At 47.0% G+C, this 141,979-nt stretch overlaps 5 protein-coding genes across 8 annotated transcripts in view; all 5 read left to right on the forward strand.

Moving 5' to 3' along the window:
* The first annotated feature begins 11,817 nt into the window (after positions 1–11,817).
* On the forward strand, positions 11,818–19,098 carry TUBA1A (tubulin alpha 1a). The gene is made up of 4 exons (XM_084837323.1): positions 11,818–11,936; positions 14,962–15,184; positions 15,699–15,847; positions 16,325–19,098. Exons 1-4 carry the CDS (start codon positions 11,934–11,936, stop codon positions 17,303–17,305), a joined length of 1,356 nt encoding a protein of 451 aa, XP_084693449.1. The 5' UTR covers positions 11,818–11,933; the 3' UTR covers positions 17,306–19,098.
* Positions 19,099–27,750: 8,652 nt separating this feature from the next.
* Positions 27,751–40,374, forward strand: LOC146353800 (tubulin alpha-1B chain). Of its 2 annotated transcripts, none has more exons than XM_084837326.1 (4): positions 27,751–28,082; positions 34,400–34,622; positions 34,722–34,870; positions 39,189–40,374. In XM_084837326.1, exons 2-4 carry the CDS (start codon positions 34,502–34,504, stop codon positions 40,167–40,169), a joined length of 1,251 nt encoding a protein of 416 aa, XP_084693452.1. In that variant the 5' UTR covers positions 27,751–28,082; positions 34,400–34,501; the 3' UTR covers positions 40,170–40,374. The 2 variants fall into 2 exon arrangements, with proteins under 2 accessions (XP_084693452.1, XP_084693451.1); XM_084837325.1 differs by lacking the exon at positions 27,751–28,082 and adding an exon at positions 30,101–30,216.
* A 7,000-nt stretch (positions 40,375–47,374) lies between these two features.
* On the forward strand, positions 47,375–93,874 carry LMBR1L (limb development membrane protein 1 like). Of its 3 annotated transcripts, none has more exons than XR_014788176.1 (18): positions 47,414–47,756; positions 71,018–71,102; positions 74,951–74,981; positions 76,053–76,192; positions 77,337–77,440; positions 77,543–77,669; positions 79,452–79,520; positions 80,599–80,663; positions 81,711–81,786; positions 81,981–82,064; positions 83,774–83,850; positions 86,182–86,259; positions 87,899–87,972; positions 88,423–88,513; positions 89,675–89,741; positions 90,692–90,853; positions 91,377–92,096; positions 93,543–93,874. XR_014788176.1 is itself a non-coding variant. In XM_084837327.1 (17 exons), exons 1-17 carry the CDS (start codon positions 47,685–47,687, stop codon positions 91,433–91,435), a joined length of 1,461 nt encoding a protein of 486 aa, XP_084693453.1. In that variant the 5' UTR covers positions 47,375–47,684; the 3' UTR covers positions 91,436–93,874. The 3 variants fall into 3 exon arrangements, 1 of the variants encoding a protein (XP_084693453.1); XR_014788177.1 differs by having other exon boundaries at positions 91,377–91,977; positions 93,534–93,874; XM_084837327.1 differs by having other exon boundaries at positions 47,375–47,756; positions 91,377–93,874.
* Positions 93,875–102,351: 8,477 nt separating this feature from the next.
* Positions 102,352–120,256, forward strand: DHH (desert hedgehog signaling molecule). Its single transcript, XM_084837328.1, has 3 exons — positions 102,352–103,329; positions 116,592–116,853; positions 117,879–120,256. The coding sequence occupies exons 1-3, from the start codon at positions 103,015–103,017 to the stop codon at positions 118,544–118,546; spliced, it is 1,245 nt and encodes a 414-aa protein (XP_084693454.1). The 5' UTR covers positions 102,352–103,014; the 3' UTR covers positions 118,547–120,256.
* Positions 120,257–127,578: 7,322 nt separating this feature from the next.
* Positions 127,579–141,979, forward strand: part of RHEBL1 (RHEB like 1) — a 14,972-nt gene continuing 571 nt past the window's right edge. Inside the window, exons 1-8 of the mRNA XM_084832333.1 lie at positions 127,579–127,773; positions 132,365–132,436; positions 137,035–137,102; positions 137,523–137,605; positions 138,134–138,190; positions 139,292–139,339; positions 140,350–140,434; positions 141,668–141,979. The exon at positions 141,668–141,979 is cut by the window's right edge and continues 571 nt beyond it. Coding sequence (XP_084688459.1) covers positions 127,722–127,773; positions 132,365–132,436; positions 137,035–137,102; positions 137,523–137,605; positions 138,134–138,190; positions 139,292–139,339; positions 140,350–140,434; positions 141,668–141,757 — 555 coding nt within the window. The 5' untranslated portion in view covers positions 127,579–127,721 and the 3' untranslated portion in view covers positions 141,758–141,979. The remainder of the gene's footprint in view (positions 127,774–132,364; positions 132,437–137,034; positions 137,103–137,522; positions 137,606–138,133; positions 138,191–139,291; positions 139,340–140,349; positions 140,435–141,667) is intronic.

The following is a 141,979-nucleotide window of genomic DNA, read 5'->3' on the forward strand; positions in this document are numbered from 1 at the left end:
GGCCGCCTCCGAACTCGGAGGCAACCACCTATCCTAAGCAAGGCAGGAGAGGCACAGGGGGGGCATTGTTCCCTCTGCCTTGCTATTTTCTGCTAGACAGCTGTTTTTGGCTGTCTAGCCTCAGGGGGCCAACCGGGAGAGGAGGCTGTGTGTATGACACATAGGATGTATTTTCTTACTGGCATCTTGGATTGCTTCTATGGGAAGTGAAAGCTTCTAGCTGCTGCCACGCTAATTTCCCATGAATGCCTGTGGGCAGGTTGCATGTCCTTTGTGATTAGCCATGCCCAAGCTTGGCAGACACTTTATGGTTGTACCTAGGACAGTTTCTCAAATTTCTAAATGGGCCCAGAGGCCCAAAAGGTTGGCTATGTCTGTTGTTACAGGAGCTGTAGCACAGGTAGCGATGGCGGAGAATTCCACCTCGGATCTCACTGAGGCCGAATGCCAGTGCATTTGGCCCCCCGAAATCCATGGCGGAACGAAGCCCCCCCGCCCCACCACCCTGTGAAAGGCACGCAAAACGGAGCACCTACCATTTGCTTCACGATTTTTCCTGGGAAAGGCTACATAAATACTTACGTAGCCTATCATGGCTAACGGACGGACGCCATTTGCGTCTCTGCGGGGGCCGTGATAGACTATGTAAATATTTATACAGTAGCTGCCACCATTTGTGTTCCCTTTTTTTTTCCATGATAGGCTACGTAAATATTTACATAGCCTATCATGGCGAAAAAAGGGACGCAAATGGCAGCTACGGCGGCTGCCATTTGCGTTCCTGCACAGCCCAGCAGCAGCCGGATGTCGCTGCGGGCGGCCCCAGCCGGTGGCTCTGCGGAGTCGCTGCAGAGTGGAGCCGGCCGGTGAGGATTTCGGGGGGAGGGACGGAGCGCCTCCCCCCCACCGTGGATGTCACGAAACGAAACAGGTAAGTCGTTTCGTACATCCTACAGGCACATTTCATTCCCAAGATCACTGTCCTTGTTGGATAATAGGAACAACTCCGCACACTTTCAGACACTAGGGGGAGATAGAGAATGTCCTGTAGCTTGATCAATTCCTATTTCCTGCTCCCTCCCTTTCCCCTTCCTTCTTCCTCTGCCTCTGCAACAAGGAGTGCCATGCGGTCTCTCCAGGAAGGAAGCAAGTAACCATATCTCATGACTTCACTTATATTCACACACTCAGCTTTTGGGGGTGCTTGTAGTTATATATTGTTAGGTAGCCTTCTCTGATGATGTCTATGAAAGCACTAATAAAGTAAGTTGATTTGAACTTCTTTTAAACTGGTTCTAGCCTGTGTTTGTTGCCTCCAATGCTAAATGCTGTGCTGCCACACTTTCTTTATAAAAAGCAACTGTGCTGTAAGTCACACCAGACTTTCCAACAGTCCTCAGGAAAGGGCGATTTCTTTCCAACCTCCCCTTTGGCCTCTTTTATATCACAGGTAGATAAAACAGCAGGAAGCCCTCACACATATACCCCACACATAATGGCAGGGAGAGGATGCACAAAAAAATGTCAAGAATTGTCAAGGTCAGAAAGACACCAGATTTGAGACACAGTACTCTCAAAGCTAAAAGACTAAAAATCAAAATATGGATCTTTTGAATCACACGCTGAGGAATCACACGCTGAGGAAAGCATTCAAATGCAGGAAGGAGGCAAAGATAAGAAATAATGACATATGAAATCAAAACACTTGAGCTCAAAAACCAGTTAACTACTTCATTGAAAGACTCTTTTTCCACTATGTGGTTTATTTAGTCCAGAGGTGTTGAACCTCTTTCAGCCCAAGCCAAATTACATTTCAGAGACGTTCTGGGGGGAGGGCACATTCCAATGGTGGGAGGGGCTTTATGCAAGGGGCAGGGCCAAAAATGCCAGCATATTTTAGCTTAAGGGTGCAAACCTCTGCATCTTTAGACAGAAAAAATGGCCTACAACTCCCAGCATTCCCCAGCCAGCCACACTGGCGGGGGAATGCTGGGAGTTGTAGGATTTTTTTCTGTCTAAACATGCATAGGATTGCACCCTGAGCTCTTACTGCCAATAGCTAAGCCTTAGGCGTGGCATTTGCCCCTTTTTAGAATGGAGAAAAAACTGCACAAAAGCCAGGAAACCATCAAACAATTGGTGGTTGGAGGACAGGAGGTGGGGCCGAAGGAAAGAAGTGTTGCCATCTGGAGAACCCTGGGGGGCTGGATTAGGACCCCAAAAAGGCTGAATGTGGCCCCCCAGGACCGAGGTTCTGCACCCCTGATTTAGTCAAATTACTACCATGACTCCATGGTGTCTTTCCTGAATGCAACCACTTCTTCAGAGTGCACTGTTACGTACTGATGACTTCAAGGTATTCATATGTATTAAATTCCAGTTTTGAGGCTGGGGTTTCAGCTGCATTTTACTCCCTAGGCCAGTAGTTTGTGAAATCGTTTGCTCTGCAATGCCAGGTCTGTTACCCAGAAAACCTCCCTCATCCATGACATGATCCTGGATGAGGGTGCAGACCTGGCATGTATTACGGAGACCTGGCTGGCCGAGGCTGCTGCTCCAACTCTTGCGGCCATGTGTCCAGCTGGATTTTCGTATGCACAGCAGCCAAGGGCTGGGGATCGGGGAGGGGGAGGGGCTGTTATCTACCGAGAGTCCTTGGTCTTCACCAGACCCCCTCTCCGGGAGACCAAGGTTGCTGTGTGCATGTACTGGAGGTTGGGCCCGAAGGGCAGTCTGGGGATTCTGCTCGTGTACCGTCCACCCTGCTGCACGACTGACTCCCTGGCCGAGGTGCCTGAGGTGGTCTCTGATGTGCGTGTACAGTCCCCTAACTTATTGGTGTTGGGGGACTTCAACATACATTCGGAGGCCATCCTCACAGGAGCACCTCGGGACTTCATGGAGACCATGGCCTCCTGGGAGCTGTACCATATTCTAACTGGGCCCACCCATGTAGCCGGTCATGCACTAGACCTTGTGTTTGTTTCTGGAGAAGTGGGGAGTGACCTGGAAGTCGGGGGTATATCCACCACCCCCTTGTCATGGTCAGATCACTATCTGGTGACGTTGGACTTCTCGGTTCCACAACCCCTCCGCAGGGGTGGAGGACCCATTAAAATGGTCCGCCCCAGGCGTCTTATGGAACCAAATGGATTCCTGAACGCGCTTGGGGATTCTCTGGGGCACGCCAACGGCCACTAGGTCGAAACCCTGGTGGGTGGCTGGAATGCCGCAATCACTGGGGCATTAGATCAGGTGGCTCCAAAACGCCCTCTCCCCCTGAACAGGGCTCGGACTGCACCATGGTTCAATCTGCAGTTACGAGCTCTGAAACAGGAGGTGAGACGGCTAGAGCGCCGGTGGCGGAAGTCTCGCTCCAAAGACGATCAGACACGGGCTAGAGCTGTATCTTCAGCCTATCACGTGGCGGTGAAGGCAGCAAAAAAGGAATATTATGCTGCCTCCATCGCGTCTGCAGAGTGCTGTCCCAGGAGGCTGTTCCAAGTGGTCTGGAGCCTGGTTGGTCCTGTGGCTCCGGAACCACTGGAGCATTCTAAGGCCTCCTGTGAGGCCTTGGCAAGGGACTTTGCAGATAAAATTGATCAGATTAGGTGTGTTACTCTGCACGCTGTGGATACAGTTAGTGAGCAAGAGGTGGCCTGTGGCAAACCGGTTTTGTGGGATCAGTTCCAGCTTCTTCCTCCTGATGAAGTGAACAAGGTGCTTTCATCTGTGCGGCCGACCACCTGCTTACTTGATCCTTGCCCATCTTGGCTCATTATGGGCTGCAGAGAGAGACTGGGTGAGGGGATCAGGGCGGTGGTGAACGCCTCCCTTGAGGAGGGAGTGATGCCATCAGCCCTCAAGGAGGCAGTGATAAGACCGCTCTTAAAGAAGCCCTCCTTGGATCCTCAAGTTTTGAACAACTTTCGCACAGTCTCAAATCTGCCATTTTTGGGCAAGGTGATTGAGCGGGTGGTGGCGGTGCAATTGAAGGCACACTTGGAAGAAACTGATTATCTAGACCCATTTCAGTCGGGCTTCAGGCTTGGGCATGGGACAGAAACGGCCTTGGTCGCCTTGGTAGATGATATGAGGAGGGCTCTGGATAGGGGTGAATGCTCCTTCCTTGTTCTCCTCGACCTCTCAGCGGCTTTTGATACTGTTGACCACGGTATCCTCCTGGACCGCCTGGAGGGGTTGGGCATTGGAGACACCATATTGCGGTGGTTCCAGTCCTTCCTCTCCGGCAGGTACCAGAGGGTAGCACTGGGAGAGGAGGTTTCGAACCCGTGGCCACTTACTTGTGGGGTGCCACAGGGTTCCATCCTCTCCCCGATGCTATTTAACATCTATGTGAAGCCGCTGGGGGCTATCATCAGGAGGTTTGGGGTGCAGTGTCATCAATAAGCAGATGACACGCAGCTCTACCTCTCATTCAAATCTTCACCAAGGTTGGCCGTAGAATCCCTGTCCAAATGTCTGGAGACAGTGAGTGGCTGGATGGGGAGGAATAAGCTGAAGCTGAACCCTGACAAGACCGAGGTACTTTTGGTGGGAGACAAGAGGAGGCTGGGGGATGTTGACCTGGTGTTGAATGGGGTACGGCTACCCTTGAAAGACCAGGTCCGCAGCCTGGGGTCATTTTGGACTCCCAGCTGTCCATGGAGGCTCAGGTGTCAGCTGTGAGCCAGACAGCGCTGTATCAACTCCATCTGATATGGCGGCTGCGCCCCTTCCTTCCCGACCATCTGCTCCCATCGGTAGTACATGCCCTGGTCTCCTCTCGTTTAGACTACTGTAATGCGCTCTACGTGGGGTTACCCTTGAAGACGGTTTGGAAACTGCAGCTGGTACAGAACGCGGCGGCTCGCCTGATTAAAGGCAGCCGCCGGCGAGATCACATCACTCCAGTGCTGAAGGAGTTGCACTGGTTACCAGTTGTTTTCCGGGCCAAATGCAAGGTGTTGGGTTTGACCTTTAAAACCCTATATGGTTCTGGCCCAGAGTATCTTAAGGAGCGCCTCCAGCAGCACCAGACAGGCCGCTTAACAAGATCAGTCTCGGATGGCCTTCTCTCTGTCCCATCAGCCAGGACAGCTAGACTGGTGGGGACGAGGGAGAGGGCCTTTTCTGTGGTGGCCCCCACTCTGTGGAACTCCCTCCCTAGGGAACTCTGTCATGCCCCCTCTTTAATGAGCTTCCGCCGTGCGTTAAAAACGTGGTTGTTCAGGCAGGCATTTGGGGTGGGTTAGGGTATTTTAGAAAATGTTTTTATTGTATAATTTTATTGTTTTAAACTGTTTTATTGTATGTTGTACATCGCCCAGAGTGGCTGGGTGACCAGCCAGATGGGCGATTAATAAATTTAATAATAAAAATAAAAATAAAAAAATCCTTATGTCAATACCTTTGCACTTCAGTCATTTCCAAACCCTTCTATATTTCTGTAAAATCTGTGCATTTCAAAATTCAGAAGGAAATACATAGCACAATTATACCAGTAAATCCACAAAACACATGGCAAATTATATGATAGCAGTTGGTCAATTGGATTTGAAATTGACCTGAAGTCAGTTGAGGCCCCTGCACAGTTGGGGGTTGCTGTGGCTTGGAAAATGGAATAAAAGCCTAGCAAGACCTAGGATTGACCCGCTTTTGGCTTCTATTTCCGATAGTATTGCTCTGACCTGTGTTGATCCTAAGAAGGGATGAGCTGCCCAAGCTCATATTCCACCATATGGTTGAGATATTTGGACTTCAGGGTGGGGGCAGCAGCTGCAACAGAAGAACTGAGAGGGCCTGGACACCTGGCTTTGGGTCCTGGCAGGAACAGACCCTGAAATCAACCCACAAAAGGTATGGGCAGGTTATGTCAGCTGACTTCAGTGGAGGAATTTGTTGTCTGAGCCAAAAGAACAAAGAGGCACAGTCTGAATGAACAAGACAGAAAAGCTCCCAGAAAAAGAGAGGTGAGTTTCCAGGCTTTATTCTGCCTGTTTCACCTGCATTGGGGCCTCAGCTGTACTGGAAATATGGGCTGACATAGGTTTCCCATCTATAAGTCTATGAAGTGCCACAATACTTTTTTGTTGCTTCTCCTTGGCTATGATGATTCTCATGCACAAGCAAAGTTTGACGGGCTGGCTCAAGAAACCAGCCAACAGGCTGAGTTGTTGGGGGCTCTACAAAAGAAGTCCTACAATTCCCAGGATTCCCCAGCCAACCACACTGCATAGGATTGCACCCTAAGCTTTTACTGCCAATAACTAAGCCTTAGGGGAAGTATGTATATAATGTAGCGATTGACATTGCCACTTGACTGGAGGCCCCATTGATCCAGACTAGGCTTTTCCTACCATGTGATGACTGACTACAAAGAATGTGAAGGACCATTACGCACAATGCATTCTTGGCAGTCACTTCCTAATCCCATTGTCAGTCTTCCTTTGTTTAGGAAAATCTGGAGGAGGAGGAGGGAGGAGAGAGAGAAATCCAGTATGGTGAGATCATGGTATAAACTACCTTATACCGAGTCAAACCCTTGGTTCATCTCAGCCAATACTATTTAGACTGACTCAGCAGTTCTCCAAAGTCTCAGACAGGAGCCTTTCCAAGACTTACCTGAAGATACCTGGGATCTTACAGTAATCTAACTTGGAGGTTACCATAGACAACTGAAGCCAGGTTATCCCTGCCCAGATAGGGGTGTAGCTGGGGCACCAACTGAAGTTGGTAGAAGGCATTCCGTGCCACTGTGGCTGTTAGCTGCCTTGGAAGGGCTGTTGAGTCAGAAAAGTGGGATGATTTAAAAAATAAATAAAAAATATGAAATGAAAGGCTAAAAATGTTTGCCTGTCAGGCAGATTTTTTAAATCCAGAAGCCTTGTTTAAAAAACAACAACAAAATGTTTGCAGCATTGTTAGGGACGAATGTCATATTTGTCATGTATTTTGAACCATCTCTGCAAATGCTTAGACTAGGCCTTCTAGATTTGATTCATGATGAGCCAGGACAATTAGTGTGGGGAGGTATTAACTCAAAACTTGTGAGCACTTCCGACAGTGTTGTTAGTATAGCCATACTAATTACTATAATCAGGGATAAAATTTAAGGTGTATCCGAAAGTTTATAGAGTAAAAGTATCATCCCATAAGCAGATCAGAAAGAAAAACAACAACAATAAAGCATCTCCCGTACTCAACATTTCAGCATTTTTACTCATTTTTTACTAACGTTCAACCAGATGTAATTTCAAATCAGGTTTTTAATGGCACAAATGCACTGAAAAGCCAGTGTAGAAACCAGAGTGAAATGACCTTGAGAACTAGACCAGTCTATTGAGAACTGAATATCTTGGCATCCCCTCCCCCACATGCTGGGAAATAAGCATGTAATAGTCCTGCTCAGGAAGTACAGATCATAATGCAGGAAAATATATCCAGTATTGCAAATGAGCAATATGTATCAGTGAACCACCAGGGAAAGCAAACTTAGCAATTTGCAGTGTCCTGGAAGCAAGCTAGGAATCTCTCTCACTGTAGCGGACAGTGTATTTGTTTCCTCATTCAGTTTATCCCCTCTGCCACACACACACACCAACCATTGAAATGTGCCCCTCCAGATCAGCTAATGTACAGAAACTGTACAGAAACCACATGACCTTTTAGCCCATTTCACCTATTTGTTGCAAGGTCTTAGCTGGGGAAGGTTGGCTGTGGTAAAATATTGATGCTCACTTGACACCAACTGACAGCCCACCAATGTAAATGGAGCCCCACCCACCATCATCAGGCACTCCCTGACAGATTGCCCCCAACGGAATACAGCTCTCAGCAGGAAAAAGCTGCCCATCCCTGGCAACCTTTCTCCTACAGACTTCTCTGTGTTGCAATGACTTCCTAAAAATTTGCACAATCCAAAGTATCTCAATTATACATTTTTATTTTAAGGGAGCATTTGTTGCTCTCCTGATGGCAAAGAAAGATCTAAATCGGGGTGGGGAACCTTGGTCCTGGGAGCTAAATCTGGCCCTGCTGGGGCCCCGGTCTGGTCCTCTGGTGTTCCCCAGCGGGCCATGCCCCCTTCCCCAGGCCCCGCTCCTTTTCCCCAACCACTGATCGTTGGGGGGTTTCTTGGCTTTTGTGCAGTTTTTCCCCCCTATTCTAAGATGATGAAATGTTTCTCCCAAGACTTCTTTACTGGCAGTAACAGCTTTAAGATACAATAAAATACAAAACATACCAGCATATTGTATCTTTCCCCCCACCCATTTTGCCTTTGGCCCCATTGCCTTTGCCTTCAGCCCTGCTCACCACTCAAATCCAGCCTCTGAGAGCTCCTCTAAAATTGAATTCAACCCTTGGGCTGAAAGAGGTTCCCTACCTCTGTTCTGGAGTCTGTGGAGGTACAGCCACAGTCACTCTTGTGCTATACAGGCTTTAGGCTTCCACCATACTGCCAGTGATGAATGCGTAATTCTACCTACATATTTTCCTACCTCTATACTTTACTATTGTCATTTCAATGTTCCATAAGTCCAAGATTTGTGCCTGTAGTACAGATACTTTTTTAATCAAGCAAAGTACAGGAGGGAGTGTTTCAATATCCAGTATTCCAGCATCCAGTGTTGCAGTATTTGACATTTTTACCATAGGATTGTAGGGTCCTCCAACCGGGCTTGTTGTTGTTGTTGTTCAGTCGTTCAGTCGTGTCCGACTCTTCGTGACCCCATGGACCATAGCACGCCAGGCCTTCCTGTCCTGCGCTCTCTCCCGGAGTGTGCTCAAGTTCATATTCATTGCATCCGTGATGCTATCTAGCCATCTCATCCTCTGCCGTCCCCTTCTCCTTTTGCCTTCAGTCTTTCCCAGCATCAGGGTCTTTTCCAGGGAGTTTTCTCTTCGTATTAGGTGGCCAAAATATTGGAGCTTCAGCTTCAGGATCTGTCCTTCCAATGAGCACTCAGGGTTGATTTCCTTTAGGATGGACTGATTTGACCTCCTTGCAGTCCAGGGGACTCGTAAGAGTCTTCTCCAGCACCACAGTTCGAAAGCATCAATTCTTCGGCGCTCAGCCTTCCTTATAGTCCAGCTCTCACAGCCATACATTACTACTGGGAAAACCATAGCTTTGATTAGACAGAGTTATTTAGAGAGCAAACTACTTTACACTGAGGCAGACCCTTGGTCCATCTAGCACAGCGTTGCCTACATTGAATAGCAGCAGTTCTCCAACAGAATTCTTTCCCAGCCCTATCTAGAGATGCTGGGGATTGAACCTGGGGCCTTTTCTACGCAAAGCAGATGCTCTGCTGCTGAGCTATGCGCTCCCCCTATTTAAAGTGAAGTTGGGGCTGCAGCTTTTTCTTGGGAGGGGGTGGGTTCCCCAGTGCTTTTAACAGTTGGTTTCTGTTGCACTGAGCAGGGAGGTGGACTAAATGATCTCCAGACTTTGTCAATTCTGTGCAGCAGCCAGAAACTCCATCTGCAAATCTTTCTCCATCACAGCATTTCACAACAAGCCCCTCTGCTAAATTCCCATATTCTGTATAGATGGTAAGAGCACAGGGGCCCTGCCAGAAGAAAACATGGCAACCTAAGTGAAGTAAATTGGCCGTTGTCAAGAGCCAATCACAAACATAAACACTCATGATCATGCACAGAGCATGAATGCCATTGGAATACAAGTTATACAGGAAAACAATACCAGAGACTAGTATAAATGCAGAGTAAAGTGCATTTTCAATGCTCAGTCTGTCAATCCATGGCCAGGTAGGAAATTAACTACATTAGAATATCGCTAAGGAGGAGATGCAGGTATTCCAGCAGAATATCTATTGCCAGAAGCTGTACTTTGAAAAGGGTGGGTGGGGGAGCAGTGGGCTGGTAAAAGGCCATTGTCAGGAAACCAAGTCTTCTAGATCAACATTTTAAATTGTGTTCTGAAATAAAGGCCTTAATTTTACATAGAGAAGAACCTGGTAACCCAGAAGAAAAGGTGGTGGAATCGTACAAGCTCTAGAGGAAAATTTATTATTATTATTAGCATAACATGGAAATGCCTCAAATATGTGAAATCTTGATGTGGTGAGCGAGAGAGCGAGGAAGCATTTTGGGCTCTGGAGAGAAAAAAGCAGCCAATCTCATGACTCCACCTACGAGCGAGCGAGCAGCTGTCCCTCCCCCCGCTCCCCGTCTATCTTGCGAGACCAGAAAGCAAAGCAAAGCAAAAAAGGGGTGCGTGAAGAACCGGGAAAGGCTGTGAGCCTGTGCAGGGGGAAATCAATCAGAGCTCTGCATCCACTCTGGAGGGGATGGCTTGTGTTAAGCCGCATAACTTCTCCCCGTACAACACGCCACCCATGCTTTACCGCACCCAGTGGGCTTTTTGAAGAAATCCGGAGACGTCCTTCCCTTAAGAACACCCCCCCCCGCGCCCCCTTAAGGAGAGCTGCGCCTGCGTTTCCCTTTCCTCGCCGTTCTCAGAGCCAAGCGCGCGGCGTCCAGCCCTGGGAAGGAAGCCGCGACCTCGTTACAGGAAGCAATAGCTGAGATCGGGGCGGGGGCATTCTTCCTGCATTTGGCCGGAGGTGTGGCGTGGCCCTTGTTGCCCGCCGAGCCTCGACTCCCACCTCATCCTTGGCTTTGTCTCTCGCTCCTTCCTGCTTCCCCCAGAGGCAAAGCTTGCCCGCTGAGTGCCTTTCTCTCGCCTCGCCCACCCTCAGTCTTCAACATGCCCTTCTTTCAAAAGCTTTGTGGTGTGAAACCTTCCCCCGCATATTCCACACATAGCAGGAAGGAGGAAAACCCGCAGGAAGTCGCGGCGACACTTCCCCCTCATTAGGGATGTCTCCCTTTCTCGGGGTGGGGGTGGGGCGGAGACCCACTTCCAGGCTTATGTTCGCCTTGCGTCTTAAAGACTCCCGGTCTCAGGAGCCCAGCGGACTTGGGCGCTGCCCCCCTCTCCAGTTCGCTGCGTGCATAATTGTCCAAGACGTACAGGCTGCGGAAGGTGTTTGCAAGGAACTCACTGAGCAGAGCCAGATCCCCAGCTGGGCGTAGATAGCCCTGCTCTGCGGCTTTTTGCATGAACACACGGTTCCACTGATGTGGGAGATTTACCTGTTAATCATCGATACATTCTGGATATTTCTTTTATGCGGCTAACAAAAGTTGGGGGTTGCTTTTGCTTTAACTCCTATGTTAAATCTTTTGTGCTCAACACATGAAATCCATGACCAGTTGTTCAGACCTCATTTCCTTCATATACTTTTGTTAAAATTATGGAAATCTCAAATTACAGGGATGTGAGCCGTCCCTTTATTGCTCGCCTTGATTCTGCTAAATTGCGAATCTCAATCCGCTCCATGATGGGGGCATTATAATTTCGCTCAGTTCCTTGCGAGGGGAGGGTGTGTGTGTACGAGATTGACATATTCTTTGGCATTTGCCCTGAGGGAAGTAGGCCGAGCGTAATGTTTAAGGTTGTTTAAAACCCCGCAAAATCCGTTTCTCCTCTCCTTACCGCCACCACGCCCGCCGCACTCGCGCGCGCAATATGATGGATGGGTAACTGTTCGGTTTGGTCTTCTTTGTCTGGAGGATGCAAACAGCCTTTGGATGCTGAGGAGAGGAGGGGGGGGGTGTCGGGGCGGGGGAGAGATTACCTCATCCTATGCGCCCTGGGCCAATCGCTTTTCTCCTCCCGTGGCTTCTCCAGGCAGATTGGGGGTGTTTCGACCAACCACAAAAAGCCTTCGCCCGTCTCCATGGTGATGGGATTGTATATAGGGGAGCCGCGTTGGACGATGTGCTACAGGTTCTCTTACATCGACCTCCTAAGAGTCGCGCTGTAAGGAAGCACCCTTCGCCTCCTCCTCTCCTCTCCTCTCCGGCGCGATTTCTCCAAGCTCGGCGGCCAAGCAGCAACTATGGTGAGTCTCCACCGCAGTGGGCTTCGGAGAGGAGGGGCGGGGGCGGCAGCGAGGCAGCGCTGTGTGCAGAGGCGGGGGACCTGGCGGCGAGCGGCAGGGCAGGCGCTCTTCCGTCTCCCGCTCCCTGCGGACGTGCCCCCTGCCTGCCTTTCTTCTTCGCCATCTCTCTGCCTCTCCCTCCGCGGGGCCGCCGGCAGGCTTTGTGCGCCTCTGCGGCGGGTCTTTCCTCCCGGCGCTCGTAGAAATACCGCGAAGAGCTCTCCCCAGGCTGTTATGTCCGCCTTCCTTCCGCGCCCGCGAAGGGTGGACGATTCATTCTCACAGGCGGCGGCAGCAGCCCCTCTGCGCCGCCTGACGCAGTGGCTTCTGGCTGGGAAAAGGCGAGGGTGGCTCCCTGCCCCCATGGCGCGGCTTGCCTGCCTGCCTGCCTGCCTGCGTCTCCAGCTCCAAGCCCTCCCAGCTGCGCGTGGACAGAGGAGGGAGGCGATGTCAGCGGGAAGCGAGAGTCCCAGCCACAGGCTCTGCTTCAATCCGGACACAAGGAAGGGCCGGTGGCGGGGGAAGCCATCTGCAATTCAGGCTATCTCCCTAAGCACATTTTTTCGAAGAAAAGCCTCACTGAAATCAATGGGTTTTACTTCCGAGTAAACGTGACTAGGATCGGACTGCCGGTGGCGTTAAAATAAACAACAAACACAAAAAGTCTTGTGGCAGCCTAAAAACGAAAGGTTGGATCCATATTTAGCCATACTTTGAGTAGACCCATGGAAATCAATGCGACTTCAGTTAGTCATTATGCTTAAGGGGGCAGCCGTAGTCATTACTAACTTAAGTCCCATTGATTTGAGTAGGTTTACTCTAAGTATGACTAAATATGCATCCAACCCTAACAAATTTATTCTGGCATAAGCTGTTGCAGACACCATCTACTTCATCAGATGCATCTCATGAAGGGGACAACATCCATGGAAGCTCATGCCAAAATAAATTTGTTAGTCTTTAGAATGCCACAAGTCTTTGTTGTTTGTACTGCAGCAGACTAACAGGCTTGCACCTCTTAGCCTTCTGGTGAAAAACAGATGGATTGTATGGTTCACTTGAAGCTTCAGTATCTTTTTTTCCTTCTTGCCCCCTTTAAATAAACGTATTTGAAAAGATGGGAGCCCTTGAACAGGAATGCTATTAAAATATTAAGTGTGATTTATTATTGTGTCAGCCATTTGGAAGAAAAAGAAGGGAGCATGACAACAGTTAGCATGGACCAGCTGTGGTGATGGGTACTGGGTGGTGGATGTGGAGTTCTTACTGTAAAAGCCTTACATCTTATCGGAAAAGGTGTCTTGGCTGCAAACTTATACACACTTGGGAGTAAGCTAAGCTTCATTGAGCTCAATGGGACTTACTTCTGAATAGACATGCATAGGATTATACTGTGGGGAAACTGCAGCCAGCGCAGGAGTTTTGAGCTCCTTGTATGTAGTAGAGGGGATCATCTTTGCAGAGGAAGCCACGCCCTTGCATTGCTTCAAGAGATTCTGCATAAAGAACAGCATTGTTAAAGGAATCTGTGCCAAGATGGGGGGAGAAGGGGGGGACCCGTTGAGTATCACATAGGTTTGAAATGGCAGTTCCCTCCCTGTTCCAGCCCACATGCCCTGAAGCAGATTGGTCTGTCAATGAATAGAAGGCAGAGGGTGATGGCTGACGGAGCAGACAAAGAGGGTGGCTCCTCGGGCAGATGTGACCAGAATAATTATCGAGAGACAGTGCTGCATTGTAACTGTATTGGTTTCTGTTTTCAGCAAGTGCCTTCCACATCGGTTACACTTAACTTTCATTTATGCATTCTCGATATTGCAAACGCTTCTAAGACTAGGTTCCCATCCCCTTTTAATGTATTTAACTGCATGAGCAGTTAAAAGTGGATGGGGACCTAGTCGTTTTTTAAAAACACTATTGTATGTAAAAAATGCATTATCAAATTCATGGAAAGAACAGACCTTGTTCACTGTCTCTGCTAAGATCACGCACCACCTACAATCATGCTTCCTTGGCATGTGATAGAGAAGATTTGTTTTCTGATCCAGCCACCTCATTGATTTATTTCATTCCCAAGCATGTTCTCAGCTGAACTGAAGTCAGAGGAGGGAAAATTGGCAAAACAGCATAATGAGATCATGCTGGGAATAGACCCGGCTGTGTTAATCCATTGCAGATCACAGACACTAGCCGTCAGCATAGGCGTAGACAGCAAAATAATGGCTAGGGGTATGTTCCTACTGCAGAGTATACCCATTGTTCCTGGACAGGGTGTGGCATCCCTTGGCATCTTTATGGCTTAGACTTGTCAGGTGACAAAATGTTCCTCAGAACAATGGACACACATAATGTGAGAGTACCTGGGGCTGAGCACACTCCACTTGCAAAGTGGGGAAAAAAGGATTAAGCCTGAGGCTAAGGGGTCACAGGGCTTGATTCTTCAGAAAATCTGGTCTCTGCTGTATCTTGTAAGGTTGGGCATTCATGGATACAATTTTGTCTCTAGTTCTCCATAAGCACCAACACAAAAGGACAGTTGGGCAGGGAGTTGTCTGAACACATCATTCATAGTATTCAAGTAACAATGGGGTGGGTGTGGCAGCCAAGCATTCAAAGATATGATGCTACTAAATCCTTCCATTACCTTGGCTTACTTACTCTCCAGCTGAGGGGTATGATGGCTTTTCCACACATTTATTTTTGTTTCCAAATCCCCATTTGAACAGCATGTTTTTTGAACCATTAACCAGTTACACTTTTTCTTTCTTTGTCATATTGCCCTGTGCTTTTCCCCACATGAGAATCAACTAGAAAGCTTAGGATCACTGACTTCTTATTTCCATATCAAAATAAAAATCAAATTGATATTACAAATGTAGCTTTTTGGTGTTTTATTCAATCACAAATAGCAGGGTTATTAAAATAGCCCCTCCCCCAATTAAAACCTAATTAATAGACTGTACCTATGCCATTTCTTCACCTTCAGCGTGAGTGCATCTCCATCCACGTTGGCCAAGCCGGTGTCCAGATTGGCAACGCCTGCTGGGAGCTCTACTGCCTTGAGCACGGCATCCAGCCTGATGGGCAGATGCCCAGTGACAAGACCATTGGCGGAGGAGACGACTCCTTCAACACATTCTTCAGTGAAACGGGAGCTGGCAAGCATGTCCCCAGGGCCGTCTTTGTAGATCTGGAACCAACTGTGATTGGTGAGTGTAAACCCCATATTGCTGAGTCTGAACTTCCTCCAAAGTACTAAAATAGCCCTCCTGGCGCCCTCTAGATGTGTTAGATGACAACTCCTATCATCTCCTACCAGAATGGCTAGTGTCCATAATGGATGATGGAAATTGTAGTCCAACACAACTCAAGGGGACTTGTTTGGGGAAGGCTGGACTAAAGATTGCCAGACCTTGGGTACTGTGATTTTCTAAACATGGATTTCTCCTGTTACAATAAAACCTCTAATAAACCATGAAATATCGCAAAACTGTCCTCTATTTCACTTTGAAAAAATTGGTTTACATAAGCTCCAGTTAACAAATTGAACATGAGTACCTAACAGAATTACTTTGTGGTTATACACTTAGCAGCCGATGATGCCAAGACAGATAACAGTGCATCTTGGCAAATAAAGCCTAAAAGAACTGGCTGCCTCACAGGCAAGCATCTATCATATTGTAGGAAGATAATTAAAGTTCGTACATCTTCATCTCTCCACAGATGAAGTGCGCACAGGAACCTACCGCCAACTCTTCCACCCCGAGCAGCTTATTACTGGGAAAGAAGATGCTGCCAACAACTATGCCAGGGGCCACTACACCATCGGCAAAGAGATCATTGACTTGGTCCTCGACAGGATCAGGAAGCTGGTAAACATATTTTGTCTTAAGGATGATCTGTGGAGGACAGAAAAACAAGCAATAAACAACATAGATTACTGTTGCTTGTTTTTCTGTCTTCCACAGATCACAGGGGATTACCACATTGCAAAGCTTTACAGTCAAAGAAAATATCCATTGATCGTAGGTAATCTACTATCACTTTACCTAGGTGATAGAAGGTAAATACTAATTATGACAGTGCTGTAGGCCTTCTTCTGATATTGGTGATAGAAAAATTACAGAATAATTAATTACATTTCTATACCACCCAATAGCCAAAGTTTTCTGGGTGCTTCACAACGTTGAGAGAACACCACATAATGCAATGGACTATAGATTGGTACATGTACTTCTAAAAAAGGAAGATGGCCAGCATGAGATGGAATAAGGAGGCATTTATTTTCCCATGCTGTCTAGATGGTTATTAATGAAATAATTTACAGTAATATTAATTTATTCCAACAGGCTGACCAGTGCACAGGTCTCCAGGGTTTTCTGGTCTTCCACAGCTTTGGTGGTGGTACCGGCTCTGGTTTTACTTCCTTGCTGATGGAGCGTCTGTCTGTTGACTATGGCAAGAAGTCCAAGCTGGAATTCTCCATCTACCCAGCTCCTCAAGTCTCCACTGCTGTAGTCGAGCCCTACAACTCCATCCTGACCACTCACACCACCTTGGAGCACTCCGACTGCGCCTTCATGGTAGACAATGAAGCCATCTATGACATTTGCCGCAGGAACCTAGACATTGAGCGCCCCACTTACACCAACCTGAACAGGTTGATAGGTCAGATTGTGTCCTCCATCACAGCCTCCCTGCGATTTGATGGCGCCCTGAATGTAGATCTGACAGAATTCCAGACCAACTTGGTGCCCTATCCCCGTATCCATTTCCCTCTGGCCACCTATGCTCCGGTCATCTCTGCTGAGAAAGCTTACCATGAACAGCTTTCTGTAGCAGAGATCACCAATGCCTGCTTTGAGCCAGCCAACCAGATGGTGAAATGCGACCCTCGTCACGGTAAATACATGGCCTGCTGCCTGTTGTACCGTGGTGACGTGGTTCCCAAAGATGTCAATGCTGCTATTGCTACCATCAAGACCAAACGTACCATCCAGTTTGTGGACTGGTGCCCCACTGGTTTCAAGGTTGGTATCAACTACCAGCCCCCCACCGTGGTGCCTGGGGGTGACCTGGCCAAAGTGCAACGTGCCGTCTGCATGCTGAGCAACACCACAGCCATTGCTGAGGCCTGGGCTCGCCTGGACCACAAGTTCGACCTGATGTATGCCAAGCGTGCCTTTGTCCACTGGTACGTTGGGGAGGGGATGGAGGAAGGCGAGTTCTCTGAGGCTCGGGAGGACATGGCTGCCCTAGAGAAGGATTATGAAGAAGTGGGTGTGGATTCTGTTGAGGGAGAAGGGGAGGAGGAAGGAGAGGAATACTAAAGTAAAATGTCACAATGGTGCTGCTCTTACAGGGAATTTTAAGCTACAGTGGTGAGAAAAAGTTTGTGAACCCCTTAGGAATGTCACATATTTCTACCTAAAATGTTATTAGATCTTAATTTAACCCCATAATCCTTGATAAAGAACAATAGGTAAACTGATTAAACAAATGACACACAAACATGGTGCTTTTTCAACATTCATTTATCCACAACTGATTCAACATTCAATATCCATGTGAGAAAAAGTATGTAAATCTCTTGATTCAGTACCTGGTGGCACCCCCTTGAGCAGCAATGACTTCAAGTAAGCATTTCCTGTAACTATTGGTCAATCTCTCGCATTGGTTTGGAGGAATTTTGGCCCATTCCTCCGTATAGAACTACTTCAGCTCAGTGACATTTGAGGGCTTCCTTGCATGAACAGCTTGCATCAGGTCCTGTCATAACATTTCAATGGGATTTAGATCCGGACTTTGACTAGGCCATTCCAAAACATGGATTTCTTCTTCTGCAGCCATTCTTTTGTAGATCTGCTTGTATGTTTAGGATCATTGTCATGTTGCGTGACCCACTTTTGGTTCAGCTTCAGCTCATGGACGAATGGCCTGACATTCTCCTCTAGAATCTTCTGATCCATTGCAGAATTCATGGTTGTGTCAATGATGGCAAGCTGTCCAGATCCTGAAGCATCAAAGCAGGCCCAAAGCATCACATTCCCACCACCATGCTTGACAGGTGGGATGAGGTTCTTCTATTTGAACTCAAGTGTTTGTTTTTTGCCAAACATAATGTTTCTCATTGAGGCCAAAAAGTTCTGTCTTTGACTCATCTGTCCAGAGAACATTGTTTCAGAAGTCTTGGGGATCATCTATGTGATCTTTAGCAAAGTTCAGATGGGCATCAATGTTCTTTTTAAAAAGCAGTGGTTTCTCCCATAAACACCATTCTTGTTCAGTCTTTTTCTGATTGTTGAGTCATGAACAGTCACATTAGTCAAGGAGAGAGTGGCCAGCAGATCCTTGGATGTTACTCTGGGATTCTTTTTGACTTCCTGGATGATGCGCCGGTTTGTTCTTGGAGAGATTTTGATAGGACGACCACTTTTGGGTAGAGTGACTGTGGTCTTGAGCCTTCTCCATATGTAGACTGTCTGACAGTAGATTGGTGGAGCTCTAAATCTTTACAAATGGGTTTATAACCCTTTCTAGACTGATGAACAATAACTGCTTTTTGGAGGTCCTCAGAGATGTCTTTTGATTGTGGCATGATGTATGGTGAAGACCAAACTCACGAAGTTTCTGAACCTTTTATAGGGTGGGGCCTCCCAAACTCATCCCCAAAGATCTAACTATTTACTTAAACACCTTATTCAAATTATTTCCTTTAAGTGAGCTGATACAACCAGGGGTTCACTTACTTTTGCCCATACCCCGACTCTTAAGTACTCATTGTTTGCCTACTTTATGCAGTGGTTTATTTCACAAGACATGGAATTGATTAATGTAAACCCTATTGGATATTTAGAAAAGGACTGGTTATGATTTATGAAGGCTATCATGGTAAAACTATGGAATTTCCATAATTATTATTAGGGTTCACAAAGTTTTTCTCATCACTGTATTTAACAACATTCAAGTTTTGGTCTGATCGGTTAATTTATGTAGCAGTGTAAATTCAGATACCATTGTTTGCCCTACAATAACTGATCTGTTCTTTAAACATGAACGTTTTACAGACCCAACCTGACCAATATTGTTATGGGTTTGTGAATAAAAGGCATTCCCTGTCCTAGAGGATTAGTGTCTTGTGTCTTTGTTCTAAATACTTATAGTGATATTCTAAGTATTTCAGGGTTTCGATAGGGAACTACTAGAGCAATTCTATTCTCACATTATCCTGGGAACAATGACATGACACTATTACAATGGTGGAACAGCTGCCATATGCAACATATACTCAGCCCAGGAGTGGGAGGGGAAAACATACAAACAGAAAATGCAAAAATGGTGGGAAAATGGCAGGCTTGCCCATGGCATCTCTGGGAAGTCAGCTATGGGAATCAGAGACTATTGATGACAAGACCCATATCTCCCAGAGCTGCAGAAGGAGCCAACTGATGGCCCCCAGGGCCATCTCAGTTATGATACCATGCCTCCAACATCCAAGATATGCAGAAAACTAGGCAGCACACACAGGCAAGGAAGCCTTGTGATGTTCTCTGCTAAAGGAGGTACAGACATGCACAGGAGTGGGTGGGTTCAAATTCCCCCCATGGGTAAAACATTGTACCCCACCCCCATTTCCAATAGAAGACATAAAACCAGACAGTGGGAAAAAGCAAGCGAAATATGAAGTGCAGTCTGCAAAGCAAGCACAAACATACTCAGGAGGTTACTTGCTCAAATCCACATGGGATTTTTGTTTGCTTGTTTCCTTGCCTGGGAGCCATCATCCACTGAAAAGGGGGTGGTCAGTACTGTTGAGGAGACACATGAACAAATGCAGACATACTTCCCAGTGCATTGGTTCATATACCCCCAGGAAAAATGCATCCCACACCCAAATATTGGCTAAGGAAGTCTGGGACAGGATGCTCCCGTTGTCTCACTATGGAGGAGTTAGCACTGCACCAGGGCCAGGATCCATGTGACATTGTGGTCTAGGAATACATCAGTAGGGATTTCTGTCATGCAAGCATTTATTTCTATACCTCCCAATAGCTGAAGCATGCAGCAGGCAGGGGGCAGTGGGAAGGGCCAGGGGCTTTGGTCACTGAGCAAAGGCAAGGGAGCAGGTTGGGGAGCTTGTGCCATGCCAACCAGCAGGAGGAACCATAGTGCAGCAGCAGAGCAGAAGGTCCCGGGTTCCATCCCTGGCATCTCCTGGTAGGGCTAGGAAGGAATCCTGCCTGAAACCCTGGAGAGCTGCTGCCAGTCAGTGTTGACAATACTGGGCTAGATGAACCAGTGGTCTGTCTCAGTATAAGGCAGCTTCCTATGTTCCTAAGATGGGGGACTGGCTTTTCCTGCTGGCATTCTCCTTCCCGACCAGGGGTCCCATCAGGATTGTCACCATTCACACAGCTGATTCCAGTTCCTGTTTCCTGTCTTGTTCTATCCCCACACTTTCCTCCCTTTTTAAGGCTGCAATACTGTGCATATTTACATGGCAGTAAGTCCCACTGAAATCAGTGGAACCTACTTCAGAGTAGATCCACATAAGATTGTTCTGCATAACCATGCCCCTCTCTGTCACACATTAACCTGGTTAAGGTGGTGGGGGAAGAACCCTTAAGTATTGGTTGTGAAGAAAATGCTAAGAAGAAGAAAGACCAGAAACAAGAAGGGGAAAGGGTGAAGGAGGAAGTGAACATGGAACATCAAATTAAATACAAGCTATACCAAAAAAGCAGGATGTCTAATTCTTTAGGAGGGAACTGGAACCCTAGTTCTAACCCAGAAGGTTCCTATGTTACTAAACTCTGGCATGATATATCTGATCTTCATTAGTAAATCTGAAGTCAAGAATTCTGGATATCCTTTCTTTCCAAATTGTGAGTGAACTGCAGTAGGTGCAATTTAATGGGAAACTGTTGATGGTGTTTGTTAACCTACAGGGATGATTGGAACTTTTTCTTCTGTTGAGGACCGCATACCCTTGGGGTCCAAAGCTAGTGGGGGGCAGACCCAGAACCCAAAGTGGGTGGAGCCATTTCCTTTCTGTCTCTTTCTGACACTCCCTTTTCTCTCTCTGTCTTTGTCACCACCACCCTTCTCCCTCTTTCTCTCTGTCCAACTAGCTGCTTGGGGAGGGTCAGATCACTCTTGCCAAATGTCTGATCACTTGCAGAGGGCTCTTGAAATTAGGCTGAGAGCCACATGCAGCCATAGGACTGCAGTGTGCCCACCCCATCTGACCTGTAGAAATGCTAGAATGGCAGTGTTGAGTGCCAACTTTGCCACTTGTCTATTGGGTATCCAGTAAAATCCAAATGATATATTTATGCACCAGAGGGATGATTGTGGCATGGGTTTGGAGAGCAGTAGAAAGAGCAGGAACCAGACACAGGAACAATTATTTTATTTTTTTGTACCTCAAGATGCCACATTAGCTAGCAGAACATTGAAGGAAACTGCTTGGGCTTGCAGGTGCATTTGTCTTCTTTAGGCTGTGGATGGGTGCTTGTGCTTCCTGCTCACTTTGGCTGCAAGGCTGGAGGCTGCTGCATGCAGAGGAGGGCAGGAGTAAAGCAGAGTGTTAGGGCATTCTGATTATTTTTTTCCCCTCTCAGCAAGGTCCTGTTTTACTGCAAGCTTTATGTGAGCAGATTGTCTGAATTCTTCTGCAATCTGAATCTGAAAAACAACAACAACCTGAAGGCTTCTGCTCTACCACTGGCTCAAAGCTGCTTTAAAAAATAATTCCAGAATCCATATTTGTGCCAACCAAAAGATCACAAAAAAATATGCAAGCTTTCAAGATCTCCAGATCTCTCATCAGGAAACAATCCTCTTCTCTTTTCTACCTTTAGAATGTCATGGGACTCAACAGAACATTAAGCATTTGGGTTTGTTCTTATACAGGGGAGTTCTCAACACAAAAAAACACCATTCATCAGGAAATGAGTAAGCTAAAAAGTTGTGGTAGTAATGCTAGTTTCATATATAAAAATGAGCAGGCATGTAGGATGCTAAGAGAAAAGAATGACCTCTGCCTGAGATTCGGACTATCTAACAATCTGGCATGAAAAAAGTGTGAACATCTGGCATGAAAAAGGGCACACACAAAGGAATCTGTGTGAAATGTTTGATCAAAGAAGAAGCTTTTTAGAGGACACAGTAAGTACAAAGTTTAGTAGGATTTACAGGGGGGTAAGGAGGGGCAGCATCCCTCTCACAAGCACTGCTGGCTGCTGTATTTACATCCCAGCACCACCCAGCACCACGCCACCAGTCAATCAGCTACATGGGAGTCAGGGCAGTGCCATGAACAGGAACTCAGTGGCAAGAGCAGAGAGGAAAAGCAAGCTCCCAGGTACAGCAAAAAAGGAACTACATTTCCCAGCAGCCCTTGGACAAAGACCAAGGTTGAAGCACTGCTTTCATAGCCTGGGCAAGACAGAGGAGATTGATTCAGGGCACTGTCATGGATCAGCACCCTGAACCATCATCCTCAGAGGATTCTGATCCCTCATCCCGAGAAGAGGCTCTGCAGTCAATAGACTCAGCCACAGAAAGGCATCATGAGGCATCTATTTCCCCAGGACCAAGTTCTCCAGAAGAACCACAGGGAGCAGTGCCCCCCCCCCATATTCAGAGGAGGCTCCACTACTGTCCTCAGGCTCTGAGGACTCGGGCCATGAAGACACTAGCGTGCCACACCCATTCCCATCTTGTTGCAGCCTGAAGCTGCTAAAACAGAGCAGGTCCCTTTAAGCGTCAAAGCTTCCATAGAGGCAGAGCTAGAGCTAACCACCCTAAAGCCCAGTAACCTCTTATTTAAGCTTCACTCTGGCTCTGACTTTCCTTGAGTCAACCCTGTCTGGCTTCCAGCCCCAGCCCCACTTGGAGCTTTCCACAGTGCTGATTGCTTTCCGTCTTGCTTCCTGAGGAACCCGACCCCTGCTCCAGACCTGATCCACGGCAGAATCCTGCAACCCAACAGAGCATAATCAGAACCCATGGCCTCAAATGGTACAAGCACCCAGAAAGAAATTTGGGGGTCCCCCCAGCAACACCCCTGAAGGGCACAGCCCCAATATGATGACAGCTGCCACATGGTTCTAGGTTGCCTGAGGGGGATATGATCAGGTGTGCCATTATGGGCATATCCTGGCAACATCATTGCCCAAGATGGTCCCAGAATGTGCCTGGCAATGGCTCAAGTAGGAAACCATTGCCTGCTCGGGAGCTAGGAAGCCGCTAAGGCCCTCATCATGGCCATGGGCCACAGTCCACACTGACCAATCCTGGAGGGGAGTTCCGTAGCCCCCAAAACTGACATCTGGGTGGGAAGGAATACAGAATGGGATGGCCCAGAAGATCCACAGCCACACTGTGGTTTAGCTTCTTCCAGTGGAAATTCAGGAGCATGTGTACCAGGAGCATCATCAGAGGGTACCCAACCACTACCTGCCAGCCTTCTATATTCCCATGGTCCAGGTGTGGGAGAATGTGGGGATGCCCATCTTCCGAGAGAGGAGTTGCGAAGGCAACGGCCCAAGTGCAGGAAGGCAGGGAGGGCACAGGCAGGGTGAGCTCCGCAGCTGTGCTGTGACCTGCTCATAGCTTTCTCTCCCAACCCCCCACAACTGCCATGGCTGCTGCAGCCAAACAGATCCCCAGAGACACACTAGTGGTGGGGGATGCAGGGACGAGGGTTGCTTTCCCTCATGCCTTGCTATAGCAGAGCCATATACAACACTTTGCTGCTGCCACCTCCTGGTGCAGATTAGCTTGCAGGGAGGATGATATCTTTCCTTCCCTCTGTTGGGAAGCAGAGGCTGCGGGGAGAGGCCACTTTTTGCAAGCAGGCTTGGGAGGGAAGTGTATGGTGCTCGCTGGATGAGGTAGGTGCCCTGATGTGATCTCCTCACTAGGAGGATGGTGTAACTGGCCCTGGCCAGCTGGGTTGTCTGCCTGTGGCTGGCCCTTCTGGCCTGTTGACCATGCCCTGATCTCACAGTATGGCTAAGGCTGGGCCACAAAGGAGGGAGGTTGCCTGCTGGCCCGGATGCTACTCCTCTGTTCCACAGTTTGCTGCCTTGGACCCTGGCACCTGACCAGGCAGGGGTGCATCTTGTCCAGCCCGCTGACGACCTGGGTGGTACTGCATCAATTTGGGGGACCCCCTCCAGTGTAGCCTAGGCTGGCACCCAGGGGCCCAGTGGCACCTTGCAACCATTGAGGGCCACCAGGCAGGCTGCAGCATGAGGTGCATCACCTCCACAGGACCTTGGATCAGAGTGGGCATTCTGTGATGTCTGAGGAAAGAGCAGCTCTGAACTACTGGCTGGGCCTGATCCTGCAGCAACAGCAGGCAGTGCTAAAGGCATAGCTGGCTGCCCTGACCACATTTGGTGTGGAGAGATCATTTATTTAATGTTTTATTCATTTAAAAAAAAATCTTGGCCACCTTTCAGGGCAGAAGCCCTCCCAAGGCAGCAGTAAAGAAACATATAAAATTGGCATGATATTAAAATGAAATAAAACAGTAAGAATGTACTAAAGAACAGCAATAAAAACAATAAAACACATCACCCTGACCCTGACAGATGCAAACACCAAAAAAATCCTAAGACTGCTATCCTAAACACATGTACTTGGGAGTAGGTCCTATCAAACTGAGTAGGGTTTACTTCTGAGTAGACATGTGCAGCATAGACCCCCCACCTGCATAGCACTACCTTGTGCTGTATACTGCATAAAACCCCCATCTGTTTCTCCACAATTTCAGACAAGGGAGGGAGTAAATATTTTAAATAAATAATGAAAAGGAAGTAAGGAGCTGGGTGAAATTTGAGATGAGAAAGGTGAGAAGAATGAATATGCTCTGAGAGGACAAGCTCACATTTGCAACAGAAAATGCCCAAAGAAGGTGTATTCACAATAAACCAACATGCCTCATCTGAAAACACTTCATAAAGCACTTCAGAAAGAGGAAATTTAATTTTAACACAAATGCTTTAAGTTAAAATATTGTCCAGTTATGTCACACTTCTGTAGCAAGCATAGTCAGATAACAATATGACTGGGAAAGAGGAAAGCCTTTGGAAGAAAAGAAAAAAATCCCAGCTTGCCACAGCAGAAGACTGTAGTTAACTTGCTTAAATTTCATGGGTAATTGAAGCTCTTCTGCGGATGTATATTCGGGGTTAACGGGACAGTCACAGAGAGGTGACTGTATTTCATATTATCATTATCACATGTTCCACTACCCATCAGCAAAGTGAATGCTGCATGTATGTGATTCAAAAACACCAAATACAACCAATGATAGAAAGACAAATTAATCCATGGTGTATTTATTATTAATCTGCTTCTATTCTTTTCCATATTTGAAAGAACTGGACTTCAGAGAACTATAGATAGGTCAACTACCGAACATAAGAAAAATGCAAGATATTATGGTAACCCAAGCCAGGCTGGTGATGGAAGCTCTATTCAAAAACTTCTATCTATCTATCTATCTATCTATCTATCTATCTATCTATCTATCTTTACTGGACTGTACCGCTCAATAAGATCCTCTCAATAAGATAAGTTAGACACATTAGCAGTGGCTTGCTGACACTCCTCTGCAAACAATCCACAGCATGCTATGTTCTCAGAGTCTGAAAACTGTGTATCATTAATAAAAGTAAACAAAAAACAAAGGCAACCTTATTAGGCATAAGAAAATATCCAGAACCCATATCATGTAATTATTATTAATTCTTCTGATCCTAATTGGCCTAATAAAGGCATGACTCAACACAAAAAATGTGCAAGCTTTCAAGATCTCCAGAAAGCATTAAAACATTAAAATAAACCAGGAAATTGGGTTATTAAGCACTTACAATGTGAGGAAACATCAGATCAGAGATGGTAGTGATGAAGAGAATGAGGGAAATATGAGTCACATTATTTGATCTTTGTGAAAAAAACCCAACTCATTAAAGCCTTTAACAGCCTTAAAATTATATTCAGATGGGAAAATCAAATCCAGACAGCTATTTATTTGGAGCCTGGTGTTGGGAAGGGGAGAAGGTTGGCATAATTTTAGTTCCTAGCTAAACAGTTCCACATAATTCTGTGCCTATATGTATACACACACACACACACACACAAAGATCTATGCATGCTATGTTTTATGTTTTACAACTTCTAATTATGTTGTATTGATAATAGCAGTAGTATAGACACATATGATATTTCATTTCAAAAAGCAAATCAAGCCTATTTAATTATGATTAATTAATTATGGTAAGGGGACAAGTCCTTTCTAGATTTACATACAGAGGAAGAGAAAGAAATGCTATTCATTTAAAATTTTGGCAAGCTTACAACATAAGCAGTTGTAAATATTATTCTAGCATATCTAAGACTGTAATCCCATGCACACTTATATGGGAGTATGTCCTGTTGAATTCAGTGGAATTTGCTTACCAGTAAACATGCATATGATCATGCTTCTAATAGATATCTCTAAAAGGTTGGAGAATAAAATGTCATTTGGAAAATAAAATGTCATTTGCAATTTGACCTAGGTTCTATGTTTGTTTCCACACATAGAAACTGTAAGTGTGTTTGCTAAAGATACCATCTTTGTGATTCCAAGTTGTACGTTGGAATACATACAACTCAACATCTCTATCCATTATTTTAAGAGAAGAAAAGACAAAATTATGAAAAAAAGTATGCCCATCAAGGCTTCAAAGAAGCAAAATGCAATGGGAAATACATTGGGAGTATTTAGAACTCATTCTTACAAAAAGAACTAAAAGTTAATAGGTTGAGATTATTTGTATAACCTGTTGACAGACTGAGATTATTTGCTTGGCAAATTAATATCTAAATTAATCTTCCTTGTCACAGTGAATCTACAGATCACACATGAGGCTGTTCATGGTTTGTCATTCTATCCACTGGAATATGTTGTGGCCACTGAAGCAATAGTCATCCATGCACTTCAACTCCAAAGTGTTCCTATTCCCTCACTTTGAGCAACAGATTTTGGTGTTACTATCTTTCACTCATATAAAACCACACTGAGACCCAACCTGCCCATTATGCAGGGGAAGATGGTAAAATTCTGGACTGTACAAGTCTGCAGGTGAGGATGGATCATTAAAAAAAAAAAGCAAACCCTGTATATTTATGTACAGCAAGCACATCAGAGAATTAGAATCACCCTTTCTAGGTGTTAATTTACTACATTAGGCACCTTTCTACAGGCAGCGCCAGGGATAGGAAGGAGGAAGAATGACAAAATGGGACATCCCACCTAACTTGCCCAAGTGGTAGAGGCCAGCATTCTACCTCAGTCATCTCATTCTGTGCAATGTGTAGAATTGGCTCTCACCATAAGTTATCCTGCGTTAACTGAGCTTCTTCCCTAGTTACCCTGACAAGGACCAGAAAAAAATTACATTTGTGTCGATCATATCAAGAACATGCGATTATGCCAACTGACATCTGATTAAGCTAAGGCTGGGGAGGAGAAAGGCACCCCCTCCAACTCCAGAACACACCTGTCCTCTTCCTGCCTTAGGTTTGGTTTTGGTGTTACATGCCAAGGGGATCAAACCCAGTACTTTCTTCCCTCTTAGGACTTTTCCTGTCTAAAGGGGAAGGAATAGCTCCAACATGCAGTTTGCATGCAGCAGCCACAGGCAAAATTCGAGAGAAGTGCGCAAAATGCGGGAAGGAAGGAAAAGAACGAGTCATCGCTGCCCCTCCCTTTGTGCCTGCCGTTTGCATAATAAGGCCGGGGAAATCGGGTCAGTGCTTCCTCCCGGTACTGCCATGTTCAGTGGAGATTTAACACAGGCAAACTAGAATATATAATCCCGCCGGCTTTGACGACATTCCCCCCGACCCACAATGACGGGAGAGAGACCTGGCAAAATCTGCATTGTTTAGGAGTTGAGAATCCTGTTAAAGACAAGTATGCACAGAAGAAGGCAGAAATCGGGAGAGAGAATGAGATTACAGGAGATCTCGGTTAAATGCTGTGCTCAGTCGTAGCGTTAGGGGAAATGTTTCAGGGAAGCGGAACAGAGAGGCGTCCGGCTGGTAAGTGATAGAGAGCACAGCGAGGAGGGGCGGAGACGCCACGTGGGTGCGGGCGAGGCCGAGTCTGTTCCGCTCCGCACGCGGTCGGACAGACAAAAAGTGGTGGCTGTCTTCAAAATGGGCACGCGCGGGGGGAAAGATGGCGTTCCAGGGAGGCGCTGTTGCCTTCTTCCCAGCCACCCCCCGCCCCTCTTTACACGAATGTAAATTCGCCGTAGTGCTATTAGAAGTCAACGAAACAGCGGCGGCGGGAGCCAAGTCTCGGACCCTTCTCTTTATTCATTTCCGCACATCCCCTCCCCCCTTATATGGATGGGGCAGTTGAGGAGACTCTGCTCTGCAGGCGTGCGGATTTCTTCCCGTCCTTACACCTTTTCGTTCTGCCCACGGACGAGAACGTGACGTTAAACATAGCAGGGCAGTATCCAGTGGTAGTCCTGCTTAGATTAGGCCCATTCGCTTCAATGGGTCTACTCTGTGTAGCAGTACCATCGGATACTGCCCTGAGTGCGAGCCTCCGCGGTTGCAGACTGCTTGCAGACTGATGCTATTCGCGTCACTGCTGCTGCCGCAGTTTCCCTCTGCAGGATGGAGCTGCAGTCAGCAGCGCTTGGCCTCGCTTCGCCCCCGCTCTGCAGCTCTTTCTATTATTTATGGCATCCGGGACATTCCTCGCGCCTGCTCTCTTTTTGTCTCCGTGTCCTCCTGCTTTGGAGCCTTTTTAATCCTTTCGTATATGACCATGCAATTTGGGGGGCTTTGTTTTTATATCATATATATCCAATATCCAGGAGAAAGGCTGAGGCTGAGTCCTTCTGAGCCTCTTTGGCTAGATGAGGCTAATTGGCCTATGACTCTGCTACAGGCTCCACAAATGACAAAATAACTTCTTCCAAATGCAATTGCGTAGCCTTACTCTCTCTTCCCTCGATTGCACGCTTGTCTTACCAATCTCTCAGCAGATTCAGAGACTTGGAGGAACAAACTTAAAGCTGAGTCTCAGCCAGAAAGCATGCGAGTTATTTGAACATCAAATACGCAGAAGCCCTTGCAGCTGTTGGCCATTTGTCTTCCTCACCACCGACCCACCCACCCAATTCCAACAGGACTCAGAGCATTCGTTTCCCCCCCCCTTCCTTTTAATACCACGAACCATCTATGTTGTATCGTGTAATTAAATACTATTTTAAGCACTACAATGACAGGACAAAATGCATTTGCTTCGATGTTCAGCGTGGCTTGACTGAAAGAAAAAAACATGGTTTGTATGGACGTGTTAGGAATGTATGCATTTCTACACTCTTTATGCCAACAAAATTGTACTGGAGATCTGCTTTCGTCTTCGAGGCAAGGGGTCTAGACAGAGAACCCAAATGCGCCACTATCTCCCTACGGGGGACGATATGATCTGAAGAACTGCGACAGGGGCGCCCTTCTTGTGATCATGTCCCTGCATTTCCTCCTGCAGAAGCGATCCCTTCAGTTTCCCTCAGTCCCTCAAAAATAATCTTTCTTGATTTCGACACTAGAATCGCCATTTCGAAGGAACAGCGTTCTGTCCCCGTAGAGAAAAGATAACTGTTTCATTATTATAAATTAAACTGTTTAATATTGCACGCATGTCAATATGCTTTTCCCTGTGTTATCCTGTAGCCAGGAAGTCTAACCCCTTCCTATCAGGCTTTTCGATGCAAGGAAATCAGACGGCTGATACATAAAAGTCCTTCCCCCTAAGAAGGATTTGTCCTGCTGATTCCTCGTTAGAGAGGAGTAATTGATCCCCCGCCCGCGCGTCTCACATTTCCTCCCGCCCACCAAAAAATCCTTGTCTGTCATAGCAAAAAGGGGGTTATTGGTCTCAGCCAATCGCTGATTGTGAGCTCACAGATAGACGTACCAGCCTGCCCAATAACAACCGCGCAAGACGTTCATTATCCTAAATGTATGTCAGGCCAGCTTCCCCACCCAGGCTTGAGAGGGAGATGTCATATAAAAGCAGCCGGGCAGCCCCTTCCTTTCCCATTCTGTTACTTACATCGACTCTTAGCTTGTCGGGAGAAGTAACATCAGAGGTTTCCTAATTCCCCCCCCTTCCTTCTCCTGTTTCCTGCAATCCTTTCTCGTCAGCGTCATGGTGAGTGAGACAAGGTGAAGGAGGAGAAAGTGGAGGGGGAGGAAAGTAGTGCAAGAGGAGCTCAAAGGCGGCGATGCTCTTGCTGGTAGCACTGCGTGTGGCGGATGGCGCGTGTGGCGCGCATGTTGTGCCTGTGGTGGGGGGGGGGCGGAGAAGGTGGAGGTCGAATGGAATTATACGGCTGCTAGAAAAGCAAGCGTGCAGATGGCAGGCTCCGAGACCGAGAGTGGAAGGATTATTAGGAAGGGGGGAGGGGGGAAAGCTTTCGGCTAGAGCCGAATAATTAAAATTAATTTTAATTTTAATAATTAAAATTGGCAGCTTTAAGAAGAAGGAGCGGTGGGAGGGGGCAACCTTAGAATTGTAGCTCTCAAGGATGACGAGAAAGAAGATACGAAAGGTAGCCTTGCTAGTCCATGAGAAAATCAATCCAAGGTACCACCTAGACTGCCGAAGCGTTCTGGAGAACACGAAAGCTTGCAGACTTTCGTGGAATGTTGGTTGGCCCTAATCAAGGTATTGCCCAACTGTGGATCTTCGAAAGAAGACATAATCCGTTGCAGAGGGGGAGGTGATGTGGAGTCCTATTCGGAAGACTGGAAGGGACCTTTTTAAAGGGGCACAAAGGAAGACGTGCCGACAGGAGGGAAAAGGAGGGTTGCATTTAAAGTTCACTCGAGGTGGTTTGAAATTGGACGGCGGGAACTGGGTCAGCCCAGTTTTCGGGGGAGGGGACGTGGGGAGGACGTCAGTGGCACTGGAGAGCAGTGGGTGGGGCGGGAATTTAGGGAGAAGGTTCTGGAAGGTGGGGTTTCGATGGCAGGCTTGGGAGAGGGCGACTGGTTATAGAAGCACCGAAGTGCAAATAGGCGCGTTTTATTTGCTTCTTAGATGCTCTACCCTGTCTTTTAAAGAAACTGTTCTTTTCTCTCCCCCTCCTCTACCCTGTTCTTACAACAACCCTATGAGGTAGGTTAGGCTGAACGATGGTGGCTGCGCCAAGGTCACCCAGTGAGTTGCATGGGCGAGGGAGGATTCGAACCCTGGTCTCCCCAGCCCATGAGCAGCACCCAAACCACCCCTCCTCCCTGAATTCTGGTAGGGCTGTAACAGTATTGGGGAGCGGGGCTGAGATGGTTGGGTTGCAGAGCCGGGGTGGGAACAGAGCGAGGACCCCCGCCCCTTCTTGAAGGAGAAAGAAGGCGCGGGGAGCTCTGCGTGGCCCCTCCCCGCGCTGGCCGTTACGCTTCCCCGCGCCGGGGTGGGGCGGCGGGTTGCGTCAGCCTCGTGGGAGGGGGCTGCGAGCGCGCCCAGGGGAGTCTGCTTCCGCTGCAGCAGGAGAGCCGGCGTGGGTGGCTGGGTGGGCTGCGGGTGTTCAGTTCTTTCTGCTGAAGGGGAGGATACAGAATCTGCATTTTCCCGCTCGTCACACGCGCTGCGCTGTGCTCCATTGCTACTCTGTTCTGGCCCCAAGGACGCTACTGGGTTAAACGTTTTTCTTCTTACTTCTCTGCCTCTTCTCTTTCTCCCCCCGTCCCGCTTCCATCTCGAGAACCTCTGGAAAACGTCGCAAGACCGCAGTCTTGTCACCTACCCATTAGGACTCATGGTAGTCCTTACACGTACAAAACCCGGCCTGGCTGTATTTTACACGTCTCCTTTTAGGACGATTTTGGAATTGAACATACAAGACAAAACAAAGCTTGGTTATCAGCTGCTTTGGGCAGGGCATGCAAGCTGGAAAGGAGGCATATAAAAGTCCATACATAACCAAGGGCATGAAATGCAGCTTCTTCTCGGGATTGTCCAGTGGAGCTGTACCGAAGGGCACTCATGCAGGTCTGCAAAATGCTACAAATGAACCCTGCTACATAATAAGAACTTGGTCAAAGCCGATGGCTAAAACAAGGGATTAGTACAAGCCTTGCGGCTGCCATGGAAGAAGTTTAATGGTTAAATTTGGGGTCCTTGCAGTATTCTCTGAAACTGCTTAATTGACTCGACAGATCTAATATCTAAAGGGCTCAGTAGCATGTGACATCCTAGTACTGGCTGTTGAGGGGAAGATTCTTACAGAAGACTAAAAGGAATGTGTTGAAGCAGTCTGCAGGATGGGTGGGGTCTGCATGATGAACACAAGGGGATTGTGGTGAGGCGGGGAGGGGAGAAGGGAAGGCATTTGAAAGGAATCTAGATGCAGGCCTCAGATAATCCTAGCAACAGGCTGCAAGCAGATGTCCTGCAGAGTAAATTGATGCTGGCAAGGAAGCACCATTTGCTTGGTCTCTTTTCTCTGCTCTGTGGGCGTGGGTGAGAGGCTGGCTGCATCCGCTTTGCCATCTGAGTCAGCTGATGGTTTGCAAATGGTGTGACTGCTGTAGGCCATTCAGGATGTTGGCTGCTTTGTACTGAATAGCTTATTCATGCTGTTTTTATAGACCACAGAATTCCCCTCTGACAAAGTGTTCTTTAGTGTTGGAACTTCATTAGGCTTGCAAGTGAAAGCTAATGTTAAAAGTGTTCTCTTACATCCAGCCAAGGGCCACAAACTGATCTATAACTGTGCCTCACTAGCAATCTACTGGAGCACAATGTCTTGTCTTATTACATGTAATTTGTATTCTGTGTTCATGCTCAGTTTTTTGGCTCAGTACATTGAGCGTAACGCTTGCTTGAGGGAGCACATAACATTTAACACAAAGAGTGGATCTGTAAGAGCTGTAGCAAGATCCAAGGACACACAAGAAAAGACAGCTTCATGACACTTATGGTTCCCAGTACACTTCAAGGAGATACTTCTATCAAGGGAAATATTTGATGCATCTCTATTTTAAAAACTGGGAGATCCTTTCTGCTACAGCTCGCTCAAGCTTCATCACATTTCCCTTGACAAAGAGTTTCTTCAAAATATTTTGGAAACTATAGATATTATGCAGCTGTCCTCCAACCCCTTTTGGGGGAGGTCACTACAACGTTAACTATTCCTATGAAGCACCGACTGGTAGATGAGAACTACAGAGACACTGCCTGTCAACTTGCTCCCTCGGGTGTTAATCACACAGCACCACGAGCCTGAGTGGGGGTTGGATACGCAAAGTGGTGCCTGCGGCTCATTGCGAGTGTCATTGCAAGTGTGTGCGCTCTTGTATATTAAGCTCACTTAAATCAGAGCACCTTCATGACTACAGCACTTAAGATAGAGATTGCTTCTGCTGCTTTGATGCTGAACATATTTACTTGGGGATAAGCACCATTTTGTTTTAGGAAAAGGTAATATATTTTAAAAGTAAGAATAATAATAATAAAATGAGCATTTAAGCATTTACATGCCTGCCCACCAGCTAACTATGTTTAGAAAAAAAGAAAACACACATGCTGGACAAGTGCTGATGCTGGTCCTGTTTGCTGCTGCTTCCATCTGCTACTCTTTGGGCGATCATTTGGGGGTCCCCTGAGGTTTGGAGCCCTGGACTTTGGCCCCAACATCCATCCCTAACTGCACCACATCTACAGAATGTCTGTGACTTTCCTTTACTTTCAATAGGTCTAGTAGGGCAGAATCCTAGTCTTGCCAATAGGAGGGAAGTGGCATAACAATTCCTATATGGATACATGGGGTGGGAGGGAAAGGGTAACTGCCCACAACTTTGTCTCCTAATCAATGGATTTAAATACACTGTAGCACATACCATTGATTCCCAAAGAGGACATAAGAAAACAAGAAGATCCCTGCTGGATCAAACCAAAGGTCTGTTTAGTCCAGCATTCTGTTTCCCTCAATGGCCAGCCAGATTATTCTGGGAAGCCCACAAACAGGGCATGTTGGAAATAGCCTCTGCCATTGTCTGCAGCAGCTGGTATGCGGTGACATGCTGTCTGGAGTTTCCATATAGGTATCAGAATTAGCAGGCATTGATAGATTCCTCCATGAATTTAATCTTTTAAAGACATCTAACCAAGACTTAGGGGCTTCTATGAATGAGAAAGCTAGTGAGAGGCAAGTAAATAAATGGTTGGCAAGGGCCTTCCTCTGCTAATTCTCCACTCAGCCTGAAACAATCTGCAGATATTCTTTTCTCCCTGAGGCATTTTGTTGATACAGCCACAGAATATTTGTAGCTTGGCCTTAGCAAGACAAAGCCATTACATTGGTTTCTTAACTGTTTCTCTCTTTTTGGCGCAGCGTGAGTGCATCTCCATCCACGTTGGCCAGGCCGGTGTCCAGATTGGCAATGCCTGCTGGGAGCTCTACTGCCTTGAGCACGGCATCCAGCCTGATGGGCAGATGCCCAGTGACAAGACCATTGGCGGAGGAGACGACTCCTTCAACACATTCTTCAGTGAAACAGGAGCTGGCAAGCATGTCCCCAGGGCCGTCTTTGTAGATCTGGAACCAACTGTGATTGGTGAGCAAAGAAGCCACTTCAAATAGCTTTTTTGGCTTATCTGTGTGTATGTATACAGGAAGGACACAGATGTCTTAATGGAATCTCTTTTCTCCACAGACGAAGTGCGCACGGGAACCTACCGCCAGCTATTCCACCCCGAGCAACTCATCACTGGCAAGGAAGATGCTGCCAACAACTATGCTAGGGGCCACTACACCATCGGCAAAGAGATCATTGACTTGGTCCTCGACAGGATCAGGAAGCTGGTAAATAATTTGCAGCTTGGTTTGAATTAAGATTTGGGGTGATCTTGGTAGGAGAAAGTATTTGAGGGCACTAGCACAGTGAGTTTTCTGAAAACTAACTAAAACCATTTTGTGCAAGGTTTCAGAAATTGAAAATATGCAAGAGGAATGGAAGTGTGTGTGCGTGCATGTGGCCTGAAACCATAGATGAATGGGCAATTAAATACTGAACATGAATTAACTATTCACTGGTAAAATGCTATAAATATTTCCCACAGAGCCTGCCTGATATTGGCTTCAGTGCTTTCCTTTTAATTGAGGCTTTGTCTTAAACACTGGCTACCATGCAGCATCTGATTAAAATAGCCTCCCCATGAAGAGTTAGCCTAGATATAACGTACACGTAGCAATGGCCAGTTAGTAGTTCTGCATAATGTGGAGATGCTCCTCAACAGTTGTCGGCAGAAATATCGGGGCTGGCATAGAGCATTTTTTCAAAGTATGGCCAGGGTCACAGTGAGCCGGTTCGCACAATCAAACTAAGCCCCTGTGGCTTATTGAACTTGCAGTGTGTACAGGGCATGACTTCCATAATGTCTGCTGGGGTGTGGTTTGTTGTGTCATCTGAACCCAGCTGGCAAGGCTTGTTGGAGGGGGAAACAACCCTCTGACAACCCATAGGCTGTGCTACACCAGGGTGGCTTTGATCATACAAGCCGGGTCAGTGTGATTACCAGCGTTGTAATGTTTCAGCAAAAGTAGAGGCAAGTAAGTCGCTACACGGAGGCTATTTCAGTTGGTCTGTGTGATGCATAGATTAAAACTGGGTCTGTAAAAGGCAAGACAGAGTGAACCCTAATGCTTAAAATGGCTGAAATGGAGGGGAATACATAGGAGAGCTGGGCGTGCACAAAATTCAACGGTGCAAATAAAAATGTACAACTGGGACTTGCAACAAATGCTGCACTGTCTCCAGTGTGCCCCATAGATCCCTCACTTCTCTTTTGCTTTCTTGGTTCCCTTTTCCCACCTGTCACTCCATTTCTGGCTCCTGCTTCTTCACACCCTGCTGTGCCTCCCATTTTTGTTACTCTCTCCTTTCCTTCTGTCTGCTGCTAGTTCTGCCATTTTCCTTCTCTCTGCCTCTGCTCTCATTCTTTCATGTCCTGCCTGCTCACTCCCCTTCTTCCCCTTCCCATGTCTTGCTCACTTTCCTGCTTCCTCTGCCTGCTTCCTAATCCTCCCTGCATATCCACAGCCAAGACCCAGAACATTGGCTTTGAAAACCTGTTGTTTGCTCTGTTCAGAAGACAAGAAACCGTGTTAGTGGGGCAAGTCACATACATGCTATTGTTTTCTAACCTTTGGGGAATATTTGTGCACCTGTGTGTGCATGCGTAGTCCCGTTTGCTTAAAAAGCAAGTGGCACAGGACCATGAGTTCAGCATTGGAGGAAATGATGTTCTGGTATCCTACTGCATACATAAGAATCGGGCATCAATCATCTCTTTATCCTTTGGTATTTGCCAGGACCCCTTTGGCCCCAAGCTTAGCAAAGGTTAATTGCATGAGGAGAAACCTCAGAATCCCTGTTCTGATAATTAACTAGATTTGTTCTGATTTTTGTAGCCTGCTGTAGGTGAAGCACTGGGCATTATTTCCAGCTGCTAGTCATAACACAGCCCTTTTTCTGTATGGCTAACACTCTTACATTTACTTGGCAGGCAACAATTGGCATGTGGAGGTGAGTTAAAGGTTGAGGGGAGGGAAGCATTTGCAGCACACTTTAATATGCTTCATGTCATTACTGCCATTTCCCTCCATGTTGCCTTGGATATTCAGACACAGACCCAACTGTATTGACCTCAGGGTTCGACAGTCTTGCCCAGCCCCTTCACTGTGGTTAGGGGTCAGCCAGGCGCTGGAGAGTGAGATGAGCCTGAGGCTCAATTTGAACTCTAGAGCTACAGAGGAGAGGGGATGAGCAATGCCCCCTCTCCAATGTTTGACTGAAGACTGATTTCTTTTGGATCTAGGTGCAGGTGCAGAGCCATAACAAGCCCCCACTTCCCGTCTCCAAGTTCATGCAGGGGGCATGCAGGTTTGCCTGTGACCTGTCTGCATGACAATCCCCACTTGGGGTTGCATGGGTTATGCGAGGGTTAAACAGCCTGTGGTCTGTTCTAGGGTTTTGCGAGGGTTGCTTAACCCTCACATAACCCACACTTGCCGGGTTTGCACAGCCCAACAACCCCCAAGTGGGGATTGGATGTGCAGAATGGCAGCTACGCATGCCCTGCACATATTGCAGTGTGAGCTGTCATTGTGCAAACCTGATCTGTTTCTGATACGTGCCCTGGATGCCTGGCAAGTGCACAACCAAGCAAGCCTCTGTCCTCCTTCCAGGTCAGCTCTGAGTTGCTGGGGGTGGCTTGATTTCACATTGGGCATAATCCCCCTTCCAGGCTTTGAGCTGAAGAGAGGAGCAAGTTTCCCCCTGACTGCGTGCTGTGTTTCAGAGGCACAGCACAAGGCCAGGGACAAAACTCTGTCCCTTGGGGGTGGGGTCCTGGCAACAACAACATTCTTGGTTGGCCAGCAAGATGAGCCAAAACTTGTTGAGCGCTGGTTACGTTTACCTAACCAAGTCATGGGCTGGGCAGGCTGTATTTGCCGCCTCCATCTTATAGCTGGACCCAGTAGGATGCTTCTGGTGTTCACCTTGGTAGCTTGCAATCATCAAAAGCAGCAGCAGTCCAGAATCCTCCCGTTTGTTTGTTTGGGGAGGAATGGCAAGGCAGAGAGACTTCATAGACGGCTGTAATATGATGCCTGGAGCTAGCAATCAGTGTGTGTGTGTGTGTGCATTTGGGGTAGCAGGGGGCAACTGCCATGATGTGGAATGGCAGAAGCACAGATCTCTTGGTTAAACTGGATCTTGATGAGGGGCATGACTCTTTGGCCTATATTGGAAGCAGCAGCATGGACTTCTGTGCCCATAGGAAAATACATGCCTAAATTCACATGCAGCACAAGCAGATCCCACAGTAGGCAAAAGTAGAAGACAAATCCACTTGTAGAAAACTAATACCTTTTTATTGGTGACCATTTTTCTGAGGCACTGCATGCTCCCTTCAATCCAACACCTCAGTAAGGTATGACCCCTGCCAAGTAATGGCCATCTGTAGGTGAAGAATCCCTCCTTTTCCCAGTTCAGGATATGTGTTTTTAAGCCAACTGCCATGTTAATGAAATAAAGGGAAAATCAAGTAAAATCCCCAGACAGAGTGCAAATGGCATGAAGTACTTTTGGAAGTCTTGCCAGGAAAAGCAGCAGGACCCCGCCCCCCAAATGTAAGCTCCCAGAAGGAGCTAAACCTATGAGTGCTTACCCCCTCCTCCCTACACATACACAAACCTTGTGCCAGCCTTTCTGTTTGGCTTTGGTTCCACTTTTTGTTAGAGCTGTGTTTGTGTTTAGAGAAACTAAAAAAAGAATTCAGTGACAATACTAATAATTTGAAAAGCAGCTGGACTCCCTGCAAATGCCTCAGGAACCTTGGGTAGCTAAATGCACAATTGGTTATGCAGCTTGCCAATAAAATAGCCTCTATGTAAACAACTTAACTCCTTGATTGAGGTTTGAATGTTCTTTTTTAAATGTTCTTTTTTAAATGGACATTTTTCCTGTCTAAACATGCATAGGATTGCGCCCTTAGTTTGAATCTCTTAAAAATATGTATCTTATCAAAATGGTGTCACCTGCAAAGGCATAATGTGCCTGGAGAACCTAAAGCAATTGGGTCTGAATTAAACACTGAGATCTAGAATCCTTCTTGAATAGCCAAATCTGGCCCTTCTGGGGTCCCAATCTGGCCCTCTGGGGTTCTCCAGATGCCCGCTCCCCTTTCCCCTGGCCCCATCCCCTTTCGCTCTGAACAGCAATCACCTAGTGGTTTCTCTGCTTTTGTGCAGTTTTGTTCCTCATTCTGAAAGATTGAAATGCCTGTCCTAAGGCTTCGTTACTGGCACAAAGACCTTTAAGCAAAAATGTGCCAGTATTTTTGGCCCCACTTCCTTTGCCTTTGGCCCTGTTCACCACTGGAATGTGGCCACCAAGAGCTTCTCCAAAATTGAATTTGGCCCTCAGGTGGAAAGAGGTTCACCACCCCTGTTGAAAAGGCACTGGTGTCCTAGGGCCATTAGTCATTTCATTGGTTGAATGCCCTGTTAAAAGCGATAAAGATTTTCAGAAAAAATGTGAAACCTATTCATGAGATGAGAGAGATTCAGAATCTGTTAAAAAACTGCGCTAAATATCTGCCGCTCTTTCCAACAGGCTGACCAGTGCACAGGTCTCCAGGGTTTTCTGGTCTTCCACAGCTTTGGTGGTGGTACCGGCTCTGGTTTTACTTCCTTGCTGATGGAGCGTCTGTCTGTTGACTATGGCAAGAAGTCCAAGCTGGAGTTCTCCATCTACCCAGCTCCTCAAGTCTCCACTGCTGTAGTCGAGCCCTACAACTCCATCCTGACCACCCACACCACTCTGGAGCACTCCGACTGCGCCTTCATGGTAGACAATGAAGCCATCTATGACATTTGCCGCAGGAACCTCGACATCGAGCGCCCCACCTACACCAACCTCAACCGCCTTATCAGCCAGATTGTGTCCTCCATCACAGCCTCCCTGCGATTTGATGGCGCCCTGAATGTAGATCTGACAGAATTCCAGACCAACTTGGTGCCCTATCCCCGTATCCATTTCCCTCTGGCCACCTATGCTCCGGTCATCTCTGCTGAGAAAGCTTACCATGAACAGCTTTCTGTAGCAGAGATCACCAATGCCTGCTTTGAGCCAGCCAACCAGATGGTGAAATGCGACCCTCGTCACGGTAAATACATGGCCTGCTGCCTGTTGTACCGTGGTGACGTGGTTCCCAAAGATGTCAATGCTGCTATTGCCACCATCAAGACCAAGCGTAGCATCCAGTTTGTGGACTGGTGCCCCACTGGTTTCAAGGTTGGTATCAACTACCAGCCCCCCACCGTGGTGCCCGGGGGTGACCTGGCCAAAGTGCAACGTGCCGTCTGCATGCTGAGCAACACCACAGCCATTGCTGAGGCCTGGGCTCGCCTGGACCACAAGTTCGACCTGATGTATGCCAAGCGTGCCTTTGTCCACTGGTACGTTGGGGAGGGGATGGAGGAAGGCGAGTTCTCTGAGGCTCGGGAGGACATGGCTGCCCTAGAGAAGGATTATGAAGAAGTGGGTGTGGATTCTATTGAAGGAGAAGGGGAGGAGGAAGGAGAGGAATATTAAACTTGCTCCCCTGCATTTCTCTGCTGCATGGCTCATCTCCATGGTTTTTTTCAATTTAACACACTTCACTTGTTAACTGGTGCAGTGTTACTATGAAGGAGTGCAGCAGTCTTTACTAGGATGTCTTGCCATTCCATTATGTGATCATGTCAATTTTCCATGTCTTTGTGAACGTATCATCATGTCTGTGAAATAAAAGGCTTTAAAAACAACATGCTGGGTATGCGTCATTCAAAATATTCTCTTTAACATGCAGGGTTATTCTGCAACGTGCTTGTGCCCAAGGCACCAGAAATGCTAGTTCTTGCTAGCTGCATTATTTGATGCTGACATTGCTTTCCTGATGTTTTCAGAAACTGCCAGGAGAGAGAATCTCTTATCTGATGCTGTTAACATTTGAAATAGGTTACTTAGGGTGCAATCCTATGCATGTTTAGACAGAAAAAGGTCCTACACCTCCCAGCATGGCTGGCTGGGGAATTCTGGGAGTTGTAGGACTTCTTTCTATCTAAACATGCATAGGATTGCACCCTTAAAGGTTTTACTTAGCTTATTTACTTTTACTGTTTTCTTTGGATTTGATGTCTGAACTCAGGCTTTTAAGCTAATATTTCATATGTTCTTAACATAGCCACTTTTGAAAATCTGGTATCACTTTCAAAGGAAGTACTGAAGCATTCAGCAAAACATTTCCTACTTCCTCTCTATTGTAACATCCCACACTTTACCAACAACAGACTAAAAGAACTACCCTTCTGGAATTTATAAAACAAGATGTCGCACTTTACATTACTTGTATTCTTTACCACTACCCTAAGAGTGAGAGGCACTTGTCTAAGGCTGCACGCTCCCCATGAGTTTGTGGTTAAGGTACCCGGTTCATTGCTTGGTACTGAAACCATTAGCTTGCTTTTCTTGGAAGCAGTGGGACAATTCCAAGTCCTAGGAGAAAAGTTGTTTCTGATTGCTGATAAAAAAAGACGGTTTGCTCATTAAGATTCTCTGCTGCAGGAAGGTGAAATGAGTCCTATGGCACCTTAGAAGACTCAAGTTTATTCCTCAGTGAGATTAAACTGGATTTCTAATCAGTTGATAGAATTATTGAGGTTAGCCTGGCAAGAACTTGGTGTGTTTTTTAATCTATCCCAGTGGTTTACTAATACGGATTTGAGAAAAGGCCCCAAAGCAAAATAATACACTGTCCTAATTGTATTCACCTGAGGCTGGTAAGTTCCCAAGTTAAATTACAATGGGTTTGTTGAATAGACTGTTGCCACCCCCACCCCCCCCGAAAGTAGTACCAACAGTATGTCCTGGCACCTTGCCCTTTGTAGTGATTTCATGATACTGGTGACCACTGGGGCCACCTCCTTCTGATCAGGCTTGTTCATGTGGGGATGTTTTAAAGTACAATGTGGGCTCGCATGGCCCAGCTCTTTTCCCACCAGTCCTCTGCACGTACCCACATTCACTTTACTACCTGTATAGTGATACATACAGTATAAATAAATGCTGATGATACAGGGGGCAAATGGCTGCTTGTACACCTGTTTTGGAGCTGACCTGGGTACCAGAATTGGTCCTTGCTACAGGGTGAATTCCAAGCACGTTACAGGAGGTGGTAGTGTGACAAAGCTTCATTGTATATCCAGTGGGTAAAAAATCTGGCCACCTGGCAGAGCTATCAGATCGCTATTTAATTGAGTGCCCAGCTGTAATGTGCATGAAACTTGCCCCATGGCCAGGCTCAGTTTTCATTTGTGTATTACCCCTTAGAGAGACTTGTGACAATGACTGAGTAACCCTGCCTTAAACAGTGCCTTTCTTGCCTTTTTGTACTAAGTTAGGATGGATTTGCGCACTTTGAGCACCATGGTCTTACCTGTGCCTCTTGAGGTTGCCTTCTACCATGCCATGCATAGTGGTGCAAATCTAGATGTGCTACAATCTACAACAGCACCCACATAATACTGTAGCACTGAAAGTGCATGATTTTGGTGATGTGCTCATTGTATGCACGTTGGAGATTACACACATTTGTCTGTGCATTGTGGGGGTGGCTCAAGCACAGTGACAGCACCTGGCACCCTTGGTCAGCTGCCATAGCCTCAGCGTTCCAGCTAAGAGTGTACAGCATTGCAGTCTCAATCAAAGGTGTGTTTGTGCTCTTCATTCAGTAAAGAAATTCACCTACCCAAAGCCTACAGTACATTCTAACTCTCCATTTGTTTACAGCATGATCTGACTGTATATTTATTTGTGATACTTATATACCACTAAATATAATAAAATCCCTAAGTGGTTTACATATAAATATTAAAATCACATTTAAAATACAATATTGATATAGGAAAAAATTGCTTTTTGCATTCCCATTTAGTCATGCCTTGGCAGCATTGTTCAAGCAGAGAGATTTTGAAAGAGATTACACAGGATCTATGTGTTGTGAGTGCTGGTCTTTGTGACAAAATGAGAGAGACAGAGCTGAAAGGAAGAATGGGGATGGCATAAAAGGAGGGAAAGCTTTTAAAAGAAATTTGGGAGGAGTGTCTAGAATTGAATGAGAACTTGACTGGAATGTGTGGTGTAGGGTGGCCAGATGCAAGAGAGGACAGGGCTCCTGCAACTGTAATAGTTGTGTAGAAGAGGAAATTTCAGCAGGTGTAGCTTGTCAGGCAAGCAACACCAACTGAAATTACTTCTTCTACACAACCTTTAGAAGGGCAGGAGCCCTGTCCTCTTTTGTATCTGGCTGCCCTACTTGCGGGTGGGAAGTTGTAGATACTTAACCTACTTGTGTAGAAAAATACTTCTTATCAGCTGACAGCATGGCAAAATGGATGTTTTTGTGCTGAAGGTATTCTTACCCACATGCAGGAGCGCAAGGCAACCTACCAAGGCAAAAGCAGGTACCCCTCCATATACAGTGGCTTACAAGGGGCTTGTTAAACCTCTCTGTTTTGCTTCCTGTCTGGCACTGCAAAAAGGAGAATGAGGGGTCAAGAACCTAGCTAGCCACAAATTATTGGTTGTGCTGTGCTTGGTGGATCACAAGTTGTGCAGGTGTGAACTCTGTGGTGCAGATAGATAATTTTATTTCAGGCTCTGTATTTAATGGTCTTACAACACCCCCCCCCCTTTAGATGGCCATGTGTATTACTTCAGTTGCAAAGCACACAATTAACATTTTATCTTCTCTCCTGCCCCCCGCCCCCCCGCAATGCCATTCCATGCTTTACAACTGCTTCTACATTCCATATATGCTATAGCAGACAAACACCAAACCACACCTGCAAATCCTGATGGTAAAAATAATTTAAAAGGAAATACTCTGAACATGTGCCATTTCACATTTTAAACTCACTTAAATCATGGCAACCATCAAAACTACAGGAATAAAACTGACAGTGCATTTTGTTGTAGAAAAGGACAATATATATACTAGGTAAAAATAACAAAATGAGCATCAGTAGCTATGTACATGCCCAGCCAGATGGCCCCTGACTATAAAATGTTTTTCAGTATAAGAAGAAAGGATGCTGTGGTGAGCATCACTGGACTCTGTGGGGCCCAGTATTCCCAGGCTAGCCCAAGTGCTGGCACAGGGCCTGTTTGCCACTCGCCCCATCATTGGCCACTCTCTGGGTGGTAATTTTTGGGGCTCCTGGACTTCAGCCCTTCAGTCCACCCAAGCTGCACCACTGCTTGAGCGGAAGTGATACTTTAAATTAAAACCAATGGTTAATTTTGGAAAGAAGAGATGCCAGGGATCAAGTATATCGGAAAGCCATTCTCTCCTATCTACAGTCAGCCACCAATTTGTGGAAGCCAGCTGTAATTACTCAATATTGAAGGAAATCTGCTCAAAACTGTTTTAAGGTTGACCCTTTGAATTCAAAACAACTTCTGGAGCTAAGCACTCAATCAAATTTAAACTCTAAGCTCTGGAAACCAAGTGCCTTTTGAGGGGATGTGACCTTCCCAACGAATGTTATGCCTTCTCTCAGCCAAGAACCCTGTAGTTGGTTTCCAATTCATGCAAGGCCTCAAGGTGGCACTGTATACATATGTTTTTTTTTCTGGGGAGAACAGGCCTCGAATTCTGCCCGGTATATAATTGGATAGGAAAATCTGTCATCACGATCTACTGTCATCACAAGACAAGGATAACAGGATGCTGTTTGTTATAGGTGACTCTGTGCAGTTATCCCTGTACTGTATAACAAAACACACACTATAGCATCTGCAGTTGACAACTTATTGTGAAACAGAACCTTATTTAGTGGCTTTAATAATGTGGTGAGCTGGTCATCTGTAGTGTCTAAGGGTGCAATCCTATCGGGATGCCCATCAGCCTCCAAACCCAGAGGCTGATGGGCATCCTATGCAGAGTGGGAGGAGTGTTGCCTCCACTCTCCTCCCACTCTGCATTTTTGCTACATGGGCTTTTTCACCCATCTAGCTGAGGCTCTGTGGAGTGGGAGGGAAGGAAGCTGGGGAGGATTCTTCATAAACCCACCTCCTTAGTCCCCTCCCTACCCGCAGAACTGCCCCCTTTCCCTTCTCTCTGAAGTCACCCTTGCGACCTCAGAAAGGCAACTGGTGCAGTTCTCTCTGCACCAGTTGCGAGGCAGAGGGAGAAGGGAACTTGTACTCCGGGGTCTGAGGTCGGAGCTGCATTGGGGCAGCAGCGACATGTTGCCCACCCGATGTATATGATATGGTAGCCATTCCACTGGGGTAGTGGCAGTGTAACTCTCTTCTCTTCCCGCTCCTGGAGGGGGTATAATTGGTGTTTGGGAATGGTCTGTTAAAGCTCCTTGGGGAGGAGTTGAAAAGTTCTTTCTCTGTACTCCTATAGGACAGTCACAACAACAAATGTGGTCAGTCAGATGAACAAAATCATAGTTAGCAATAATATCTGGGACTATTTAATTGTAAGTGGTTGATTGCCTAACCAGTTTGTTGTTGTTTATTCGGTCAGTTGCTTCCGACTCTTCGTGACTTCATGGACTATCCCACGCCAGAGCTTCCTGTCGGCTGTCGCCACCCCCAGCTCCCCCAAGGTCGAGTCCGTCACCTCCAGAATATCATCCATCCATCTTGCCCTTGGTCGGCGTACAGGTTGAATAGGTAGGGTGAGAGTATACAACCCTGTTGTGCTCCTTTCCCAATCTTAAACCAATCCGTTGTTCTGTGGTCTGTTCTTACCGTTGCTACTTGGTCGTTATACAGATTCCTCAGAGGGAGACAAGATGACTTGGTATCCCCAAGTCATCTTGGGGATACCAAGAACTTGCTACAATACCACCAAGAACTTGCTACAATTTGTTATGATCAAATCAGAGGTGGAAACTGAGAGGACTAAGGCATACTCCAGACTCTAAGGAAGGTAACTTGTGGAAACAATCTTACAAAGCACACGTTAAAACAAGAATCACTTATTTTCCCCATGTCTTCAAAAGCATGAAAATTCAAGCAAGTTGTTTCTTTGCTCCAGCAAAAGTTGTGCAAGACTTCTTGCTACATAATCAGGTAGCATATGCATAATCCTGCAAGAAAAGAGAACAACAAAAGACTTCAGAGAAGGATTGCATTGTCACAATTAAAGTGGAAATGAGTAGTCAAAGACATCACAAGCCCTGATCCTATGCTCCATCATTAGCCCAGATAAATTCTGCTGCAGTGAGAATTGGGGCCTTTCTCCGTTATGGCACCCACACTCAGAAATTCTTTGCCAAGAGAAGCCTGCTCAACCACCTGCCTCATGCTATTCTGCCAGGAGGTGAAGATCTTTTTTTGTTGGTAGTTAGTATTAGGCTGGACATTGAGCTGGTTCACACATAGCCAGAAGCCACTGTGGGTGAATTTCCCTGTGGGGCTTCTCCTTGCAGCACCAGCCACCATTTTGAAAATTCAAGCTACAGTGCGGGGCACGTTGCAACTTGTAATTATGTGCAAATTCGGTGCAGGCAGGTTGTTAGGGTGGCTAACAAGCCACCCACAACACTAAAACAGGCCATGGATTCTGGATGTCTTGTTAACCACTGCAACAACCCACCCATGCCAGGTTCACATGTAACAAGAAGCCACAGTGTACCCCCCCCCCCCAGCTTGAATGTTCAAAATGCAAAAATGGCAAGTACTGCAGGGAAATTCACCCATTTTGTTAGCTGAGACTATTTGTTGTTGGGTTTTTTTTTAATACCTGTTGTCTAATTGTTTTAATGTTTATCTTACCCATCCTGTTGTCTTTTAATGCTGCATTTTGTAAATTTGTATATCCTGTCCTTTTAATATTAGGTTTTGTACTGTTTTGTTTGGGCAGCTATTGCTTACTCATTAGGTTTTTATGTGGATTTTAGAATTCTAATTTAACGGAAACTATGTTTTAATGTTGTATAGGTGCTTCTGAGCAGGGAAACAATACAAATATAACATAGCAAATAAACAGAAGTATGAGGTATTACCCAGTTTGGATAGCTTGCCCACATTAAGAAACACGTGTGTCCTCTTGGCTGGCACCAGCATTCATCAAGACTGGGTAATCTAACTAGGCCTGACACGAAGACCCGTCAAGCCTTTGGAGGATGCCTAAAGCAAGCCCCTTTAGGGTTGGCGTGTGTGCCTGTATGTCTGTAAGCAAGTAAACAAGCGAGTGGTGCACCCTTGGTGGGTGAGCGACAGATCCTTGTCCCCAGTCCTTGGCATCCTGACAATATGAGTCGTTTCCTATTTTGTCAGCAGACAACAACTTGTTATTCAAGTGCCAAACAGAAAGAATTGCACCGAGAACTGAATTGCGCAAACTTTATTATAGGATAAATTCAGCGGTGTTTCCTCCTCCTCCTCCTCCTCCTCATGTCTTATAAGATTGATTATGCCAACTGGCCCAGATCTGTAGCGCATGGCTGGCTCTGCCTTAATTTTTTTTTTTAAGGGTAGTAGCAGCTGCACAGTTTGAGTTCCCAAGTGAAACTTCCCCCGAAACTTCGAAGGAGCAGGCGAGCCTCTGCAGTGCGGCCAACAGCCAGAACACGGCCCCAAGCAGGGAAGGACGACGCATAAGACCCCATTGCACTGTCAACAATGGCTGCAAAATAATGGACGCGGGGCTCAGCCTACCAGGTTGAACTTGGGTCTCCCGAGGCAGCCAATAAAAAACGAGCCCTAGATTAAGCCCTCATCCAGCCAATCGACGCTTTCCCCACGGAAAGGATTTGGAGGCGTGAGCTCTGCCCTTTCCTTTCTCCGTCGCTGGCTATAGAAATAGGTTAGTCGACTCAGCTGGCGGGCCCGTGTCCCTTTAAGAATGGAACGCGGAGCTCCCTCGGCGGCGGATGCATTGTGACGCGGGTAGAGTGTTGAAACGTTCTAAAAGCTGTGCCTGCACAGGAGGAAGTGGCGGGGCTGCTTTTCACGGTGGCTCCTACGCTGGGGTCCTGGGAGCCCCGTCCCCTTCTTCCCCCGGCTCCTCTGCCAGCCCTCCTAACCTTCAGCCATGCTGACCAGAGAATGGACTCGGGGGAACACGATGTGTTGTCCGCGCGGGAGCAGCTCTTTCACGAGCGAGTCCGGGAGTGCATTGTGAGTACCAGGGCTGGCTTGCTGTGAAGAAGATCTGGGAATAGAGGGGAAGGTGGCAGGGGTTGGAGGGGAGTTGCCTCTGCATCAGCGAAGGAGGAGTAGCCGGGCTAGGTGAGCTATTTGGGGTGGGGTCTTCGCAGAGACAATGGCACAGCTTGGGAGCCATTAGGACACCCTCCTTCCAGATGTGTTGGACTACAGTTCCCAGCACCCCCCAGCCAGCCATGTTGGCTGTGGGATGCTGGGAGTTGTAGTCCACCGCATCTGGAGGGCGCCAGGTTGAGGGAGGCCTCATTAGGCATAGGAAAGCCAGTGGCTTAAGGTAGGGAGAGCAAGAAGTCCCATCAGACCACCTCTGTGGTGATACTCCCAACTTTTGTGAGGAAATTCCATTATCCTCATCTCTTGCACAAGGAGGTGCTCTAATAATCTAGTAGTAAAAAAAGGGGTTGATGAAGCAAGGTAAAACAGATGTGCTCACTAGTAAGAATAACCAGTCAACTTATGTATAGCAACCACAACTGGAGGGTTTGTCCCTTTCTCCTTATATTTGTGTCTCACCCTTTCTCCATGGAGTTCTGAGTAGAGTCTTTAACGCTTTGCAACAACCTAATTTGGCAGTGGTTAAAAGAGGCTGACTATTCTTTGCTGCTCTTTCGGTGTTATTCCTCAGAGTTGTGCCTGTATCTTAGTAGTGACTGTTCTATTATATTTAAGTACATTGTAAGCTGTTTCAAGAACTGTGGGCAGGCCTGGAGTATGAATATTTCAAGTGAACCAGCCACCCAACCCTGTGAGGTAAGGTAGGCTAACAAATCATGACCAAGGCCCACCTGGTGAGCTTCGTAAATGAGTGGAGATTTGAGCCTGAGTCATCTTGCCCAAACTCCTAATAATATCTCTTTAGCATCATCAGAGTACTTGGTTCTTTGCAGGTGAACATAAGCAAAAATAGACCAGCTTTGGCTTGAGGCACTAACGATTTAGTAGCTGTTGTACAGTTTTGTTTTGCAACTGCCAACATTGTGTCAGGCATTTGGTGAGCTGTATGACATAAGGAATGTGTGTGTCCAGACAGCTGATTGATGTATGCAGGGCCCATGGTTATGGGGGTTTATGCCCAAGCAGAGTCTGTGATGTCCAAATATTTATTCATATTTATGCCTCTCAAAAGCAGAAAGTCACAGACACAATGTGTGTTGATTTGTCCTTGTTGGTAATGGAATTCAGGAGCACTATAACAAGTGGTCTTGAGGCTTGAAGGTTAAAGTAGCTGTGTTTACATCATTGTTCTCAAAAATCTTCTCTGGCTTGATGGGCATGAAGCTTTTTAGCACAACCTGTGTACGTTTCTTAAAATCAGAATCTTTCCAACTTGCTTTACTGCAAAGTACTTTGGTTGCAAACATGTTGCATATGGCTTTCTGTGGTGAATGGGTACCTTCAACTTTGTGCCTTTTAAAGATAAGATTTCCAGGTCACAACCTGGGGATTCTCCTTGTACCTTTAAAATCAGGGATGGGCAACTTGTAGGCTAAAACATCTGAAGGGCCAGAGCTCCCATCAGCCCTAGTGAGCTTAGTCAATGGTGAGGGATGATGGAAATGGTAGGCCAAAATATCTGGAGGGCCACATGTTGCCCAATCCTGCCTAAAATAATTTACAGCTGCATAGGGAAAGGAAGTAGCCATGACGTCTCTTGCCTGCCTTTCTCCTGGTCTTGTGTAACTGCCCTCCTCTACCACCTGCTATGTGTAACCCACCTGGAGCTAGCTTCCTCCAGCAGATGAGGGATGGTTAGGAGAAGCTGTAGCTGTGTCATATCTCAATTCATCTGCCAATTTAAAGGTAAGATAATCCCTGGGATGTGAGCTGACAAGGATCTTGTTTTAAGGACAGGCTATGTTACCATGTGCATTTACAAAAAAACACATGCAGGTATATATTCAGGTTTACTAATAATTGGTTATACATGTGAATCTTAACACAAAACAGGCACAACTGGAAGACTATAGCAAATATTGGTCAGCTGAACATGTATTGAGCGTTCATAGCAGTTCTATATGATACTGACCCTTGACTTCAAGAGCTATTCCATACTCCAAACCCATCCATTTCACTGGACTCGTTTAGAAATAAATCCTTCCCTGTGAGCTTCGGTTTTAGATGTGGTTTTTGTACTGGCTTTGGTGTACTTCTGAAGCTAAGCAGGTCAGGACCTGGCCAGTATCAGAATGAAAGTCCACTTGGGAACATTATGTATACTGCTCTGAGCTCCTTGGAGGATGGGGAAGATAAAATTATATAAAATTACTGTGGCATGCTATCAGGTGCCTCCATCAGGCATATATGCCCACTGTCATATTGATGGGTTTTGTGACTCTGTTAGTAATTTCTTAGCTTATGGAAGTTCATGCCACGAGTCATTAAACTGTCACTGTGTGTGTGTGTGTGTGTGTGTGTGTGTATATATGTATGAAAGTAGCTGTATTTATCCTTGTTGGTTTTGCCAAAATCCACATACATGGACCTTTTAATACTTGGATGTCAAGTGGGATTTTGCTAAAGATGCAAATTCCGTCACAATATTGGAGCACTCAAAAGGCAAGCATGACTATATAGAATCTCCCATATTCGGCCATAGTGGAGGCACCTGAGCTACTTTGAAAGGCTGATTGCTATACCTGCTCTGTTAAAAGCTATGCTGCTCTCACCACGGAGGAGCAGCCTGTGCTTCACCTCTATGGGATATTATTGTGGTCTGCCCCGTTGTTTAAGTATGGACTCTGTTGTGTCACAGGGAGTACTGAGCTGGGGCTTTCTGAATGCTTGCTAAGAGCTGCATTTTGACACCTGATGCCCAAGCAGCTCAGTTTCAGGGTGCTGTGAAGGGTTGTGAGATAGTGATATAGCAAGTTGCGTCTTTATTTCTGGATGTGCCTCTCTGCCCAGAGACAACCCATATGGAGTATGCATGATATGAGGGGATTGGGAAGCTGAGAGATTCTTGGCGCCTCTCTCTCTCTCTCTCTCTCTCCCCCTCTCTGAGGAGAGGGGCAGGGAGTTCAGCCTTTCCAGCTTGGCTTTGTGTGCCAGAGGTTAGTCCAGAGTCTCATCTGTGGACTCCAGCATATTAACAGGGATTTGGCGTTCCGTACTGGCCAGTTATCTGCTTAGCAGGGAGAGCACTCAGAGTTATGCAAGTCAAGTGCATAGCCTCATGGTGCCAAGTCAGCATTAATAGTGGGATTCAAAGTGTGTGTGTCTTCACCTGGGGAGATGATGATGGTGCTGAGCCATCATGCACATAGTGACAGGTAAGCACAAAGCATGTAGTCCTTAATAACGTCAGAGAAGCTCTGCTGGATCAGATGGGAGGTCCACCTAGTCCAGCTTCCCAAAATTGTCTGGATGGCCACAGAGGCCACCCAGATGCTTTTGGGAAGCGCGCAAGCAGGGTGTGGGCCCTCCTTCATTGTCTCCCCCCACCTCCAGCAACTGCTACTCAGTGGCATTCTGAGCCTGGAGCTGACTGTAGTTGATAGACCTGTCCTCCATGAATTTGTAATATCTTTGAAAATGGTTTTATCTGGTGGCCATCACTGCATCTTGTGGCATTGAATTCCATTAAATGAATCTATGGCCAGTTGGCTTCCTTATGCGTCCCTGAATTCTTGTGTTTTGGGGGAAGTGAAAAACTTTTCTCCGTGCTACACGTGTCTATGTAAACTCATATCACAACCTTCCCCAACCAGGTGCCCTCCATATGTTTTGGACTACAACTCTCAGAATTCTTGACCATTAGCCATGTTTGCTGGAGCCAAAGTCAAAACATCTAGAGCGTACCAGGTTGGGAAAGGCTGCCCTGTCATGTCCACTTCCACCCACATGTCATTGTCTTTTCCTAAGCTAAAAAAAGAAATAATTAATTCTTTAGTCTTTCCTTGTAGGGAAGTTGCACCAACCCACTGATAATGTTCTGCACCTTTCCCAGTACTATGCTATCCTTTTTGAGAGGTGGGGGAGGTGAACACACCAGAACTGTACCTAGTATTCCAAGTGTGGCTGCATCATATATTTCTAAAATGGCATTGTGATACCGGCATTTCTGTTTGTGGGGGCATTACTAATGGTCCTTAGTACAGAATGTGCCCTTTTCACTGCTGTTGTATGCTAGGTTGATCTTATTCAGCTATCCACCCTGGATCTGAGACTTCTTTCCTGGTTAGTCACTGCCAGTTTTGATCCCGGCAGTGTGTATGTCAAGGTGTGATGTTTTGCCTTGGTTCACACTTAATTGCCTTGAACCACATTTTCCATTTTGTTGTCCATTTATTCAGTTTGGACTGATCCTGTTGGAGCTCTTTGCAATCTGCTTGAATTTTTCACCATCGTGAAAAAATTGGTGTCATCTGTAAACTTGGCCACTTCACTGCTAACTCCAGATGACTGATGAATGTTAAAAAGTACCAGCCCTGATAGATTTTTTTGGGACTCCTCTTCTTGCTTCCCCACCCCCATTGTGAGAACTGTCCATTTACTCCTACCCTCTGCTTCCTGTTCTTTAACTAGTTGTTGTTTATTCAGTCAGTCGCTTCCGACTCCACGTGACTTCATGGACCAGCCCACGCCAGAGCTTCCTGTTGGTCGTCACCACCGCCAGCTCCCCCAAGGTTGAGTCCGTCACCTCCAGAATATCATCCATCCATCTTGCCCTTGGTCGGCCCCTCTTCCTTTTGCCTTCCACTCTCCCTAGCATCATCATCTTCTCCAGGGTATCCCATCTTCTCATTATGTGGCCAAAGTACTTCAGTTTTGCCTTTAAGATCCTTCCCTCAAGTGAGCAGTCTGGCTTTATTTTCTGGAGTATGGACTGGTTTGATCTTCTTGCAGTCCAAGGCACTCTCAGAATTGTCCTCCAGCACCACAGTTCAAAAGCATCTATCTTCCTTCGCTCAGCCTTCCTTATGGTCCAGCTCTCGCAGCCATAGGTTACTACGGGGAATACCATTGCTTGAACTATGCGGACCTTTGTTGTCAGTGTGATGTCTCTGCTCTTCACTATTTTATCAAGATTTGTCATTGCTGTACTCCCAAGAAGTTAACGTCTTCTGATATCCTGGCTGCAGTCAGCATCTGCAGTAATCTTTGTGCCTAGAAAGACAAAGTCTGTCACTGCCTCCACATTTTCTCCCTCTATTTGCCAGTTATCAATCAAGCTGGTTGCCATCATCTTGGTTTTTTTGAGGTTTAACTGCAACCCAGCTTTTGCACTTTCTTCTTTCACCTTTGTCATGCGGTTCCTCAGCTCCTCCTCACTTTCAGCCATAGTGGTATCATCTGCATATCGGAGATTGTTAATGCTTCTTCCAGCGACTTTAACTCCAGCCTTGGATTCATCAAGCCCAGCACGTCGCATGATGTGTTCTGCGTACAGGTTGAATAGGTAGGGTGAGAGTATACAACCCTGCCATACTCCTTTCCCAATCTTAAACCAGTCCGTTGATCCGTGGTCTGTTCTTACCGTTGCTACTTGGTCGTTATACAGATTCCTCAGGAGGCAGACAAGATGACTTGGTATCCCCATACCACCAAGAACTTGCCACAATTTGTGATGATCCACACAGTCAAAGGCTTTAGAATAGTCAATAAAACAGAAATAGATGTTTTTCTGAAACTCCCTGGCTTTCTCCATTATCCAGCGGATATTGGCAATTTGGTCTCTAGTTCCTCTGCCTTTTCTAAACCCAGCTTGTACATCTGGCAATTCTCGTTCCATGAATTGCTGGAGTCTACCTTGCAAGACTCCAGCAATTCATGGAACGAGAATTGCCAGATGTACAAGCTGGGTTTCGAAAAGGCAGAGGAACTAGAGACCAAATTGCCAATATCCGCTGGATAATGGAGAAAGCCAGGGAGTTTCAGAAAAACATGAATTGCTGGAGTCTACCTTGCAAGACCCTTCATGGATCACTGCCTTGTTGTGGCGAAGGGGCTTGCGTAACTCAGTGAAGCCATAAGCTATGCCGTGCAGGGCCACCCAAGACGGACAGGTCATGGCCGAGAGTTCTGACAAAATGTGGTCCACTGGAGAAGGAAATGGCAACCCACTCCAGTATTCTTGCCAAAAAAACCCCATGGAACGTATCACAAGGCTAAAAGATATGACGCCGGAAGATGAGCCCCTCAGGTCGGAAGGTGTCCAATATGCTACTGGGGAAGAGCAGAGGGTATTTCCAAGTAGCGCCAGAAAGAGTGAAGCGGCTGGGCCAAACCCGAAAGGACACTCAGCTGTGGATGTGTCTGGTGGTAAAAAGAAAATCCGATGCTGTAAAGAACAATATTGTTTAGGAACCTGGAATGTCAGATCAATGAATCAAGGTAAGCTGGAGGTGGTCAAACATGAGATGGCAAGATTGAACATCGACATCTTGGGAATCAGCGAACTCAAATGGACAGGCATGGGCGAATTTAAATCAGGTGACCATCATATCTATTATTGTGGGCAAGAATCCCTTAGAAGAAATGGAGTAGCACTCATAGTCAACAAAAGGGTGGGAAAAGCAGTACTGGGGTACAATCTTAAAAATGATAGAATGATCTCAGTACGAATCCAAGGCAAACCATTCAACATCACAGTAATTCAAGTCTATGCCCCAACCACTGAGGCCGAAGAAGCTGAGGTTGATCGGTTCTATGAAGACCTACAACACCTTCTAGAACTAACACCAAAAAAAGATGTCCTCGTCATCATAGGGGATTGGAATGCTAAAGTAGGAAGTCAAGAAATCACCAGGATAACAGGCAGGCATGGCCTTGGTGTACAAAATGAAGCAGGACAAAAGCTAATAGAGTTTTGCCAAGAGAACATGCTGATCATAGCAAACACTCTTTTCCAACAGCACAAGAGGCGACTCTACACATGGACATCACCAGATGGTCAATATCGAAATCAGATTGATTATGTCCTTTGCAGCCAAAGATGGAGAAGCTCCATACAGTCAGTCAAAACAAGACCTGGAGCTGACTGTGGCTCAGATCATGAGCTGCTTCTTGCAAAATTTCGGCTTAAATTGAAGAACGTCGGGAAAACCACTAAACCGTTCAGGTATGACCTAAATCATATCCCTGATGAATATACAGTGGAGGTGAGGAATAGATTTCAGGGATTAGACCTGATAGACAGAGTGCCTGAGGAACTATGGACGGAGGTCTGTAACATTGTTCAGGAGGCAGCAACTCAATCCATCCCAAAGAAAAAGAAATGCAAGAAAGCCAAGTGGCTGTCTGATGAGGCTTTACAAGTAGCTCACGAAAGAAGGGAAGCGAAAAGCAAGGGAGAAAGGGGAAGATATACCCAACTGAATGCAGAGTTCCAGAGAATAGCAAGGAGAGACAAGAAGGCCTTCTTAAATGAACAATGCAAAGAAATCGAGGAAAACAACAGAATGGGAAAGACTAGAGATCTCTTCAAGAAAATTGGAGATCTCAAGGGAACGTTTTGTGCAAAGACGGGCATGATAAAGGACAAAGAAGGCAGGGACCTAACAGAAGCAGATGAGATTAAGAAGAGGTGGCAAGAATACACAGAAGAACTATACAGGAAAGATCTGAATGTCCCTGATAGCCATGATAGTGCGGTCACTGAACTTGAGCCGGACATCCTAGAGAGTGAAGTCAAGTGGGCCTTAGGAAGCATTAGTAACAACAAAGCTAGCGGAGATGACAGTATTCCAGCCGAGCTATTTAAAATCCTAAAAGATGATGCTGTTAAAGTGCTGCATTCAATATGCCAACAAATCTGGAACACTCAACAGTGGCCACAAGACTGGAAAAGGTCAGTTTACATTCCAATTCCAAAGAAGGGCAACGCCAAAGAGTGTTCAAACTACCGCACCATTGCGCTCATTTCACATGCCAGCAAGGTGATGCTCAAAATCCTACAAGCTAGGCTTCAGCAGTATGCGAACCGAGAACTACCGGAAGTACAAGCTGGGTTTCGAAGAGGCAGAGGAACTAGAGATCAAATCGCCAACATTCGCTGCATCATGGAGAAAGCAAGAGAATTCCAGAAAAACGTCTATTTCTGCTTCATTGACTACGCTAAAGCCTTTGATTGTGTGGATCACAACAAACTGTGGCAAATTCTTAAAGTGATGGGAGTACCAGACCACCTTACCTGTCTCCTGAGAAACCTGTACGAGGGTCAAGAAGCAACAGTAAGAACCAGACATGGAACAACCGATTGGTTCAAAATTGGGAAAGGAGTACGACAAGGCTGCATATTGTCGCCCTGCTTATTTAACTTATATGCAGAGTACATCATGAGAAATGCCGGGTTGGATGAATCAGAGGTCGGAATTAAGATTGCCGGGAGAATTATCAACAACCTCCAATATGCAGACGATACCACCCTAATGGCAGAAAGCGAAGAGGATCTAAAGAGCCTCTTGTTGAGGGTGAAAGAGGAGAGTGCAAAAGCTGGTTTGAAACTCAACATTAAAAAAACTAAGATCATGGCATCTGGCCCCATCACTTCCTGGCATATAGAAGGGGAAGAAATGGAAGCAGTGACAGATTTTACTTTCTTGGGCTCCAAGATCACCGCAGACGGTGACTGTAGCCATGAAATTAAAAGACGCTTGCTCCTTGGGAGGAAAGCTATGGCCAACCTAGACAGCATAGTAAGAAGCAGAGACATCACCTTGCCGACAAAGGTCCGTCTAATCAAAGCTATGGTTTTCCCAGTAGTAATGTATGGCTGTGAGAGCTGGACTATAAGGAAGGCTGAGCGCCGAAGAATTGATGCTTTCAAACTGTGGTGCTGGAGAAGACTCTTACGAGTCCCCTGGACTGCAAGGAGGTCCAATCAGTCCATCCTAAAGGAAATCAACCCTGAGTGCTCATTGGAAGGACAGATAATGAAGCTGAAGCTCCAATATTTTGGCCACCTAATGCGAAGAGAAAACTCCCTGGAAAAGACCCTGATGCTGGGAAAGACTGAAGGCAAAAGGAGAAGGGGACGGCAGAGGATGAGATGGCTAGATAGCATCACGGATGCAATGAATATGAACTTGAGCACGCTCCGGGAGAGAGCGCAGGACAGGAAGGCCTGGCGTGCTATGGTCCATGGGGTCACGAAGAGTCGGACACGACTGAACGACTGAACAACAACAAACCTTGCAAGATCTTGAGCATTACCTTACTGGCATGTGAAATAAGTGCCACTGTTCGATAGTTTGAACATTCTTTGGTGCTTCCCTTTTTTGGTATGGGGATATAGGTTGATTTTTTCCAATCTGTTGGCCATTCTTGTGTTTTCCAAATTTGCTGGCATATGGCATGCATCACCTTGACAGCATCATCTTGCAAGATTTTAAACAGTTCAGCTGGGATACTGTCCTCTCCTGCTGCCTTGTTATTAGCAATGCTTCTTAAGGCCCATTCAACCTCACTCTTCAGGATGTCTGGCTCTGGCTCACTGGCCACACCGTCAAATCTATCCCCGATATTATTATCCTTCCTATACAGATCTTCCGTATATTCTTGCCACCTTTTCTTGATCTCTTCTGCTTCTGTTAGGTCCTTGCCATCTTTGTTTTTGATCATACCCATTTTTGCCTGGAATTTACCTCCGATGTTTCTAATTTTCTGGAAGAGGTCTCTTGTCCTTCCTATTCTATTATCTTCTTCCGCTTCCGCGCATTGTTTGTTTAAAAATAATTCCTTATCTCTTTTGGCTAACCTCTGGAATTTTGCATTTAATTGGGCATTTCCCCCCCTATCACTGCTGCCTTTTGCTTTCCTTCTTTCTTGGGCTGCTTCCAGTGTCTCAGCAGACAGCCATCTTGCCTTCTTGGTTTTCTTTTTCTTTGGGACTTTTTTGTTGCTGCCTCCTGAACAATGTTGCGAACTTCTGTCCATCGTTCTTCCGGGACCCTATCTACTAAATCTAGTCCCTTAAATCTATTCTTCACCTCCACTGCATATTCATGAGGAATATTAGTGAGCTCATATCTAACTGATCTGTGGGTCTTCCCTATTCTCTTGAGTCTGATTCTAAATTGTGCAATTAGAAGTTCGTGATCTGAACTATGATCACCTCCAGGTCTTGTTTCTACCAACTGCACAGATGTCCACCACCTTTGGCTACAAAGGATGTAGTCAATCTGATTTCGGTGTCGACCGTCTGGTGAAGTCCATGTATAAAGTCGTCTCTTAGGTTGTTGGAAGAGAGTGTTTGTTATTCACAGTGAGTTGTCTTGGCAAAATTCTATCAGCCTATGTCCTGCTTCATTTTGTTCTCCCAGACCATGCTTGCCTGTAATTCCAGGTGTCGTTTGACTACCCACCTTAGCATTCCAGTCTCCCGTAATGAAAATAACATCTTTTTTTGGCGTACTATCCAGTAGCTGCTGCAGATCCTCATAGAACTGATCTACTTCTGCTTCTTCAGCATCTGTGGTTGGGGCGTATATTTGGATCAATGTGATGTGAAATGGCTTACCCTGAATTCGAATTGAGATCATTCTGTCATTTTTTGGATTGTATCCAAGCACTGCTTTAGCCACTTTATTATTAATTATGAAGGCTACTCCATTTCTTCTGTGGTCCTCTTGTCCACAGTAGTAGATCTGGTGGTCATTTGATGTGAAGTGGCCCATTCCAGTCCATTTCAGTTCACTGACACCCAAAATGTCTATATTTAATCTTGACATCTCTCCAATTACCACATCCAATTTGCCCCAGCTCATAGATCTTACGTTCCAGGTTCCTATGGTGTGTTGGTCTTTAGAACATCGGATTCGTCGTTCACCACCAGCACCATCGGCTGCTAGCCGTCCTTTCGGCTTTGAGCTAGCTGCATCATCACATGTGGGGCTAGTTGAACTTATCCTCTGTTCCTCCCCAGTAGCATTTTGACCATCTTCCGACCTGGGAGTCCCATCTTCCGATGGTATACCGACATATCTCTGGTTGTACTGATCCATTTAGTTTTCATAGGAAGAATACTGGGGTGGGTTGCCGTTTCCTTCCCCAGGGATCGTATTTAGTCTGACCTCTCTGCCATGACCTTCCCGTCTTAGGTGTCCCTTCACGGTTTAGCTCATGATGTCATTGAGGTGCTCAAGCTCCAGCACCACGACAAGGTAACGATCTCCTTTGCTGGAGCCTTAACTAGTTACTGATTCATAAATAGACCTGTCTTGTTGCTACATTTATTCAGGCACATTTAATGCAGAACTTTGTCAAATGCTTTTTGGAAGTCCAAATATATAACATCTGGCAAATCACTCCTATCTACATGCTTGTTGATTCTCTCAGAGAATTCCAAAATATTGGTGAGGTGGGACTTCCTTTTGCAGAAGCCATGCTGATTCTTCCTCAGCAAGGCTTGTTCTTCTATATAATTAATAATTCTGTCTTTAATAATGCTTTCCACCAATTTATCCAGAACAGATGTTTACCTAATTGTCCTGCAACTCCCTGGATCCCCCCTTTTTTATATTGCTGTTACATTGGCTACTTTCCAGCTGTCCATGGAGCAGGCAATTTTTGTGTGACAAATTGCATATTTTTGTTAAAACATCAACAGCTAGTGTACATCTGTGTTCTTTAAGAATGCTTGGGTGAATGCCAACCAGCCCAAATGATTTGTTAGGCTTCTCTACAAATCATAAAACTAAGAATTTCATCTCTTTATCACCTCAGTTTAATTCAGGTATTCAGATGCCCTCCCCAAATAACCGTGCCTGAATTGATGTATTTATTCAGCATCGTACACTGTGGAAGTGGATGCAGAAAATGAATTCTCTACCTTTTCCCTATCCGCATCCAATACATGTGCAGTTGGGGAAGAAGGATAAGATTTAGTTATAGTGCTTCAGACCATTGGAATTGATTATAGCTGAACAGGAGATCATACGTGTTGGCTGCTGTGCTAAATTACAGACTGGGGGTATCTACATTTCTTCCCATATGTCATATTAACTCATCTGCCTGTATTCCATAGATGCACAAAGGTTATGATTCAAACACAGAGGCATGGATAATCTATTCCTTTAGGCCAGGGGAGGGCAACATGTAGTCCACTGACTGAATGTGGTCCCACTTAGTCCCCTGGCTCCATGGCATGGCACCCATCCCTGGATTCCCAGCCTCCAGTGTGGGAGAGCCCACTACCTCCCTAGGTAATTGGTTCCATTGTTCTATTGCTCTAACAGTCAGGAGGTTGTTCCTGATGTTCAGCTGGAATCTGGCTTCCTGTAACTTGAGCCCATTATTCCGTGTCCTGCACTCTGGGATGATGGAGAAGAGATCCTGGCCTTCCTCTCTGTGACAACCTTTCAAGTCCTTGAAGAGCACTGTCATATCTCCCCTCAGTCTTCTCTTCGCAAGGCTAAACATGCCCAGTTCTTTCCGTCTGTCTTCATAGGGCTTGGTTTCCAGTCCCCTGATCATCTTCATTGCCCTCCTCTGAACCCTTTCCGGATTGTCCACACCCAGACTATATTCAGTACCCAAAAATCATAAGTGTCTCAGTTCTGCATTTGTCTGCTGGGCATCACCCAGATATACTAGTTCTGTGTCAAATATGTGACTTGTGGAGCATGGATGCATGGTGAAGGTGTTTGTCTGTTGCGCCGCCCCTCTCCATCATCATCCTGCTGCTGCTGCTGCTGCTACATGATTACATCCAGAACAGGTTGAGCTAGGCCCAGATGAGACGCACGGGAACTCTGGCTGATGCTTCTGCTCCTTTCACCTACTAGAGCTTTTGAGTGGAGAGATGTTTAGAGGGGGCTCTCAACTGGAGATGTGTCGGTCACAATGGATGCCTCGTATCATTTGCAATGGAAGGAGTAATAGCGGAACGCTACCTGACATCCTTGTCTTACCCCTTTCCATGTGTTGCACAGCACCTGAGCTCTGCAATTTAGTAGTTCGTGATGGGGAACAGAGAGGTTCAGACATTGCTCCATGGATAAAAGCAGCTTTAGATTCATTGAGGTAGTTAAGCAAGTATGCATACACAAGGGAAGTCAGTCCAGAGATGAATTCGTGGTGGCTGATGTTACAGGTAAACGCAGTTTGCCCAACTACTGAATCCCTGATGTACCCTTTATCATACCTGGGGAAACATATGTTTTGAAACCTATTTTTTTCCTTTGAGCATTTTCTTACGAAATATGTGCAACACTAACCAAGCTAACTCACTGTTTCAAAGTTAAAACACAAGCCTCTTGTCTTGCAGCCCTGATCGATTTTTCCAGTAGCAACTTGTAAATTCCATGGCAGAGAGCAGCTTCTGCAGAAACTGTTAGAATAGCCTTTCTTTCAACAGAATCTCTGATGCAGCCTCCAACATTGACTGAGTTATGGTTTTTGACAGGAGATCCCAAGAAGCTTTTTAGCCATCAAAACCAGAAACTTGACCGTTGGGGAAGGATGTTGCAAGCATTTTCTATCAAATATAACCCAGTTCCATACTCCTACATCCCCCATTTTTCCTTCTTGCTCACATGCACGCTTTCTGTTGCTCAGCCAGCAGAGCTCTAATACGGCATTTCCTTGAGGGCTTGAGATAACTATACCTCATGTATTACACAAGTGATCATGCATTTTAGCCACTCCCATATATGTCATTCATGGAATTGCAAAGAGTAGTACAGACTGATGATATTGTAATCTGTCCTTTTATTAGTTACTTGAATCAGTCAGCACCGTCCCCACCCCTCCAAGTTCCATATTTAAGGACACTGTGACCATTACTGTGCTATATTTGTAGTCTAGACCTGGCAGGTCACATATGCAAAAGCTCCCCGCCCCCCTGAGATTATTATGGAGTTGGGCACAGTAGCGCAAGTAGCTAATGGAGGTTGTGGGGCTCCATCCTCCTGGGAACACCCCACCTGGGCATTAAATTCAAGCAACTAGGGCAAGAACATAGTGGAAAGCAGATATAAGACTCGAATCAGCCCTACTGCAAGGGGCTTTGTACTTTTCTCTAAGCAAGTATTTTCCAGCCTGGTACCCTCCAGATGTGCTGGACTACAACTCCCAGCATCCTTAGCCACCTTGCTGGCTAGGGATGTTGGGTATTGTAGTCCAGTGCATCCGAAGGGCTCCAGCCTGGGGAGGGCTGCTCTAAACCATCTGTTGCCGCTGTTGGATTTGTGCTTCAAAGCTGTACATGTCAAAGGTTGGGTGTCTTTGATGGCTTGTATCCCCAATTACTCAAGGGCTGTTGTGACACTCATTTGATATACAGCACTAGCATAATCACATCAAAAAGAGATTGTGTTCTTTCTGTTTGCCATCTGGAACTGATGTTAGCCATCCTGTGACTCTTAGCCAGACTATTCTCTGAGATTAACCTTCCTCTGTTAGCTTGCCGCTGCAGCTGCACAGCACATTCTTCCGACAAAATAGATTGGGGTTTGCAGTCATCCATGCCAGGCCCCTGGCTCACAGATGTTACTCAAACAGGCCTCTGGGCCCATCTGTGCCACAGACGTGACATGTTTGCAGCTGGGAGTTCCAAGCATGGTCAGTGTTGCAGCATAGGATGGGCCCTTTGAAATCTATGGTTCTTGGTTCTGAGCAGAGCTGAAGCAGCCAATGCCCTGGTTGCCACTGCCCCCCAGTGAATAATCCACATGGAGTCTGTCTGCCAGAGTAGTTGGATGCAACAGCCAGCCAAAGGGGGAGGTTTATGCACAACAACCCCCAGCTATTTCTTTTGGCAGTCTTTGGGGAGAGCAGAAAGGATGCAGGGAAACATGTTTCCAGTTTAATGCAACATCCACTCAGAGCCTCAGAAGCTAAAATCTTATCCCTGAAGCAGAGAGAACAGTCTTGCTGTCTTCTCTTCCTTGGCCAGAATTCTTCATGATGCCTGCTGACCAGTTGCTCATATTCTCCATCCTTTACCATGCTGTTTCACTCCATCAGCAGTGCCCTGCTGCACTGACAGGAGAAGGCTAGATCATCCGCATGATTTCTTGGCCGATATCTTCAGGGCACTTTTTTTTAGTTGATTGGAAGTCTCAAACAGGGTAGAGCTGAGTCTAATCTGCAATTCCACACTAATGCCATGTTAATGGAGACATTTTGCATTGGTTGCAGAATTTAGCATCTCGGACCATCTTGGCTCTCACTTATTAAGAAGCAAGCTTCTGCCCCTTCTGGTTGTAGAAATAGGTTTTGAAAATGTGCAGGCAATGCCCCATAAGTCTCAGAAGGCATGTGGGCTATGTGTGTTGCTGAGCAGGAGGCAGGCTGGAGTACCAGGGCCCTGCAGAGTAGCTCTTTGCTCCTGCCGACAACTAGCAGAAGTAGAATGCATTTAAGTCTTTAAAGCACCTGTATTTCGCTCTCTCTAGTAGTTAAAATCCTAATGCATGTATTTACAATCTAGTTACAGCTGCAAAAATACTAACTGCTTTATCTTTAACTCTCATTAAATCAGAAATGTTTACAGGATCAACCGGTCCCTACCACCCAATGCTCTGCTCTGTGCAGGGGTGGGCAACTTGTGGCCCTCCAGATGTTTTGGTCTACAACTCCCATCAGCCCTACCCAGCATAGTCAGTGGCGAAGGGTGAGGGGATTTGTGACCCTCCAGATTTTTTGGGCCTACAAGTTGCCCACTCCTGCTGTAGAGTCTACAGACTAAGCAGGTGTTACAGTTTTTTCACATGAAGGATATACAGCCATAAACATCCTCTGAGGGTTTGCTCAGAGCCTCAGGGCAGCAACTCTAATAGTCATGTTCCTCATTCCTGTTTCATGACACAAAGCAATGAGGAGCCTTGATAGAGGATCTTGACAGGCAGGCTAGGGTGGGGGCTCATATAGGAAGAAAGGATGTCACTTATATAGGTCCCATGCTGTAGTGGGTCAGAATTGGGACCTTCAATTTGGGTGTTAAAGAAACATCCAAGGCAGGTTAGGTTGAACAGTCAGGAATTTATTAAAGCACAGACACAGCTGTGGGAGAGTCAGTGGAAGCAGAGTCTCCTCAAGTACAAGAAACAGGATGCATTTATACAGACTGTTAGTTGAAGAACAAAGAAAATACACTATGTATGCCCAAGAGCTAATTTAGCTCAGCAACAGTCTTATCAGCACAGCGGCCTTCTTATCTTCAGGGATGAGCTACTTTGGTGGACAGGAATCTCTTGCTTATAATGAGCAAGTTACAATTATATTCTCATGGTCAGACACATACACATCCTCTCAATCCTAATAGGCACCTTGCCTGAACCAAACTCCTTACAATGCCTAGACAAGCCTGCCTTCACAGTGTGGAAGCGAGCTGGCAGCCAGTGCAGCTGCTGCATTGGTTGATGATGCTTGTGTCTCAATACCTGTCTAGAGGTGAGTTGTAACATTTGAAGCTTTAGAATCCTGTTCGAAGGTAGCCCTGCATGGACCAACTACTATGCTCCAAGGGCAGCCTTTTCCAAGCTGGTGCCCTCCAGAGGTTTTGGACTACAGCTCCCAGCATTCCTAGCCATTGGCCATGCTGGCTGAGGCTGATGGGACCTGAGGTAAAACATGTCTGGAGGGCACTAGATTGGGAAGGCTGTCTTAGAGGTTACAAAGCCTGGGGTTATCATCATGCAGCGATACCCCTCCCCATATGACTAGAGTATTATATGTATTTCACTTGCATGATTTGTGAAAGGTGTGTAATTTGTGAAGCTTGCATACACTGTGAAGCAGTTCACTCAGGAAGAAAAATGCATCCAAATAATTTGCACACATGGATTTTGGGGGCGAATGGCTCTGAATGGTAAACTCTGTTCCCTGAAACATTCCTGTAGACTATCACATCCAGCACGGTCTTCTCAAGTATCTCTGATTCTAAGAGGTTTTAAAACATCTCCCTCTTCCCCTTGCCCCTTTCTCTCAAGCATGTATTGTTCTCTGGAGGACTTATTCCACTTTGTCTTCTGTGCAGGTATCGGTAGAGGCCCCGGTCTGAGCGAGATGCTGAATGCTAGGGCTGCTTAAGAAAGCAGGAGAGGCAGTTAGTTGGGAGGACCTGTGTTTCCCTTTCCCAGTCAGACTCTGACCTGTTGTTACGTTCTTATCTTCCTCTCCTGCTGCTGGCTCCCACCCAAAGTGGCCAGGTCTCCTAAAGAAACGCTTTACCTCAGCAGAGACAACGTGGAGCTCCAAACCTGAACTTTCAGCTTTTGACTACTTGCTTGTGCTCGCATCAGGGTCTCCCTTATTGTGAAAAACTCCACAGTTTGTCCCTGCCATTATCATTGCTGGTGGTTCTGAAAAGAGTTCAGGGATCTTGTGCCAGAGGTCAATAGCAATCGGAATATGTATGCTTGTTGGAGGGGTTAGAGTTCCAGTCACTGCAGGATTCTGGCTGGTTTGGTCTGGGACTGCTCAAGCAATGCAGGCAGTCTAGCATGTGTACAGTTGCCCTGAGAAGTCATGGGCTTCCAGGTATTCTGTGCTTCTTTGCCCCCTTTCAAGGACCAGGCAGTTCCACTGGCTTTACCTTTGGGGACTGAATTCCCCACATTTGCTAATAGGCATGTCTTATCATTTGGGAATTGCAGGTTTGAATGTCACCTCTTCTGTGAACTCACTAAGGCTGCAATCCTATGCAGGCTTACCTGGGAGTAAGCCCCATTTAACATAGTGTGACTTGCATAAGATTCAGTGATGTGGTTTTTCTGGGAAGCTTTGAATTGGAAAATGTTCCTATGATAATTTCTGGCTAATTTGCATAGTGTCATTTCCATCAGAAAAAATACAGTTTGCATTGGAAAATCACTAGAGAGAGATCTAATTTACCATGTTTATTTTACTTGTATTTACTACGCAAGAGAGCTAAAGAAGTACCCCATGTTAATTTTTTTGTCCCAGGACACAACTGAAATATTTGAGGAGGGAAATTAAAGCACAGTTTATGTAAAAAAAATAAAAAAAATTACTGGAATACTTGTAAGAAAAAAAAGTAAGACAATAGGATGTCGTTCCCTTACATTGTTGAAATGTAAGCAAAAGACAAAGGTACTGAAAACTGTTGGCACACGAATTCGGCTTTCCCCAACCTGGTGCCTCCCAGATATGTTGGACTGCAACTCCCAGCATTCTCCAGTCAACATGTTGCCCCACAACAGTTCTGGAAGGCACCAGGTTGTGGAAGGCTGAACTAATTAATTTTAGCTACCCAAAGAACTGTACATGATATGCTGACAGCCACTCACCTATTTCAACTCTCTTCCAATACGGTTGTTGGGACCTTAGCTTTGCTGAAGGTGTCCCAACAACTTATTAGTGGAACTACTTATTAGTTCCATTTCACTCTGAGACATATATGTATTTGAATAACATATATATATTCTCTCCAGGGGTAATCGCCTGAAAAACAGTAATTACAACTTCAAAACTGCCAAGCTTGCCTAATATTGTATTTGCAGTTGACTTCCATTCATTGTTACTAATGAACTTACAAAACGGAAAACTATCTGTGGAAAAATAAAGCACTGGAAGAATCCCATTCTGGAAAATGTTCCAACCCACATCAGTGATAGAATTATAGTGTAAAGTTGGGATGCAAAGCCAACCTTCGTCTTCTCTAGATCCTTTATTATCCACATAGTGGCCTGTGTCTTGCGCACAACCTGTCTTAACAGGCTTTATGGCAGTCTGCAAATAACTATTGGCTAGGATGTTGTGCATTAATCAGAAATGAGGTGTTGCATTAAAACATGGAGACCTGCATCTCTCAGAACGTTTGAAAACCATCTTTATTTTTTGTATGAGTGAAACTGTAGGTGAAGTTTTTATGACATCTCCATTTAAACTCGTTTTGGGTAGTGCTGCAGGTGGGTGGGCCAGATAAAATAACTCTTGTGGGTTGCCAGTTGACCATTTTGGGTTGTGGAGAGTACCTTTTTGACACGTCTCCTGCATTCTGAGCCCTGGTTTTAGCAGCTCAGTGCTTGCTTTGCCTATCATGAAATCCGAGAGGGGGTGAGGGACTCGAGGACTAGAAGTGTGCACACCTTTCTTATTTTTCTCCATGAAATCTGCAATTATCAAGAGTATGCATTCTGTCATGTGAAGCCAAATGTCCGTAAAGCAGTACCTCTGTCTATCGGCAAACTTTGCCACCTTAAAAAGAGTTGTGATCATTATGAGATGATGCAGGATGGACACACATGAGTGGCGGCACTTGTGGGGTGGTAGGGGCTTAGCTGTTGGCCATTCCTCCCCCTTACATAGGTTTGGCATGAAACATGTTGCATTAATTTAGCCTTCCCCAACCTGGTGCCCTCCAGATGTGGCCATGCTGTCTGGGAGCACTGGGAGTTGCAGTCAATCACATCTAGAGGGCAAATGGTTAGGAAAGGCTGCAGTCATCTCTTGGCTGTTCTTCCTCTTAGTACAGTGCTTGAGGCTGGAGTCATGCTGTTCATTTTGGTCTGAAGCATCTACGTGCTATGTGGGAATGGTGTGGGAAAATTGCTGGGGCAGTGAATATCCTAGAGCAGGCTGTTCAGTCACTGTTTATAAGGCTGATGAAGCTGCATTGGACTTGGGCCTGAAAGGACTTGCCGCAGCACAACTTTTCATCCATGCAACAGTGACTCAGACGTGGCTTTTCTGGGGAGCAGGTAGAATGCATAGATATGAGAGCCAGTGTGGTGTCGTACTTAGACTGTTGGCTTGGGACTTGGGAGAGCCAGGTTCTGGTCCCCACTTGGTTGTGAAGCCCACTGGGTGACTTTGGGCTAGTCACTGACTCTCAGCCTAACCTACCTCACAGGGTGGTTGTGAGGATAAAATGGAGAGGAGGAGGTCTATGTAACCTGCCTTGGGTTCCTTGCAGGAGGAAAAAAGGCAGGATATAAATGTAATAATAATGAGGATTGTCCTTTCATTTTTTCCTCTCATTTTCAGCCCAGGCCTGAAAAATGCTTGCCAGTACCTCCAAATCCCACTGATCTCTGGCCTCCAGTCCTTCATAGTCTGTAGCAGAGCTATCCCAACTTTGTCTGTTGCATATTCCACCTCCCATCTCAAGCCTTCTTTTAAGAGGCAGGGAGGAAGTTCCCCTCCCTCTTCCAGTGGGCCAAATCACTCTTGCCAAGTTAGGTGTAGCGTAGTACAGAACGAGCTGTGAACTTGGAAGTCTCCAAATATTGCTTCGGTGGTGATTTCAGTGGGTGGACTTAAGCAAGCTGCTCTCACCCTCAGTCCTTCTGTCTGTAATATAGGGATTATAACACTGGGCTACCTTACAAGGTTGCTGTAAGGATTCCTGAAAGAATGATGTGAAGTGCTCTGAACACTTGGGGGGAAAGTGCTCTGTAGGCACTAAGTATATATCCTCGTCTTGCCCCCTCAAGTTTTTGTCATCAGTCTCTTCATCCAGTGTCTTGAATCCCACCAAGTTTCTTGGTGAATATCTTATCTGTTTTCCATTTCCCCTCTTCTTAAAGCTGGGAAGTAAATAACCATCCATGCTTAAATCAATGCTGCAAAAAGGGAAACCCATTCCCTGTACTAAGGAACATTGGGTTGTGTGTTGTTAAAATAGCTTAGCTCTGCCTTCGCGCTTTGTCAGGGTTCTGTCAATTGGGCCTTTGATCCTGCTTTTGGGGAAGTTGACTCAGGGGCGGCTTGGATCCCTTTGTTTGGGATAGGGGTGTTCACACCTCAAGCCAGAAAGAATGGGAATTTCCAGGCATCTTTTAGAGGAAGCTATGCAAAAGCAACTCAACCTGCCCTGCTGCATTGCAGTCTTCTGCCACACCACCTCCCAGGCAGGAATGTCCAGCTGTCAAAGCACAGGATGCCGCTTGGCTTGGCTTGGCTTGTTTTGTATTTCTCCTTCCCTTTTAGGTTTTGTGGAAGAAATGCTCAGAGTCATAGTGCAGGAGGAGGTTGGGATTCTGTGGCACAGTCTCCCTGGTCAGGAAGACAGGAACAAATCATTGAAGGAGGAACTTGGGCACTGGTCTAAAGCTTTCTGGTCTCTGAAAGCACATCTGGGTTTTCTCTTCCCTCCCCTGAGGCTCATTGTGCACATGCTTCCAAGCATCTGCACCAATGAGGGCTAGACACTTGCTTTTAACAAAAATAACCAAGAAGAGATCTGAGATACTACATTGCACAGCCATCCCACAGGCATGCTGAATACAAACAACCCTGATTATCCTCTGCCAGCTGAACAGTTGAGCTCCCTGAAGCTGTTCCCTCTTGTACTTATTACTCTGGTCCTCTTGAGGTCTGATGCAAGTCTAGAGATCTTTATTTTTGTATTTTTGCTGATGAGGGTGACGGGTTTTTTTTAGTCGGTACGCTACAGAACATTAGGCGAGCCAAAATGGTTTGAGGTGGGGCGGGGCTGCTTCTCTCAGCTGGAATCTTTGCCATCAGCCAGCTTCCTCTGGAGGAAAGAACCAGGACTGTGACCAGAAGAGGTTGCTGTAAACGCGTCCATGTGTCCCTACCGTATTGTGAAATTGCTGTCTGATTACAGTGGGTGGGGCTAGTGCTATAAATTGAAGCCTGGTCAGTCTGGAATTTGACAAAAGATGGTTCACATTTCTTAACCCTCAGCAGTCTGTGTCCACTGAGCCTGCTCAGCTGGGCTAGTTTGAGGGCCCTTCCCACTTCAAGATGGTTCTTAAATCCTTTTTTTGGACTTCTGCAACCCTTGGGTATAACCCTTCATACCTTCCTCTTGTGCGTTGATGGTGCTGTTCTTGGTTACATGAGGACCATCACTCAGAGAATTGAGTTCGCTCTCAGTGTATAATAAACCAATATGGCCAGGGGTTATCCTTTATACCAGCCCTCTGTATATGATAGGCCAAGATGGCCAAGGGATATCTGGTTATCTCTTTATACCATCCACAGTACATAGTGTTCATGAGTACCATGTGTATATACCATGTCTCACATTTTAAAGCAGTTCCCCTGTTTTTAAATGTGGCCCTTCCTATTGGGTAGGGGTCCTGTGGCCCCTTTTTGCCAAAGAGTTGCTTCATGTTCTATAGAAACAGGATTTTTCTATGTGAGAGAAGATGGCCAAGCATGCCTGGTATGTTTCATCAGCACAACCAGAATGTCCTCTCCCTGTCCGGCAGCAAATGCACCATGTGACAGATGATGCATGGATGTTTCTTTACTTGTGGCCTGTTCCTGTTTGGCCCTGATAGTACAGTTCTGCATCAGCATTTTTTTTAACATTCATCCTGAGTTTGGCAGGAGGAGGTGAATTCTGGGGATTAAGATGGATTATTTTGCAATGTTTGTAAAAATTGCCAGACAAACAATCAAATACTTTGATTTAGTCCCTCCTTGTTTACATGGCCACACTGTTGTGTGGAACATGGGATCTTTGGTTTATGTTTTGTTTTGTTTTAGTTCTTGTAAGCTGCCCTCAGCAATGCAAGAACAATGGATGGGTGGAGTATACATTTTCTAAAGTAACTAAAGTAGATGCCATGCCAGCACTGAGCTCCTCAATTGAAAGAATGTTCTGGTAGGGTTTAACCAACAACCTCTAATCTTTCCCCCTAAAGCTCTCTTCCAATAATGCACTAAAAATGGATCTGTTTCTCTTCTTCCCTTACATCTCTGAAATCCTGTGTGCAGAGGGTGAGCTAGGAGTGGGGTTAGCTGAGATTTGGAATAAGGAATGGAAGGCTTAGTGTGTGGTCTGGGAGGTAAATGAGAATTTAACCTGTTCATCCTTTTCTTCAGTGAGGGTTCACATGGGATGGTTTCTGAGCTTGAGTTGCAAACAGAAATCTTCATATGGCACAGAGTTGGATTACTACTCCTTTCTCCCTCTCTAGTAACCTTGATGTGTATAAAACAATGGCAATTCTGTCTTAAATTTCCTCCTCCTTTTGCTTTTAAGTTGTCATTGAACAGGTGCACTTTAAAGTAGCCATGATAAAACCAGAAGATGTGTAGCTATATGGGCTGTTTGCAGTCTGAAGCAATTCCATAAAATATTCCCCCAAATGTTGATAGTGGAATATGTTAAATATGGTGGCACTATCCTACATGATAGGATGGGGATAGCACTGCTGTTCTGAGCTGGTAGGATAGAGGAGAAGACGTATCTGCTGTCCGACAACCATGTGATGCTGTTGCTTTGGATGAGGTGGGCTGCGTGTTTTCAGGGTCTACAGAGGAAGGTGTGTATGTGTGGTCTGCCTCTTGAACAGCATCTCTGACTTTGTCTCCTTGTCTTCCTGCAGATCTGCGCTCTTCTCTTTGCCAGCCTCTACATCCTATGCTACTTCATCTTAACCCGCTTCAAAAGGCACACGGACTTCACCACAGGTACCTAACTGGGAGCGTGGGAACTTGGATAAGCAGCATCTTACTCCTCTAGTCACATGGTTTTCAAAGTGTAGACTTGGCTTCCTTGGAGGCATGGGAAGTTGCCAAGGGGAGGTAGTGGTTCCCATCTGACCATGCCTCAACTCCACCCGGAGATAGTGCCAACCCAACCGGTGTGGTTGTGGTGAGATGTCCCCCAGAATATGCACATTATGGGATATATATCTCTGCCACAGCAGCAGTTCTCCCCCCACAGTCTTTTGTATCTCTAGCATTTTTCTCCTTGATCCATATTAAAAGTATTCTGTGGGCCTATGCAAGCCAGACTCCTTTTTTTTTTTCTTTTGCACCGCTTGCTCATGGAACTATTTCTGTCTTGTAAAGTTTAAGCCTGATGTAGGGAGATCCACTGTGCCAGCCTTTCACAACCAGATGTGTTGGGCTACAACTCCCAGCATTCCCCAGCAGCCATGCTGGTTGGAGGATGCTGGGAGTTCTAGTCCAGCATATCTGGAGGGCGCCAGGTTGAGGAAGGTTGTTCTATACCAAGATTTTGAATGCTCCAGCTATAGCCCAATAAAATCCTTCTCTTCTGCTCCCTAGCAATGGACAGTTTGCAGGATCATTAGGTTCTCTTTCCCCCAACACAAAAACTGGGGATGCTCTGTTTCCTCCCTCCCTCCCTGTTCCACAGCCCTCCTGAATGGCCAGTTATGTCAGCGTCATCTTGGCTCGCTAGACAAAGCTGCCCTACTTACAAGCAACAACGACCAATCTATAGCAGTCCTTCCCATTTATTTATTGTATTTATATCCCACTTTTTTTCCTCCTTAAGAAACCCAAGGTGGCATACATAGTCCTCCTTCTCCTCCATTTTATCCTCACAACAACAATCCTGTGAGGTGGGTTGGGCTGAGAGTCTGTGACTGGCCCAAAGTCACCCAGTAAGCTTCCATGGCCGAGTGGGGACTAGGACCTGGATCTCCTGGCTCCCAGTCCAACACTCTAGCCAGCCTTCCTCAAACCCAGTGCCTTCCAGATGTTTTGGACTACAACTCCCATACCTCTCCACTGGCTGTGCTAGCAGGGGCTGATGGAAGTTATAGTTCAAACATCTGGAGGGCCCCAGGTTGGGGAAAACCAGCTGCTTTAGGCTTTTTGCTCTGACTTCTGTGCAGAATGCATTCCCTTGTAAGCGAAGCTGCCAGAGGCAGTACATCTCTTCTTCCCCTACTGGGTTGCCTTAGAGAAGCCATATTCCCCAGTGTCCCTCAGCACCAATGAATGAATGAATGAATAAATAAATAAATGGAGAGAGGGAGGGAGGTCAGCCCCTGTGGAAAGGCCTTTTTCCTTCAAGTTGAAGTTTGTTTACACTGTTAACTTAGTTGCTTTGGCAGCCGTTGGCCTAGGCAACCTGGGGACTGGGCAACAGGGTTCTCAGGGAGCCCTTTCCAGTTTTGCAAATAAGTACTGTGTCTGCAATTAGATGCTGGAGACAATGTCCTGGGCACAAAGTATCTGGGCAGGGCAGTAACAAAGCCCTTTCACACCCAAGTTGCAGAGATCTTGTGCTTTGTCTCCACAGCAAGCCAAAGTTTATTTCCCAGAATGCTTGGTTCCAGCATAGGAATAGCCAAGGGTTCTTGGCCCTGAAAAGTAAAGACAATGGAGTAATTTTAGTTTTAAAAATTGTCCACTTTTTATCTCCATGTCAAACAGTTGCTGTTATCCTTATCTTTCAGTCCCCTGCATAGTTATCTTCAGGGCTGGAAACATCACAAATTCCTGTTTGATTGGAGAATTAAAAACTTAGTTCTGGGAAGGTTTCAGCCGAGGCTGGTTAGGTGTGCTAGTTTCTGCTATACGCTTTGTTACACATGCATGCAGCTCAAGTATAAGCTTGATGCAGACATACATGTAGCAAGACAAGCTTTTATTAGGCCCTGGAACCAGAGAGAAGTAACATTTCCTTTGCCCATGCCCAGATACTATAGGTCAGGGGTGGGCAGAAAGTAGATCTCTAGATGTTTTAAACTTCAGCTCACAACATTCCTGACAATTGGCCATGCTGGCAGGGGCTTCTGGGAGTTGGTTCAAAACTTCTGCTGATCTACCTTCTGCCCACCCCTGCTATAGATGATTGGCTCCCTGTGTGGCTGCAGTTGCTACCCACTGAGTTTGCAAGAGATGCCAGGTGGCAGACTCTCCTCCATCTGGGACTCAGTTTGTATGTTACCTGGAGAAGGAAAGCTGTGGAAAAAACATTTCCCTATGGCTGGTTCACATGCTGCCTCTGGAGATTCCATAAGCCTGTTACCACATGGATGGCATGACTATGGGGCTGTTCACACAACATGCTAACCCACATTCAGTGGTTGAGTGTGGGTTGTTTTGAATCATGGGTGGTTGGTTGAACCATGGGCTAGCATGTTGTCCGAATGCAGCCAGGGTGGCTCATTAACCATGCAGTGTGGCTTTTTTTTTTTTTTTTTAACAAGCCACCATGAGAACCCATGGCTTGTGTTGGGTTGTTCAGGGTGGTTAACAAGGAACTGGGCTGCATTCAGACAACATAACCCACCCTGCGGAAAACATACTGTGTTGAGACAACATGCTAACCCACAGTTCAACAAAAAAACCCACAGTTCAAAATAACCCACACTCAACCACTGAGTGTGGGCTAGCATGTTGTGTGAACAGCCCCAAACAGGATGATCCCTGCACCAGTGCTATGTGCTCCCTTCCCCCTCTTCCACATTGCTCTAGTGCACCTGGTTTGGGAAGGAGCAACCAGATTGGGGTGACTCCCCTGCCCCATGGCTGGAGCCTGAGGTGACATGATAGATGAGCACAGGCAAGAAATTCTAAACAAGTTTATAATTAATTAATTACATTTATATCCTGCCTTTTTTCCTCTTTAAGGAACCCAAGGTGGCGTACATAGTCCTCCTCCTCCATTTTATCCTCACAACAACAACCCTGTGAGGTGGGTTGGGCTGAGAGTCTGTGACTGGCCCAAGGTCACCCAGTGAGCTTCCATGGCCAAGTGGGGACTAGAACCTGGATCTCTTGGCTCCCAGTCCAACACTCTAGCCACTACACCACACTGGCTCTCTGGTTTCCCTCTTTGCCCCCATATCTCATGCCTGATGCACTGTGAAGCAAGAGCTTTTGCCAATCCTGGACTTTTCTCTTTCTCCCCCCGGTATTCTTTCATATGATTTGGTGTATTTAATGTTGGTATAATTGTGACTCTGAGGGAAGGTGATGGTCAAGCACGGAGCAAATGGCTGATTGTGCCCAGAAGTGCCTCACAAAGGCACTCTGCACAGTGATCCAGAGAGACCTGTGTCAAGTGCCCTGCAACAGGGTTGTGGCACAGAATGGGCTAAAATGCCCCTCCTTACACTCCCCAGCCCAGCTCCTAAGCCCTCAAGGGTGCAATCCTGTGCATGTTGGACTTTTTTTCTGTCTGAACAACTCCCAGCATTGGAAGTTGTAAGACTTTTTTCTGTCTAACCATGGATGGGATTGCATCCTAAATCAGGATGCCTTTCTAGGCTTCTTCTCACCTGTGTATGTTGCAGATTTGCTTGTAGTACTTCCTTGATCTAACAGGAACTTTTGTAGGACTTGGACTGGGGAGGCATGAGTTCAAACCCCACTCAGCCATGAAGCACATGGGGTTAGCTTGGGGCAGGCTGAGATGAGGCAATGGGCCCACCTTGCAGTTTGGTTCTGAAGATAAACGGGGGTGGTGAAGAGCTGTGTATGCTGCTTTGAGCTGCTTGCTGGAAAGGTGGGTTATAAATGGAGTTATAATCATTTTTTTCCTTGTTTCTTAGTTGATGAAGATGCTGCTGTCAACAGGATTGCGTAAGTTCCTCCCTTTTCTACCTCATCCTAGTGCTGGCCTTCAGACATCCCGTTCTCCCCCTCCCTACCCTTTCTCCCCTCCGCTTCCTCCGTTATCTCCATGACTATAGTTTTTTCTGCAGTTCGAAGTAAAAGGAGAATCAAACTGAAAAGAACTGTAAAGGTCCAGCTGACATTTCCCCATGTTTCTAACTATGCATTTCAGGAGACCATTTATAAGATATCCTCAAAATAGTTCTTATAAGGGTACAAATAAGGAGGAACGTGATACCTCTCCTTTAAATGCGGACATCAACAGTAGAGAATGGAGTGGCAGGCACTGCTGAACAAGCGAATGATCCCCACAGCATTCAAGGAATGCTACTCACATTCTTTGGATCAGTCTTCCCCAAAGTGGTGGCCTGCTGATGTGTTGGACTACCATTGGAATGGCTGGCTGGGGGATGCTGGGAGTTGTAGTCCAACACACGTGTGTGTGAGCACGCACGCATGCATACACGCACACACACACAACATATATGCATGTACAGACACTTTATGGGCTGGTTCACACGATCAAATAAGCCATGGTGGCTTGTTTAAATAGGCAGCATGTGGGCACGATTAGCCTGGGGCTGGCTTGCTGTGTCGTCCAAACCTGGGCAGCATGGTTAGTTTGAGAAGGAAACAACCCTCCAATAACCCAACAAGAGCCCATGGATTATTGGAGGGTTGTTTCTGCCTCAAACAAACCATAATGCCCAGGTTCAGATGACACAAACTGTGCATCGGGCGGGTAATTAGACTAATGGCGCCTGGAACGCGCCACAGTGGCAAGCCACGGTAGCTTGCCTTGATCGTGTGAACTGGGTCTATCGGTATCATTGTGAGGGTGCAGCTAGGTGAGGACATAACCTCCTTTGCCATCCCTTTGTCAAGGGAGTTTCTGATATGAGGGATAGTCTTTGTTTTCTCTGGCTGTGCAGCAGCCTGTGTTACTTCTGATGAAGGGGAATTATGTCAGCTTTGAGGAGACGGATGGCGGCTCTCGTCTCAGCCCCGGCTCCTTCCACTCTCGCTCTCTTCCCCCAGACTGTGGCTGTGCACCTTCACCTTGGCGGTGTCCCTAGGAGCTGTGCTCCTGCTTCCCTTCTCCATCATCAGCAACGAAGTGCTGCTCTCCTTCCCGCAGAACTACTACATCCAGTGGCTGAACGGCTCCCTCATCCACGGTGAGCTGGAAGGAGCGATGCTGGCTTTGCTTGCGGGGGCTGTGGGAGGTGGAGGGGCTGCATGTGCTATGGGACGTAGCCGGGGGTATAATGGGCTGGATCCCCTCCGTTATGCTGAGAACAGAACAACTGGGCCTCCAGTGCATCCACCAGACTCCTGAGAATCCCTGTTTTGAATAGTTGCGAAGGGAAGGGCAGGGGACATGTGGCTCTCCAGATGTTGCTGGACTGCAACTCCCATATGCCCCGGCCAGCAATGGCGAGGGCTGATGAGGGTTGCGAGCCAACAACATCTGGAGAGCCACATGTTCTTTCTTCCTGCTCTAGTTCTGGCTGCCCAGGCAAGCTTAAAAAACCCAACCAGCCCTGACAGGAAGGAGAGTACTTTAGTTTTCAGAGCTCTCTGGCCCCGGTCTTAGTTTCTCCTGTCTTTTTAAAAATGCCATGATAGCTTTCTGGTGTTTGTCACCAAATGCACGAAAGGGTCAGTGAGAACGGGAGAGGCAAGCCCTGTCCCCTTGATGACAGGCGCACCAGCAGCATCCCCCAGCTGATGCCCGAAGGGAGCCACTACAATGTGCATAACGCTTCCACCACAGAAGTGGGAACCCTGGCTGCGGGCGTGCGTGGGAGGGAGGGATTTGGCCCTATTCTGTGGGCCAGATAGACTAGTGATGCAAGTCTGTAACATAACTGTTCAGCAGCACATTTTTGAATCTGCCTTTCTTTAACTCAGAGGTGGACAACTTGTGGCCCTCCAGCGGTTTTGGCCTACAGCTCCCATGATCCCTCACCATTGGCTATGCTGGCTAGGGTTGATGGGAGTTATAATCCAAAACCTCTGGAGGGACACAAGTTTCCCACCCCTGCTGTAAATTTTGACCAGGGTTTTTGGCTTTTGAGAGTGAACTAAGGCCCTTGGGAATAGTTTGGAAGGGAACCCGGCCTGTAGGATCCAGCGTTGAGAGGAAATAAATGGGACCAAGGAGGCTGGGCAGCTGGGCACTGTGGATGTTATCCCGAGTTGTGGAATAGGATGGGGTCATATGGAGGCAGGGAAGTAGAGTGCAGCTCCAGGAAAGCTCGAACTGGATCCTCAGTGATCTGCCTCTACTTAAATCGACCCCTCTCTCCTTCTCCTTAGGGCTCTGGAACCTGGTGTTCCTCTTCTCCAACCTCTCGCTCGTCTTCCTCATGCCCTTCGCCTACTTCTTCACCGAGTCTGAAGGTTTTGCCGGGTCAAAGAAGGTATCAGCTGCCCCTATGACCTCCATGCTTCCCTTACTCTGCCCCAGCTTTGAATCAGAGTTTAATCACCCTTTTATGTCACCCTTCTCGCTGTCCCTCCAGGGGCTCATGGCCCGTGTGTATGAGACATTTGTAGTGCTCCTCTTGCTGACATTGTTGATCCTGGGAATGGTCTGGGTAGCATCTGCCATTGTGGACGATGATGCAGCCAGCAGGGAGTCTCTCTACGGTGAGTTGCGTCTCCTTGTTCTCTCCCTGTTTTCTCCCCACTGCTGGGGGCTTATGAGTTCCAAAGCAGAGGGGAGACTGGAACCTTAAGTTGCAATGCACACTTATCTGTGAGTAAGACCCCGTGAATACTGTTGAGCTTGTATCTGTCTAAGTCAGCCTACATGGGATTTGGCTGTAAACTGCCTGATTTCCCTACTGCCACCAGTATGGCCTAGTGCAGGGGTAGTTGTTTTTCTTTTTTTTACATGAGGCATGTAGCAAGCATATTAAGTCCTTTTGCATTCCTTTTCATCAGCTTTCAATATTCTAACATGCCAACATTGGGTGCCTCAAGCCTGGAATTCCAAATGCAGGCAAAACACTCTTCTGTGGGTGAGCAAGAATCAAATAAATTTGGGCTATCTGTGAATGGTGAAAACAAAGCAACACAACTGAAATAAATAATTTGCTATCTGTCTAGCTGCAGATTGAAATTGGCTAGCTGCTAATAGTGATGTGCTTTTTTTTTAATAAAGCACTTGTCTAGTGAGATAGAGCAATAGAAAACTGAGCCAAAATTGTATCCTTGGCTCTAGGTTAGGGGCAGGCAGAAGGTAAGTGGGATCCACTTTTAGATCTCACGGTGATTTGCAGAAGATCAGGGGATTCTGACTCCCAGTGGTTTAATGATAGTGACAACCAAAAGCCTTTTTCCTTCCTGAATAAGGTTGCTGAAATCAAGAGAGATTGGGAGCTGGGTGGGTGGGTGGGGAGCAGGAATTAGATATGGTCAGAGGCATGTTCTGCAATTCTCTGTCTGCTTTCCTGAGCCACAATTTTGCACCTGGCTCTGGTTGGACCTTGGGGTTCCAGTGAAAAACAAGTTAGATCTTGCCAGCCTAAAAGTCTGCCCACTCCTGCTCCAGGTAATGACTGAAATGTCAGTAATGAGGATAATGTGAGGTGGGTAGAAATCCCCCTGCCTGGACAACGAAAATTTGGGTGCCTGAATAATTGAGAAGTGGATGTTATGACTCTCTACAGTATTGCCCTGCCTTGACCAGGCTTTATTTATAATATTTGTATCCTTCTGTATGTTATTAAGTTCTCAGGGTGGCATACAGATAAACAGTAATAAATGTATTATTACAAATGCACTCAGCCACACGCTAAGCATGGGTCTGAATCAAGTAGTGGCAAAAGGTCTTTGTACTGTGGCTTAATATCTTACCATTGGGAACTCTGGCCGAGTGCTCCAAGGATAGTTGTGGGGCCCCTGGGATCCGAAGAAGCCCAAGAGTAGAGAACATGGAGCAGGCCCCAACACTCACCTTAAAGGGCGTTTCCTCTCAAAACTCGGAGAGGTGCTCTACAACAGGGCTGAGCAAACGTTTTGGACCAACTCCCAGCAGCCCCTGCCAACACGGCCAGTGGTCATGAATGCTAGGAGTTGCAGTCCAAAATGTCTGGAGCTCCATTTAATGCCAACCCCCGTTCTAGAGAAAACAGAGAATGAGAGCCATCGGGAGCCTGTGCCTTGCAAGATCTCTGGCTCTGGCATGAGATTGAGGTCTTGTGAGTTGGAAGGGCAAAAGGCCATCTCTCTGGTGGAAGCAGCGGCTGGAAATTGGGGCCCCTGCGTTGCATGACCAGCAAGAGAATGTTAGCTTTGGGAGGAGGCCTCAAGATCGCTCTGTGCTCCTAGGAAGGGCCTTGGAACTGCCTCTGCTTTGTTGTCTCAACTTCCTTTGCCTGTGCTATCTGTTACAACACATTTCTTCCAAATGTCTTTCCCCCACAGACCTCTGGGAGTACTACCTTCCCTACCTCTACTCATGCATCTCCCTGTTCGGTGTGCTGCTGCTCTTGTGTAAGTCCCTTGATTTTCATGCTTTATTGCAGAGGTAGGCATCCTGGTGCCCTCCAGATGGCTTGGACTGCAACCCCCATATTCCCTGATCATGAGCTGGAGCCGATGGGAGTTGTAAGCCAAAACACCAGGTTGCCTCACGGTGCTTTATTGGGGTGCTGTGGGGAGGAGGAGGGAGGGAGAACTCTATGCCAGGCCCGTGATCCAGACCGGAAGCTCAGACAGGCTCTCAATGTCTGGGTTTAGTTGCCAGTGTGCACTGTGTTCTGTGGTGTATATCGCTATGTTGGATCACTGTCTTGTCCTGGGTTCGCCTTTTTAAAATGGGAGTTGGGTGGGTGATAAACACTTCCTAACTCCCTGTGCATCTGATCTTTGGGGTTCTAGTAATAAACCTGCTGACTTCATCTCTTGCATAGGAAGCTGCCTTTTGCTATGTGTCCGTTGAGCGCGGTCTTGTCTACTCTGACAGGTAGCAGCTCTCCAGCGTCTCGGGCAAGCAAGGGTGTTCCCCATCACCTGCAACCTGGTCAAAGGATCAAGTATAACTGGAGGTGCCTGGGGCTGAATTTTTGCCTCCAGCAAAACTACTATCGTAGGCCCCAGGCAGCCTTCCCTAGCTTTCTGTCAGACTTTTTGTGTCCTTCACGCGAGCGCGTGTTTTTCAGGACAGTGTGTTTTTTGAGGCTGCTGGGAATGTATTTGTTTGGAGTTCCAAAAAGTGTTCTGTGGAAGGGAGGGGAGGGGTGACAGCATCTCTTTGAAGAGCCCCAAACCATAGATTTCTTGCGCTGCAGAATGAGGTGACTTGGGTATAGGTTTTCTGGGCCAGCTAGATGCCCAGAGTTGTGACCAAATCCAGGAGATGTTCTGTGTCTGACACTGCACAAGCAAAATGGCCTTGCGGCTTTGTCCATCTGGCAAAACAAAGCAGAGGCAGCTGCTTGCTGTGTGCTGTTCCTTCAATGTGGAGAATAATGCCACCTCCTGGCAGATGAGTTCACGATGGATTTACAGGCTGGTGCTGTTTTTCACCTCTCTCTCTCTCTCTCTCCCTCTCCCTCTCTGGCCTCTGCAGTGTGCACACCTTTTGGCCTGTCGCGTATGTTCACTGTCACGGGGACGCTGCTGGTGAAGCCCAGGGTAAGAGCTGAGGTGGCTTCAGGACTTGCCAGGCCTAGTACAAATGTGGTGAGGGGAAAGCAGTCAGGAAAGCAACCTAATTGCTTGTTAACAAAGGATGTATTTAGCTGGGAAGGAGGAAAGGCAGAAGGAACAACAGGAAGTGGGAATATCACCCCGCAGAGGGTTTGGACTTCAATTCCCATCATCCCCAGCCAGCATGGTCAGTGGTCTGGAATTATGGGGGTTGTAGTCCGAAACATCTTGAGGGACCAGGTTGGGGAAGGCTGATTAAGATCCAGTTGGCTGGGAGATGGAAGGGGCCAAGGCTGCAGAAGAAGGATGTGAGGCTGTTGTTCAGCAGGTGCCTTGGAGGCCATCTTACTGACTCTTTTGCCTTCCGTCGGTGATGGGAGTCGAGGTGGTGGGCATGTGGTTCCTAGGCAGTCTCCCATCCAGGCACAGACCAGACCCAGAAGTGTTTAGTTGGAGTAGGGTGGCTGCATCTGGCGCCTCCTGGTTGTGAGCTGGGAAAGAACCCTAAGGGAGCATGGCACTGGACATACAAGAGGAACCAGGGCCAGCGAGTAGCAGGAGCCTCCTCGGAGTGCACTTCTGTGTCTCCTGAATGCTGCCTCTGGAAAGGCTTGCATCCGTGTGCTGCGCATCAGGTTGCCACACCGTTGTGGAAAGTGCTATCCTGGCGCAAATATTCAGCATCTGGGAATATTGAGCTGCGTTTTTAAAAATGCAACAGTGTAGCCCAGCGGCTGTGGAAAGAAACATGAACATGTGTGCTGTGTCCAGTAATGTCCCAGCAGCTTGCAGGGTGGGTGGAGCCTGAGGGGAGGGAATTAAGTAGGAGTGCCATGGCCTAGGGAGCCTATAAAAGGGTGGTGGGAGCTATGCATCCTGCCCGCCCCCAGTCCGCTTGTACTGTGTGGGAGTAATCTCCTTGAAGGAGGCAAAGCGAGTAGCTCTGTCCCCAGTGTTTGTGTTGGGGGAGCAGGGTGGGTGGGTGGGGGCTCGATTGCCTGTTGTCTCATATCTCCCCCCCCCGCTTTGCAGCTACTGGAGGATTTAGATGAGCAGCTGAACTGCACAGGGTTTGAGGAAGCTGCCATTTCTCGCCAGATCAACTCTGGTAAGTGCCCAGCTGAGATGGGACAGAGCGGGGACTTGGCTGATCCCATCCTGAAATGCCAGTGCCTGCATTCATACATATTTGGTATGTAGTTAGGCTGGCCAAGTTCTCATGCCTTGAAAGTGAGGTTGCCAGCTGTGCCCACCATGGCTGATCCAAATTCTCCTAACTTTTTTTGTCTTTGCCTTGCACAGGGAAAACTTCCTGCTGGCTCAACTTTGATATGGAAGTGCTAAGACAACAATATCTAGCAATTCATGCACACAGGATCACACTGGGTAAGAATTAAATAGGGGTGGGACATGGCGTTGGGAGTTCCAACTCTTCTGTCCATGTAGTGCCCTCCAGATGTGTTGGACTACAACCCCCATCATTCCCAGCCAGCATGGCCAGTTTGTTTTGTTGTGTGGATAAATTGTGCAGATTAAGCAAACTTGCATAAGTGTACCTTTGCTGCATACTGCTACTACTGCCAGCCCTAGGGTGGGAGAAGGGGTGATATGAAATACTCAGTTTATGCCCCCTACCCCACCCCAACACATGCACCTTCAAGATCTCACCAGGTAAAGCCCACTTTTTTTTTTTTTTGCCATAAGGCAAGTTGTGGGTGTACAGATACACTTCTTTCTTGTTCTTTTTAAAGAGACATCAGAGTTCACCAAAGTGCTGCATTTTGCATCTGATATCAGCTTCTGTGCTTGGCACAATGGGACCACAGAATATACTGATTTATTCCAGTCTTATAGCCTTACCTTTCTCCAGTACAGAGGATCCAAAGTAGGTCACAAGATCAGTTTAAAAACCATAAAATAAAATGGCACTGATCAAAACAGCTTCGCCCTGCTGCAAAGGCCTTCCTTCACTAAGAGTGTCTTCACGGTTCTTCTGGAAACCTGCTAGGGTTTCGTTAGATCAGCTTCCTGGAAGAGAAATGTGATTACCATGATGCCACCACAGAGAAGGCCCTGCTCCTGCACTGCTGCCAATCTGACCTGTTGAAGTTGGCGATGTGCAGAGCAGGGACCTCCTTGGAGAATCTGAGAATGTGAGAGAAGGCACTCTCTAAATAAGTGTAATTCACAGGGACCTGTCTTTTAGTTGTGGAGCAATGCTGTGTCCTGGAGGGGACGGAGCAGGGCATCCAGTGATCCGTGGGTAGACTTGAGCATTCCACACAGCTTGTTGTAGCCCCATGATGGCTGCTGCTTCTACTCTCTGAGACTTCCCCTTCACATTTCCTATTCCCATTCTCCACACTCAGGCCTCCCATTCCTTGCTGAAAACCAAGAACCCAAATTCTTTGGAAACTTACCTTGATGGCAGAAGAATTTTTTGAAAAAAATGCAAAATAAGTAAATGTATGCAAAAGGTGTTAACTTCCATAAATCCCACCACAGGTCAGGCTCCTGGATTCTAATCCCACCCCTGCACCTCTATTAGTTTTTGTTTGATGGTGGGGTTGGGGGAAGAGATGGGTCCTAGCTGTACTGAGATGAGTTTGCTCTCCTTGGTGGAGAACAGGGAAAGAGGAGTCTCTTTCAGCCAAGGGCTGAATTTAAGGTCAGAGAAGCTCTCATGTTCCAGTTTTGGGTGGGGCCAAAGGGTTGGGGATAAAAATCCAAAAAGATACTAGCATATTGTATCTTAAAGCTCTCACTGCCAGCAACTAAGCCTTGGGTGAGGGTTCCAACCTTTGAGAATGGCAAAAGAACCTGCACAAAAGCCAGGAAACACAAAGCAATTTGGTGGCTGGGGGAAGTGGGTGGGGCCAGAGGAAAGGGTGGGGGCATCTTAGGGAAATTGGGGGGGATGGATTGGGACCCCAGGAGGGCCCCTGAGCCTGAGGTTTCCCACCCTGGGCAGAGAAGGGTGGAATGGATGTGATGCTTTGGGAGCTGAGGAATTGTCACAAGAAGTGTGTCTGGGGAGCTGTTAAGCCTCTAGTCATTCAACTCCTGTACGTTGTGTGTGTTTTTGTTTTTCGCAGAAACGCGTCGCAAAGCCTCGGCTTGGCAAAGAAACCTGGGCTATCCCCTGGCCATGCTGTCCTTGCTGTTGCTGACGGTAAATGTCTGGGCTGAAATTGGTGTTGGCAATTCTGCTTTGGTACAAATCAGTCTTTAAACTACATCTTATAGTCAACTGGCCTTCCGGAGTTGGGGAAACAAATGCCTAAGTAGACAACTGCAGGAGGCTTCCCCTTGCTGTATTCTGGGAGCCCTCTTTGCATCTCCTGCCTACCGAGGAACCCTTTGCATGTTGCCAAGGATTCTCTGGCATGTTAAGCGGTCTGCCATTTTTGGCTGGCCTTAACGGCTAAGCCAAAGGTCATGGTCGCTTGCCCCTGCTGGTTTAGGTGCAAGGTGTCTGAGTAGGGGCCAAGAGAAGAAGTCGCTTTTTTTAAGCCATTCCCCGCCCACCTCTCCAGCTCCAAAGCTGGGAAGGAGGCCCAAGACTCATAACACTTGCCAGGCAATGCTGGCTCACTTGCTGTAGCAAGCAAAAATATTGACGTGTGGGCTTATCCTAAAGCAGGGGTCTTGAACCTCCTCCAGCCCAAGGACCAAATTCTCAAAAACCGGGAAACCACTAAACAATGGGGTGTGGTGTGTCCGGGGAACCCCAGAGGGCTGGAGTAGAACCCTGGCCTTGAGGTTCTGCACCCCATCCTAGAGTCCTTGCTCAGTTCACATGTGGCACTGGTCAGAATTGCTGGATTTCTCTGTCATTCACCCAGGTTGTGGTTGTGCCCAAGAATACTCCCGAGATTCTCTTGGGCTGTCCACTGCAGGGGAAAATGGGTAGTGGTTGGGCCAGCTCTCACTTCTCACTGAAGACCTCATTCCCGGAAATGCAGTTTTGGAAACCACTAGTCTAAACCTTCCCATGGTGCCACGTGCGGCCCTTCCGATGTTGGCCTACAACTCCCATCACATAGCCAATAGTGAGGAATCATGGGAGTTGTAGAGCAAACATCTGGAGGGTCACCAGTTACACACTATGGCATGGATGGGTAACTAAGATGTGTGCATTGAATCCTTCGTGATGGGGCTGACTGAAAGGAAGTGGAGAAAACTGGGGTCGGGGGGGGGAGCAGGGGCCTTATGGTATGTGGAGAGCCTTCCTCTTTCGTTTATCGCCAGGAGCTGGCAAGCAACAGGACTGTGGAGGTTCCAATTTTAGCCGTGTTAGCTGTTGATAATCTTGTCTTCTGTGGATTTGTCTAATCCGTTTTCTAAAGCCATATAAGACTTGTAGGCATCACGATGTACTGTACTGAAGAACTGAGAGTATACATTCCTGTACATCACCTTCTAAAAAATATGCCTAGGGATAGAAATGAGAATTCGCAATGGTGGCACTCTAAGCAAAGAGGAGTTCTGTGTAACGAGCGGGTGTTGTTGTTGCTGCAGAAGTATCCTTAAGCTTAAATAATTTCATTGGGAAAAATATCATATTGAATTCAGCCTTGGGATAGAAGCCATGAGGCGGCAGCAAAGAGCCACTCCAGAGGAGGCTTTTGAAAGATTTCAGGACATCTGGTTTGGAACAGGTGTCCAGTGTGAAGTTCTTGTTTGATGAAAGGAAAAGACCTTGCAGCCAGGATGTCAGGGTGGAAACTGAGCCGATAGAACCCCAGAGCAGTTCTGATTCTGAGTAGGATCACTCCGTGGGAGAGGAGCCGGCTCATCCCTCACAGGCACAGCAGCTGGCAGAGATTCCTCCTGCTGGCATTCCTGAGCTAGATAGTGACCCTGGCAGTGAGAAAGTGCGGGAGGGGGCTTGCTAGATGCTCAACGCAGATGCAGGGAGCGATGAGCGATGGAGGGCGCGGAAAGGAGGCGTAGCGCCCGTTTGGCGCGCAAGCAACGGCCGCCTCCCGTGGACCCAAGGGAAAGAGGGAGGATCTCTCCCTAGCCCCTAAGTTCTGGGTCTTCAAGTGACTCTCCTTCAAACGGGGATCAACTGCCTACCTAGAGCATAGGCTACTCTGCTGTTCCTTGCTTAGTCACTGATGATTAGCATCTGAAAGAGTCATTAAGTTGTAAAAGGATTAAAGCCTTGAAAAGAATCCTTCTGTCTGTGTCTTGAGTTGGCTATTGGAGGGGACTGACAGACGCCGCCAGGGCGTTCCTGACACAGGTTTAGTTCACTGATTCTGCAGGTGACTCTTTGTGGGTCCCTGAGAGGAGACCCTCCTCTCTCTGTACCTCTAGTGTTTTTGTCAGATTTAAAGAATGTTTCTGGGCTTGAGAATGTTTATCAGATGCCTGAAATCACACCAGTGTATTTTCAAATGTTGTGCAGTTTTAATTGTTTAAGGCTAAGACTGAGAACGCCGTATTGAGATCACTCTCCCCCCCCCCCCCCCGCTGCCCCGGTTGGATTTTCCAGGGTATTTCTGTTCTTGTCGTCTGTTTCCATGTTCTGGAGCTGTTCTTGGACGATGCTGCAATGCCACGAGGAATCCAGGTGAGAGAAGAGAGAGCCTCTTTAGCCATCATCTCTAGTAGAGCCTTCTCCAGGCCGTGTCTCTTCATTGCTCTCTCTGACTTTTTATGTGACTCTATTGAGTGGCAATATTTCTCTATGCTTTACTTTTTCCACCGGTAATGTGTAGATTAAAAGCAAAGGTTCAAGAGGCTTAGCTGTTAAAATGAACAGTGGAAATGGGCTTCTCCCTGTCTGGTATGCCTCCAGATCTGCATGTAGTCTGCAGTAAGAAAACCCAAATGTGCTCCAGAAAAGCTGAATTCCGTGACTTGAAGAAATTATGCTAATTAATCTTTGGGGTGACTTGCTAAGATTTGCTATAGGGTGACATCCAACACCACATGAGTAGATCTCCCCCCCCTCCCCCTGTGCCCCTCAAATCTGCTCTGGAAGGTCCCCCAGCCCTCCAGAGCAGATGTTGGGGAGGCTAATTGGATCCAGCCCATATTTTTTGCTTCTGCTGGTTATGCGGAAGTGCAGAAAGCTAAGCAGACGCTTAGGCCCTGGCCCTCCTTGGCTCCTCTGTTGCTGGGATTTCACCAGGCGCTTCTCTATACGCTATAAGGGAAGAGGCCGTAGCTCAGTGGTAGAGCACCTGCTTTGCATGCAAAAGGTCCCAGGTTCAGTCCTCGGCATCTCCAGGTATGGCTGGAAAAATGTGTGCCTGAAACCTGGAGAGCTGCTGCCAGTCAGTGTTGACAGTAGATGGGCCAAGGTCTGACATGGTATAAGACGTGCTTCCTATGTTCCTTAAGCAGGGATTTTGAACCTCAAGCCCACAGTCCCAATCTGGCCATATCCTTTCTCCTCAGTCCAGGGTTCCCTAGGCGGCCATACCCTCTTTCCCCCAATTGCCCAACCAGTTTCCCGGTTTTTACGCTTCTCTCTCCCATTCTTAAAGGCTGAAATGCCTCTCCTAAGGTTTGGCAACTGGCAGTAAGAGTTTCAAACTGAAATAGGCTGCTATTTTGGTTCTGCCCCCTTTTGGTGGTGGCCCCATCCACCACTGGAATGTGGCCTGCCCAAGAGCTTCTCCGACATTTAATTTGGCTCTTGGGCTGAAAGAGGTTTGACGCCCCAGATTGAAAGCTTCTCTCTGTGGCTGTAAGGCAGGGATGCACAATTTTTCATCCTCGAGGGCCACATGTGATACTGGGTTGGCAGTAGGGCACACACAGCCCAGCCATCCTGATACAGATCGCTCTTTCCTTGCGGCTGGCGGCAACAGGGAAAGATGGATCCGCGAAATGATCTCGGGTGGAGGGAGCAGAGAATACAGGTGGCAGGGAAATGGATGGAAGGGGTATTCAGTGATGGGGGCATCAAAGCACCTGTGCGGGGCTGCAGTAAAGGCCTTGGGGGGGGGGGCACAAGTTGTGCAACCCTGCTTGTAAGGGATAGAAATCTGAAAGATAAAGGACACTGCAGCTGTGCTGCACAATAATGTGACTTTGGTTGCACATTTGTGGTATGCCCTCAGCATACTTGTATACCTGTCTTCCAGGGAAAGAGTCTGAACACAGGACAAATCCAAAAGAAATCTTGAGACTTGATGTACTCAGTTCCTTCCTTTCCAGACTAACCTAACTGTATTTCTCCTTCATCTCTCCCTTCACAGGATGCACCACTGGGAAAAGTTTCCTTCTCTGTCTTTGGCTCTTTTGGGGCAGCCATGCAGGTGGTTCTTATATTGTATCCTTTGTGGGTGTGCCTTTTTGGCATCTTCTCCACCACTTTTTTAATGTGAATATTGCCAGGCAGGTTTTCACTGGCAGTCCCTACTTCCTCCTCAGTTTCTGGGTATATTTTCTCTTGCCAGCTCCCTACCCAAATGGTTTGACTTGCCTATAAATTTAACCTGCACTGTCTCACTTCCTGCCTCATCACCATACAGCCCTACCTCGGCTGCTTGCCGTGATCATGAAACACTGGCAGGGGAGTGAGCATCTTAGCTGTATTCCTTTTCTGAACCTTACTTCTGTGGGGACAGAGGGAGGACCAAAAGGTTTGATCAAAAGTAGAGTCACTGTGCTTAATTTGTTTATGTACGCTGAAATGCTTACTTGCAGGCATTCCGCTACCTGGCTATCCCTGGTGACAACAACTCCTCCAGCGTTCTTCCTTAACACTCTCCTGGCTTAGCTATCTAATGGTTTCCTCTGTTGTGGGGTTCTACAGCTCCCCACTGTTCACCAAACTGTTGCCTGAACGACATGACACTGCCATGACTAAGGTATATTACATAATACATTTTGACTTTGGCTACTGCCACTGGTGAGCCCTCTCCCACCCCCCCAAAACACCATTGGATGAACTGTCATGATTTCATGGAATGCTAGAAATTTAGGAGAAAGTGTATGTGGGGGGGGGGGGAGAGAGAGAAACCTTCCAAACATCTCAACTGCTGAGAGAGGGAGGGTCAGTTGCAGAATGTTAACTGTTAAGAAGCTTTAATCTGGAAGCAAGATGGTGGGGAAACCTCATGCAGAATCGGTGTGTGTGTGCGTGCGTGCGTGTGTGTGTGTGAATGGGACTTGGGAACTGGAGTGGGCAGAGAGGCCAGGTTGACAGTGGGGACTGTATGAATTGCAGCAGAGAGAGGCAAGGGCTGTGGCTCACAGCCTCTTATTTGGAGGGAGAATTATTGTGATTGCAGTACTGCCTGTTAGCCAGTCTCCAGTCAAAAGCCACGCGGGTTTCCAGGGTCACTGGAATGACTGCTGGGAGGGGATCAGGAAGAACTTGTGCTTCCCTTGTTGGTGGTCCTTATGGAGGCCCACCACATGTCATGCTTCATGTGTAGAATGAACAAAGTGGCTGGCAAACCAAGGCAGCTGCTGGCATACAGTTTTCCCATGATGACGCTGGAGAAGCTGACTGCATTTCAGAGCAGAAGTTGAGCAGTCAGGGATGTCCAGTGCCACAGGCTATTTCCCTCTGCCTCTGCAGTCCCACCCACCCACCAAGAAGAGGCAGATGACCTGGTGAAGGTCCACAATCCTAGGGGAGCTGCTAGCCATCTGAATTTGCTTCCTCTCCTGACATCAAGGAGGGAACTGTTGTGTTAGTTATTGTTATTTCCTTGCTTTGTCTTTTTGCTTTGTATGTAGCCTACCAAGCTTAATGACTTTAAATTTAATTGTTTAATAAACAACCGCATATAGAATCTGTAAATCCGGTAGCCTCTGAGATGCCATGTAGCTGCATTTGATCAGGTGTTTTCCAATTTACTTTTGCTACTGGGCAATTCAAGGGGAAGGTTTGCCCACTTTCATGGCTGGGTGGGAGAGAGGATCTGAGGGTGAAGGGGGAACAGCAATCCAATGTTGTGTAGGGCTGGGGGACAGCTAGCATCAAACATGCACAGTTATTATCAACCTGTATTTCTCTGCAGATAATCGGGAACTGTGTCTCCTTGTTAGTACTGAGCTCTGCCCTCCCTGTTTTGTCTCGTACATTGGGTGAGTCTCATCTTTATTTGCACAGCCCTCCACATCTTGCAGGGGCTGTATCAATAAAACTACTGCTTTAGCCTCGCTGTGGAACCTAGACCTATTTTTTAAACCTTGTATGGTTTTGAAAATTTAAATCTGCACAAACTAATCCTGAATTTTGTGATCTGTATAAATAATGCAGGTTACACATAATTATTTACTTTATTTATGTAGTTCCACTGATCTTGTGGAAGTGGCAAGGAACAGTAGGGCACTGAAGCTCTGTCTTTTAGGAAGCTTACTTAATCTCCTCTTTTTCACTAGGCACTGCCCCTCCATACTTGCCTTCAGAGCCATATGGGCTAGACACGTGCTGTAAAATAAATAAATACATACATACATACTACAATTGTTAGGAGGCTTCATTCTGCATCTGGTTTCAAATTCCATGCTTTTTCTGTGGATATGTGAAATCAGGTAACACAGAGAGCTACAGCCTGTCTGCAGTTTGGTTTCTGATGAATAAAGGCTTGAAGGGGAGGGAGGGGCGGTCGGTCATCAGCAAATTATTCTAGGATGCAGTGAGCAATTATAGCGCTCCCATCTCTTCTCATGGGTAGTCTTGGAAAATGAGAGAATGGCCTGGCCGTTCTTATAGAGTCACACCATGGTACGGGGATGGCGTGAATTCTGGACAACTGAACTTCGGCTGCAGTGTGTTTGTGTTGCTGACACCTGCATTTCATAGGACTAAACTGAAGAAAAGTGGTGCCTGGAAAATTGCAATTTATAGCTGTTGAGAGTTTTTCTTTCTCTTCTCTCTCTTTGCATACTGTAGTTACAATGGTCAGTCAAGTTTCTTAGAAGGAGGGTAAATGGAATAAAATGAAGCGAAGATCTAACAAGATTTGGGGATGGGGCTTGGAGATGTAACCTTGTGGCCAGTGGCGATCATATTATTTTTCTCTCTGTCTCAGGGATAACACGGTTTGACCTGCTGGGTGACTTTGGGAGGTTTAACTGGCTGGGAAACTTCTACATCGTCTTTCTCTACAACATGCTCTTTGCTGGCCTCACTACTCTTTGCCTGGTGAAGAAATTCACTTGGGCTGTACAGGCTGAACTCATCCGGGCCTTTGGTAAGCGACATCACTGACTTTCCCCCCTCAAGCTCTTCCGCCCCCGCATTTGTTATCATGATGACATTGGGGAGGGGAGCTGTTAAGTGAGCTGGTTAGCAATGAAGGCAATATCCCCTGGGTAGAAGGGGGCAGAGGAGAGAAGGGGGTCTCATTAGAACCATAACAATTGGGGTTGTCTATATGTGGTGGGCCCCTGGGGATGCTTGGAACAGCACGACCCTTCCACCTACAGTGCCAATTCACCACCTAGAAAACCTTCCTGCCTATTCAACAACCATCTCACTTGTGAGGAAACTGCCACATCCTTCTCAAGTCTGGCCATGCAGACTTGCTGGCTTTTCGCTTTTATTTGCTATGCTTATGGGCCGCTCCTCAGCAGCGCACCTGGAATGGCTTGCACCGAAAAGAAAATCGCAATTAAAGCAACTTGTTGAGTTGGGCTTCTTCCCCTTGCCTGGGTAGCAAGATGAGACACAGTGCAGACTTCGGCCCCTAATCCATCTCTCTCTCTTCCCTCCAGGCCTACACAAGCTGCCTCTACCTGTGACACGGTCCCACCAGCCAAGCAAGCTCAGCTAGGAGAGGCGTTGGTGCCTGGATCAAGCTTGACAAGGCAACCTTGCTGCAGCCTGTCGTGGGGACATCCGTACCTTGACATCCTGATTGTGCTTGAGTTCTGAGCCATTGGATTGTAGTCAAGGGCAGGGAGTTTTCCTTGCTCTGCCTTCATTTTGACCAATGAGTGGACAGACCTGAAGGATGGAGGAAGTGGAGCTTCGGGTGGCTTGGCCCTTCTCCCTGTGTCCCAGAAGCCTGAGGAGGCAAGAGGCTCAAACTGTGATCAAGACCTCACAGTCTCCCCGGAGGCTCCCTTTCCTTTCAGCTGAGGGAGCATCTTGCAGTTCATGCAGAGACTGCAGAACCAAAGCAGCAGGGACAGAGTGTGGAGAAAGAGGCCGTGGACTGTACAGGAGAAACACTTGTGTGGAAGTTGCCCCAGGGCACTGTGTAGGGAACAAAGCAAAGGTGCAGGCCATTGGGGAAAGTGCCTCGTGTCCCAGGGGACACGGTAGTTCGCTTGCTCCCCCCATGTTTACATGTGACATTGTCTAAAACCTCATGCCCACAGGGACCTCCTTTCTCTCACTAGATCTGATGGCTCAAACCAGCTGGGTTTGAGCTTTGCGCCAGTTCTGAGTAGTAGTTTGAACTCCGTTCTATGTTTACATACCTCACTCAAGTGCAATATAAGCTGGCACTACTGGGCCATATTTCTTTGGCTTTCCATTCAGCAGCCATTTCTGTGTGTATTTGTGTGTATAGTTTTCAGGTTGTTTTCTAATTGTGTGTGTTTAAAATTTGTCCTGCAGTGTGTATGCGTCCTCCTTCCACAATGCACAATGATAGGCATCCAGGTAAGGTGGACACATCTAATCCGTTTCTCTTTGATGAGGTTTTTCTCTCTCTCAAAATGGTAGCTGTGGGGGAAAGCAGCCAGTGAGCATACTTTTTGCCTGGACTTGCCACCACTGCCCTCCCTTCATTCTTCCATAGGTACAGGGTAGCACACTTTGAGGCTTTCTGAAGGTCAGGACTAGTTGACCTCAATAAATGTTGGTAACGCTCATATGCTTTCCTCTGACCCATGCCTCCTTGCATGTGGGAGCTAATTGGTCTCCACAAGGGTGAACTTCACAGCCGGTCTGTTTAGCTTTCCCCTTTACACTCTATTTAGAGCAGGCATGGGCAACTTGTTGGACTCCCAGCACCCCTGACCATTGGCCATGCTGCCTGGGGTTGATGGGAGTTGGAGTCCAACAACATCTGGAGAGCAACAGGTTTGCCTACTGCTGCTCTAGGGCCTCCGGGTGCAGAGGGGTGGGGCAGCAGGAAGAGACTTGGAGTGTGAGTTTGTTTAATATTAAAGTATATTGTAAATGGGTGAAACAGTTTAGGCATACTAGAAAATGTCAATATGGAAGAATGGTGTAGAGAGAGAGATCCTCTCGATTATTCACAATGGTTCAAAGCCTTTTTACCCTTTCCAGCCACGTCCCCTCATAGCAAACAAAGATAAGTTCATCTGCTGTCATTGGCATCATAGCCACATGTCTTTGGAGTGACTGTGAATGCTTCCTTTGGGCATTTCTCAATCCTTGGATGCTAGGCTGGATTCTCCAGCTTGCCTGGTCCTCTTGCGCTCAATGCCGATCAAGAATACCATGAGGAAGTTTAATCTATTTCAATTTGTTTTTATGAGGGAACTATATGCAGAAGAACACCCATGTTTGGCTGAAGTGAGGGGGACGGGTGTCCATTTAGCTAGTACAGATGGTGGGTGGATCATTCTTTACGTAAGACAGAATGTATCTGAGCCTTATGGTAGGAATTGTTGCCTGTCCGTTTGTGGCACCATTGTTGTGCTCTGTGTAGGGTGAGTGGGCTGGACAGGGTCACAACTGTCCCATCCAAGATTGCAAGACATGCAGAATTTTGCTTCAAGCCATTTGAGTACCAACTGTAGGCAAGTTGGAGAACTACAGACTGTTGAGCCCTTAGTGCCCAGGGGTGGGCAACTTGTGGCTCTCCAGATGTTTTGGTCTGCAACTCCCATTAACCCTAGCCAGCATAGCCAATGGTGAAGAATTATGGGAGTTGTAGGCCAAAACACCTGGAGGGCCACAAGTTGTCCATCTTTGCCTTAGTGAAATGTGGCACACATCATCTCCATAAACTTCACAGCTGGAGCTGAAGAGGACCAAGTGTTTAAGTTCTGCATCCTCAACACAGCCTAGCCTTGGATAGGGGGAAGGCTGCATGTGGAATATTAATTTGTCTGTTGCAGGAACATATTAATTGCATTGTAAGCCCCAACCCAGAAGGGACCAACTTAAATGGAGACCTGTGACCCCTGCCTGCCTTTTCTGGTTCATGCCGCGAATGTCTGGTCTCAGTACTGTGCTGTTCATGGGGCTCCTACCCATATAAGCAATAAATTGCCCGATTTCTTTCTCTCTCTCTCTCTCTCTCTGGATGCTTCTTGTGTGTTGTGGGAGGCTGGGAAAAGGAGGATTATCTACTAGTAGAGAAAGCAAGAAACGAGTCAATGACCAGTGTCAAGGGAGCTATGAGAGAAGCTTCCTTGGAAGCCTTCCCCAAATAAGGAGAACAACGCAAACTTGCATAAAGGCGATGCAAGCAGACAATAGATGGGAAAAAGCATTTTGAGGAGCATCTCGCTACCAGTATCAAGGCCAACAATGAAGAATTCTTTAAATGCATAAGAAAGAAGTGGGAAACCGCTAGGGAGGCAGTTGGGTGACGACAGAATTAAAGGAGTACTAGAGGAGGAGGAGGAGTTTGCAGAGAAGCTGAATGAATTCTGTCTTCACTGCAAAAGATGTCAGGCTGAACTGATAGTTCCTCAGACTCCCTTCCTGAAAACGAGGCAAATAGCGGTGACAAAAGATGAAGTTCTCAACCTTACTGACAAACTGAAAGTTAATATATCACCTGGCCCAGATGATATTCATTCTAGAGTTCTTACAGATCTCAGATGTGTAAATGCAGGACTTCTAATAAAAATATGTGACATGTCCCTAAGGTCAGCCTCTGTACCATGGGACTAGAGAAGAGCCAATGTAATGTCAAATTTTAAAAAGGGATCCAGGTGGGATCCAAGAAATTACAGTCCAGTTAGCTTAACGTCTGTTCTGCGTAAATTAGTTGAAAGCATTATAAAAAGATCAAATTAGTAGGCATACAGAAGGACAAATCCTGCTGAAAAAGAATCAACATGGCTTCCACAAAGGTAAGTTGTATCTCAGTAACCTTTTAGAATTCTTTGAGAGTGTTAATAAATATGTATTCAGGGTCCAGCAGACAATGATCTGGTAGACACTGTTTACCTAGACTTCCAAAGACCTTTGATAAATTCCCTCACCAAAGACTCTTTAACAGACTTAGCAGTCATGGAATAAGAAGGATGGTCCTCTTATGAATCAGTAATTAGTTAAAAGAATAGAAAGCAGAAAGTAGGAGTAAATGGTAAATTCTCCCAATGGAGAGATGTAAACAATGAAGTGCCACAGGGATCTGCGTTGGGACCAACACTTTTCAACTTGTTTACATATGATCTGGAATTGGGAGTGAGCAGTGAGGTGGCCAAGTTTGCTGATGTCACCAAATTATTTATGGTGGTTAAAACAAAAAGGGATTGTGAAGAGCTCCAAAAGGATCTCTCCAAACCGAGAGAATGGGCACCAAAATGGCAAATGTGGTTCAATGTAAACATATTGAGGCAAAAAATCCCAGTTTCAAGTATATGGTGATGGGATCTGAGCTAGGGTGACTGATCAAGAAAGAGATCTTGAGGTTGTAGTGGTCAGCTCAAGGAAAATATCAATCCAGTGTGTTGCTACTGTGAAAAAGGCAAGTTCCATGTTAGGTATAATTAGAAAAGGAACTGAAAATAATTCTACTAGTCCTGATGGTTATATTCTACCTCTGGTATCAGAGGCAGTATGCCTCTGTACACCAGTTGCTGAGGAACATGGGTGGGAGCCTGCTGTTGCAGTCATGTCCTGCTTGTGGGTTTCCCATGAGCAGCTGGATGGCCACCGTGTGAACAAAATGCTGGACTAGATGGACCTTGGTCTGATCCAGCATCATTCTTATGTTCTTATGGAAGATTAGCCATATCCACTGAGTGTTTGCTTGTGGGTGTAACTCAAACGTCTGTTTTCACATAACAAGTCTTACATCACCTTTTTGGCCACTCTAAACATATTAATTTGAATGTCTAATCATTTAATGTGGCAGTGAGGCATTAGTAATGCAAATGAGGTTCCTGGGCTTTGTGATTGTACTACAAATCTGGTGAAGTAAGAACTGCTTCCAGACAGAAGGTTCAAGTTGTGGGGTTTCTTCTGTGTGTATAACAAAGTAGTTACTCCCATTGCATGTGGCAGTTAAACATTAAAAGGGGAGCAAACAATTTACCTCTTCCTAACACTATGTTTCAGAATTTCCACCCTTTTTTGTGTGAAACTATAGTCTGATCTTGCTGTAAATACAGAGGTTGGAAAGGGAAACAAAACCCATCACTCTAGAACAGCCTTCCCCAAGTTGGTGCCCTCCAGAAGTGTTGGCCTACAGCTCCCATCATCTTCAACTCCCCATTTTCTCTTTGTTGTTTAGAGGGTGTGTATAAAAGAGCAACTAGCTGACCCCAACGCAAAAGAAGGAGAGGGGTTCCATTGTGCAGCAAAGGGGATTTCCAGAGGGGCAGCTTTCCTTGCCTCTATCAGCCAAAATACCCTCTTCTATCATTGGTACAGGACACTTGCTCACTTCCTCTGCTCATTCTAGAGCAGGAATAGGCAACTTGTAGACCAAAACATCTGGAGGGGCACAACACCCATCAGCCCTACCTGACATAGTCAATGGTGAGGGATGATGGGAGTTTATGTGTATTTTATTCATCTATATTTCTTCAAAATATTTTGTCGCCACCTTTCAGGGCAGGAGCCCTCCCAAGGTGGTCTACAACAATAAATAGTAAAAGCAGCAACAGTAGCTAACATCCTACAAAACAACAAACACCAGCATAAAAACAAAATCTGTCACATACAACTGCAGCTACAACTCAGTCTGATAAACTATCATCGGGGAAGGCCAGAGTAAAGTAGTAGTTTTTCAGGGCCTTCTTAAAGGCCTGCAGTGATCGGGCCTGGCAGACCTGTGATGGCAACTTCTTCCAGAGGTGTGGGGCCACTGTGGAAAAGGGCCTCTCTCACATAATTGCACACCTAACTGCCCTTGCTGGTGGGCAAGTGAGAAGGGCATCTCTTGCTGATCTTAAAATGTAGGTAGCCTGATTTGGTGAGATGTAGGCCAAAACATCTGGAAGACTGCAAGTTGCGCTCCCCTGTTCTAGAGGGAAAAGGAAAAGGATGGCATATGCAGTAAATTTTAAAGGGGGTCCCATGTAGTAGGTTGAGATTTAAAGTGGGTCTTCAGGCTGATAAAGTCACACAATCTCTCACTAATAGGAGGCCTGAGACCAATGGTGCTTCCAGCTAGTAGGGCTCCTTTCGCTTACCTTCAAAAGGTGTTGAGATTCCATCTGTTCGTAATGTTTTTTCCCCTGGGAAAAAAAGACACCCCCCCCCGGCCCCCACAGTGGGTAGTATCCAATGTTAGTCCTACACAGAGTAGACCCATTGAAATGAATGGTAGTCATGACTAACTTAGTCAGTAGAAGCGGTGTGAAAAAAAAGGGCTACAAATTGAAAACAGTCATCTGGATCCCACTGGAAAATTCTGTGAACAAGGCAGTGTGGCTGCACAATAAAAACCTGCATTCCTTGAAGTGCCCTATGTATCCCAAGGTGAACAGACTGCTTAATGGCCACTGTGTAGGCATGACCAGTGCAGTGCACAGAAATGAGTGCTCTCGCCACGATGCACCATCTGTTGTGAAACATCTGTCTTCCTGTCCCTCTCCCAAGACTTATTTGCACTTATATCTCGCCTTTTTTCCTCCAGGGAACCAGATGCCCTGGTACTTAATGCATACCACTGTTAACCTTAATGTCTTCATTAGGTGTTTTCAGCAGAATATAGAGTTTTGAGAAGAAATTAAAGAACATTTACTGTTGCACTAGCACTGTAGCCTACAAGAAGACCCACCCACAATATGTTAGTTTCTGTACTGGAACAGGGTGCATGATGGTCCTTGTCTCTTACAGGTAGCATTGCCACCATTCTTAATTTGGCTGCACCCAATCACCTGAGGGAAGCAGCAAGTGTTGCACCCATGACCCATCATTATGAATGTGCCACAGCTACAGTGGTGTACCATACATCTCCAAGAACTGGTGTGACCACAGCCAGTGTGCTGGGCTGCACCAAATACCCTTCCCCTTTCTCTCCCCTGCAGTGCCACTTCATTAACTTTGGAGGGGGAGCCTGGGTTGTTCTTCCTTTACCCCAGTTATGGCTGGGAAGTCTCCCTCTTTGACTCTGCCCTGTTCTGCAGAGGGTGGCCGTTGATTTTCATGGGCTTTGCTGCTTTTGTAGGCAAGACCCCCATTCTATACCAATTCCTCATAAGCTCTGTTGTGTGTAGGCAGGCAGATGTAGGGGGCTGGTCCACTTTTTATGCTCCCCTGCCCATCAGAGGGAAAGTGGGCTAATGAGATGGATTTACCCAGGGGTAGGCAACATGTGTTGGCAGGCACCAATGTACCCTGACACCTTTCTTGGCACCCACTAAGGTGCCCAGCCCCTCCCACTTTTGTTTTTCAAATTAACAAATAGGTTTCTTTGGTGCTGAAAAGTAAAGGTTTAAAGGAGTTGTTGTGTCTTGGTGCTCAGCCCTCACCTCTGCCTTGTACTTAAGTATTTTGGGCAGGTTATTTGTCCTTTGTGACTAGCCAAGCCTCCTATGGCAGCCATTTTGGGTGGGATAGCTAATACCCTAGAAGACAGAAACAAATTCAAAGTGATCTTGGTAGGCTGGAGTGCTGGGCGGAAAACAACAGAATAAAATTTAATAGGGATAAATGCCAAGTTCTGCACCTAGGAAAAAGAAACCAAATGCACAGTTACAAGATGGGGAATACTTGGCTCAGCAATACTACAAGCGAGAAGGATCTTGGAATTGTTGTAGATCACAAGCTGAATATGAGCCAACAACGTGATGTGGCTGCAAAAAAGGCAAATGCTCTTTTGGGCTGCATTAATAGAAGTACAGCTTCCAAATCACATGAAGTACCAGTTCCCCTCTATTCAGCACTGGTTAGGCCTCATCTTGAGTACTGTGTCCAGTTCTGGGCACCACACTTGAAGACAAACTGGAAGGGGTTCAGAGGAGGGCAACAAGGATGATCAGGGGACTGGCAATAAAGCTCTGTGAGGAGAGACTGAAAGATGTTTAGTCTTTAGAAGACTGAGGGGGGTTATCATAGCACTCTTCAAGGACTTGAAAGGCTGTCACAGAGAGGAAAGCCAGGATCTCTTCTTGATCATCCAAGAGTGCAGGACGCAGAATAATGGGCTAAAGTTACAGGAAGCCAGATTCCGGCTGAACATCACGAAAAACTTCCTGTTGGAGCAATATGAATAAAAGGAACCAGATGGTCGGAGTCTACTACCAGCCACCCAATCAAGGAGAAGACGAGGATGAAACTTTTGAAAAGCAAATAGCCAATGTTTCAAGGAAGCATGATGTAGTAGTAATGGGGGACTTCAATTTCCCCGTTATTTGTTGAGAGACAAATTCTGCAAAACATGGCCCCTCCAGGAAATTCCTGACTTGTGTGGCGGATAACTTCCTCCTACAGAAAGTAGAGGAAGGAACTTGAGGATCGGCTATCCTTGACTTGATCCTAACCAACAGAGATGACTTAGTAGAAAAAGGAGCAGTTACAGGAACTCTGGGGGAAAGCGACCATGTTATACTTGAGTTCTTGGTTCTAAGGGAAGCAAAAAAAGAGTAGCCAGACGTGTACCCTGGATTTTAGGAAATCTGATTTTAATAAACTCAGAACAATGATCAGTAAGGTCCCATGGCAAGCGATGCTAATGAGAAAAGGAGTCCAAGATGGGTAGGAGCTTTTATTTATTTATTTATTTTATTTATTTCATTTCTATACCGCCCAATAGCCGAAGCTCTCTGGGCGGTTCACAAAAAGGAAATTCTCAAGGCACAATTACAAACAATTCCAACAAGAAGAAAAGGTGGAAGACAACAGAAGAAGACAATGTGACTTCACAAAAAGCTTAGAGATGACGTGAAAACAAAAAAGGACACATATAGGAAGTGGAAAGAAGGCCAAGCAACAAAGGAAGAGTACAGGCAGGTAGCACAGAATCGCAGGGATGGCGTCAGGAAGGCTAAAGCTGAGAATGAGCTGAGGTTAGCGAGGGATGCTAAAAACAACAAAAAGGCTTTCTTCAGCTATGTGCATAGTAAAAGGCAGAGGAAAGAAATGGTTGTTCAGTTATTAAATAAGGATGGCAAAATGATAACAGATGCCAAAGAAAAGGCAGAGGTGCTCAATTCGTACTTTGGCTCAGTCTTCTCCCAAAAGAGGGTCTATGACTCCCCTGGCAAAGGCGAAGTACAGGCTGAAGGGGCAGGATTGCAGCTTGAGATGGATAGGCATATGGTCAAGGAACACCTAATTACTTTGAATGAGTTCAAATCTCCACGGCCAGATGAACTGCATCCTAGAGTCATAAAGGAACTGGCAGAAGAACTCTCAGAACCGCTGTCTATTCTGTTTGAGAAATCATGGAGGATGGGTGAAGTGCCAGATGACTGTTGTCCCTATCTTCAAAAAAGGGCACAAAGGAGGAACCTGGGAACTATAGACCAGTCAGTCTGACATCAATCCCTGGGAAAATTCTGGAGCAGATGATAAAGCAATCCATCTGTAAGCACCTTGAAAACAATGCAGTGATTACTCGAAGCCAACATGGATTTGTCAAGAACAAGTCCTGCCAGACGAATCTGATCTCATTTTTTGATCAAGTAACCTCCCTTGTGGACTGTGGGAATGCTGTAGACATCATATACCTCGACTTCAGCAAAGCTTTCGCCGAAGTGCCCCATGATATCCTGATGAGCAAACTAGCTCAAAGTGGGCTAGATGAAACAACGATCCGGTGAATCCACAGTTGGCTACAGAATCGGACTCAAAGAGTGCTTATCAATGGGACCTTCTCAAACTGGGGAGAGGTAACGAATGGGGTACCGCAGGGCTCAGTCCCGGGCCCAGTGCTCTTCAACATTTTTATCAATGACTTGGAGGAGGAGGTGCAGGGAATGCTGATCAAATTTGCAGATGACACAAAATTGGGCGGGCTAGCTAATACTTTGGAAGACAGAAACAAAATTCAAAGTGATCTGGATAGGCTGGAGCGCAGGGCAGAAAACAACAGAATGACATTTAATAGGGAGAAATGCCAAGTTCTGCACCTAGGAAAAAGAAACCAAATGCACAGTTACAAGATGGGGGATACGTGGCTCAACCACACTACAAGTGAGAAGGATCTTGGAATTGTTGTCGATCACAAGCTGAATATGAGCCCACAATGTGATATGGCTGCAAAAAAGGCAAATGCTCTTTTGGGCTTCATTAACAGAAGCATAGCTTCCAAATCCTGGGAAGTACTAGTTCCCCTCTACTCAGCACTGGTTAGGCCTCATCTGGAGTCCTGTGTCCAGTTCTGGGCGCCACACTTTAAGAAGGATGCAGACAAACTGGAGAGGGTTCAGGGGAGGGCAACAAAGATGATCAGGGGACTGGAAACAAAGCCCTATGAGGAGAGGCTGAAAGAACTGGGCATGTTTAGCCTTGAAAAGAGAAGACTGAGGGGAGATAGAATAGCGCTCTTCAAGTACTTGAAAGGTTGTCACAGAGGGGAAGGCCAGGATCTCTTCTTGATCATGCCAGAGTGCAGGACATGGAATAATGGGCTCAAGTTACAGATTCCAGCTGAAAATCAGGAAAAACTTCCTGACAATGGAACCAATGACCTAGGGAGGTGGTGGGCTCGCCCACACTGGAGGCGTTCAAGACGAGGCTGGACAGCCATCTGTCAGGGATGCTCTGACTTGGATTCCTGCATCGAGCAGGGGGTTGGACTCGATGGTCTTGTAGGTCCCTTCCAACTCTATTATTCTATGAGGTGCCTGTACGTTTTCCAAATTGCCAAATGTGCTCACAGCCCCCAAAAGATGGCCTCTCGCTGGATTTACCCATCCCACTAATGGCAAGTGAATGATCAGGCCAGAGATAGAGAGGGGCCATTTTTGCCTTGCCCTGCCATTTCCTTAACCCTACCTGGACAGCACCTGCCTGAGGTGTTGGTGGGGTAAACAGGTGAGGGAAAGGGGGCACAACAAGGCGGGGAGCTGCCCAGTGGCCTGGAGGAATGCGCGGGCCTGGGCTGGCCAGTTGTGCTTCTTGACCTTCCATCTATTTTCCTGTATCCTGGAATGCAGGAAACAAAGGGGAGAGGGTGGGCCGAGGCGCCGTGACTGCCTTTGGTTGCTGCACAGTCCGCGAGGGCGACCGCGGGGCCCAAGTACGTTTCTCGCCGCCGCTCTACGCTATGTTCTCTGCCGCAGTGGCCAAGTCCTACTCGCCTAGGGAGGAAGTATAGGTCTCAGTGAGCGCGGAGTCGAGAGCGGGGAAGAGAAGCTGGATGAAAATAAGGTGTTAACAGAAGGCGAGGCTTTGCCAGACGAGTATGTACCTGGTGCGCGGGCAGGGCGGGGGGTCAAGGCACGTTAGGTTGTCTCCTGTTCCGCCAGACGCGCAGCCACCATTTCACCGGTTGCGGCGGCCTCTCCAAACACGTGAATGGGGGTTTGGGAGGGAAATGAGGCTCCAGCTTGCACTGACCCAGCCTTTCCAGCGGAGGGCGCCCCGGAGACAGGTAGTGAAGGAGCAGCCGCAGCAAGCACCGGCGCTGGCTTTGGAGACCAGACGGGGCTGCGGCGAAGGAAGCGCGCGGGCGGCGGTGGACGGCACGGGGTAGCGGGCGGCGCCTCTTAGCGCCGCGGTTCCTCGCCCCCTCTAGGGGTGTCCAAGCCAGGGGCGCGCCTCCCGCCAGGCGCAGGCGGCCCATGTCTCTTCATGCGGGGGCGGCCCCCTTAAAGGCGGAGTCGGGCAGCCGGAGCGACGGAGGAGCCCGGCTGCGTCGCCCCGCGCCGGCCACCCCGGTGGCTGTAGGCGGGGAGGGCGCTCCTTCCTCCTGGTGCTGTCGGGCGACTGTCGCAAGGGGTGTCGCTTGGCACCGCGGTGGCTCTTGGCAGGGAGGGGCGCCCGGGGAGCTGGGTTGGTCTCTGGAAGCCGGGATGGCTGTTCGGAAGAGGCACTGCGTGCTGGCATGGGGAGGGGCCAGGATCTTCCACGGGGACGAGCGGGTGGCATTGCTTGAGTAGAAGCCAGGAGCACAGGGGGCTCCGGTTGCCAGCTCTGGGCATCTGAATGCGCGGGAGCGCACAGGGATCCCTGAGCACCCCGCCCTGGGCCAGCCTGGCCATGAGCATGCCCACCCCAGCTGAGGGCGCTTTTGGCGACTAGCTGACCTTGCAAACTGGGAAGAGGGCTGCCTGGGTCTCCCGGCCCCCGGCAACCATGGGCCGGCACAGGCTCGTCTTGCTGGGCCTGCTCTGGCTGTGCTTGGCTAGCTGCCTCCTGCCCGCTGCTCAGGGCTGTGGCCCAGGCAGAGGGCCAGTGGGACGGAAGCCCTACATCCGCAAGAACCTGACCCCGCTGCAGTACAAGCAGTTTGTGCCCAACGTTGCGGAGCAGACCTTGGGTGCCAGTGGGAAAGCGGAGGGCAAAATCAGCCGCCACTCAGAATGCTTCAAGGACCTGGTGCCCAATTACAATCCTGACATCATCTTTAAGGATGAAGAGAACACGGGTGCAGACCGGTTGATGACTGAGGTGGGTGCTGCTGGCAGGCAATGGTGGAGCCCAGATATCCAGGGCTCTGCATGCTTCTAGGGCCTGGCTCAGCCTTGGCAGATCTGAAGTGAGAATAAAGAAGAGAGTGTCCCTGAGCATATGATGACTGTGTTTCCCTTCATGAATGACTAGAGCATGCCCCAGCACATCTGGGATAGATCTTCCAGACTTAAGGATGGGACTTCCCATCAATACCTCTGTCTACAACTATTAACCACTGGGCAGTCCCAAAATTCAGTTGTAGAAATTGCTGCTGGACTTGTGCTCAAATAATAAAATTACCATTGTGTCTGGTTAGTTAGCCTTTTACCTGGGAATGGCTAGTTGCAAGATGAGCCTAGACTGAAGGATCCGTAACCTTGCTGTCTTTTACTCAGAGAGATCTTTTTGTTGGGCAGAGCACAGAGGCAGATGAGAGAGCTGTAACCTGCTGATTCTCAGGCTATTTACTTGCTTCAGGGTCACTATATAGAGAAGAACTTTGACAAACCCGATCCTTCCCGAGCCACCAGCTCCTTGGCCTTTATTGTGTGTTGGGACCTTGAAAAGGGAGAGGAGCTAAGGAGAGAGCCAGGGGCAGCGGCGTGCAAGCTGGTTGTGCCTTCGATCATTTGTCTGCAGCAGTGAACTCTTGTCTAGGGAACGGCTTCTGCGCTATTCCTAGCCGAGCACTGCATGCACGGTGGAGAGGTGCATGCAGGCAGGCTCTTTCTTAGGCTGAGCCTGCAGGGATTCATAGTGCTTGACTAATCTTGCATTTCACACATCCGCTATTAGGTAAGGAAGGAAAGATGTAATGTTGTTTCCCCACTTCAAGCTGTAAGTGGCCTCCTGATCATCCTTCCTGCCCTTTGAAATACTGTAAAAAAGAATTTTTGAGGCATTTGTTTCTCAAACAGGCTATACAGTATCACTCTATCTAGTTGTGTATGCGCACCCATAAAACCTGCAGTAGACAGACTGAACATTTGTTCTTTAAATGCCTCCCTTCTGTTTCTTATCCTACAGTAACAACATTCAGATGTGGCACAGAGTATGAGAGAGGCTCACAGGTGCTTCAGTGTTAGGTCTGAAAATGTCTTAAGGGCGCTTTCCCACAAGATAAATGTTCGGCTATATGTTGTTAGGCCATTTCTGTGTACATCAGTACTTGTGAAGCATGCACGCTTGTATCCTGCTGCAAGATACGGGTTGGGAAACCATATTGACTTAATAAGTCTGCTACTCTTTGCAAGTGATGGTGTATTTTTTAATAAGAATATTTGTTTTAAAAGACCCTTTATGAACTGCATTTTCATTTGTTACTCACGTGGGCTATCTACCCTACTTTTCTGAGGCTACTTTCTTTTTGAAATTAGACTTAACTCTGTATCTTAATTTGTAAGTGTGTTTTGTGTTGGAATGCTGTGGTCATGAGTCACCTTGAACATTTTAATGGAAAAATGTGATATAGATCTAATAGGAAAAAAAATGTGGAGTTTACACTTTTTCTCCATGGAGTGTCATTAATGCGTGAAATAGCACTTACTGACTCCTTCAGCCCACAGTAGAAGACTGAACACGCACCATGGGAGTACTTGTGTGCTGAAAACTAGACATAACTGTGAGTGCCCCTCCAGCTCCGGGACATCAAGCAACCCCTGAAACTGGCACAGTTCCATTGCAAGATTGCCTCAAGCCCCTGTTGAACTTTCCTAGGATCAGGATGGGGCCATCGCAACTACTGGACACTGTGGTTGATTAAGCACTGATGCATACTGAGAAAGGTAGTTAATTTTGCCAACCTCCAAATTAAGGCAAAACACAACCTGCAGAGAGTTGCAGCTTAGCCAAATGCAGTGTAATGGCCCTGGACTACTTCCAAGTGGAAAGAATTCCCTGGAATAGTCCCTCAAATGTCCTAGTTGTGCCCTGCTCTTTGATTATTATAATTTTCCTTTAAAAGAAATCTCTGCCTTTCCCCTTTGGCTTTGTGAAGTTGTGCCTGAGAAGCAAGACGGGTCTGTGGCTCAGCGGCAGAGTCCGTGCTTTTCATGCAGAAGGTCCTAAGTTCAGACGGCGGCATCAGTAGCACAGCTAGGTAATTTTAGACCCTGAACTTAATGGTCTTATGGGGGGATGGGGGAGCTTTAGATGGCCATGTGTATTATTTCACTTGTGAAGCTCGTGACTAATATTTATTTCCCCTCGCCCTACTGCATGCATTACAGCTACATCTGCATTCCTTAAAATGTTTGCCAATCCTGATTTCTCTGAACATGTGCAGTTTTGCATTTTAAATTCACTTAAATCATAGCACCATCATGACAACAATAATAAAATGGAGTTTGCTTTTGCTGCCCTCATCACCTGCCACTCTCTGGCTGGTCACTTAGGGCAGCCCTTGACTTTGGCCCTAAGGTCCAGCTTTAGCTGCACCACTGCCTGGCATCTCCAGGTAAGGCTAGGAAAGACTAAGAGCATAAGAAAAGCTCTGCTGGATCAGACCAAGGGTCCATCTAGTCCAGCATTCTGTTCACACAGAGGCCAACCATAGTGGCCAAGCACAAGTAAGACATGAATGCAACAGCACCCTCCCGCCCATGTTCCCTAGTAACTGGTGTACGCCATATCTCGTGGTAGTGAATTCCATATTCAGACTCCTGCATGAAACTCTGAAAATCTGCTGCCAGTCAGTGTCAGCAATACTGGGTTAGATGGAGAAATGGTCTGACTCAGTATTAGGCAGCTTCCTATGTTCCAAAGATACTTAGCAAGAAGGTAATCAAATCCAAAACCATCTCCACATATCCACCTATAAAATCCAGATCACCAGAGTATGCTACACACAGAGAACAAGAGTAAAACAAGCACATCATGCTAAGGTACCTGTGAAGCAGGTAGCTAAAAACAGCTTAGGATTGCAGAAAGGGCGGTGGGGGTTGTCAAGTATTTGGAAGCCCACAGTACAAGGCAAGTGAGTTGGATTTGACATGGTGGGTCAGAAGATGTACAGATCTGTGGTGGTAATGTTGGAAACAATAGCTTGGAGAGGTGTGAATGGGATCACTTAGTTCGCATTCCCGTGAACTAAGAACAATTCCCCTTACTTCAAAGGGGTGTATATATACTGTATATACAAAGGGATGGTAGAGAATGGAACAGACTTTGAAATACATTCAAGAACTACCAAAAAGTGGGTTCAAGGGGAGATAAAATGAAATATTGGATATATGTAGGCAGAGAAAGGGAGAGAATATTTTCAAGTCCTCTAAGGGTCAACGCCCCTCCCCCCAATCATACTTTGTATCATGGTTACAGTGGGTATTTTCTACATTTGTGTAGCCCAGCCTTCCCCAGTCTGGTGCCCTCCATACATTCTGGACTTCAACTCTGATCAGTCCAAGCCAGCATAGCCAAGGTTCAGGAATCCTGGGAGATGCAGTCCAAAACATCTGGAGGGCACTAGGTTGGGGAAGGCTGGTGTAGCCTGCGGAACATGGAACTAGGCATGGTGGAAAGCAATTGTGTGCTGAAAGTTAACAGGCTCTTTCCTGGGCTAAGGGGTGCTACCATAAATCATGGGTGAGTTGGTACTATAACAGCAGCAGATGTGACATATCTGCCTTAATTCCTACAGGGATCTGATATACTCCTATTTGGACTATGCACTAGCAAGAGTAAGACATGTCTCTGCAGAGGTGGTAGGAGCCTACGTAACAAGTTGTTAGGTTAGGGAAATGGGGCATGGGGAAGAGAGAGGGGGTCTTCTCCCTTTGGGACACTGACATTTTGCCTTTTGTGGGTAGAAAGCTGACTTCATTCCAGTTTCCTGCTGCTGAGTCACAACATGCCATCTGAAGGCAGGGTGGGTGAGGGTTGGCAACAGACCTTTAACTTTGAATAACTATGGGGGTGTGCAAGAACAAAGAGAAGAATTGCAGGAAGGTTTACTGGCTCCTTTGGGACCTCAGAGACTGCCGTAAATGGAGACAGGAAGCTGGGTGATGTGGGTGTAAGCTCCATTAAATATTCCTTAGAATGATTCCATGGATGCATTTTGTTCATGTTCAAGAGCTGACTAATAATCACATTTGGGGTCAGGAACGGTTATTTCCCCAGGTCCTCTTCGATGGAGACTCTAGCTTGTTATGGCCTTTTGGACTTATCCGGTTTCTTGCATTTCCTGTAGAGTGCAGCTCAGCTTAGTTGCTTGAGTTATCAGTAGCCCGCGGCTGTTTGATGCGCTTGCTGTCCTACTGTGGCGTGCTGCAATCTGGATTGTGTGGGTCACTCAGTACTCCTATATGGCCAGGCAAAGAGCTGGGTGAGAGGGTGACGTTATTCCTTTCTCATGCCATATATTTTTTTTTATGATCAAAGCATAAAGCACAATGACATTTGTCCTTTTCTAGTGGTCCTGTTTTCCAATAAAGTGCCCCATGATATATGGGATCTTAATTGGGAGTCTCCCCTCCTATTAGTCGTTGTGACACAAAGTGTCTCCGTTAAAGTTATTGAAACGATCTCTGGTCAGTCTTGTGTTCACTCTGTTTCCTCTCAGATATATAAAGAATTTTATTTTTAATAAAGAAAACAAAAGAACAAAAGAAACAGCGTCAGTGCACGATAACATTATATTTGAACATATATGCTATAGTTGTCAATCTAGTTTGGATACCTGTTCAGATATACTGGACTGCTTATACTAATTATAGATGTAAGATATGAGTGTTGAGTTTCCTCTCCTTTTTGTAGGTTTCATCCTACACTGCTATCCTTGTGGTTTGTTTTGTTTTGTTTTGGTTACTTGGACAATATTAAATTTCCTTCCCATCCCACCCAAAACAAATACTCAACTGTTCCAACTATCACAAGCATCAAACTAACTGAATTGATAGTGCAATCCTGTATATGTTTGTTCAGAAGAAAATCCCATTGACTTGGTTCACACATTACACTAACCCATAGTTTATTTAACCCATGGGTTGTTGAATCCTGCGTTGTCATGTTGGGCCAATTTGCATATAATGACAGCCCACGGTTTAAACAACCCATGGTCTGTCAGGGACGAACAGGACAGAGCAAGTGTGTTGCCAGCAGCACACCAGCCACTTCTACTTTTAAGCACCAGCCTACGATCAGCTCATTCATAGGTTGTTGAGCATGGCAGGCAAACCCAGACTAATGGGTTTAGCCACTAAACAACCCAGCAGTTAAACTAACAACAAATCATGGGTTAACCACACATCACAGTTTGCATGTCACACTCAACAACCTACAACCCAGTCGATTGTAGGTTGTTCATTAAAAGCAGAAATGGCGCGTGTGCGGGAGGCAGCGCACCCGCTGTCTCCTCCTTGTGCATGGCACCCATGGGTTGTTTAAACCATGGGCTGTCATTACATGTGAACCAGGTTGTTGTGCAAACCTGGCTGTGTTAATAAACCATGGTTTGTTAATCACATACAACCCAGAGGAGTCCATGGTTTGTTTTTGGGTTGTGAACTCTGGGTTGTTTAAACCAGGGGTTGTCTTTACATGTGAACCAAGAACCGTGGGTTGTTCATGAGTTGCTTTGCCAGGTTACAGAGGTGGCGGGCAAAAGTGGTAAAAAAAACACAAAAAACCCGCTGCCGCTCTACATGCCACTACTACACCATTGCAAAGGCATTTGGGATTCAGGGAGGGAATGGGTGAAGGAGGAGAGAAACAAACAACCCCAGAATTGAGAAAATAAACCATGGTTTGTTTGATCATCTGCCAGACAACCCTGGGTAGGAGCAACAAACATGGGTTAAATGTGGGTTAAATAAACTATGGATTAGTGTTGTTCTATGGGGCTTACTCCCAGGTCAGTGCGTATAGCATTGCAACCTAAGTGAATTGTATATAGGAAAGAAAAAGAGAAATGGAAAGTTTTCAAAGAGAAAAAGAAATTAGGGTAGGGATTAGAGGGGAAGAAGAGGGATGAAGAATTGGGACAGAGCTGTGTTAGCAGCCTGAATAAGGAACTGAAGTTTATATGACCCTCACAATGTGGCCTCCCTTTGGGATAGACCATGAAAACTGATTTAAAAAGAAAAAGCTGAGTCCCAAATATGGGAATGACCCCCCTGTGGTCTGTTTTTTCTGTAAAATGATCAGAGGTGTCTGTTAGCCTAGAGGAGTCAATCCAATCCAGTTTGGGTAGTTGGCTGGAAGAAGCCTTAAGCCAGCTTTCCCCAGCCTGATGCCCTGGACTACAACTCCCATCATCCCTGACCATTGGCTGTGCTAGCTGGAGCTCATGGGAGTGGCAGGCCGAAACATCTGGAAGGCACCAACTCACCTACCCTGCAGGCTTCACACATCCCTGCAATACATAGTCGGCACGGTGAAATCAGCCATTTGGATTCTGCGGCCTTCTGCCTGCAGCTCTGCTCTGCTCTGCTAGCTGGCTGCTGAAGGATCCCCAGTGGGAGTAGCAAGGGGGAGGACTGGTCAGCCCAGCAAGGTCCCATCTGTGACACGTCCTACGGTGCCCTTTCCCCCTGCACTGACACCAGTCCAGGGAGCGTGGAGCAGCTGAAAGAGTTCTTTGTGGCAAAACTGATGATTTTGCTGTTATTACCCGAGGAGCTTGAATTCTCGCCGAGTTAAGTAATTCTGGGCCTGGAAAACAGCTATTGTCCTCAGGCCCAGGAGCTGATGGGAATTGTCTCACATTCCTTTTTGGGCTTGTAGCATGTTCCTTTCACTATAGATAAGACTATGTTCCCTTTTTATTAAATGCCATCTTCCCCCGCCCCCATGCCGCCATGCTTCCATCCCCACCTCCTGGGTCTTTCTGTGAGGTGACCACAGCATTTGTCCAGATGTCTAAGTACTAGTGTATGTGTGGAAAATCTTCTTAAAGAACCTAATAGGTTAATGTCACAAGTTTACCATTCTACACGACAGAATTAACCACTCGTGTTTGAGGCCCAGAGAGCTTATGGGAAAGAGGCAATGAGCTAACTGCATATGTCATCACAGCAATCCATTGCCTTGAAGGAGAGTAAAATTTCTGCCCAGCACAGCTTTTATCATCTTCCCATAGAGCTGTTATCTGGGCTTCAACCCTTGTTTCAAATTGCTGTAATCTTGCATCCTGAGCAAATCAGGGAGTTGTATTTTCAGTGCTTTTCTTATTTTTGTTAAAAATCTGTCTTTTGTACTTTTCTTCTACCCTATTACACAGCTACTCCAGACACAACTGAATCTTAATGCTGAAAGAGGGATCTCTCTATGGCCAGTTCCTTTATTCGCTAAACTGGGTATATCTCAACATTGCAGGAAAATAACTTCGTACAAACACATGTGGCTGTTTTATAAGTCACAGGAATTGTATATGTGCTCATGACAAAAGTGCTGACAGATTATGAAAGACATAGGGCCATTTCACACATTGCAGAGGCAAAGCCAGGTGTGGTATTGAGTGTATGTTCAACTGGAAGCTGCAGCCAATCATGGCTCCCTAACAAGTGTACTTATATGAAACATCTGTTTTTCAAAGCTGTTCATTATGCATACTTATATTTTTTAGATGTCTACTGGACACATCTTATTTGTACACCTAAAATGTAATATGTGAAGTGGCCCACAAATGTTTTACATCTGTAAAATAGTTCAGGCTGGGTGTACTCAGCCCTAGAAAGGAAGGAAGGAAGGTTAAAAAACAGCACCAAGAAAAGCTGAATTCTGTGACCTGCATGAATTTGCACATATAGTCTCACATTATGCCTAATTTCACTTCTGTAAGTCACAGAGAGGTGCACTTTAACTTCATCCTGACCATCGTAAATTTTGTGGAGTCTTCCTGGCTTCAGAGGCTCACCAGACATTGCTGACATTCTTTCAAGCTTATCTTCACAATCATAAGGTCTAGAAATATATCTTTTAGAAATGACTCTGAGGACACTGAATTCAGATCCAATACAAAATGATTGCACTTGATTTGTGCTTGTGTGAATTTGCAGGATACCCAGGTCCTTGAAAACAATTTTTGTGAACCGCCCAGAGAGCTTCGGCTATTGGGCGGTATAGAAATGAAATAAATAAATAAATAAACAAACAAACAAACAATGTATGATTTTAGGTCACACACAGCTTGGTTAATGCATGGTTATTTCATTATGCTTCCTCTGACCACCATTTTTAGAGACAATGGCATGGCATAGAACTGGCAGTTCGTAAGTTATTTAGGGTCTTCCAGTTTGCACGTGCCATTTATATATCAAGTATGCTCTGATTCCCTGCACCTCTAGAAAGCAACTGCCAAAACCTTCCCAAATGAAGCTCAAGATGCATCTAAATTAAAGACTTATGACCTTTCTGGGCACACAGTGCAGTAAATGTGCTATTGTTACACATTGATTGCAAGGGGTCCAGCATCCAGATGTCTCCCCTCAAGCCCTTCTGTTGCAGGGATGTGACATATTGCCAGTGCTCAGACATCCATATTCTGAAATGGGAAAGTACACGTCTTCCTTTGGCCAGCATGCCCGTTGCTGTTGTGAGTGCATTGTGGAATGTGGTTGCACAAGTCTCTGAGGCACCTGCTGGGTAGCCCCTGTGACACTCCCCTCTCCAGCGATTCCTGTGCCATTTGGTGATTATTATTTTTTTAATGTCATCGGTTGCTGCAATGCCCCTCCTATGCTATCACCACACTGGAACACACATCCTAGCACTAGTTTAGAACAACAACAGCACAAAATGACAAGTTCACAAAGTAGTAGGCTCTACCCATTCCTTTCCACAGTGCTTCACCACTTAAGGAAACTTCCCTTCAAAGAAAAATGTATAAAGCCAGAGCTGGACTACTTATCCAGTGCCATTTTCAACCCCCTTCTTCCCCTCCTTCCCAAGCTGTGAATATCAACATGGTTATTCCTGTTTCAGAAAGGCTACCTCTTCTCCATGATATCACACTATTTGCACTAGACTGAAGTTAGTGCAATTGTAGTGATAAAACTCACTTTTGTTCCTATCACCTGGAAACCAGTTTAATTGTGGCTTCCTCAGGAGCTATAACAATTGAGACTGGAGCATCCACCATCCCTGTGGCAACTTGATCTCCATCTGCTTCAGTTTCTCTAGTCCCAAAACGGGGCACTGTAGGAACTGAGCCAGGGATGGTGGAAACTCTGAGGTACTATTGTCACAGCAAAAGTCAACTGTACAAAGTGATGACCAAACAATGGATGCAAGATTGAGGTTTTCTCCTCCTCCCAGGTAACTTGTGCTAGGAATTTCGTTAGGAATGCTGCTGAACAGCAAATTCCTGGTTCAACTTATCCCTGCACGGGGGTGCTGTAGGAAGTGGTCGGTAGGAACATATGGGAACACATAGCAGGATGTTTCTCAATCGAATAATCTTTGTATCTGGCCACCCTCACCCTGCACAGACTAAAGCAGGTTAATTAAAAACCAGATAATGAATCAGAATGTGTTTTTCTCCGGGCAGCTAGTAACCAACACTGGTGTTTTTTTCCACATGGCTGCTCCAGGCAGGAGGTGGGCTAATCCCAAGGAGTTAATGGTTAATTGTCAATGGCCAAGATAAGCTCACCCCACCCTCTGCTTTAAAGAGCTTGCTTTTTAGGGTTGTTTTTATAAACGCACCATGCAGCAAATGGGTTGGTAGAGGGGAAAGCAGAAGGCTGCTTAGAAACAGGCAAAATATTTCTGAAAAAATAAATGAATACTTTCAGATCAGAGTATTTTTTAAACACACACACACACATACACACTTACTTCTTGGGCTTCTGAAAACTTTCTGCATCTTCTTGATTTCAGGATGCTTATAGTTTGCTTTCCACTTTTCAGGTTACTATCAGTGTGGTGTCTGATAATTACATTGAACTAAAATGGGAACAAAAGGATTTGAAATGTGAGAAAAGGCTACGATAGGCCTGGTAACTTATTCTCTAATTTATTTAGATTTCCACCCAGCCACAGAATCTTTGTGCAACTAACAATGCATTTAAATGCATAAGATAGGAGATGGGGGGACTAAATACTGTTGCATTTATTTGAGCTGGCTAAGTTGCACATCTTGAGTGTAACTTCTGCTAGCAAATATGACCTCTGCATCTGAATAAGAAAGTCTTATGCACACCTAAAATATTATAATATTGCAACCCTACCTGATGCATCAGGATGTGACAAGCTATTAAGTTAAATTTCCCCGTCCTTTCTGCATCTAGCAGGGATTGAACCTGGGACCTTTTGCATACATAGCATGTGCTCTACCACTGAGCTATATACCTTCCTGTGAGATGAAGGGGCCTGGGCAAAATGAAAGGCATTCTGGAGTGTGTGGGCATGAATCTCTGAGATACTCCGTTTTGTTCAGACTTGTCTGTTACCTGAATGAGGCCATTGTGCCATGTGCCCTGGTTTGTGTACACTACAGGTGGGCAGACTGAAGGCTTGCGGGATCTGCTTTGTTTGTTACCAGAACCCCTGAGATCCACCAACCGGATCCTGGTGCAAAAAACAAGCTTAGAATTAAAGTATTCTGAGCCCAGGAATTTGTTTTGAGCACCAGAACTGAATGGAGCTCACAGTCCTTTCTTCCACACACAAATCCACTCCAAGTTACCCCAAGCTTTTTTCATTTTAGCAGTATAATTTGGGGGTGGGGGAGAAACAGCCATTTTGTTGCTGCTGCTGTTAAATAGTTGGGAGTCAGAAATCCTTGCCAAATTAACTGCAGTAGTTACTACTAGACCCAGATCTCCTGCCCACACGGTGTACGTGGCCTTTTTCAGCTTGATCTCCCAGGAGAGCTCACAGCTAGAGATCAAACCTGGAACTTCCTGTATGTGGCATCTGTGCTGTTACTGCAGAGCTGTTACTGCAGAGATATACACATGGGGCCCCTTCAGCACTGGGCTGTATAGCTGGGGTTCCTGGGTGTTGTGTATGGGGCCAGGATGGTAGAGTAAAAGGAGCATGTCATGAGCTAAGCTCCAGAAAGACCATGAAGGGCCCATCACAAGCCTTGCTTCTGCCTGCTCCTGAGAATGTGCAGGGAGGGAGTTTCTTTCTGGATGAGAGACCCTCTGTTCTGTTCTTGCTGTCTCTCTCTTCCTATCTAAAATTATTGTTGCAAATCTCCTAGCGATGGGAACTGAACCTACATCTCCAGTTTCTGGCTCTTTCCGACTGAGTTGTCATGCACGTACATCATTGTATTGCTCCCTGTGAGGTTCTGGTTGTTGTAGTGTGCATTCTTCCATGTCCAGTTGTCTCCTTTCCCTCTCCCTTGCAAAATGCTTGTGTTCCCCCCACCCCACTCCACACACAGAGGGATCTGAGTTGTGTGCACTGTTTGGAACATTGTCTCTGTGTGGAATCCTTGCAATCACAGCAGGATTCAAATTCTTCTCCTTCAGGGTCCCATGGCCTATAGTTGTTGGACAGGGTGGATTATAGAGTGGTCTGGTTGTTGGGACTGGAAGGAAAGACAGTCCTTTCTTCTCTATCCAAATGTTTGTTACCTGCCTGTCACTTGGGCTGCCAGAGGTTTCAAAGCCCTGTCATGTGTGTGTGTGTGTGTGTGTGTGTGTGTGTGCTTGATGCTTATGGCTGCAGGTTCATCTGCTAACCTATCTCAGGGGTGCAGAACCTCTTTCAGCCCAAGGGCCAAATTCCATTTTGGAGGTGTTCTTGGGGCCTGTATTCCAGTGGTGGGTGGGGCCGAAGGAAAAAGGGGGTGTGGCAAAGGTAAAAGGGCCAGGTCTAAAACTCTAAAAATACCAATACATTGTAGTTTAAAGCTCTTGCTGCCCAGTAACTAAACCTTAGGAGAGGCATTTCAGCCTTTTTTCTAAAAGCCGGGAAAAAGACTGCACAAAAGCCTGGAAACCACCAAACTATAGGTGGTAGGAGGAAGGGATGTGGCCTGGGGAAGGGATTGTGGCCTTCTGGGGAAACCTGGAGGGCTGGATTTGGCCCTCAGGCCCTGCACCCCTGTCCTAACTGGAGGGCAACAGGATGCTGTGGCAGTCAACGCACTGTAACACTCAGCAATGCTCATTGTGCATTGTGTGTAGAAAGCAGGAGGTTTGGACTGGGTTCCACGACAGCATCATTCCATCACTGTGCTTGCCGCATGTTGATTGGTGCCTTCCCTGCATGGGTAGTGTGGGGCTCAACATAGTAATCGGCGGGTGGCAGCAGAGTTGCCAGGGACACTGGAAGTGGCTGCCAGTGCTGCTGCATTATCTCTTGTTTCTTCTGGTATTGTTTTGCTTTTTTACTTCTCTGCCAGGGGTGCATGAGCCTGGACTATGTAACATGGGTGTAATACAGGCACAGTTGTAGTGCAGTGGCCACGAGCATAGTGGGATAATAGGATTGGCCTGTAAGGCCTGGATGAATCTTCCTGTATCGCTTAAATGAATGTGTGAAAGGAGTCCTGTAGTGGGGTGGGCGGCCAGGAAAAACATACCTGATGGATTGGTGCACAGGTGGATAGATTTAACTTTTGGTTGGAAGCAGCCCAGATAATTTGGGGTAGCAGTGTGTTTAAGGAAGCCGATCAACCTGAGAGTGATGTCTCTCCAGCTGTGCAGTGAAGCTGCTTCAGACAGCAGCAACACATCTCAGGCTTGTCCAGGTGATGGGACACATGGGAGAAGGAAGCCTCTTAAGGACATTTTGCAAAGCTACTAAAAGATCTATGGGTCAAATGCAGCATTGGGCCTGGGAATAGTCCCGGACATTAGGTAATCCTCTGAGATGCCTGAGTTCCAGTGGCACCTGGCTTAGCTATGTAAATGTCTTGGAGAGAGAGTGAAAGGAAGAAAGGCTGCCTCCACTTTCAGAGGAGATGCACAGAACTGGGTGATATCCCCTGCATTCCAGGGGACATGACTGAGACCCTTCTAATCCTCAGTAGCTGTCCAGGGCCCCAGCATGGTTGAAAAGGGGATGGTCAACCAGTGGCAGTTGTTGAGAATGAGAAAAGAGCATCCCAGTTAGCTGTTGATCATTTGATGTGCTATTGTTACACTGCTCAGCGTATGATATGTGTGGAGTGGTAACATTTTAAATGGTCGAAGTCAGCAAAAACAAAACCAACCTTGGGCTTCCTCGTGTCTTCCGTGCAGGGCTGGCCCAGATGCCAGAGCACTGGTGGTGCAATGCTTCTCTTTCAGAGTCTCTTAGAGCTCCCACATTGATGCAGCATTCATTTTAATGCCTCTCTCAATCTTTGCTTCCTGTAGCGTTGCAAGGACAGAGTGAATGCCTTGGCCATTGCCGTGATGAACATGTGGCCAGGCACCAGGCTGCGAGTGACGGAGGGCTGGGACGAAGACGGACACCACCTGCCCGACTCTCTGCACTACGAGGGCCGGGCACTGGACATCACAACATCTGACCGTGACAGAGAGAAGTACGGCATGCTGGCCCGCCTAGCGGTCGAGGCTGGCTTCGACTGGGTTTACTATGAGTCCAAGGCACACATCCACGTGTCAGTGAAAGCAGGTAAACAGGAGCGGAGCTATGGAAAAGGGTGGTGGAGATGGTGCAATTTGCACAAGAGGACATTTCATTCATCTGTTTGTTTGTTTGTAGTTCTATACTGCCTAATCTCTAAATGGTTTACATGCAAAACATGACGATTAAGATTCTGGGGCTCCAAGTCCAGCATTGGAAAAGGAGAGGCTTAGAGCAGGGTGGGCAACTTGTGGCTCTCCAGATGTTTTAACCTACAACTCCCATCATCCATCACAGTTGGCTGTGCTGGCTAGGGCTGATGGGAGCTGTAGGTGAAAACATGCTTAGGGCCACAAGTTGCCCACCCCGGGTTAGAAAGCGCTGCTTTAAGGCATGGGAGCAGAACCAAACTTGGACATTTGCAACCTTTGGCAAAACATGAACAGTGCCATCCTTTCTATATGATGGAGCTGGGGCATGATTTTTTTTCTCCTTAAACCCACTAATCCTTAGATTTGTTGAGCCCCCCCACACATACACAGGGTTTCCACACACTGTGTCCAAGCCAGCAGTGAGCCTCAGCACTCAGAACCTGCCCCTCCCCTCCAGTCCCCGCCAATCCACAGCTCACATTTGGCTCTAAGCTCACAGGCTTCTCTGCTTCCCAAGGGACCCCTTGCCCTGTTCCCCCCCACTTCAGCATCAGGGCCTCTTCCCAATTACCTTCTGCTGTTAACAAGGAGTAGGGGTCCTGACACTAAGATGGCACTGCAAAGGGGCGTGTTCTTTCCACCCACTGCTTCAGAATAAATACTGCTCCCCACACACCCGCTAAAGCTATCCTAGCTGCCTGAGGATGGAGCTTAGGGTTGTCCTATGGTAAGGCTGGCCTTGTATAGAAGATAAGGCCCCCGCATTCTATTAATGGCTCCGGCAGGTGTCAAAACGTGGCAAGGGAGTCGGGGCACTTCCGTTCCTACCTACCACTGGAGAAGGGGCCTCTGAGACGCAAACAATTTGGCTGGAGGAAGCCAATGCCGCACTTCTAATGATGTCCCTTTACGCTCCTCTAGATAACTCCATGGCTATTCGTGCTGGCGGCTGTTTCCCTGGTGACGCTGCAGTGACTTTACCAAGTGGTGAAACAAAAGGCCTTTCGGAGCTTCGCCGTGGGGACTACGTGCTCAGCGTGGACCAGAGCGGGGAGGTGGCGCCTAGCGAGGTTTTGCTGTTCCTTGATCGAGACCAGCACCGGCAGACCACCTTCGTGGCCATAGAGACGGACAGCCCTGTTCACCAGCTGCTCCTCACTGCCTCGCACCTCATCTTTGCTGCGCAGGAGCCGGCCAACAGCACGGCAGACTTCTCTCCAGTGTTTGCCAGCCGGGTGCGTGTGGGGGACTCAGTGCTGGCCCACCAGGCGGGCAGCCCTCGGTTGCACCCTGCCCGGGTAGTCCGTGTCTGGCAGCAGGAGGGCATTGGGGTATATGCCCCCTTGACTTCCCACGGCACCATTCTGGTGAATGGCGTGCTGGCATCCTGCTATGCGGTGCTTGAGAGCCACCATTGGGCCCATCGCGCCTTCACCCCGCTACGGCTTGTGCATGGCCTCTTCTCCCTCTGGCCTCTTAAGGAGGAGGCCAGGAACTGCAGTGCCCAGGACACAGGTGTGCACTGGTACTCGCGATTCCTGTACCAGCTGGCATGGGGTGTGCTGGGTCAGGGCACCCTTAGCCCGTAGAGGCTTGCATGACCACTCGTTTGCCATGCGGATTTAAACTCCTCAAGCCATAAGGTGGTGAGCGGGTGTTGGAGCCCATCCAGGTCCTGCACCTTGTTGGCCTTGGCTGGATGATGATTCCATAGCTGATGCCTCCTTAAAACATCAGCATTGGCAGCTGAAAGAGGGCACAGGCAGGGGGGAAAGAGGGTCACACAGAGAGCCTGACCTGTGTGTATGTAGGAGTTGGACTGCATGATTAGGTCAACTGATATGAATGCTCCTGCTGTGGGCTGCTTAGAGAAGACACTGGATTATCCACAGTTGTGTCTACAGAGCTTGCAAACATCCGAGGCACTCTGTGCTAAATTTAGGGGAGGAACACAAAGTCAGTAAACCCACAGTCTAATTTTTTGAGGGTGGGATGGATTACCTCCGTTTCCCATCCTTGCCCTGATCTCTGCTTGACATTAGTGTAAAGCCAGGTGGGGCTCTTCTCCCCCTGCAGCTGCTTAACTGGATTAGTGGAGGAGGAGCAGGGAGGGATGAAGCTGAAATGACACCTGGTGGCTTCAGGCAGCAAAAGGGTTTGGGGGGATGGTTCTGTGTTCGTTCCCCCACCTCCAGAGGTGCACTGTTGTATTTAGATGAGGGTGTTGAACTCAGGCTCACAGGCCAAATTCAACCAACCTAGGGTCCCAGTCCAGCCTTCCAGGGTCCCTTCCCCATATCCCTTTCCCCCCAGCAACAGTTGTTTGGTGGTTTCCCATGTTTGCACATCCCCCACCCCGCTCTATTCTAAAAGGCTGAAATGCCTCTCCTAAGGCCTTGTTACTGGCAGTAAGAGCTTTAAGCTGGAATACGCTGGCACTTTTGGCATTTTGGCCCCATTCGTTTTGCCTTTGCTCCCACCCCTTTTGGCTTTAGCCCCACCCACCACTGGGATGCAGCCCCCCCCCCCAGGGCTGCTCCAAAATTAGAATTCAGCCTTCAGAAGGCTGAAAATAGTTCGACACCCCTGATTTAGTTGAATGTTGCATGAAAGGTGTTATGTGGGCTCCCGGGTGATTTTAGAGGTGATGCGGCACAGAAGTGTCCACGGCACAGTGGTGGGGTGGGTGTCTCACAAAGGGCCTGGCAATGAGCCTGGGACCCTATTTGAAGCAAGGGTGCTTTGAAACACAGTGTGCACAGGGTCACTTTAACTTGCCATCCTTTACCTACCTGAGTTGTAACACTGGATTCAATAGGAAGAGAAGGAGGGGTACAAGTGGGGAGACTCCAGTCTCTTGCAGGGAAGAAACTCTCTTGTGTGGGCTGGAACAGCAGAATGGTCTTGTGATGGGGAGCTGTGAGGCTTGCGTTCTCTTCTCTGCCACCTGGGCCTTGATTGAGCCCTGACTGCACTTTTCTATTGCCGTCGAAGGTTGGGCAGGTCCACCTTAATACTTCCTTATGAAACTTAAAATCCATGCCACTCTCTTACAGAGTCTGCTATAATAGGATTAACTCATAGCTGCCGCTCCAGAGTTTTTATTTTTATATTTATATCAGTAGTAATTTAAGTTTGGTCTAATGCCACCTCTTGTCTCGCATTGGATATTAATTTGATGTTTTGCCAGGGAGAGGAAGGGGAGGAGTTATTTTTGTAAGCTGTTTTAACTACTACTCCTTCTTTTTTACAATAGTATTTTTGTGTGTGTTTAACTAAAGAGAATTTCTCTGACTCTTATTGCACGAGACGTTTCTTGAGGGGTGGGTTCCCTGCTTGGATAATGGGGAAGCAGAAGACTGACATTAGAGGAAAAAACACCCATTTCATAGGATACCTGCTGTGTGCCTTCAGAATCTGTCTTGGCCAGGGATTCTTTTATACCATTCATTGCCAGGTTGTTTTTGCAAGAGCTTTCCATGTTGCACATCTGGATATGCCAGAAGAGACCTGCTCTGCACTGCTTGCATTGGGAGATAGTGGCATTTTATACATTACACGTTTGTCCTAATCCAGTGATGTCCTGTGGGGGTGGGAGCTTTAAAGTGCACACAGAGCACTGTGGCCCCCATTAATTTCAACTGAGCCAGCAGACTTGCCTGCATGTCCTTTAGGGTACATGGATCTGCGCTGTCATTGAAAAGCCAGTGTGGTGTAGTGGTTAGAGTGTTGGACTAGGACTTGGGAGGCCCAGGTTTGAATCCCTACTCAGTCGTGAAGCCCACTGGGTGACTTTGGGGCAGTCACTGACTCTCAGCCTGTCCTACCTCACAGGGTTGTTGTGAGGATAAAATGGTGCGGCGGAGGAGGAGGACCATGTATGTTGCCTCGGGCTCCTTGGAGGAAAGGCAGGCTATAAACGTAACAAAGAACTAAATACTGAAAAGACTGGGGTAGCCTGCACATACAGGAGCCCACGAAGGATGGTGGATCAGGATGACTTGGGCCTCTCCACATTTCTGTGACCTTCACCAACCGCAGCTCGGTGTGTCTTGGCTCCTCAGATTGCATCCTCCACACGTGCCCTGCTAGTGAACCAATAGTCTGCATGAAGCCATAGCTCAGATGCATTCACAGGGCTTTAGGCTCAATCCCTGCTATCGCCAGCTTAAAAGGCTGCGGGGCTACAAGGGCTGTGAACTACCGCTGCCTGGCATGCTACACAACTGTGCCAGTTCAGGTAGAGGATGGTGGGCTAGGTGGGACTGGTCTCGCTCTGAACAGGCAGCTGCTCGTATCCTGGCCCCGAGTCTCCCTGCAGCATGCTAGCCTGCCTTGTTGGCCTGGCTAGTCACGCCTGGGAGGGTGCCCCGTCACCTCCTGCTGGGAAGTTTGACTTTGTGCCACCATTTCATACTCTTCTGATCCTGTTTCGCATTCCTGCCTCTGGCATTTGTATAATGAAGGTCAAGAGGGAGCTGGGAGCTGAGAGAGGCAACTGTTTACACTGGGGTGCGTGGGCGTGAAGTCTGGCTGATTCTATGTCCTCCCTTGCTCTGTCTAGCTCCACTTTCCTCTCCCCTCCTGCTGCTGTTATACACCACCCCTGTGTGACAAGGGGGCATTTTTGTGCTGCCTTTGACAGGTGCCTGTGGGGCAGTGCCAGGAGGCGCACAAAAAGTGGCTGCTTGGGACAACGGTGAGCCCAGGATCTGTTTTCACTGGGAAAATATATTACATTGGAAATCGGTGCATTTTGTACTGAAGAAGGACAATTTCCCAACACGGCTAGCACTATTACTCACATCATATAGGAATATATCATAAAACATTTTGCTGCAGGTTGATCTCCAGCCAAAGTACATTTGGCCTGTTCCCTTCACAGCTATAATAGAAGAACAGGTGTCGTTACTTAACTTGAACTGGAGCTCTGCCTCTAAGCATTTGAATGGGCGTCTCAAACTAGAATTGGACCGAGACCCCACATCCTTAGTGTGCAATGCTAACTATCTTCCGCAGCGCCTGAAGATGGAGGCAGAGTGGGGGAGAAAAGAAGGTCTCTGAGCATGATCAACTTTCCTTTTCATAGGCACCATCCTCTATATACCTCAGGATGGGGAGCGGGGTGCAGGCAGGATTTGCAGGGGAAAAGGTGGGTGGCTTCTAGCCAAACTAAAGCTACAGTGTCATGTTTCCTTTATATTGTTACTAATTTCTGTAGGACTTTCCCATGAGCATAGCACTGTACAATTTCTTATCTCATTATCAATGAATTGCAGGGTGTTTCTGTCACCTGTCATACCTGTTACAACATCTGGAGCAACCGAAATCCACGAGAGCAGTTCTCTTAGCAGAAAACTTTGAAACCAAGCAGAAAACTTTGAAACCAACTGAATGAAGTGCTTGAGCTTTATATTTTTCAAGAATGAATTGTAGGCTTTGGGAGTGAATGCAATGCAAAAGGAGACTTCGGGATTTTAGGGCTCAAAGTGCCACTCTTCTGATATTTCAGTAGTCCCCAAATTTTTACCTAAGGAAGGGATGAGCAACTTGTGGCCCTCCAGATGTTTTGGCCTAGAGCTCCAATCATCCATCACCCTTGGCTATCCTGGCTGTTGCTGATGGGAGTTGTAGGCCAAAATATCTGGAGGGCCACAAGTTGCTCATCCCTGACCTAAGGTACAGTTCTCACTGAGATGGTAAATCTGTGCCTGGCCTGCACCAGTGACTTGTGAAGGCTCACCAACCCAAAAGTTTCTTACAAAAATTTCGGTTGCATATCGAAAAGAATAATGTCGAAGACGAGGCCATGCTTGAAGCCTTCTCCATGACATTCTAGTTTTCTGTGTAGAGAGGAGCATCAGTCATGTGAGTCCCAACGGTCAGTCTGAAGTATAATATCCTAGACCAGGGGTGGGCAGAAGATAGATCTCCAGATGTTTTGGAGTTCAATTTCCAGAAGCCCCTGCCAGCATGGCCAGTGGTCAGGAATGCTGGGAATTGATGTCCAAAATATCTGGAGGTGCACTTTCTGCCCACCCCTGTTCTAGACCACACAGGTTTACCCCCTCAACAGAGGAACAGGCCTAAGCAAGCTTGAGCAGAGACACAGTGGGTACATTTATACATGACAGATGGCCTAAGCTGCAGCTTCTTCCTTGACTAATTTATTAAAGCAAAAGCTCTCATACTTGCATGGAAGTGGAACACCAAGATTTTACAATGAACAAGAACATGAGAAAAATATTGTGTGAACTGGGCAACACACAGCACAAAGATAGGATGGATCCCACACAAGGCAACCATGCTAGCAGAGGTTTCAGTATCAACGTGAGACTTTTCTGTATGTTTTCTGACATATATTATAAACCCAAAGCAATATAACTGGACCATTTATTTTAAAGTGCAAAGTAACTCAGAGCGAATTTGATTCACCACTGTGTCTCATGCACATTATCACAGGTCAGATTCACATTACATTGGCATCAAATCAAGATGAATGCACTGGTAGGGAAATAATGCAGATGTTCCAGGTCACATTATCATGCAAAGACAGGTGGGCGTCAAGCCTTCAGTGAGTCTCTGCCACATCAAAATGCAAAGCAAAGCCACAATCCTGAAAGGACTTTATTTGGAGAATGTTGCACCCACACCCCTATCTGCAGAGAGACTGGTGGGAGGGAAGTGGCTTTATCCACCCTCGAGCCTTTGGAGCATAGTGTGGGGGGTGATGTTATGACACAGCTGGCTTGGCTTCCTTTGTATTGCCTTGAAGGCTTTAGGAGTTGCCAGCTACTACGCAGGAGATGAGATTAGAAAGGTGGTGATAGTGTGGCGCATAGGAATAGCCTCACCTGTTCCCGTAATCTCTGATTATTGCTCAGTAATAGACTTTCAAAATTAAAAGGAGATCAGGACTGTAAAAGGGAGGTTGGCTCTATTTTATGCACTACATTGAAGAGCTCAGTAAAATCATCCATTAGGGGGAGGGAGGAATCTCTGCAGGCAGCACATTGTCCTGATGAGCACAGGAGAGCCAATTGTGCCTTCTGGCCCAGTCAAGATGTTCATGTTACAGACATTTTGTAGTAATAAATGGCACATTTTTCGTGGTTTCTAAATAGCCAAGCAGAAGAGTTTTGACACTGGAATAAACTATTGGATAGTATATTCTTTGTCTCGTGCTGGGGATAGCCGTATATTGTTTATATCTGTTGTAACTGAAAACCAATAAAATTGATTTTTAAAAAAAACGTTGACGCTGAGGAGCTGGGGGTCAGGATGAGCTCACACTTTGCCCATGGAGAGAAGAGACAGAGACTTCCATGATTCCACTGCATCTAACATGCTAGAAATCCACATGCACCACAGTGAACAACAGATCGAAGGGAATCAAACTGCAGATAGAGAAATTCCTCCAAACGCAGGCAGGGTGTGACATCGAATGGCTTTACGGCCCATTGCGTAATTGAATAGTTAAGAATATATGTTTACTTCTCCTGAAGTAGATGAGGGTTGTGACGTGCGTAATGTTGACGGGATTGTGGCTCAACCAGGGAGGGGGATGTGTGGCCCTCCCAGCGTTGCTGGATTGCAACTCTAGCCATCCCTCACTATTGGCTATGCTGGCTGGGGCTGATGGGAGTGGTAGTCCCACAACATCTGGTGGGCCACGTGTTCCCCACCCTGGCTTTAAAGTACCCTCGTGGATTTTATTTAGGAGGGAGGGGACAGAAGGAGGAGGATCATCACAGGCAACCTTTGGTTGTGTGGTTTTGGCTGCCCTCTGGTGCTCCAAGTAAAGAATGCATGGAAATGGCTTCCAGTGGCTTGTGGTTAAGAAATAAAAACACCTTTCTTCTTATTTGTTATTAAGGAAATTTAAGAATGATCAGGTATATATTAAATGCGCAGCTTTGACTTAAAAGATCCACCCCTTCATTCCTGGGAGGATGTGTGTTGGACGGTTCCTGTTCAAATTGAAAATACTTTGTTGGGGAAAGACTGCAGCACTGTTATCCCCTGCAGCAGGGGTGCACAACGTTTTTGGCCCCAAGGGCCACATGCAATGTCAGGTGCTGGGTCAGGGCCGCAGACACATGCACACCTTGCCCCCATCCCAGCAGTCTTGAGCAGGATCACTGGGTTTGAGGTGTATGCGAAAGCCTCCTCCCTGCCCAGCAATCCTGCTCAAGGTTGCTGTGGTGGGAAAGCCTGAAGTAAAGCTATCATCCCTATTTCTTATTGGAGGGAGGATATTGTGATATTGGTGCTTAACTGGGGTTTGTGGGAGTATTGCACACAGGCTAAAATGTGCTTAAAACATTTTTGGTTTGATCATATGGAAAGACCTAGAACCAAAATATGGTATGATTTACCAGAGGGCAGGGCCTGCCATCGGGCAGAGCAAGGTGGCCTACAGATGCCACATTTTGCATACCAATAAAAGGCAGGGAATGCTTGTTTATGTGGTTTAATATTACCTTTTTATCCGCAAGGGGAGGGGGCGCCCTTTGGATTTTCTGCCTGAGGCACCAAAATGTGTTGGATCATAAGAGATCATAGATGCAACCTTTGTGGCAGGCCCTGTCAAAGCAAGACTGGGCTCTTCAGTTATCAGAGGAAATGTAGATCTTACCAGTCAAAATCAAAACTAGTCAAATGCATCCAAGGGGACAGTGCATGCCCAGCAGCTTGCAAAGGTGGTTGGGCGCCAACACAATTCCTACTGTATATTTTTTGTATACCAAAAAGGCAGCCCACAATCACAAAATATTAAAAATTTCCTAAACACATTGACCTGGGAGAAAGCCCCATTGAATTCAATGGGACTTGCTTTTGGGTAGAAATGCAAAGGATTGCACCGTCAATGAAATTTCTAAGATTGAAAATTGAGAGTCACCCTTCACAAATTTCTTCCTCCAGCATTCCAAGTATGGGAATGTTCAGTGCACAACTGAAAGATACTCCTTTAAATTAGGATTGACACTTGTGATTTTTTCCTGGAAGTGTTCCTGCTCTTTAACAACTGCATGGCAGAAATTCAACAGGGGAAGCTTTCCCCATCAATGCATGTCCATGCTAGGAAAAGCTGCATTAATTTGATTATTACGCATGTGACACAATTGTTACAATGCAAGGTGTTGCTTGGAAGCAACCAAGATGCTCTGATTCTTGGTGGAGTTAAGAGCCCCGCAGAGAGAGTAGGGTAGACACAGAGAATGGGGGAGCACATGCGTCACATACCCAAGGTCTCAGGTTCAATCCCTGGCATCTCCAGGTAGGTATGGCTGGAAAGATACCTGTCTGAAACCTTAGAGAACTGCTGCCACTCAGTGCAGGGATAGGCAACCTGGTTGATTATATTGGACTACGATGATATTGGGCTACAACTCCCATAATCCCTGACCATTGGCCATGCTGACTGGGGCTTATAGACGTTATACTCCAAAACATCTGGAGGGCATCAGAGGGCCTACCTGTGGTGTAGAGCTAGATCAGCATTGGGGAACCTGTGGCCCTCCAGATGTTAAGACTCCAACTCCCATCAGCCCCAGCCAGCATGGCTAAATGGTTGGGAGGATGGGAGTTGTAGTTTAACAACATCTGGAGGGCCACAGGTCCCTCAGTGGTCTGATGATATAATGCAGCATCCTCTGTGGGCACTGGGAGGGAAAGAGACCCTTTATTTACATTATAGGTAGGAAAAATTCAGACACCTCACACGCCCCAGGAAAGGGCAAGCATTTGGGAGCTTTCCAAAACTGGGGACAAGTTTGCTCAAGCACCAGCTTGTGTGTTTTGCTGATCAATGGCTACTAGTCCTGGTGGCTCCATGCTTCCTCCAGTATCAGAGGCAGTATGTCTATGTATACCAGTTGCTGGGGAGCATGGGCGGGAGGGTGCTGTTGCACTCGTGTCCTGCTTGTGGGTTTCCCGTGGGCAGCTGGTTGGCCACTGAGTTTAAAGAATACTAGACTAGATGGACCCTTGGTCTGATCCAGCACGGTTCTTATGATCTTATGACGTTTTTGACTTGCACTGTTTGAGATGGGAGGAGGGATGGTGGCTCTTGATCTTAATTATCTTGGCCACACGATCCATCCAAAGTTATGCGGTCGTGAAGCCCACTCATTCCATGAGGAAGGGCATTCGGCAAATGCTTACCTCTCACTGGGATTTTAAAGGTGCGTACCTTTGCCTGGCTGGGGCTCTACATTCGTTCTGCAAGGCGGGTGGGAGCTCTCGGCGTTCGGCATGCAAAGATACAGGAACGATAAAAGCTCCTTCAGCCCTCGGCAGCGGACAGCTCTCGAGGGAGGCGCAGCCGGGCGGATCGGACAGGACGCTTGGGTGAAAGAAGCGCACTCCGCAGCCTGGCGCGAGCCGAGCCCCGCCGCCCTCAAAGGCCTTCGCTCCCGGGCCAACCGCGCTCGACGCGAGGAGGCGCCTCTCCGCGAGGGCGGCGGCGAAGCCCTCGCGCGCAGCCGTGTGTCTGCGCGCCACGCGCTCCGCTCGCGTCCCTGGCCGTTTTCATGAATGGAGCCGCAGGCCGCCGCAGCGCGCACGCGCCTCCTCCCGGGCCAATGGGGAGCGGCGGCTCTGGGCCAGTGTTGTGGTCACGTGGGCGTTTGTAGTTGCGGCGCCCGCGGCTCTACTCCGGCGGGCTCTTTATCGCTCGGCCCGCCCGCCCTGCGGCACCCACCCTCGCCGGCCCGCCCCTCCGCGCCACGCCAGGGCCGGCCTCGGAGCCGCGGCCGTGCAATGCCGCTGGTGCGCTACCGGAAGGTCGTGATCCTGGGATACCGCTCCGTGGGTCAGTCGTGCGCGCGCGCGCGAGAGCGCCCGCCCCGGGGGGGGAGGGATGCCGCCCGCCCGCCCGCCCGCGGGGGCACGTGGCCGGGTGCCGGCGCCCCGGCGGGAGGCGCGCGAGGGCTGAGCTGGGGAGGGCGCGCGGAAGGGCGCGCGGTGGGGCGGAGTGCGGGGGGCTGTGCCCGCGGAGCCCCGGGGCGGCTGCGGAGCGTGCCGAAGGCGCTGGCTGCGAGGCGGGGGGCCGGGAAGGGGGCTGGGCGGCATCTGGCCGGTGGCACTCGGCGAGCCGCGCCCGCCGCTGCGGTGTGCCTCGGCGTGCAAGCCGCGTCCGTGCGAAGCGCGCTGCAGGCGAAGGCGACCCGCGTTTGCAGAACTGGCGGAGGGTCGGCGGCAGAGTGCCGGGGAGACGGTGCTCCCTGGGGTTGCGTAGGGATGGGGCGTGGGGGCGGCGGGGGCTGTCCAGGGCTCGTCAGGAGGAAGCAGGCGAGGCGTGGCGGCTGCTTTTAGGGGATGTCAAGTCTGAGGCAAGTTTCGCACCGTGGGGTGAATCGGGTGTAGTGACTTTGCAGGGGCCTTTGGAAACAGATGGGTGCGCAGCGGCTACTTTGGAAACAATAGTAGCAACGCTGCAAGTATTCTCTATATTCCGCTCTTCTGACACAATAAAATACCCAGATCGGGCCAGGAGGAAAACGGAGCACTGATGAACTAATGCGTGTCTGTTGGCTCTCGGAGTGGCCCGTGTTTGGGGATGGGCTGCTGCACTACTCCGCTTTGTGGGTTTCCTGTCTCTGAGCTTCCTGGGCTTGAAGTTTGCACGTCCGGAGGCAGATAATTTTCTCCCTTTGCTGGCTCTACAGCCCTGTTGCGCGGGATGCGTGTTACAAACCTCGGGCAGTTTTGGGCTGGGGTGTGGGTAGGTGCAAGGGGAAACAATGCTTTTGACAAAATGACTGCTGCAAATCTTTACATGTTCTGATAAATACTTATTTAGGTTTAAACGGGGGGGGGGGATGAAGTTGGGTCAGCACTGGTGTGGTTACATTTGCATGAAGAGAACTCCCGCCTCCCCCTTTCTAACTAGTCAGCTCTTCCTTGTGAACTGGAGCTTTGCAGATGGGGCTTCTTTCCCTTCTAACCAAACTTTTGTGGCTCTTGAGTGGGGGAAAATGTGTAGTTGGTGGGCATCACTTGCATGAGCTTTGCTAGTTCTCCTCTGGGAGCTGTTTGCTCATGCACAATTCCCTGCTCATCTGACTCCCCAGCCTCACCCCCAAGAACATGAATGCAAGAAGAAAACAGAACGCTCAGGGTCTGTTTTCAGTTAATCCACATGCAGGAGGAAACGATCAGAGGTTATACATGGGAGGCCAGGTGGTGAAGTGGCTTGTTTCCTTAGGTCGAGCCTGTAGCAACCCTTTTCTGGGGATGGGGGTATGTGGAATACTCACCTTGATGCCCCTGTGTATGAGAATCTATTTTGAAAGGCTGTGTTGTTTTCGTTGACAGTATGGGTTAAAAAAAATCTAAGTGACAGGGACCATGGTGTGTGCTGGGCTCTAAAGTGTACATGTCGATTGCTGATCCTCCTAGTACAGTCATTTGTGCCTTGTTTGAACAGGTCCAAAATGGACTTAGGCCTTAGCAGAGCTGCTGATGTTTGTTAATGCAAAACAAAGTCCTCCATGTTTGGACTGGGTCAATGCAGCTATGTTCAATTGTACACCACCTGTCTTACTGAACTGAGCATCACCACTTCTGGGCCATGCTGTCAGTAGAATGCTTACAACTGGCAACTTAGGAGGGTGTTCAGCCACACAGCCTTGTCATCTTGGGGAATTGTCCCTGAACAGGGGAAGGCAATGTGTTCACATTTCTGTTGACTTTTTGTTTCTTGGACATGTTATCCCTTTTTCTTGTACCCAAAGCCCAGATGATCAGTAAAAAGAATAACATACTGCAGTTTGCTAAGTCAACTGTGAAAATGAGCAGAAAGTTATAGAAAGTTGGGCTGGGGAAAAAAACCCAGATCGCCCAAATTCCTAAAAATTCAAAATTGGCACTTAGGAGTTTAGAATATTTATTTTACCGTTGACAGTAAGGGGTAGAATCCTAAGTTTCTAGTGCAGGGGTGAGAGCCACAGGCTTCCCGTCCCTGTTCTAGTGCATTACACATAAATCTAAGGGAGCCAGTTAAGCTACTCTGCACCTGAGACTCATAACAGACCACCATCTTAATTTACTGTGTAGCGCAGGGATGGACAACTTGTGGTCCTCCAGATATTTTGGCCTACATTTCCCCTCAACCTGAGCCAGCCTAGCCAAAGGAAAGGGATGATGGAGTTCCAGGTGAAAACATCTGGAGCGCCACATGTTGCCCACCCCTAGTGTGGTGTATAAATTCCTTTTCTTGTGACTAAAATAAAGATGCTAACAAGTGATGTGTTAACAACTCCTCTCCCTAAAGGAGGCTTGATAGAAATTGGGTTTCTATCCGCTCCGCTCATACATGCTTCATACAAACATGTGCATGAGCCAAATCACTTCATGGGCTGGGAGAGAAAGATAAAGGGAGCAACACGTTCAATTCAGCCACTGTTAATATGCCTGAAAGCTGTCTTGCTTGAGTGTGACAGCCCTTGGAAGATCTGCCTGTTTTCTTCTGGTGCTTTCTCTGGTGTGAGGTACTACAAGCTTGTCTCGTTCACTGCATCCTTATACAATTGGAGGCAGCTTTTCTTCTGTCACCAAGAAGTAGGGACAAGCAAAACCATGGCCAGATTGTATTTGTTTCTTCACTGCCACTGTCATGTGTGATGCTGGGACTTGCTCGTCTCATCCCCAGCTCCAGATGACCCCTGGGGCTTATGGATCCCCTGTGCATGTGTCCCACATGGCAAGTTCTAGCAGAAGGAGAAATCCGAGTTCCCGACTCTTCTGTTTCCCCTGTTTCTTGACAAGGCAAGAACAGACACTGGGAGCCAGCTGTCGCAACCTAATTAGATGCATCCCATGAGCTGCTCTACCTGCATCCAAAAATGGTGTGTTCCCAAACTAAATTTCGGAGAGGAGTATCCCACAGACTACACATGCATGTCCAGATACAGTGTTGATGCACAGTACTGCATATGGTGATAAATAAAATAACATTGACTGAACAAGGATAGGTGTTAGAGATGTAGCTGGATACAAGCAGATGTTCAGCATATCTTTTGGACTTGCTTTAAATCTTATCAGGCAGAAATACTAAACGTTATCTGAGATTCTGTAACATCCTTTGGTTTTCTCAGTCCACAAGTGGACAATGATGACTTCCAAATAGTACTAGACTTTTTATAAGCTGTTGAAATATTGATTGCCTTTGTCTAATCTCCATTGGAGGTAGATTACCAAGGAGAGCTTGTCTCCATCCATTGGATTGGTGCTACAGGATTTGAGACATGGCATATGTCTAAAGCTGCAATCCTATACTGATTTACCTGGGAGAAACCCCAGCGGGGTTTACATCTGAGCAGACTTGTATAGTATTGTGTTGTAAATGTACTAGATTGATTTGTTGAAAAAAGAAGACCAAGAGATAATAAATGGATAGCAAATTGGATCTTATTGATTTCTGGGCTGATAAAAACTGTACTGCTGTATTTGTAATCAGTTTGCAAAAATTAAAAGAACCAAATGACGCTGCCAGGACTAACTTTCTACTTGTAGTAACAACAGTTAAGAGTTTTGTAACACCTTAAATCAGGTGTAGGCTCCAGATATTTTAGTCTGCAACTCCCATAATTCCTGACCATTGGCCATGCTGGCTGAGGCTTATGGGAATTGTAATTCAAAACATCTGGAGGGTACCAGAGCACTGGACCTTAAACACTAGAAAACTAATTGTGGCATAAGCTTTTGGGGAATAGAGCCCGCTTTATCAGATGCATGAAGGTTGGCAGATGTAAACACCCATACCTACGCACACACCAATATGCAGCAAATTATAAACAAGAGACCTCCTGGGGCCAAAAGGTCATGAAATGCAAGGGTTACAATCTTTGACATTTCTATGCAAAGATAAAATGTTTTCCTCTAGAAGCAAAAGAACAACGCTCACTACTTTTCATAGCAGAACTTCAGATCAGAACTTCATTTGTATCTTCTTTCTTTCTGATAAGATGTTGACAACTTTTGTTATTTAATTTTCCCTTTGGAGATGTGCCAACAGGCTAAAAATGCATTTTGCAATATGTTAGTTTATTTTGTCAAACATGGAACAATTTCAAGATTACCTCCGGCACCTAACACTGGAGCTCTTCACCATTTGTAGGTTGCCTGCTTTGAATAGTGCCAGGGATTTAAAATGATTTAAAAATGAAATAAAATAGCTCTGCCATTACCTTCCTCTTGCCTCAGAACACAAGCATTAGGATTCCCTTGGCAAGTGGAGTGGCCCTAAGCTGGAAGTCAGTGCAGTTTTCGCCTCTATTGAAAAGGAGGGAGACCCGTGGAAAATGGTTTGTTTGTTTTCTTTAAATGGCTTGTTTGTTGGTTGCTAAGATCAGAAGAACACACTTGCAGCAAGACTCTCTTTTCACATCTTTCCTCTTCAGGTAAAACTTCTCTTGCTCACCAGTTCATTGATGGGGAATTTCTGGAGTGTTATGACCCCACCGTGGAAAGCAGTAAGTGTTGTAGTTAAGTGTTTACTGGGTATATCTGGGCTCTTGGTTGTTACAAGGGCAAAGTAACCTAAATTTTGTGTGAAGGAGAACTGAATTGTCAAAAGTAGCCAGGAGGTATAAGAATATATAATGGTGTCTTTGCGTGAACGCTTGATCGTGCTTCTACTGTAAGAATTTCCAGTGGTGTTGCTATTGTATATATGCTCTTGGGGAGGGGGTGGTGCACATACCCATCTCTTGACTTTATATTCCATTAATATGGGGAACGTGTCTAGAAGTATTGTGGGAGAACTCTGCATTTATTTAATCTTCTCTCCTCACCCCAAAAAGCTTCCAGTGGCTTGCAATAATTAAAACCAGGATCGTATTGTACAAATGTCTCTGCATTGGGAAATAGTTACACTACTAGTGTGAGCGCGTGTGTATGGCCAGCTATTCTTTAGTGCAGGGATAGGCAACCTGGTGCCCCCCAGAAGTCTACAACTCCCACCAGCCACAGCCACCATGGCCAATGGTCAGGGATTATGGCAGTTGCAATCCAAAGCAACTGGAAGGCACAAGGTTGCTGACCCCTGCTTTAGCAGCCCAGAGGCTATTGCGTTGGGGAGGACCTACTGCCTGGTCCAGTGCCCATTTACTCCAAGTAAGTCATGCTTATTTCAGTGGGACTTTGTCAATGTTCCCCTTATGACCTGGACCCCCTGAGCAACCCCTTAAGGATCTCTTGCCTCCTTAAGAGTCCCACCTTACTTCTTTTAAACTTCCCCATCCCAGTAATGTGGGGATTAGGCTGTAGACATGGGGTGACGGACACTCTAGATACAGGGTTTAACAACAACAGTTTACTATTTAAAGCAAACAAATTACAACTAAAGGCCTTAAGAGAAAATAAAAGCAAAATGCAAGTTCCTTTATTCTAGCTGCCTGTAGACTTTTCTAGGCTGCTTCTTTCTGCTCACTCTTCAGACTCTGGTCTCCTTCAGGCTCTAGCTCTCTCTGTTCTCTCTTGCTCTGGCTGCAGCCTGGTCTTCCTGACTTACTGGCTCTCTCCCTCTCTTTATATATTCCCCACCCTCAAAAATGAAAGAACTGCTTCAGGCCTGAAGACATTAAGCTTAGTGGAGAAATGAAACTCCTCCTCTCAGGGTTACCCCCTCCCTACAGAAAACTCCAGGCCTGTAAGCCTGACCACTTCCTCTTTGTCTCTGTAGGCCTCAAACTTTCACAGACTTACTCTGAAGTAAGTGTGTATAGGATTGCAGTCTTTGCACGTTGAACAACGTCATCATGATGGCTGGAGAGAGAGGCTGACAAGTTCAAATCCAGCTAGTCTTTTGTGCAGGCATAAATGCAGATACACCTTTCATACAATTGGCCAGGGGCTCAATCAAGCACTGACTGCTGCGGGAAACATGACACACCCTGTCATATTCCACTACCACCATCGCATGCATCCTCCCAATCTGTACTTTTCACTCCTACAGTCCTTACGCTGTGCAGGAAGGAGCTTCTCTCTCTTTTCTTCACATTCCCCATTACATCATAGCAACTGAGGGCAGAGCAAAGTGGAAAAACACATGAGGTGGTTGCATAGGCAATGACAGGAAGGCATGCCTTTGCATTCCTTTCTGCTCTTTCCAGAAAAGGACATGTTGGGGGTGCAGAGTGGGTTGCAAGCCAGGGAAACAGAAATGGATATGGGCCATAGTCAGTTGGGCAGGAAGACGCAGTGCCAGTTGTTGGGCCAACTGGAAGACCTTTGTAGACCAGATTTGGTCCAGGGGCTCCCTGGTGCTAACTACTGAGCTAAGGACACATAACTTCAGTTGTCATGTTGGATCATTTAGGCAGCAATCCTGTTGGGATAGGCGGCCGCCTCCGAACTGAGAGGCGCCAACCTATCCAGTACAGGGTAGCTGGAGCACGGAGGGGATCTTCTCCCCTGCATTCGCGGGTAGACGGCTGATTTCGGCTGTCCAGCCATGGGACGTTGGAGTGCGGGGTGGGGAGGCCAGATGACACATAGGAAGTGTACTGGCACTGCCGCACTCCCCGCCCCCAGGAACGCCCCCTTTTGCCCTGCTCCGCGCTACTCTTCTGAGTGCTGAGCTGGGGACGATCAGTGCTGCCTACAAGGGGGCGGGGAGGTGGTTTTCCAGGCACCGACCTTGGAGTGCGGGCTCCGAGGTCAGTTCCCAGAAACTGAACAATCCTATGGCCGCCTAGCTGCTGTCTAGCAGCCGTAGGATTGCACCCTTTTGTATTTATTTTGCTACATTAGTTACACCCTTGCACTTGTGACCTGCTTGTGGTTTCCTAGTCCATAGCTGGTTGGCCACTGTGTGAACAGAATGCTGGACTGGATGGACCCTTGTCTGATCCAGCATGATGGCTCTTCTTATATTCTGCCTTTCTGCCAAAGAGCCCAAGGTGGTGTACATTATCCTCCTTCTCCCCTCTATTTTATCTTCACAACAGCCCTGTGAGGTAGGTTAGGTTGAGAGTCGGTGACTGGCCTAAAATTACCCAGTGAGCTTCATGGCTGAATGGGGACTTGAACCCAGGTTTTCTGAGTCTTAGTCCAACTCTCTGTTACACTGCACTGGCCCTCATAAACTTGCCTCAACAATGTTGAACACTTTTTCAGTCCTGCTTAAATGTGGGTTAGCTTGTTGACCTAACAGTGGGAAGGCACATTTGAATTAGATTGGAAGCTAACCTCACTTGCTGCTTGTTGTGACTGACAAGTTGGGAAAGGGAGAAGCTGGCCATAAATAGAGGCTTCCAAGCCTATCAGGTGCAGCAGTACTGCCCTAAAATGGGCTACTGAGTCTCAAGCGATGTTAAAATCAAGTAACTCTTGATTGTGCTTTGGCCAGGGCGTGGCATCTCCTCTGTTCAAAACTCTCAGCTTGTTTGAGGTTTGTTTAAATTAAAACAGATTCAGTAGCACCTCTGTACTCATTTCCTGCTTTGCCACAGACCCTTCCCCATCACAATAGTCCCTTCCTGTTTTTGAAGGGGGGTGCCTTTCACACCCACTCCATACAGAGAAACATGTTAGGTTATTTTGAGAGCAGGTTCACCTGTAAATCTGTCCTGTTTTCTGGGTGAGAACAGATAGCTCGGCTCGCGTTTGCCCAATGTGGTTATCACTCCTGGAGGAAAAAAATCTTTGCAGATTTATCTACCCAAAACATGTGTCAGGAAGCGCTGTCTGCTGATGATCCACTGTGGGGGGTTTGTGCATATATTAGATTTTGTCCCTTTAGTTTCTATACCAAAATGTAACTATAGCCAGGGGTCAATAAACTGTGTCTGGGCTTGGGAACCAACAATTATTTCTACAAGCCAGCAGGAATATAGTAAACATGTCTTTCCACTGAGCAGTGCATCTCCTGCTAATTCTGCTGCTGTGCTATCATATGAATAATTAGGCTCACCTAACTCTGCATGAGATTGGGCTGTAAGTCATGGCTGCACACAATCCTCTGGCCCCCCTTGGCATTCTTACTCACCAGGATGAAAAACATGCTTGCTCTTGGTGTTTTGGCAAGTGTTCTTGCAGAAGACTGACTACGGCCTGGTTTGCACGTAATGACAACCAGAGTATGGGTTGTCATTGAATCAGGGGTTGTTGTTGAATCGTAGGTTGTCACTATGTGTGACCCCTGCACTGTGGTTTAACCATGGGTTGTTAATCACGAACAACCCAGAAAGAGAACCCATGGTTTGCTGTTGGGTTGTGAACTCTGGGTTGCTTGTGATTAACAGCCCGTAGTTAAACCATAGTGCAGGGTTCGCACATAATGACAACTCATACTCAACCTGTACTCTGGGATTTTGTTATGTGTAAACCAGGTCTGTAACTAACTGCTTTGCCTGCCTCCTGAGTGGTGGCTAGAGCCAAGTGCAAGTCTTCTGGGGCTTCTTGCAGCCAGCCTCTTGCACAAGTGCTTTGTGGGAAGTGCATTTTCTCAGGGCAAATGCTCCAGAAACATAATGGTTATGATTAAAATGATCCATATTTACAGGTGTGGATTTTTGTTGTTCACTGCTACTTTAGCTGTACTTTACCACCCCTCGCAAAGAATTACAATTGCCTGCCCACTTCTTAATTCTCTCCTTTGTGTGACCCCCCATCCCAGTTTACAAAGAGTATCGATCATGCATTAGTGGTAGCTGTGCTTCAAATAGCCACAACAAACAAGCCCTGCCTGTGCACATATGCTCTCTTGAACGCCTCTGCTTGGTAAGCGTTTTCCTAATGGCCTTTTTTGGGAGGAGATGCCACTGCCATAACCCTCATGCTGTTGCTTCCCCAGTTCAGGAGAAACACTGGTTTGGTTTGGGGTGGTGGGGATAGAAAGAAAAAAAGAAGAGTTGAGCGCAAACCTTGGGCAAAGAAGAGAATGGGTTTTCTGTTCTAGTGGCAGGCTAAGACCTGACCTGGTAGGAGGAAAGCAGAGGAGAAAGAGGTGTAAGAGGACTTCCAGTGCAGAACTTTGTGATAGAGCCCAGGATGTGGGTTAATTTGGGGAGGGCTGCAGCAGGACCTTAGTAACATTACTGTAAATTGCCTCCCCTCCCCTCTTTAGCTTACAACAAAATGTTGATGGTGGGGAAAGATGAATTCCACTTGCAGCTAGTGGACACCGCAGGGCAGGTAAGAGAAGGTGCCCTTGTTTGATTATACTATTTCACCTTTGAATGCAAGTGTTCCCTCTATTCCCCCCCCCCCCCGCCCCGGCTTGGCTGTAAGATAAATAGCTTGCATCTAAATGCAGCTGATGTGGAGGTAATGCACAGCCAGAAAAGCCTACGAAATGGAGAGCTCTTCTAGGACACATCAGTCCATTTGAACTTTAGCTGGCCTGGGCACCAGTCATTTGCTGAAGCATTGGTGGTGGCGGTGGGGTTGCTTCCATCCCAGTGGATGAAGGACTCCTTGCCCACCCATGCATGCAGGTGCATGGGCTTGGAAAGGGCCCATTCCTGCATCAGGTTGTTATGACAAATGACTCTGGACTCTCTAGCACGATGCATCTTTAATTGGAGAGCCTCTTGTCCTCTTGTTTTTGTCCAGGACGAATACACCATCTTGCCTCACTCTTTTATCATTGGCATCCATGGCTACGTGCTGGTGTATTCTGTCACATCTCTCAAAAGGTAAGGAGTCCCAGAGCTTGGTGGGTTAAGATGATAGCCCAGAGCACTTGGGCAAATGAGGTTCTGTGGCCTGGGAACATCGTGGTGATTGCTCTGAGCCCTGTGGGATGGTTGAGGGCACAAAATGTCGTCCCCTTGATATTGCAAGTCCACACAAATGATCTTGGGACACTTCGTCTGGTCCCAGTCCTGCCTAGCTTGACTTCAGCCCTGGTTGTAGATCCATCTTCTATGTTTCTTCAACCACTTCCAAATGCCCAGAACCTTCTCATTCTAGTATATCAGTTTGCTTGGGTTTTTTTTTGTTATTTCCCCTTCTGAGTGAAACCATTTGAATTCACACTATCCTTTCTGGCTAGTTTGCATACTACATTCAACCGTAATAGATAAATGCTATCATGGGGAACGAATAACCATTTTCTACTTTCTACCTTCTATACCAACTCAATAGGATTCGACACTCTGTGGCATCTGTCTTGAGTGTGTGTGTAAGAGGAGTCACCCTATAATTTTTCCTCTTTTTTGCAGTTTTCAGGTGGTAAAGTCTCTACACAGCAAGTTATATGAGAGCAGAGGGAAGACAAGGTAAATGTTAATTTGGCAAGGTGGGGGTAAGAAGGGAAGAGAAGATATTGGAGAATACTAGCATGAAAAAAGCTATCAAAACAGGTGGGGTGTGTGTGTGTTTACACTATACCAGGCTATATAAGAGCTCTTTTTCAGGAAAGGATTTTGGAATGGGCAACATCGCTAGTAGAATAGTCACTTGAACTGGCAATGCATGTGGTTGATTACTTTCTCCAAACAGTTAATGGTTGGTGGCAATTAATGCTGAGGATATACAAAACAAAACTATCATCTGGATTGTGGTGACAGTTATTTTAAGCACTTAATTGATGGGACAAACAGTCAGTAACTTGCTACAGCAACTGGCATGGATTCCTGTGCTTTCCATTATCACAGTAATCATAATTATAATTGCAACAGCACTTTTTGTTTGGTAAAGTTCATGAACATGCTTACATGGGTACATTTTTGCACCTAAACCTGTAGCTGCAAGGATAAAGCCTGGAGTGTCAGGCCCACATTCTCTCTATTGTGCTGGCCTTAAAGAAGGTGGTATTTGTCCTTTCAAGTAGGATTGCAACCTTTTTCTATTCCAGAACATATACAGGACTGGTATTTATTTATTTATTACATTCTATATCACCCAATAACCAAAGCTGTGTGGGTGGTTCACAATAACTAAAACCATACAATACAACACTAAACATGTGCAGAGTGTATTTCCCTCTCTAGGGCGTAACCATAGCCAGCCTCAACACATTTAGGAGGATTGATGGGGAGGGTTTTCAGGTCAGTATGTGAATTCCAGGAAGGCCCGAGACTAAACAAAATAAGATTACTCGCTACCTGAATCACTTAGATACAGGCTGTGATGTGCTCCGAAATAACATGAACCACTGGAGCCATACAGGGAAAGGAGTATCTCCCATCAGAAATCTGGGTCCTTCCAGGAGGAGTGCCAGTGTTCTTGTCTTACCAGCTCCTATGCATGAGTTGCCCCTGGGTCAGGAGCTGGTACCTTGTTGGGCCTGACTGAAGAGGTGTTATGATGAGTGAAGTGAGATCTCCACTTAGCGTGCAGGAAGCCACTTTTAGAATGGTCCCTTTCTCTCTTGGCAGGATGCCTGTGGTGCTAGTTGGCAATAAAGCTGATCTGTCGCTAGAAAGGTAAGAACTTCATAGTCTGTTGCCACTATGGCTCGGAATGGGGTGCTTCAGTCTCTTTTTAAAACATAGGGTAGAACCGGAGTTGTACCGGGAGGGAGGGGGTAGATTTGTGCTTAGGACAATATTTGGCCAAGCATTGTTTAATTCTGTCTTGCCATGGTCACATGTAGCTTCTATTAATGAAAGGCCTGTTCTGCACAATCCTTGTTAATATATGGGGAGGTTGCTTTCACGCATTTTCTTACATCTAGCACGCAGGTGCAGAAGGCTTGTGTCTTTCCACTACACATCAATAGTGCACTGTGTGTACCAATCTCTATCTCCTAGTTCGGCCCTGATCTCGCTGCATCCTAACATTCCAAACTAGAATACTATCCTGAACAGGCCCCTGTTGTAAGTGACAATCGATTCTGTTGGCTCCTCTCCTAGGATCAGGGTTGTGTGTTTCTAAGATGTACATCTACATCAGATCTGGACTCTTGAGATGGGCTTCCAGAAAAATTAAGTGTATTCTGTTTGTTTTTTTTTAAAGTAGGCTTGTACACCTCGTGGTGGCAAGAAATTTTTTGAAAACAAGTGGTCAGCATTAGCTGAAAGTTTAGAAATGCATAGTGTTTTGGTCAGACAGGAATGAGGGGAGATCTCCTGTATTCTGCAGGGAGTAGATTGCTGGGAATCCTGCAGTACTTCAAGTCCATGTTGCTCTTTATCCTTGACCTCTCGAAATATCAAAATATTGCAACCCAGGTGGTGGTTATGAGATGAAATTACTGTTTGTCCAAAATGGTACCCGTCATCCATGGAATCATTGCTTTCTTTTTATTGCAGGCATATATGCATGCAGAGTATGCCAAGCATGGTCTGATGTATTTTTATTAATTTTTTATCCTGCTCTTCAGCTGAGGCCCAGGCCCACAAGGTGGCTCAGATCGCAACTAGTAAAGCATGGTGATGGCTTGGAGTCTCCCTGCTTCCCTTTTTCATCTCTTCCCCTTTGTGTGTGTCTCTAGCCGTCAAGTGAAGACCGACGAGGGTAGGAAGCTTGCCTGTTCCTGGGGGGCTGTGTTCTTGGAGTCATCGGCAAAAGAAAACCAGGTCTGGCACCTCTTCCTCTTCCTCCTAGCCTGCGGGTGGGTGGGGACATGAGCGCTCTAAAGAACACAAAATGTCACTTTCGGATGAGGGTTTGTCATGGGTTTAAACTTGATGGGAGTGGGTGCGTTACTTGGGTTTCATTTTATTTCTTACATTTCTCTAGCCGAAGTTCTCTGGGCAGTTTACAAAGACTAAAAACCATTAAAATACATTACACATAGTATAAAAAACCATTTATATTAAGACATATAAACATACAGCACACACATACACATATCTAAACAATTTTAGATGACCAACAATAAGAAAAATCCAGGACTGATTAAAACATTGAGTTCCAGTGTCCAGAATTACAGACCACCTGTGGAGTGTTCCTGGTTAACTCTGTTTTTCCTATGTTCCTCCTTGCACGTCATATGCCAGTGCAAAGGCAGGTGTAGACATAAATTCACATGCCTCCTTCTGGAGCAGCCTTCCCCAGCATGGCATCCTCCAGCCAGGGGTGCAGAATGCTGTTCAGTCTGAGGGCCAAATTCCATGTCAGAGATGCTCGTGGGGGCTGCATTCCAGTGGTGGGTGGGGCCAAGATACCAAAAATCCCAGCATAGTTTAGCTTAAAGCTTTTACTGCCAGTAACTAAGCCAGAGGAGAGGCATTTCAGCCTTTGAAAATTGGGGAGTGGGGGAAGCTACACACAAACTGGGAAACCACCAAACAATTGGTGATTGGGGAGAAAGCAGGTGGGGTCAGGGGAAGTGAGTGTGGCCATCTGCAGAGTCCTGGGTCAGGAGCCCAGGAGGCCGGATTTGGCCCCTGGGCTTCAGGTTCTCCAGATTTTTTTTTTATATTGCCCAATAGCTGAAGCTGTCTGGGCGGTTCCCCAAAATTAAAACCACAAAGTACAGCATAAGCTTGTTCCAGATGCTTTGGACTACAACTCCCAGCATTCATGCCCATTGGCCATCCTGGCTGGGACTAATGGGAATTGAGGTCCAAAATGTCAGAGGGTACCAGATTAGGGAAGGCAGTCCTGGAGCAAGCCCTTAAGACAGGGGTGGGGAAACTGTGGCTGTCCAGATGTTGGACTTCAACTCTCCCAGCATGGCCAGTGGTCAGGGATGATGGGAGTTGTTGACCAACATCTGGAGGTCACAGGTTCCCCACGCCTGCCTTGAAAGCAGCAGTGATCTTTCTTGAATAACTCTCACATGTTCCCCTTTCTCTGTCTTGCAGATGACTCAAGGTATCTTCACAAAGGTCATTGAGGAAATCGATCGTGTGGACAACTCGTATGGTGAACAGCGCAGCTGCATCCTGATGTGATGCCCACTTGAAACTGCTCTGCTGGTGGGAGGGTTGTGTCAGGAGATTCAGGCCAACTCAGGACAGGTATTGCGACTACCTAGAGCCCTGAACAGCGGGTCTGAAGTGGCTTACGGGTAACCCCCACACAGGCACAATTATACCTCATTGCTCGTCCCCTATACGAGGTGGCCATGTTTTGCACATTAGTTTGCTGGAAGCAATCTTTGTGTGTGTGTGTGT

This window comes from Heloderma suspectum, chromosome 2 (genome assembly GCF_057233095.1).
Source record: "Heloderma suspectum isolate Gila_16-S chromosome 2, 16-S_ref, whole genome shotgun sequence".
In the NCBI taxonomy this organism is placed as follows: Eukaryota; Metazoa; Chordata; class Lepidosauria; order Squamata; family Helodermatidae; genus Heloderma; species Heloderma suspectum.

Bases quoted from the DNA above. Each gene is read 5' to 3' on its own strand.
- LOC146353800 (XM_084837325.1), top strand. The intron at 34,623-34,721 runs GTGAGCAAAGAA...TTTTCTCCACAG, and splicing joins TCTGGAACCAACTGTGATTG to ACGAAGTGCGCACGGGAACC. The intron at 34,871-39,188 runs GTAAATAATTTG...TCTTTCCAACAG, and splicing joins TCGACAGGATCAGGAAGCTG to GCTGACCAGTGCACAGGTCT.
- DHH (XM_084837328.1), top strand. From the start codon at position 103,015: ATGGGCCGGCACAGGCTCGTCTTGCTGGGCCTGCTCTGGCTGTGCTTG. The intron at 103,330-116,591 runs GTGGGTGCTGCT...TGCTTCCTGTAG, and splicing joins CAGACCGGTTGATGACTGAG to CGTTGCAAGGACAGAGTGAA. The intron at 116,854-117,878 runs GTAAACAGGAGC...ACGCTCCTCTAG, and splicing joins CCACGTGTCAGTGAAAGCAG to ATAACTCCATGGCTATTCGT.
- TUBA1A (XM_084837323.1), top strand. The intron at 15,185-15,698 runs GTGAGTGTAAAC...ATCTCTCCACAG, and splicing joins TCTGGAACCAACTGTGATTG to ATGAAGTGCGCACAGGAACC. The intron at 15,848-16,324 runs GTAAACATATTT...TTATTCCAACAG, and splicing joins TCGACAGGATCAGGAAGCTG to GCTGACCAGTGCACAGGTCT.
- LMBR1L (XM_084837327.1), top strand. From the start codon at position 47,685: ATGGACTCGGGGGAACACGATGTGTTGTCCGCGCGGGAGCAGCTCTTT. The intron at 77,670-79,451 runs GTGAGTTGCGTC...TTTCCCCCACAG, and splicing joins CAGCAGGGAGTCTCTCTACG to ACCTCTGGGAGTACTACCTT. The intron at 83,851-86,181 runs GTAAATGTCTGG...TGGATTTTCCAG, and splicing joins TGTCCTTGCTGTTGCTGACG to GGTATTTCTGTTCTTGTCGT.